This window comes from Brachionichthys hirsutus, chromosome 7 (genome assembly GCF_040956055.1).
Source record: "Brachionichthys hirsutus isolate HB-005 chromosome 7, CSIRO-AGI_Bhir_v1, whole genome shotgun sequence".
Taxonomy (NCBI): domain Eukaryota; kingdom Metazoa; phylum Chordata; class Actinopteri; order Lophiiformes; family Brachionichthyidae; genus Brachionichthys; species Brachionichthys hirsutus.
In genome coordinates, this window is record NC_090903.1 from 13,108,271 (window position 1) to 13,251,876 (window position 143,606).

Genomic DNA, 143,606 nt, shown 5'->3' on the forward strand with positions numbered 1-143,606 from the left:
GAGACGGCGACTGCCGAGGTGTTTGTGAGGAGGATCAGGTGCTCCTCCGTCTAAAAAAAAAATATCAAGTAACGTTTTTCCAAAACAAAAGATTCGCCCCAACTCTGTCTGAACGAGCCTGCTTGTGAAGCCTGACGCCGTGCTTCCGGGCAAAAAGTTCACCGCTGTCAAACTGTTCAAGGTCCAAATTCAGGTTAGCTTCAGCAGCAGGTTTTTAGGTAACACACCGTGAGGCCCAGCTCACCGATTCGGTCTCCGGATGCATCGCTGCGTATTTATTTTAACCTGGAATCGGAATAACTGGGTCAGACCAATAGCTGTTATGGATGACCGCGATGTAACGTCTGCTCCACGCGCAACCACGCAGAGGAACCGGAGAACTGTTACGGACCGACTCAAGACATCCCTGTTGGTAAACGTCCATCAGGTTTGGATGTGGGACAGAAGAAGCACCAGCAGACGGGCCTTTGGAGCTCATCACAAAAGGTGCACCTCGCACAAGAACGTCTGATCTAGAACGCCCTCCACAAGGTGCATCTCGCACAAGAACGTCTGATCTAGAACGCCCTCCACAAGGTGCATCTCGCACAAGAACGTCTGATCTAGAACGCCCTCCACAAGGTGCATCTCGCACAAGAACGCCTGATCTAGAACGCCCTCCACAAGGTGCATCTCGCACAAGAACGTCTGATCTAGAACGCCCTCCACAAGGTGCATCTCGCACAAGAACGTCTGATCTAGAACGCCCTCGACAAGGTGCATCTCGCACAAGAACGCCCGATCTAGAACGCCCTCCACAAGGTGCATCTCGCACAAGAACGTCTGATCTAGAACGCCCTCCACAAGGTGCATCTCGCACAAGAACGCCTGATCTAGAACGCTCTCCACAGGGTGCATCTCGCACAAGAACGTCTGATCTAGAACGCCCTCCACAAGGTGCATCTGGCACAAGAACGCCTGATCTAGAACGCCCTCCACGAGGTGCATCTCGCACAAGAACGTCTGATCTAGAACGCCCTCCACAAGGTGCATCTGGCACAAGAACGTCTGATCTAGAACGCCCTCCACAAGGTGCATCTCGCACAAGAACGCCTGATCTAGAACGCCCTCCACAAGGTGCATCTCGCACAAGAACGCCTGATCTAGAACGCCCTCCACAAGGTGCATCTCGCACAAGAACGTCTGATCTAGAACGCCCTCCACAAGGTGCATCTCGCACAAGAACGTCTGATCTAGAACGCCCTCGACAAGGTGCATCTCGCACAAGAACGCCCGATCTAGAACGCCCTCCACAAGGTGCATCTCGCACAAGAACGCCTGATCTAGAACGCCCTCCACAAGGTGCATCTCGCACAAGAACGTCTGATCTAGAACGCTCTCCACAAGGCGCATCTCATACCTTGTGGAGAGCGTTCTAGATCAGACGTTCTTGTCGTTAATTTGACTTGGAGCCTGGAAGAGTTGGGAGGTGTGTTCTGGGTGTAACTGGATGTAACGGGTTCCTTACCCCAGCACAATGAGCTCTCCATACTTTACTGGCACTTTGGTGGAGGCGGTGGTGGAGATGTTGTCTTGCTCTGGGGAGTACATTGGGCTCGGTGGATTGAGGCTCGGGAGAGAAGGAGGCGAGGTGAGAGAGGAAGTGGGAATGGAGCGGGGGGGGGGGGGGGGGGGGGTGATGGAAAGGAAAGGGTCAGCTGAGCCTCAGCTCCGCCCTCTCGTGCGTCATGTCTCCGTCGTTGGCGGTGCCGCTTGTCCTGCCCTGCAGAAAGAAAGAAAGAAGGAACGGAGAAGTTCACTCAAGCAGAAATATGATGCCATTTCCTTCTTATAATTAAGAACGTTTATTTAAAAAAAAAAAAAACGAACCGAAGCATGCGTGAGAAAAAAGTAGAAGGAAGAGCTTAAGGAGATCGTGTGCACTCTTGACATTAAGAATCTACATTCAACTTTCTTTGCTGCCCCCCCCCCACCATAAATATGCACAACCATCTTTCAAAAGAATACAAGACTGTGGCATAATTCTCCTACAATTCCCAGAGAGCCTTTCTGCTAAGAGAATGTAAAACCACGCATGAATAAAGTGTTTTTGACGAGCGCTGAGGAGCCGGAAGGCCCGTTGCTCCCATCAGGCCGAGCGGGAGAACTTCATACGGAGTAAATATCTCAGACATCATCTCAGACAAAGGCGTCGCTCTTTATGGGTTACAGGATTTTCTCAATACGGAAAAACATGCCAAATAATTCAAGATATGCCGACTGATCTCGGTAAGGAAACTCAGCTCGTCGGGACGAGATGAATGTTCTTCGTTGTGTTGTATTTTTGTGCGTTTGCTGTTCGTTGATGCCAGATCTCCCACTGGAACCTAACCTCATATTGTGAAGCCTTTGCTCCATTCAGCAGTTTTTAGTACCTCACCAGACGTCTTCCGAGTGTCAATCAGCAACTCCGCCAAACGGACACGACTTCTTTTATCGCCTAAGGTTTAGCTTAGCAGAGACGCTGGAAGCACAGCAGTCAAATGCTTACATAATCTGACAGTTCGCCCCTTCAAAGGTTTTCTTTTGTGTATTAATTATTTCCCTATAATAAAGCTAAAAGTAATGACATCATCCAATTACTTGATTAGGCCCTGAAGCTAAGCTAACAAGCTGTTGCCTTATATTTAACAGAGAGCCAGAGACCGCATGTTTTTTTTTTTTTACTTTTTAGCTGTAATCGCTGCCGTCTACAAAGTTTTCCAATAATTATAGACGCGTCTGAGCTAGCTCCTTTTTACAGACGTGACATTTATCGCATGAAAGTCGAAGGTTTATGGGAAACAGGCTTTATTAAAAGAAAACTTAAGCAACAATCATATTAGATTGTAGTTTTTCAAAGCTACTTCCATTACGCAGCAATACGCTAAGAAATACGTTCCAAGGTTTCTTATAATTTACGTGATTAGCGAAGGCAGAGGGGATTTTAGGCGAGGTCTTAGTGGCGCTCAGGTTTCACCAGGGCACTAACCATTGCTTGAGAACAATAAATCTAACAGCGACGCCACATCACTGCTCAAGCCGAGGGTCTGAGGTCTCGTGAGACGCTGTCCTCTTTAAAACACACCCATAGGTGAACATGCACAAAGGTCCCACTCAGAAACAGGAAGTCGCAGGGCGTCTACCTCGGTTTAACTCATAGGTTGGCCGGTTTTCACCGTCTGCAGTTGTTGACCTTCTTACGAGAACAAAATGTACGAAATCACGGAGCCCACAGACAAACTGTTCACTGAGGTTCACCGAGCCTAGCCTCTTCTAAACGAACACCCGCGCACCGTTTCACAGCTTCGCGCGTCAAAGAAGTAAGAAGTGGCGTTAACGCTGTACTAACAATGGAGCTAAATTCAGTATCTCGCACCACGCCACCGCTACAGCTGTGACCTATAAACGGCTTCATCTCACACTCGGTGGGGGGGGGGGGGGGTGGAGGTGGCACAGACGGAAATCAAATTGGGGTTCAACGTGTTCAGGTTGAAAGGTTGTGAATCTCTGCAGGCTGTTAGGAGGGCGTGTTTGAACCGCAGCGGGGCTTATTCCCCACATGCGTGACTCTTCCTGGAAGAAGCCCAACATTTAAAACTAGCGACTAACTGTGACTGCTCCTGATTGATCTCTCCGCTTCACCTTTCCATGACCCGGAAAACGACGGATGGGCCTGAACGTGTGCTACACGGGGCCGCTGACCCTCGCATGCCTTTCCCAAGTCCGGAGGCGAGGCTGCGGTCTCGTCTCTGGGATGGCGAGAACAGAGGGGCCGTGATGATTTATGTCCTTCAGTTCGACACATTCAACATCTCGGTTTAATGCATTTTGGGTTACGCTGTGAACAATGGAAGCCTCAAAGCTTTGCGTCCCTTGAGCGTGCGCTTCATGCATGGGTGTGTCCTACTGAACTCCGTACCTCTGCAGCGTTGCATGGCCGCACGCCAACTGCTGCTAAGCTACCGAGATACACAGTCTTGCAACAATGCAACTGGAGCTCGGTGAGGCCGACTCGCCGGTCGGACTGTAACACGTCGCTGACTTTAGAGACCGGAAACGGCACTCTTTGCAAAAGCCTCGTAAAAACCTGAGCACGAGGAGGGAGAGGACGGACGGACACCTGCTATTCTCACGAGCAGCACAACACATGACAAACAAAAGCACATGCACGCAGACAGACAGAAGCAAACGCACACATGTGCACGTTAACGAGGAAGGCAGGGTAACAGCTGCACGCCGCTTTTTGCATCCCTCGCTAAGCCGCGGCGCTCCGTGTCGCGCTGTCCTAGTTAGCGCTCATGTATGCCAAAAGGCTGACACCTAGAAACAGGCATCAATCAACGATGTCGCACTCATGATTCCAGTCCGTCGCGTCGCAGGCAGAAGGCCTGTCATGTTTGGAAAGGAAGAGACAGAAGTGAGACACTTTCAAGATCAAAAGGCGAGGCTCTATGGAAACGAGAGACTTGTTTCTTGGCTACGAGGTCAGGAACTAAAAATGGGTCAGAAAAACAATCCAACAGGGTCAGAAGAAGAGCTCGAACAGCGTGCGTCTAAGCCGCCATGACAGCGGAGATAGAACACAGCTACTTTATAATCAGCGGAGAACCACAGACAGTAACATCCAACGGTTCCCGTACTTTAACGCCTGCGTAGCCAAAGACAACTGATGTTCCCGGACGCCATGTTTGATGTACCAGAAACAGAGCTCCAGGAACAAACATTCAAAGTGTTCATGTCGCAGAGAGCTTCGTGTTATTAACGGGGCTGCAAAGCTATTTATCCAACTTTGAATGGTGCGAATGAGCGAAATAGTTGCTTATTATAAACTCTATCCTGATATTCTTGTTCAGACAAGCAAGCCCTAACCCAGTTTTATTTACTTTAAAATCTTTAAATATACATATAAACTGGATTGACACTATCTTAACCAAAACTTACACGGATGTACGTAAATAAATAGGGCTTAAAAACAACAACAACAGGGGATTGAAGAATGTCGCCTGAAAAACTGGAGCAAACTGTGCTTAACATCAGGCATTTGTTTCGGGGTTGATTAGACAGAAAAGAACAGCAGGACCTCCGACATGTTCTTCCATTACTGGATGACATCATCTTTATAATACAAGTCATCAGAGCAAAAACAAGAACAGATGCCTGCATGGACTCCTTCCTGGACATGTGGAGCCGTTTTAATACCAAGCACACCTGTAGCTGCGATGTGAAAACACGATGAACTGGATTTCATTTTCAAAGCAAACCGGCATAAATAATTCATCAAATTCCAATCAAGCTCGTGTTTTCTCGTATTTCTTTTCCAGGAAGGGATTTTTTCTTCTTCTTTTTTTTTAGCTCTCGTTTCTGCAGACGTAGCAGCTTCCTCCAGGATGTGTTGAGAAAAGCGACTATTCCGTCTGTTCTCGTTTAGGACGCGCAAAAGGCGACGGATATTCCGCTTACCTGGCTGAAACTAGGCAGACGGTCGATGTGTCAGACGTGCGTGCGTGTCAAGAGAAGACAGAAATTAGATCATCGTGCTCTGCGGCCGCCGTGATCAAAATGCTTCCTCAAGAAGGTCACCGGTTCGCGGTTACCTAATCTTTTAAGTTTCGCTGGCTCTCGCCACATCCTCCAACGCTGAGGCTTTCACACCTTTTATATTTCCTGCGAGTGAACTGCGAGGGAGAGCCTTTGAGCTCTCCAGATGTTCCGCGATGAGGAACAGAAACAAGTTTCTTCAAAAGATTACAGCAACGATTTTCCAAAAACTGTCTCCCCCCCCAATTCCCTCCTCGCCGATCTTTTTATCTTTGCATCCCTCGTGACAGATGATGGACGGCAGATGAGGTGATGTACGGCTTAGAACTTCTTGTGTGTGTGTGTGTGTGTGTGTGTGTGTGCGGCTCACTTTCTGTCTGACCAGGGCCTGGTTGTTAGAATGATATTTAGTGACGAGAAAGGAAGAAGTGCATACCAAGATATTCGCTATTTGAGAAATACTTATTTCTAGATTTAGCATTCAGGATTACGCTTATACATCAAGGATTTATAGAAGCCAGAGCCTGAGCATTACCCAAATTTGTTAACCAACTTCCAAGCAACATTTTAAACCATAAAATGAGCGCGACCATGCGAACATGTGTTGGCAAAGCATCTCTGAGACGGTCCTGTCAGAATGTGAAATATGTTTGAGTGAGGATAATTAGTTAAGCTTTTTCTGGATTTTTTTGCACAAACCACACGCTTCGTTTCCAAGCGGAGACTTGAGGACATAAAAGGAACAGAATCTGTGAAACGCAGCTTTTTAATTGAAAATATTCTAAAAGAAACCACCCATTTGCTAGCTCTGTATAAACGGTGTTCCTCAGGGTTAGACTCATCTTTTAATCATCTTTTGAAAAAAAAAAGGGGGGGGGGGGGGGGGGGGGGGAATTATCCATCATTTTAATAATTGAGTTTATGCTTCAGTTGGTTAGGAAGTTAAAAATGGGAAAACGCCGATTCCAGCTTCTTAAATGTGGATTCTTTTGAATTTTTGATCGGTCAAAAACAACACTATATTTTCGTGCTCCTGAAAAATGGCAATAAATGAATGAATCGCTGCTTCCATTAGGGCTAATATCGCTCGTCTCCATGCCCCTCCCCCCCCTCCAGAGACCGGGACCCTAAAAGCTTTCCCCTTTTATATGTGCTCGGCTAATCTGCCTCCAAAATGTCTCTGTCAAATTCCCACTCTGAGAGAAACTCTAACCCACTTAACCCACGTCCTGTTTGGAAAGCAGCCGGATTCTTCCAGCTCAGTGGAAGAGAAAAGGCAAATCCACGCGCTGAAACTCCCGACCTCGAGGAAGGAGCCCTCAAGGAAATGAGAAGATTGTTGCAACAGTCCAAACCCGATGTAACTGCCGTAAAAAGGTCTCTCGGGAGGCGTAATTGAAAGTTAAGTGTCATTATTGACCAGAAAAAGTACAGCGGTATCTTTCCATTATAACAATGCACAATTAAAACAAATGTTTATATTACAATAATATGTATTACCTAAGAAACGCCCTTTAAACCCATTCATTATTCTGCTAATCTTATTAACAGATGGACACGATGAGAAAACAAAAAAGGAGGAAAAAACGCTTAAAATGTGTTTTTAATTTAACGGTTTGTAATTGTCAAGGCGTGAAGCTGCGTGTCTCAATATATTTATAATATAAATCTATACAACTCCTAAAAAAGCTTAACGTCAAGGGAATTTATTTCTGAGAGGACCTCCATGTGTGTCTGGGGGCCTGAAAGTCCTGAAAAGGTTTCCCACATCATCAAGTACTACAGATCAACCAGCGGAGTGGCCTGTATAATGTGCGTCAGGCAGCTGGATCTCCTCTACGCTGTGTGGAGGCGGCCGGCGGTGACAGATTAGAGATTAGATTAGATGCTTGATGTCTCAGACTGATCCGTCGGGTGGAGACCAGATTCCCCGTCTGTCTTCCACCGCGACTCTTATCCTCGGCTGAACCTGTCTGATCGATTAACGCGTACGGACGTAATCAGCATCGCAGAACTCGGGATGAAAGACGGAAAGAAGGGAAGCGTTGCATCCGAGTCATCTCTGATATCTTTACAAAAGTGTTCGGGGCTTCCACTTGGGGTAATTAGTTGGAGGCAATAATTAAAGAACTAAATACCAATCCTTATGCGAACGTGCATTTCTTTCTTGGCTAAGGTTTCTGCAGTGGGAGGCGATCACACTAAAACTCCAATCTACCACCTCAAAACAAACCCGGCACATAAACCGCTTCTTTCCGGAGGAACGATAAAACCGACTTCATGAGAGGAAAATAATAATAATTCATGTAGCGTGAATGACATCTTCCTCAGCTGGGTTGTGTGTGTGTGCAGACTGATAACGCTGCCTTATCAATACAAACACAGAGAGTGGATTCCTGGATTCCTGGATTCCTGGATTCCTGACGTGAGCGACCGGGAAACAGTTTGAACATTTCCTGTTCACTGACGCACTGAGTTTCGGCTCTTCTGGTGAAATAAAATGTGCGTTTGTTCCCAAATATTGACCCGTCGTCGTCGCAGCTCTGCTGTTTGGCCTGGATGGACGAGTTCGTGTGATGCCATAATTGTACGTGTGAATAAACAGTAGACTTACTCCGTGATGGACAACATGCTGGTGGGCAACACAACTCGGGCTACACACGGACACCGAAGTTGGCAATATTAACCCACGGCGTGCTATTTTCATAGCTGTGACTATGACAGAAAAAGGAGTAGCTGGTAACAAGGCGGAGGAGAGTAATCCACCGGGGCCCGATGCCAGAACACTTGACCCGAGGAAGCGTTGCCACAACAATGCTCGCACTCATCAGCTATAAACGGCAAGGCATGAAATCTGTGGAGCGGGTCAGGAAAAGGACTTGAACATTAGCAACAAGGTGTGGAATGTAAACCCGAGCTGTGCTGCTGAAAGCAGACGCGAACATCAAATGGACCCGTGCTTGACGTAGGCAGCGCACGCTGAAATGTCCCGTGAACGTCTCCTGGGCCGCTGAAACGCCGGACACGCGCCACACCTCAATCACGAACAACGCGGCCGAGACAAATTGACTTGAAAAGATGGCGAGTGCACACAGAACCGGAGCAGGAGAAACAGCGCCATTCACACCTCCTACAATGAAAATTTAAAAAAGACGCTAAGAATTAAATGAGTCCAATCAAAGCAAACTACTGCTTGCTCCGGAGCGTGCCGAGAAACTGGCGTCTTCGGAGGAATGCGGGATGTAGGACCACTCCCGCCGAAGCGGGGCCCTCCGGTTGGTTGGAGGCCCTGGATAAGAGTTTCCTTCACCCCGCTGTTCGCTGTAACGTCCAATAGACACAAGGAAGAGCATCAACATGATGCTTCCTGTTCAGTAGTTTTCCTTAATGTCTTTCGTCCTGGAGAATTAGAAACATAAGGGTCTACGGCGCTTGTCTTGATAAATTAATCGTTCAACGTTGAGCCTTTTTAGTGGTTTTATGATTTCAAGTTCACTTTTATGCCTTCAGTCAATGGCAGAGAAAAATTAATGGGACACTGAAACAACTGAGCCCCATCATGACGCCATTCTTCCACACAAGGTGAGTCACCTGTTCTTTCATTACCGTTTGACCGTTGGTGCCTCTAACTGTAAAACATGGAATAGTCTTTTTTACCCTGTCCGTTTGTAGAGTGGCGTTCGCACTGGGGGGAGCCGAACTGATGACAGGAAGCGGTGGAAGAAATAAGTGGGCCAGCGTTCGAATTACAGTCCCATCAATTATTCAGCGGGCAGAACGCAGACCAGCATATGCACAGAGACAACTAACACACCTCTGGTGGACATGCAGAGTCCCGCAAACATGACCTAACATGCAGACGTGCAAGAGCAGGTGAGGCACATGCACAGTCTGGTGCATGTGAGCAGCGCCCGGATCATTTAGCACGACCTTCCTGGAAGCATGGTGCGCCAGAACAGTGTGCGTGTGTGTGTGTGTGTGTGTCTGTATGGAAATTACAGGACCTCCTTAAACTGTTATTTAGTTGAATATACATGAAGACATTTGCAAAACAGCTTTATAATGCTGTAGAACTTCAAATCTAATTGCACAAAGGCCTCATTGAGGTCATTGTGTCATTCTAAAGGCTGACAGTGCACAAAACGGGTCACAAACGCTGAGTCATAGAACCAATAGTACCAAGAAAACATCATGACTGCAATGTCAGAGGGGCTTGTGTGCTTGGGAATAAATCGTGCTTTCATTCACCCTCCATCCCTCAATGGCTCTTTGTAGCGTTGGTCTGAATTGATGCAAACAGTCTCTGTAGGTCTAATTGTGCTGCACGCAGTCACAGATTGTAATCGTTAGCCTTAGATGGTTGTTAGCACTGCTAGCATTCATGCTTCGGTGAGGTTAGTTTGGCTTTAGTATTGTGTCTCATAAAATTTAAAGCTTGATGAAACTGTTTCTTGGCTCAAACTCATCATACAATCAATCACTTTATTGTATGATCAGTTATTCAAGGAGAAGATAAAGATGGTGTCTTGAAAGATAAAAGCAAATATCTGTGCCGGTCTTTGGTCAAAATAGCAAACAGATGCTGCAGGACAGCGTCCGTCATTTCGGTCTCAAACCGCTCTGACAGAAACCCTCTAAACCCGGAAGCAAACGTGCATTCATAGCGAGCAGCAGCGTTACCATGGTAACCGTGAGGGATGTTTTTAGCACACACAAAAACAAAAAGTAAACTTTATCCACTCTGCTCTTCTTCTTCTCCCTCTGTCTCATGCAGGAGACAGAGGGAGAGCTGGACGTGTGGAGCGCAATCAGGGGGGGAGTGTCTACACACACACACACACACACACACACACACACACGGCACGGCACGACGACGGCAATAATCTCAGCGCATAATAAAAAATATTTTGAATCATGAAGGCTTTATTTGATGCTTCTCCCTCTGCCTCGAGCGCCAGAACGGAAAAATGATGGCGGTTTAATGCCATCTCACTTTTCCTCCTCAACCTTGCTGGGTGGAACAAGGCTATAAAACGTGCCCATTGTCTGACCCACTTTCCATGGCAGACATTATTTCCCTTCACAGACTTTAGCCTGTGTACTCCGGTTTGAAATAAACTGCCAATCTGCTCGTTGTCAACATGTTGGATTGACTCACTGGGAAATTAAACCTGCTGCCATTTTGTTCATGCCGTAAACATGCAATAAAGGTTTCCACACAGTTCACAGTCTGCAGATTAACGCAGTTAAAATGTTCACTTCCTTTCGACTGTTATTTGTTGCCCGAGTGGAATCCCAACCCTTGAATCAGACACAGCAGATGCACGACTGTCTCGATTCATACACGGAGGGGATCTTTAAATGGGTTTCGGGGGCTTATCAGGGATGTGCAATATGAAGAGAGTCAGTATGTCACTAAGTCTGCAAAAAAAAAACAATATAAAGCACCGGCTGTGACACATTCGTGGCCTCGTGAAGCCTGATTTACACGGTAGCGACATCCGAAGTGAAGCTAGCATGATGGGAAAAAAAAAAGAGTGAAGCTTCGGGAAACAAAATAGACCACCGTGCCAGCAGTCCGCATCATCATCCTCGCTCACATGGCGGCCAAAAGCGGCCAAGATAGCATCACAGAAACAGCAGCAAACTTCCATGAAAAAGTCTCATAACGAGAAAAGCATCAGATAAGAAGCCGTCACAGAGAACATCGTGCAGAACCGGTTCCTGCCCGCTTCAGTGATTGGTAAATAAACAATATGTAGTCATGTAGTCTAAAGACGTTGTTTCGTTCGATGCCATTATTCGGAAAAGATTAACGTCCCATTAACAAGAGTAAACTAAGAACAAAGAAATAATGTTATAAGACACATTGTGGATGCAAAATATCTTCAGTTTATTGTTATCGACATGCTTCCTGGATCGCCTGCACTTTGTTCAGATCAAGCACAAAAGAAAATGTTGAAATGTAATTTTTTTTTTACTGACTCCATTCTGGATCTGATCTGGAATGAAATCAAATTCCATAAACATTGATCAGTAATCAACCTAGATATTGTGGGGGAAATATTTGAAGCTCCATTGACTGCAATGTTATCACATTTTCAAACTGATCCATAATCCAGGATCTCTTCTGGATCTTCACCAAAAATTGCAATCATCTGTTCCTGGTAACATTCCCAACATTTCCTGAAAATGTCATCAAGATCCGTCCAGAACTTCTTTTTTTAGTTATCTTGCTAAAGAACGGACGGACAAACAAACGCCTGCGATTACATAACCTCCGTCTCGGCGGCGGTAAGAATGTCAAAGGAAGAGTTTCCTCCTGGATAACAGTGAAGCTGGAGCTGGAGCTGGAGCTGGAGCTGGGGGGGGGGGGGGGGCTTCTGTGTCACGGCAGACCAGGTTGCTACGGATACGGGCAGCACGGAGCCTCCATTAAGACACTGGAGCTCCCGTCTGGTCTGACACCATCGTGTCTGGTTTCCTCCCTGAAATTGAGACTTCTCTAAACAGCTATGGAGCACAAACACACACGCACGCACACGCACACGCACGCACGCACACACACAGGGGAAGGCAACACACCCAAACATAAACCTGTGTGTGCTACAACTACATTCCCTCCTGCTCAGCCAGACCGCCAACGCCGTATGGAGGACTTCACGCTGGAGCCGGTTATGGGACTGTAAAAGTGCAAAAACATTTTACGCGCCGACATAGATTCTTCAATCGGCGCTGCTTCGGCAGGTGTTGCAACATGATTCTCACGACGCTCTCTGCGCCAGGTCCGACCCACTCACAGAGCCGCATCACTAGTAATGCTTGGAAGATGTTGATGAATCCAAACCAGGGATGAAGTTCCAACACAAGCACGCCGCCAACAGCTTCATTGTTGCACTACTTAAGTTTTCAACCGACAGTAATGATTCCCTATATGCAGCATGAACACCAAATAGAGAAGAAGAGAAGACATACATCAAAAGCACTTGCAATGCCGCTTCACAAGTTTCAGAGCAGGTCAAGTCACTTTTAAAACTAAGCATAAAGGCTGGCGCCATTAGCCAGCATTTCTAAAACTTCAGTTTCCCGATTAATCAAGTCATTGACTGCAACGCCGTTTTTACCGTGACATTTACATCACGGGGAAGGGAAATCAGCAAGATCCCGATCAGCGAAGAAAACTTATCGTGAGAGACAGAAAGACAGGAGTGTGGGAGAGGAAAAGAAAACGTGGGTAGGGGTGCATAGAGGCAGGATGAGAGAGAGAGAGAGAGAGAGAGAGAGAGTCATTAACTGGCAATCAAGCTTTAGAGTTCGTGCATTTGCTTAATGCCTTATCAGGCAATGTTGCCTTTCTCACTCCCCCGTGGCAGGTCAGCATGCAGACTGGAAGTGATGTAAACTAATACCCCCCACACACACACACACACGCACGCACACGCACACGCGCACACACACACACACACACACACACACACACACACACACACACACACACACACAAAACCAGATACAGACACAAAGATGCAGTCAGTAGCTTAACCTTTACAGAAGCTTCAGATTTCCGCGCAGCTACGGACCAGGGTCAAAACAGGTGCATGTGTGCGTGTGTGTGTGCGCGTGCGCGCAGACTCCTTCACAAAGACTCCGCAGCTGCAGCACTCGCAATAAAAGCCCGTGGCGTGATTTCAATGCAACGTTAAAGGAGGAGGCAGAAACACGCACAGACCCCGCAGAGCAGGAACGTGCAGGTGGAAATGAACGGAGTAGCCGCACACGTTAGAGCAACCTCCTAACGTGTATAAATACTACCGCGTTACCGGTATCCAGCAGCGGAGTATACATATGTGTACTCACCGTGATACGAAGGGAGCAGTCCTCGCGTTCTCTTTCGTGGGGGGGCTGACTGAGCTGCTAGCTCCCCCCCCCCCCTTAACTTGCCAAGGCTAGCGAGCTAGCTTAACGTTCCACCGGTATCCCGTTCTAAGGTCTCTCCTCCGGCGGGAGGCTGCTTCAACAGAAAGATGTAACCCACGAAAGCGCAGCGTGGGTCCGCGTGGTTTCTTCTTCTCGTCCCGGTCGTGGCGAGTCACGGACGGTTAAAGTAAAACGCAGAAATATCCACGGTGCGTGGAGAAGCCGCTCGGCGTTAATCTGTCCTTTGTGTTGAGAGCATCTGAACGTAAACACTGAGTGTATCTGTTCAGCCCCTTCGCGTGCGCGTGCGCTCTGGGAGGAGAAGGCTCGCGCTTCCGTGAAGGATTCTGGGACGCGTAGTTCTTCACCGAAAATACACCGACATTTCTTATCTCTGTTTTATAATGCAGACGTTTTGCAAAAATGAGGTGCATAATGATTGTATTCAGAATCTTAGCTTAATGCTAATTTATTTGACATTTTAAGTGTAGTTAATGCTTTAATTTTTAAAACAATTAATCACTGCACGCGCTAAATTGCACGGGACAGTGTCTGAATGTGTCTCGTTGAGTAAAGGTTGACATCTGGGTGAAATCAGTGATCACATTTATTTATTTATTTATATATATTTATTTGAACATCAAACTCAAATTAAAAATAAATAAATAAAATAAAGCAATAATAATAATAATAATAATAAAATAAACAAACACATTTTCAGAAACATTCATGTTTAAGATGCTCGAAAGGAGTAGGGTGAAGTGTGAACTTATAAAATCCTACACATCTTTTGACCGCGGTGGTTTCATTTGACACAGCAGATGGAAACATGCCCTCACCTTGATCAACAGACCTTCAGCTGCTCATCTTCTTCAGTGCCTCCACATTAAACTTTGACGCGGATGTGCGGGAATCAGGTGCCACACACGTGACGCTTCGTCTTCCTCGCAGGCCTCTTCATGCTTGGCCTCACTCAAAACAACTGACATACTTTAATGTTCAAGTCAGGAGGGCCCTGATATAAGACATATGATTTAAAGCAGATTTCTGTCCGTGTTGCTGCCGGTTTTTTATCAATTTCATATTTTCATATTTGGAAGAGAGGTTTGTTTTTTTCTTTGTTTTTTTGGGCAACTTCCTCCCAATTTCCAATTTTGCAAGCATTTCAAAATCAAGTGAACACACAAAGAAGCTTTAATAAAACCACTTAAACCCATTGTTGTAGCTCAGAAGCCCATTTACCCACTAAATTACAAAATAACGGACTGTATTTATTAAATGAACATACAGGTATTAAAAAATAAAAGCCCTGATAATGGGGTCTGTATAAAAGGCACAAGACAAAACCTTAAAAAAGGCGACAAAAGAAATAACCGTTAAATGATCCCTAACAAAAGACCTTCATCTCGAGAGGTGATTCCTGAACAACCAGTTACACTGGAAATCCTGGAACTTGTGAGTGTGTGTGTGTGTGTGTGTGTGTGTGTGTGTTTAAAATGATGGGAGACAAATACTTCAATGTGTGAAAGAGTACAGAATCAGGTGAGGCCAAGAAAATAACTTCCCTCAAGGTAACAGATGTATGATTGCCGCAGAGATGCCGTAAAACACACACTCGTACATTTGCTAATAAAATCCACACCTGCTGCTCGATTGAAGGCCAGCAGTGAGTCGTGAGTGTTTTTCAAAGAGCGGCTGAAACTGGAAGAAGACGTGCATTTTAGAATTTGACTTCAGAAACATAAGAAACCATGTGTGCCTACTCACACACCCACACACACACACACTACATAATCTTTGCACACATTTTAATCTGTTTTGAGTGCCTCTGTTTACTTTGCTATGGTTACGGCACCAACACCTCGCCTGGACGTTTCCAGGGCTGGAGGCAGCAGACACACCTTCCTTTGACGGAATGGGTGAGGGCGCTGCAGCCAGTTCACCTCAACCCCGATGGATGTTTTGAAACCGGCTTTTCTTTCCACGAGCCAATGAGCTGCACTTCTGCACAAAGCGTTGGGTTAAAGAATCTTGAGAGGCTCACAGACATAGCGAGATTACAACCATTGCAGTCGGCACGCTGCAGAAATAGAAATCCCTCCTCGAGTTTAGAGCATCGTATCTGTTGCAGGTTTTTAAATATCTATCTTTATGATGCGATACATGCGATGAAACGAGGGGGGAGGAAAAATATATGAGAGCTCTATGAGGAGATGTGAAAAAATAGAATAGAAAATAGAATAATAACGACATTGAGAAAGTTTGGAGACGAAGGATAAACAATAGAAATATGCCAAAAAATACCTTTAAAACTTAAAAAGTAAAGCAATTTATTAAAGGGATTTTAAATTTAATATCCTCTTCTGCTTGTTTTCACTGTTAATCTGTGTTTTCAAGACGAAGCTGCTTTACAGTAAAACCAATAAGAACTTTATTTTTGATATGCCAAACAGAAAAAAAACGGTAAATGTTCTAACAGCAGCTCAATTTCAGGAATCATTATTATTACAAAATGTTATCCGAGGTGGGTAATAGAAAATTAGAAAATGAGCGATGCACATAAAGATGCATTGTCTGCAGAGTAAACAGCAGCGGTTAACACAATACTACAAGTGGGAACAAGTTTAAAAGGTTCATCGTAAACTGTTTAACATCCTGTGTCATCATGTTTAATTCCCGCATTCAGACTACTTGACAATCTCAAGAACCAGAGGAGGAGTGTGAGCCAAAGAAATCTGCGCTGAAGCTAAAAATGAAAAGTAAAATATCGAAATCGGCTCAGATGCTATTTTAAAGACATAACAAAAACATTCTTTGTTGTATTCCAATTTCGGCATCGACCTCCACTTTACGGCGACATAAACAGTTTTTTTGTTTTTATTGCCCTGCTTTACTTCACTTTATGGACTTGATGCTGACGGCGGACAAAATGTGTGTGTGGGATTGCGCCGAGGACGTGCTGTTCTCAGTGAAGCATTGTATCCTTTGTCGTTGTTGTTGTTGTGAGATAAGACCAAAACATAGCAACAGCTGGGCTGCGTTCAGCTGCACAAGGGAGGCAGTCGGGTTGCACAGAGAGTACTTTGCTTCGTGTGACAGGATTATGTGATAGAAACATGCTGTGCTCATGCGTAGCCAAATATTAAATAACACTACTGTCCCGTGTTTGAGTTGTCATGCTGCCATGGCGACAGTAACCATGCGCTGGATAATGTTTACAGAATGTTTAGCATATCACAAAGTAAGCACGTAGTGTAACTGAAGCAGACAAATCAAATGTCTCTCTCTCTCTCTCTCTCTCTCTCTCTCTCTGCTCCTCATTTTGTGCTGTGATTAACAAATGAAATTACTTGCAGCATGAATGGAGGCACTGTCGGACTGGCACTGCCCGGCGTTGCTCCATTTTCACACGGAAAGTATTATAATGCAGCAGCAACACTTCCCTGCACGAGAATGTTTAAAGTTCAGTTTGATGTGTATGTTCCAGTTTGTACTATAATATAATGGAGTCCAGATGTTCCTTTTTGCAGTAATCTAAACAGAAGGAAACACAGTGACAGCATTTCTTAAACTTTTCTAATACTTTTTGAAGATAGCAACACAACGCATCCTAAGACGTACGGCTGACGTTTGGCACTCCTGAACGCATCTACTTTATGAAACGGGGGTTTGAAGAGATGAACATGCCGAGACAAGAGGCAGATGTTGGTAGCCCAGCTGGCGATGCATCGAAGATGAGACTGAAGGTATCCAAAATTGTCCCAAAGCTTTTCGATAAAGTCATTTCACTCAGGAGGAACAAGTGATGGACTTTAAGAGTAGGGTCTATATTCTAATTTGTTATATTAGTTATAAATATTTCTAATCAAGCCTTCGGTGCTTAGACTCTTCAGGGACATTACCTCTGCAGCATCGAGACAGATCCCTTTGGGGTCCAGACACTGCTGATGATGGTGGTGGCGGCTGATGACGCCGTAGAGATATTTGAAACTGATGAAAGGATGAATTTGGTGAATCTGTAAAGGCGTACTGTAGTCGTGATTCAGAGGTGGAGGGGAGTGTCTAAGAGAAGTAGGAATGAACATCGTGCTGAAAGCTAAACTGCTGTTGCTGGTAAAATGTGGTCCACATTTCCCAAATTGAATTACTCTGCTTACTCCAAATCCCTCAGTTAATTCAAACAGATATAAACATGAACTCTGGTCACCAAGAGATCAAGAAGCATCAGCTGTGGTGACAAATTTAAGGAATAAGGTAATTTTTAACAGACTGCGGTGGAGGAGCAGCAGAGAGAAAGCAGCGGCGCTGGCCGTTGACGAGAGTTGGGAAGAAACAGAGAAAGCTGTGGAACCGAACGGATTCAAGTCCTCACTATACTGAATACTGACAAAGTCGTTCAGAAAATTATGCATCTTTTCATTTTCTATTGTTTGAGGCACTTTTCGTCTTATTCTAAATTATAATTCTCAATATTGGCTTGGTGAGCACAACACCTGGTAATTTTCAAGCAACCTATCCCGGGAAAATGTTCTTGTTGTTCCAGTTGAAAGGATGAAATCGTCTCCCTGACATTCAACATCTTGCTTGGATGATGCTCTACACTTTTCAGTCAGTGCTGGTTGAAAAGTTCCTTTATTGGATTAATGGACGGTGCACATACAGTTGAAGTCAGTTAACAGCTTGAAACGTCTCGTCCTGCTAAGACACAGAATGAAATCGCACGCTCGATATGCACGGTGCACACGTCAACATCGCAGCTTTGCATCGATGAGATCCTTGTTTGCATGACAAGCTTCATTGTCGGATAATCATGTCCTGCTGCAAATACTTCCAAATCCACATTAATCCCCGTCTGAAAGTAGTCCTCACAAATGTGCCGTTGTCGCCTGTTTGAGTAAAACTCGGTAAATACTACAAGGCCGAGCTGCTTCAGAGTCTCGGCTGGAAAATGGCGGAATTGGATTTGTCACTCGTAAATAAAATACTGTCTTCAGCAGGAAAGCGTTGGGCTTTGGCCCTGACTGCAGATGGGAGGCGAACCAGCACATTTGATGACGTAAACAGACACACAACTGCCTTTCAAACAAAAACGAGCTCAATAAGAAGCTTTGATTATTTTAGCGTTTATCTGTCTGTTTGAAGGCAGCGGGGTCATCCCCATGCAACCAGCATGATGTCATTGAATAAATCCGTCATCCATTGCCTGCAGGTGCTTATGTAACCAGATGAATTGTGTGTGTGCGTGTGTGTGTGGGGGGGGGGGGGGGGGGGGGGTACTTTTGGTATTGAGTCAAATCTGGCACGGCTCTGAAAAGCAGAACACAACACTCGAGGAGAATGTCTCGAGAAGCTTTTATTGTTTCAAAATACACAAAGAGAACTTCATTTAAGCGTGTCTGCAAATCACAGTGCATACATTACACAAGACGGGAGTGTAGGTGCTTAACAAGCCCTTCACAGCGAGACAGTGGAGGTAGTTCATCAAAGTGCGGAGCAGAGTGGAAATTCTGGCTACGCAAACTTTATTAATATTACTTTAACTGCAATAGTTAAAGCCTGGTTAATGTTTATTACTTAAATATTAACCAGGTTTAAATGAGCAGGCATGGATCTTGAATACAACAAAATAGAGAAGTATAAATTAAGTCATGGACTTATGTTAATGGTTAAAAAGGTGTTAATAGGGACAGGGTGTGGTGTAATTCGATTTGATTGAAAATTACATTCAAAACCAGGATTAGATTTTCATTTTCCTTTTGGCCCCGCCCACTCCAAAACAGGAACCACGGGAAAAAAGACAATTACATAAATATGACCGGAATATCAGCATTGCGACACGTAGCATTGCGGCTAATGAGATGGCGGCTCGGGTCTTTTGTTTGTCCATTGCTTTTATGGCGCTTCCGATCCTTTACAACAATCCAATTACTTGGCGGTCTGGACTGCAGACATTCCTCATTTTCCTACCCATTACTCTTTTCCTACACACCACAACATCCCAAAGGCACGTCTCCTTGACAATCCAAAACATCATTACACCCGGGTTTCTGTATTATTGGCTGATGGTTGGTTGACAAACAAACATTTGACATGTACTGATGCAGACGGTTTAAAAATATGCCTGGCTTGTGCAAAGAATTTATCTAAAAACAAATCCCACTCTGTCCGGCAAAGTGGAGCGCAATCAAAAAGAAACAAGGACATGGAATGAAAACTGCCGTCACAAGCACGAAATCCCACTTCACCCCTCCGGCAGGCGGCAAACACGAGTCAGGGAGGACACAATAGAGACAATGAGCACCACGCTTCCTGTTACAGGCCTGACAGGACATAAATCTGAACACATCAAAGACGAACAAAAAATAGCAAGCACTAGAGATGATGACGATGATGATGATGATGATGCCGAGGGAAGCCAGGCTGGGTGAGAAAATGAAACCATCAGCACTATTAGACTCAACAAACCAACACTCTTCTCCTCAATCTGGCTGCTAGTAAAGCAAACAAAAAAATTTAACACTTTCACATTTTCCTCTTGTGCTGACTTTGCAATTTAAAATGATAAACTTCTATATTTCTTCATATACTCTCTTTCGCTATATTTGTGTGTATTTGCAAGTAAAAAATAGCAACAAATAAAAACCTGCAGAGACACAAACTATTTCCCTCCAGTTACACTAATGAATCTCTGGATTAGCATCAAGACCAGCGGTGAATAAAAAGACCCTGAGTTGGTGCATGGTCCATTCTGAGGGGAAAAGGTTTCAACAGGTTGCACATAAAGGTAGAGCAAACTACATCAGGTCTCCATTTAACACACGTTAACGTCTACACACAGCAATTTGACATTTCACGAGTGTTTGAACACGCCAAACAACTGTTGGAGGATGCATGTGTGACAGAGAGAATTTGATGTACGACGCCATCCCGCCCTCCTCCTCCTCCTCCTCCTCGCTCCATCCAGAGATGGGCGGCCCAGGTGAGTGGCTGGCTCCTGGACTTCACCTGTCGGCTCCTGTGAGCTCCTCCTCTGTGCTCAGGCTCAGGTCCTTAGCTTCAAGATGACCGTGGCCAGGATGAGGAAGAAAGTGTTCCAGCCCATGGTGACTGCAAAGCCTCGCCACACCATCAAACGGCTCAGTCCCCAACCTGGTGGAAAGTTTTTTTTTTACGTTGAGTACCAAATGCCAAAGCTGGTCACACTCAAACCAGAGCTAATCAATGGTTCAGACCGGCTACAACGGTCTGAACCGCTGTGACCCATCTGCACGCTAAGAGCCGAGTCAGTACGAACCCGAGGACGGGTTGCCTAACGGGCATTACCTCTGTACATGATGCAGCGGAGGGCCTCCGAGGCGTAGGTCTGAGGAAGAGCCAGGCTAAGGTAGCGGAGAGGATACGGGATACACTCCGCAGGCCAGATGATACCTGTACGGAGCAGAGGCCATGTGACATATCATGTGACACCTGCTGTTAGCATACAGTATGCATCTGGATGCAAAATGAAGCAAAGGGGAAGTAAAGCATATGCATGAGTCTATTACCTCACTTCCTGTGAGGTAAAGCATGGGCGACACTGAAACAAACATTGATCGACGTTTTGGTTTAAAAAAAAAAAAAGGCAACCCACGAGTCAACTAAATGCAAAATGATAGAATAAATAAAAAGGATGAAAAAGAATAAAATGGAAAATTGATTTCATCGAGGTTACTGCTTCTGTGACCCCCGATTTAGGCTCGTCCCGAAGGGCCCCACCCGAAGATCTAGGATGAGGATGAGGATGAGGAGGCACAAAGTTTTGCAGCTCACATGAACACAGGCCGGTCGAGAGACGCTTACCGCTGAGGATCAGGTTGGGGTAGAAGACGCCCAGGGCGGCCTGGTTTGCGCTCTGCTCATCATCGATTGCGGCTGAAATGACAAGCCCGAATGAGATACCGGCGACGCCCTGCAGCACGATCAGAATGATGACCAGCACCAAGGAGCCTTCGTTCGTCATCTGCAGAGAGAGAGAGAGAACGTGCATTTTCCATAAGTTCTGAAAAAATATTTTTTTTAAATGGTGGTAATGTTTTGTTTCTGTGGCGATCTGTTAGCCATTAGCTAACTCTGCTGATTCTACACAGAGAGGTCTGCTATCGGTTCCGACTCCAGAGGGAGCTGTGCTAAACCCGGCAGCCTTCCTTCTGGGATGTCCCGTCAGTCGGTGCCGAAGAAGAACTTAAGGATTAGTCTGACCAAACTGCTGGCAGTTGAGTTGAATTGTGGGTAATTAAATCCAACACTGAAAATTCAACACTAAACTAAGATACAGTATAGCTGGTTCCTGTAAAGTCTGACGGGTTTACAGGAAACGTTCTGTTAACAGATGAGAAACTCAGATAAAGAGAACTGGAGTTGGAGATAAAGGGAAAGAGGGAGAGACACTCAAGTATACTTAGGGAAACGAAAATAAACTCTGCTGATGAAGTTCAGCCGTGAATGAGCAGAGACACGAGACGTGAAACGACCAAACGGAAACGGACAAAAAGAGATCTCTGCTCTGGATTTAAGAACTAAAGCAAGTAGAATTTGGAAGCATTGTGTGTGTGTGTGTGTGTGCATGTGTGTGTGCATGTGTGCCGCATGCTTGTGCACGGTGTGTTAAGACACTATCCGTCTCCCCTGACACCATGCGAAAATAGACCTGCACCGTGAGGCTGCACAACTACTCCGGTTGCCACAGCAATGCCCCTGGATACCGCCGACACAGGAAGTGATTTATGCAGCGGTGGTCTCTTTGGAGTTCGGCTCATTAATTAACACTCACAACGTGCACAAGCACAAACTCGCGCACAAATGATAGATATCCTTTCCTGTCTGAGTGCCTTCTTCCTGTATTGAGTCCATAAACATTCCCGGTATTCCCAGTGGTTCACTGTTCTTACAGAATGCCCGACCTGCCGACCTCCAGTCTCTGCTGGACTCTCGTGTGCATCGACGACGCACAGCCGCAGAAAATAAGGGTCTTAACTTCGCTCGAATGACTTGTAAAGTGCTGTGGTGCCAATAAGGATCAAATACAATCGATCGTGTGCTGATCGATTAAAGATTTAGGTTTGCGTTCGGCCAACCTTGAAGACGAGCAGTATGAAGAGGAGCATCAGAATGATCTGAATGCTGATGACGAACAGCTGATAGAAGAGGTGAGCCAGCATCATCTCCAGTGAGCTCACGCCTGGTAGAGAGACAATGACACACAGAGACAGAGAGAGAGAGAGAGTTATTAGGTCTATCAGGCATTAATCATCAGGCTTTTTATGTCTCATTTCTCTGGTTTAGCAGGTTAGAGTTTAATAACATGTACAATAGTTAAAAAATATTAATTTATAAAATCAGTCTTGATAATACGTATCGACAAAACAACTCCCTTAGAGGGTTGCTGAACATCATCATCGCATCTTCATCTGCTCATATTACACTCCCTGCTGGTCACATCTCAGATTACACTCCAATGAGGTATCGCTCGGATTCATGACAGTATGTCAAATATCGAGGACAAACACAATCTGCAGATGACACATAAGATCCCAAAAAAGATTTATCAAGCACTTATTATTCTTTGTCAGATTTATAAAATCAAATTAAGTGTTTTTAATGTGCTGTTCTGCCTCTTCACTGAGCCAATAATCATTTGAGATATTGAGGAACACATTTTGAAGCTCCATTGACTGCAATGTTCATGAAAATCTCAAAGTGATCCAGAATACAGGATCTCTTCTGGATCATCACCAAAATGTAATCATCTGTTCATTTCATGAAAATTTGATCAAGATCCCTCCCTAACTTTTTACGTTATGTTGCTAACAGACAAACCAACGGCAGCAAAAAACATAACCTCCTTGGCCGAGGCCATAATGGAAACAGAGTGCAGGCGTAGCGTGAACTTTGACCTCTCACCTGCGACCCAGCATCTGTCCAGAAGCCCCTCCTTCCTCTCCAGGACAAAAGAGAGAGCTGTCAGGCCCACAGCCAGGTAGAAAGCGATGCTGGAGGGTAAGAAGGGAAGGGAAGGACTTTGTTTTTTGTGTTTTTTAAATCAATCTTGGACCCCCCCCCCCCGCCCCCCACCCCTTGGGCTGCATCGACTCGGCCACAGCTTGCTGACCTGAGCACAGCTCCAGGCATCACAAACGTACTGAAGTCCGTGTTCTTGCTGCCATAGATCGGTTCTTCAATCTGCAAGAGGAGCGCAGCAGAGGAGAACCTTCATTCCAAGCGTAGCTTCGACTGAAACGAGCTCGCCGAAGAGGCGTTTCTGACTTCACGCCGCCGTCGGCTGGGCCGTAATCCGGCCTCATGCAGTTTGGCACCGTTATTGCATTTATGGGTTTTAAATGGAGTTTGTCACCTTTATCGGCATGGCGAGCAGGTAGGACATATGGCCCGTCTTATTATCCACAAAAGCCTGAAAGTAGACAGAGGAGGAAGCAAGGTGGCGCTGTTACCTAGCGAGAAGCTCACCTAAATTGTCCGTAGGTGTGTGTGTAGCTGAAACAGGTGCGCTGCTGTCAGAGAGGCTTCCTGTTCTCGCATCATACCTGAAATGCCTCGTGTAGTTTTTTCTGCAGCATGACGGCAATCTGTCGATCTAAACCGGAATCAGAACGACAAGCCAGGAAAAACAGAAACGTCAGCGACAATTAGCAACGTCAGGCGCCGTCCACGCACGAGTGGAATTATTCAGCGCAGCTGTAACAATAAAACAAAGAATAAGACATGTAACAGAAAGAAAATAATCTAGGAGCGGTTCGGGTCTCACTCGTCAGGTCCAGCCAGACGTGAACTGATCCTCCGTCGATTACTTCTCGAGAAACCTGCCGCTGGATCATCCTGGAAAATCAGAACGCGGCGTTTCAACGCGGGAAAAACATGCCTTGATGCTAATTAGCAGCCAAGCTAATTAGCTCAGGAAGCTTCCGTGCCGACAGTGGAACGCACTGGAACATGAACTATTGCTATTTCTCTCACAAATGAGAGGACATTAAGTACATTTTACTGTTTAAAGGTGAATTCAAGCCCCGAGTTTGTAGCTTTTAACCGATTCCTGCTCCCCGACGTGCATCTTTTCAGCGACACGCCCCTTCCTGTCTCTGCGGGGTTTTTTTGCAGGAAGACACAAGCGAAACCACAACACGTGCCCTTCGCCCTTCATTCCTGACACTTCCTCGTGTGACGTAACTCACAGGTATGAACGGGCGTGGCGTGAAGGACGGATGGATGACAGACAGCGAGACCGTCTTTTTTTCTTCCTTCGGTATTGAAATGCAGCGTTTACAAGCAGTAAAACACAAAAAGTAAAAGCTTTTTATCAACAACGACCGAAGGAAACAGAATAAGGAAGCCGTCATTGATTAATGACATCATAGAGAGTAATAACACATGAACTATTTGGGGGTTGTAAATTGATTTTCCTGTTTTAGATTACTTTACTCTGCATGAATCAATCCTGGCTGACTTTATACAGTGTCTGAGCTCAAATCTCTGGGAGCTGCTGGATTAGCTGGATTAGCTACAGACCAAATATTTTCCACTGTTATCTGGATTTTATGCTTCGATACTGGGAGGGGTAGGAGTTTAACCCCTGATCCTCCTGACCAGTCCAGAAGCTTTGTGATGTTGCGGCTCATCAACAGCAGGAGGATTGGGAATTGCTCTCTCTCTCTCTCTCTCACCTTTTCGTCAGGTAGCTGGAGAAGTTGCTTCCGAAACCGATGACGCCCCAATACTCGCCGTTATAGATCCCATTGAATGCTTCACCATGGGACAAGGCCACCTGAGGACGCAGGTGAAGAGGAGATAGAATTCACACAAACCAGCTCTGTGTCGACGGAGCCCAGATAAACACCTGCTCCACGCTGGAGTTGTCCAGGAAGGAGAGCAGCGCTCTGCTGTAGGCGGAGCCGGACGTCTCGTTGTTCACCACGGCAACCTGGATCCCCTTCGGATCGCCTCCGATGCACAAACAGATCAGAGAGATCTGGATGACGGGGAGCAAGAACTGGAAACACAAGGAGCTGCAAGCAGCGGGGAGAGGCGATAGGAGTCGGAACGTGCAATATATATAAATACACAACAATATATTACGGTTAAACGACATCGATGAATAAATACCCTGCCGTTCTTTTCATCCGCACCGTTGTTTTGATCATCAGCGCGCCGATGTTTCTCCACTTCGGCAGCACGCTCAAGGCTCGCACCTTCCAGTCGGCTGAATATAAGCATATCAAATATTCATATACATCCGCAACACACAGTTTACTTCAGTACTTCAGTCAAGTGTTCCACCCTTCCCACATCTCTGATGCAATCTGAAGCTCCAAAGTAATGAATGAATAGTACCTGAGAATTTGGGAACCTCCTCATCGGCTCCTGATCCGACCCCGAGAATCGGCCGATTCTCGTCCCGCCGGCTCTCGAACAGCCGGCCGCTGTCCGGCGTCCCTTCCTGCGGACTCGAGCGGTTTGAGCCGGCCTGGTCGGACGTCTGGCACAGCTGCAGGAAGGCCTGCTCCAGGGTCTGCAGCAAAGAGGCAACGCACTTTACTTCAGCAATAACGGAACCATCGACACTATCAAGAGGAACTCACTGAGGCGCTGTGCCGCTTCATGACTGCGTCTGGAGGACTTTCAGCCAGCAGACGTCCGTTCCTCATGAGGCCGACCTGACGGGATGAACAGGAGAACGTTTGACTCTTGTCACGAATGAATCATCGAATCCACGTCTCGCTCCTGCAGTCAGAGCAATCTTCCTCCTCACTGAACCCCGAATGGAGGCGCTGCTCGGGAGAGGAGATTTTGGGGTTCTGTTTGCTTATGACTTGAAGTCACGAGAAGAATGTGCAACGGACTACAAAGAGAAAGTCACGCATTTAATCTCGGAACTCCCGGCAGACGGGAAAAGCTCCTTAGACTATTTCATCCGGGTTTAAGCCGTCACAGGGAATTTCTCCCAGGCAGAGGGACAAAATTCCATCTGCTGTGTGGAGCTGCAAACGTATTCATTTAGAATAATTCATTGGGCAGACTCAGATAAGACTTTTATACAACTGGATGAACATTTGTTTCAGTATGAGAAGATAGAGGGATTGATGGGTGAGATTGATGGAGAGAGAGAGAGAGACTGTATGAATGAAGATGAAGATGAAGAGATCAAGTGATGACATCGCCCCCCCCGAGCCGTCCCTGCAGTGTATGGCTAAAATAAACCAACGCGAGAAGAAAGATTTCACCCGCCTCTGATTCATGACTCCAAACAAGGAATTAACTGAAACGTAAGAAGACGTTGTTGGTTAACAGAAGAAACGGGAGCTTCCGGTATTTATGCTTAATTTCCCGTGTGTGTGTGTGTGTCCATGCATGCATGAATTATCTCACCACGTTGGCTTGCCTGGCCTCCTCTATGTAGTGTGTGGTGACGATGACAGAGACTTTCCCCGTCTTCACGATCTCCACCAGATGTTGCCAGATCCTGGAAGAGGAGGCCGAGTAGCACGTTAGCTTAATTTAATGGACAATAACACACAGTCTGCTTTCACAGCAGTTCACTTCTCTGTTTGATGCTCTCACTCATTAGGATGGAGCTGTTGAACCATCGGGCATTTTATTAAAAGATATTTAATACATATATTTTTTTATTTGAGTAAGTTTCTTTCTCAAATATAGAACTTATTTGAAGTAAAGAAAATGGAAATACTGCAAGGAAGGCGAGATCTTTGGATTAACTGAGGATTTTGACATCCAGGATAATGCAAATCTTCTATTTCCATCCTATTTGAATATAAATCCAGTGTCTCCTTTCACTTTGTCTTTTTTTTTTAGGTTGCGCATGTTTGTGACATACTTGGCCCTGAGGACGGGGTCGACTCCGACCGTCGGTTCATCCAGGATGAGCAGCTCCGGGTTCTGAAGCAGGGCCGCTCCCAGAGACACCCGGCGCCGTTGACCCCCGCTGCAACACACACACACACACACACACACACACACAGGTGCACAGAAATAAACAACAGACGTGAGTCTTCGAGCACATTCCTACAGTAAGAGCTTCCCAACTGACAATCCGCCTCGCCTCGCCACGCCACATGCCGTTCATTAGTGACAGAAGTGGTGGGGCGAACTGTCGGGTAAACCCGGCAGAGGAACACAGGCGAGCTTGAAGGACCTTATTGCAAATGTAAATACATTTTTTTTTAAAGGTATCACAAACGTCTCATCGACCCTGCAAGAAAACAAGAGGCAGGTGTTCAGTAGGCGAGTCACGCTCGTACTCATACCTGGAATATCTTTCACAGTGAGCACTGTGACGAGTTCGAGCAGCACGAAAGCTGCAGCAGAGCATGCTAGGACAACGACGGGGCAATCGGGAACACAACAGACTGTAATGCCAACGTGCAGGGGAATGAAACTAAAGCAAAACAAGATATTAAATATGTTGATATGCTGCTGATGAAGGCCGGTTCTAGCGGCCTCGTCAGGAACAGACGAGTCTTTGAAATTTGGGAAGAAAAAAAGAGTCTGTTTTGGCCCCGTCGGTTCCTTCTGGCTCGGTTCTTGTTTCTTCGGCTCTCCTACCTGATTGGCCCTAAATGTCTGATCGCCCGTGTGCCACCTCTGTTTGTCGTTGTCTGTATGATTCCTCCTCTTCCCTGCCAGTCCATCGTTGACCTCTCGTCACAACAACCTCATCCTCTCACTCGCTGCGTGTTTTTTTTTTTTTTTACCTGAGGTTTCGGACAAGACTCTGCTTCTGAGGTAGATCCAGGAAGTCGATGAGAAAATCCATGCGTGCCTGGGTGTCCTTTGATGTAAGGCCGTGGATTCGGCCAAAGAAGGTGAGGGTGTCACTGATGGTGAACTCGTTGTACAGCGCCAGATCCTGCGAAACGGGAGTTTTAGAAATTCCCAATAGAAAAGCATAGAAAACTACAAATTAGCCTTCAGGGTGCAGCGCTCACCTGCGGCATGTAGCCCACCATCTTCCCCGGAACACCGTGACCCGGGAATGCAGGAGGCTTCCCCAAAACGGTGATGTGACCCCGTGAGATTTTCAGAGTTCCCACGATGCATTTCAGGAGCGTGGTCTTCCCGCATCCGCTGGGACCTAAAAGGCCATAACTGCAACCCAGAATGAAGAATGTTTTCATTTCTGTATTTTTATGAATCGAGCAGGCTCTTGGCTTCTGATCTGGGTTTAGGTCAGTGTTTGTTTTATGGGATGTTTCTTCTAAATGTCCAATCAAATCTGTTATTACGGGATTAACACAAAACCACAAAAAATAACTTATCTTTAAGCAGAAGAAGAAATTGCATTTTTACACCCCCCCCCCCCCCCCCCCCTTTCCCAAGAAATGGAAAACAAAAAAATGTCCAACAGATTTCAATTTCGCCCTTCAGCACTTCCAGCAACTGTTGTCTCCTTTGTGTTTGCAGATCTGGAAAGAATGCTAGCCTACCTAAACCGATCCCCGTGACTGTTATTGTTTATACAGTCTTACTTATCTATATGAAATATCACACACATGCAGGAATGCGAGTTTAAAGCAACCCTGCAAAGATCATTTAAACCGATTAAAATTCTCTCTGAAGCCAAATAGATGAGATACAAAGTAAATAAATAAATAAACGTGTGCACTGTGGATTTTAGCCAACTGGACCTGAATTAAAATTTCAAACACAAGCTATAGATATAGAATATCAAACTAGAAAAGCACTCGGAGAGCGCAGACCTCTGCCAAGAACCTCAGGGCCCCCTATATTGTGATTAACACCAAGAATAATGGTCCTACATTTATTTTATTTATTCATATTGTTAGATTCCTTAACCATGAAAACAAACCTTTACAATTGGATTCACATTGATATGGATCTAGATCCGTAGCTTTTGAAGATACAACAAATCTGTTTGTCCACTGCTAATTCCACAGTGTCTTGGTAAAGGCCAGCAAAAAAACAGCAAAATAAGAGATATATCATTGAAAGGGTCCAAAAACAAAATCGTTGACCCCGATTTCAACTGGATCTGTTTCCTCAGGTATTAAAGACAGAACAAATCCGTTTGACCTGCTCCGATGTGGAATCGACTCAGCTATAAGACGACGCTTGTTAGAAATCTCTGTTTCTAATATGAAATGCACAGTCGGACGAAACACAAGTGTACCCTTGTATTATGAATTTACAAGGGTACACTTACACTTTACACTTGTTTTGCAGAATTATGAATCGTCTGTAACTTTTTCAATTATGTTGCTAACACACAGACAGACAGTTAAATGCAGGCAAAAACAGAACCTCCTTGGCGGGAGGTGAGCATAGGTTGTAATGTTAGAACTTCACTTCAATGGTTCTTTTTTTCTTGTCTCACTTCCTCTAATTTCCTCTCATGTCTCTATAAACCCGCCAGGCCAAGTCCAAAAGCAAATCATCAAGCACAAGAACAGGTGAAGCAACAACTTCCTTTGAACCCTGCAGACACAAACAGATGAACTTCATCCGTCTCAGTTGGGGTGACGGATGGGATCCGGCGCTCCACTCACATTTGCCCCTGCGGCACAGTCAGGTTGAGGTTGCTGAGGACCTTCAGCTTTCCGTACGACCGGCACACGTCTCGGCATCGGATCGCAAACTCCTTCTGCCCGCCAGGCGGAGGAGCCTCCAAATCAGCCTTCATGTGCTTCGCCTTCAACTGCAAGAGAGAAGAAGGTGGAGAGATTTTTCTGTAAAAATGATCAAAGATGATGTAAATAGTCAAATTAAACGTAATTAAATGTGAAACACGGCGCAAACATTAATAGAGGTGAAACCCTTCTTGGCACCGCTGACGCTGATTAAACTTTTTGTGAGCATGTTTCTGATTAACTAACAATTAATCAGTCTCCAACCGCTCCCCCCCCCCGAGCCTCCAACCGGCTCCTGCTTTATAATCCATTTCTCATTTTGCAGCAAGGAGATTAGGGAGTTTGTTTTCGAAATCTGTCACATTCGGTTTGCCTCACCTTTGGCACCGTGGAAACGCAGAGCAAGGCATGCAGCTCTCCCAATCCTCAGCCCATGTGAACGCAGGTGATGGTGATCATTTTAGCTGGTTCTAAACCCAGATAGTGTCCATTAAAAAGGGCAAAGGTCGCTGGTTCGAATCTGGCTTGAAGGAGAGATTTTTGATGCTATAGAAAGTATTTTCTTCCCGTGGTAATTAAATTATAGAATGCATCATTGTAACCTTCTATTGCTTTAATAATATAAGTTCGTATTTCTGATTTTGTTGCTGTCGCTGAGAGAATTTCCCTCTGCAGGGATTATTAAAGTATATTCTGATTCTAAAACAACCACTAAAGGCGTGCAGCCTCAGATGACACAATAATGCCGAGTGGAAGAACTGGTTCAGTGCATTTGGCAGGAAGAGGGAAACTGGATGCAGGAGAATCCAATCCATGCAAGTCTGAAGATTTATTTATGTGGAGTAACTTCGTTGTTATTGCGTCTCGGGAGAAATGAGGGATTCAAGTGGAGGAACTAAAACGAAGCGCCTTTAATCGCAGCCCCAACAGGAGATCCTCCATCTGGTCATCCTTAATCAGGGAAATAGATCTGATTCTTTTCATTCCTACCTTGACTGTCAAGTTGGAACCAACTTGCGTCACCGCCAAATGGAACCAAAAAAAGAAAAGAAAAGAAAAGGTTCAAATATCTCAATCCAGGACTAACAGACGAACTGCTAAAGAATGGCCATGCCGAGGTATTTATATGCTCGGCCTCGGGAGCCTACATCCATCCAGCGACCAGCTGCCGCACTTTCCCTCCTCTCTTCCCCCATCAGTGCGTCACGCACGCGCCCCGCACCAGCGCCTGTGCGCGCTCCGTCTCCACCCATCTCCTTCGGTTGCGTGCAGCTCGTCCTCTTTCTCGTCAAGCGGAGCTGATCCGCTGCGCAAAATAAAAGGACGATCTCTGAAGTCCTTTGGATCGATGCGTCATTCTCCCTGCAGCGCCTCCCCCCCCGAGCACCCCCCCCCCCCCCCCCCGCCGGGACACGGTGTCCATCCCGATCGTTTCCCCAAACAGCAGCATTAAAATGATCCTATGACGCATCTTACCCGGTGATCCATCTCGGTGCCGTCTGCAGCTCGGGACGTAGCATCGTTCTTACCGGCAGCCTCCGCGGCCATAGCGGCAGAGAGAAGGGCTGACCGAGCGGCCGGGCGATCTGTCAGGATGAGGCAGCTCCAAGGAGGGGGGGGGGGGGGGCAATGGGGGTATTTAAACTGAAGTAGCAGTCAAGCGCAAGGGATGACCCAGAAATACCGATATCGGGCCATTCTCTGTTCACTTGTTTGACCGACTCTATGGATTCTTGACCACGGGACCTGCGTGGGGGGGGGGGGGGGGGGGGAGGGGGGGATGACATCTGATAACAGCTTGTGATTGAGCAGGCTACAAAGTGAAATCACGTTTGTTTTGACAGTATTGTGAGATAAAAAACATTTTCCGGTAAATCTTTTCAGGCGGCGGTTCAGTTTCCGCCTGTGATGTCATTCCTTTTCTAAACAAACGCGTAATGGAGCTCACCTCCGCGTGAGCCTGGCGCCCTCTGCTGGTGGAGAACTGCGCGTGCAGCTCCTCGCTCATTTTCCCGATGTACGCGCCGAGAACAAGATCTGCAAGCGTGCCGTGCGTGATTTCATTCTGTTAAAATGCTCCACCGGCAGGATTATGCATCTTTTGGAATACTATGAATATGTATTAGCATAATCCAGATTAAAAGAGCTAAACTGATTCCTTCTCTTATTAACGACCCGTTTGAAGAAGATATTTTTTTAAACACAATTATAAGCACAAATTAATTTGTGATCTTGGGCAAGAGCAGACAGGGAAGACAAAAAGTCCACCAACAAGCAGAAAAATGTCCAAGTTATTAGAATTGATCTTTTAAAATGCATGATTAAAGAGCGCTAACAATTCTTCAATCATCAGAGTCGGTCCAGTTTGATTTGGAGGATTTGCTCATATTTAATCTTAAAGCTCAATAATAGCACTTTAAAGCAACACGAGGCTAATGCTGCTGTGATTTGGGGGCAGCATAATCTGCCCCTCTCCACAGAGGGGCAGATTATTTCCGTTTATCAACGCGTAAAGGCGAGCTGGAGGGGAGGGGTCTGCAGCCTGGAAGAACTGAGCAAAACGCTTCTATTTTAATTCTTCCTGGCCTCAGAGTCCTGTTTAATCCTTGAGGAATATCGCGCGTCCTCTGCTCCATCCGTCGGAGGAGTTTATTCCACATTCATTGTTTACCGTGTTGTACAAAATCTGTGAATGAACAGCCAGCAGAGCGCGCTGCCTAAATAAACGCGCTCTGGTTAGACTCCTCCAACAGACGGGGATTACGCGTCCAGCCTGTAATTATTATAACGCACACGTCATCAGATATCCACCCATTTCGGTGGAGGGGGGGCTCTGCTAAGCGGGGGGGGGGGGGCGCGCTCTGCTGTCAAACGTGGAGCACCAGGAACAGGAACAGCCTCCCGAGTCGGTGCCACGACGCGGACGCGCCACGCGCCGCCGACAAGGCTGCCTCCTCCGCCGCGTTAATACGCATCCTCTGCTATTCTGCTCAAGATGGCGGTGCAGGCGGCGGACCGCGACGGAATAGTGAGTATTTCAGCGCTTTAAACGAGCCGCTTCGGTGGTTGGGTGCGTCGCTGTTGATTTTCTGCGCGCGTTAATCCAATTTGGACGATTATCCGGCGCTTTTAATTGCGAGCGCCGGCGGTGCGCGTGAGAGCGGGTCCGCGCGTCGCGTCCAAAGGCGGCGACTCTTTCATCCGGAGGAGCCCGGAGAGGAAATCCGTTATGTCGGGTGCTGAAATGTGTCCGGGGGCGCGTTTCAGGAGGCTGGTTCAGCTGCCACCGCGCCGCGGGGCAAGGCCACGCTGTGTGTGTGTTGCACACGTTCCCACCTGAGGGGGGGGGGGGGGGGGGGGGTGAGACCTAAATGACAGTTTTGCATCCTCTCTTTTGTTGCTGCAGAACGTGGGAGACGATCACCTGAACGCCTCGCGGGGGAACCCCGGCCTCATATCCCCCGACAAGGAGGATCTATCACGTCTCCTGGTATGAAAAGGATGCGTTTCAGGGTCTTCGAGGCGTCTCGGTTCCCTCATTGATTAATAATAATCATTTCCGTGCACCTTTTTGCACCAGACTGTGCCGTTCAGCGGGCGCATCCGGGGCGGCATGCGCCCGGGGAAGAAGATCATCGTGATGGGGATTGTTGACCTGGAGCCAGAGAGGTAAGAGGACTCTCTCAACGACGCACGCACGCGCGCACGCACGGGGCGCCTCCTTATCTCGCTGGGGAAACTCAAGTCAGGACTGATGCATGCTGGGTGATATTTAGATGTGAGCCTCTCGTGTGTTCTCAGACTTGCTCCAGGACATTCTGAGTAATGCATGAGAGGACGGTGCCGCCTTATGTAGGCAGACAGGGCGTTTCCTAAAAATCAGGGGGGGGAGAAAAGGAGAACAGACCCAGTGAGGCAGGCTTGTTTGGGTGCGTCCTTACATGGAAACTTGTGTCGAACTTTAAAATGACCTCATAGCGTCCAGCGGCTGCTGCTGCTGGCCGGAGTTTCCTGCTCCAGTGCTCAGAAAAGACTGTTTCTGTGATAATCTCACAGATAAGGCGAGTCAGTATTTATGCAGGAGGGGGAGGGGGGGGGGGGGGGGCAAACTGAGACTAGCAGATGGGATCAAACATAATTAACACACAATTAGTTTGTTCCGACGTATCATCAGGAGGATTATGCACTCTCATTGATCCAGGATTAGTCTTCGGACTCGTTTGTCTGACTCGTCGCTCCTGTATCGCCTCCTCTCAGCTTTGACGTGAGTCTGACCTGCGGCCGTGACTCCGAGAAGGAGGAGCCGCCGTACGACGTGGCCCTGAAGCTCACCGTCCGCTTCGCCGACCGCCAGTTCCTACGCGGCGCCCGCGTCTCTGGGAAGTGGCTCGGCGAGGAGGCGTCCACCGCCTACTTTCCCTTCATCCCCGATCAGCCTTTTAGGGTAACCCCCCCCCATCTTCTTGCCATCTTCTGTTGCGTGGCCATGCGTCAGCTGCATGAAGCTGAGGGTTGGGCAGCTGCACAAATGCATCATGAGTAATTCTCCAAAGACCCGGGGCCTCGTTGGCGCTGTAATCGCATTCTGCTCTAATAATTCTGAGTACGCACACTTTAGCTTTGACTGAAGAATGCGTGTTTTGATCCAAACGGGAACCGTCCGGTCTTAAGCAGGGTTAGATTTACCTTTTTGTCTCCTAGAATAAAGCTTCAGAACTACATTTCATTAAAATATTAATTATATACACAAGTTTATTCTTTTGGTATATTGGATTTTTAGCATGTTTACGTTTCCTGTTTTGGTTAAAAATATTAAACTTGGGCTATCTCACGTGTCTTTGTCGGGGCGCTAACATTAAAAACTATTTATTTTCAGTAATATGTGGCGGCGTTTCTTTGCATTTTCATCACAACACTTCATTTACACAATACAATTCTATTGCATGATGGTAAATGTGCTTTTCTTAATCTTTCTCCTTCCTCTCAGATTGAGATCCACTGCGAGCACCAGAGGTTTCGGATATTCGTGGACGGAGATCAGCTCTTTGACTTTTATCACAAAGTGAAATCCTTGGCTTCTATCGACACAGTACGGATACGGGGAGACCTACAGATCACCAAGCTCGGTTAACCTCCCGCTCTTCTGCTCTGCGAGTCGCGTACCAAGCCAGGATTTGCTCACGGGCGACCACACGCATGTGCTTCTTACATCACGATCCACCGGACGGCCACAGAACACTGCAGCGGAATCAGAACCGCAACACAGACGTTCTTCTGCTACGTATCCCACATTCCAGTCTTTCCTCTCCTTCCTTTTTAAGCAGGATCTCATGCGACGACATTTTGCGGGTGTTGGGTAGTTCGGGGTTTTTCTGTTTGTAGCGCCTGTTTAGTCAAATCAGGGATCTCACAGCCGATTAAGAGCTCATTCTTTTCCTTTTTGGATTTTGGATCTGTCAGGTAAGCTGAGAGACACGCAGGTGCGTGGATGCCTTTGAGGATGGGGAAAATAACTTGGCAATTACAGATGCCAGCTTCTCTGGAAGAAAATATCTTGTGTTTTGCAGCTATTGTAAATCAAAACTGGTGCTTGCGTGTGAAAATGTTCAAATTTAATGACTTGTTTAATGTTTTAATTTTAGAAATTCTCAAAACCTTTTAGGATAAACTGGAAAAAGCATGTTGACCAAACTAAGAAGAGATACTGCCTTTGGGAAAACAATTTTCCCATCCTATAAATATCGCAGTATTGGCTCCGAGCAGCGTTTTGATTTCCTCTCTGAGCAACGAGATGACTTTTAATTCCATGTCGAAGCTTTAGAGCAAAATGTCTACGGCTGTTGGATGCTTGACACTCGACTCGGGCTAGTGCGTCTCCAACTCCGGCACGCACTTCCCAGCCCTCCCTTGGGTTTATCCCGGTTGTTATGGCAACATGCTGCTGTTTCTCTGCCCTAAATACCCCAAAATTAAGGTTGTATGCTACAACAAGCGTTATATCACCTCATCATAACAGCAGGCTGTTGGAAAAAATAGTAAGATTATAACTCTCTACTTCTGCAGAGTGGAGGCCTCGATTTTAAATCGACTGCTCAAACACAATTTTGTTCATTTGAATTGTAAACTTAACCAAAATTAAACTTGTCATTAAAAAAATACAATATTTAAAGGTAATTATCGGTCAAGGTTTGCAGGTTTAGCAGAATTTAGTCTCCAAAGTACGGGGAGGCGTCTTTCAGCGCATGCAGAGCATTTATTCATTCATTATGCATTTATTACGTCTAGCAGGAAAAGGCCTTCCTCTGTTCCGCTTCCTGTTGGCGACTCGGTTAGTTTGAACACAAGCAGGAAGTGAGTGCAGTTTGATATGAGAGGACCAGTGTGACGCATGATTGCTGCTTTTATCACAACCATTTTGCTCTATTGATAAATCATTTAACATTTGCTGTGTGAACATGAACACAGGTGGCTCGGCTGTGGATGCCAGAGGCGTATTCTAAAAGTGGCAAAGCGTTCAAAGCAAAGGGCTCAAACCAGGGAGACGTTTTTCTGTCGATTATCGTGTGCTGAATCGTCTGTTTTTGCACAGTTAAACTCTGCATTAGCATCTTTTTCAGCAGTGTACAGTATTATTTAGTACTAAGTCGTAGTTTTCTGCACAGTTTATGTGATGCAGGTACACCGAGCTTAAGATATTTGGTACTTGTGCACTTTATTAAAAGCATTGGGGTCTTCTTAAGGGGCAGGAACTGCTCGGTGTTCCAGTGAAAACTGTTTTGGTCCTTTGTGCTCAGGAAACTTCTGTTGTGTTTCCTTATGAGATGTGCTGGTCCCGGTTATTGATCCAACTTCTGCAGTCCTGAGAAATTATAAAGCCTCCTTCTTAATTATCCTATTTGTTCTTCACTCCTTTTAATAATGCAGCAGGAAAAACTGAATGTTCTTCTCGTTCTGATTGTAATCTGGTGATAACCCGGTGAGAAAACTTCTTATTCACCTCGGTACTCAGGACCCCCCCCAAAAAAAATAGCTCACCCATCCTATCTTTAGTTTGGAGATTTGACTCGAGAGAGCTGAGTAATTCACCCTTTTCTATATGTTACCCTGTTTTTGTACATATTTATTCGGTGTCCTCGTTACCGTAGGAACTCCAAGCTGCATTACAAGCAGAAAGCGTTTTGTTTGCATGTAATTTAGTACTTTATGTTTATATACATGAAATATTGACTGGGGTATTATGTCACATACCTGTTCTGTTGTTTCCATCTGGCTATATCAAATGCGTTATAAAGGTTGATTTTATTTTCCTCATTGCCAACAATGCAGTATAACATTGAACAGTAGGATGCACAAAGCAAGAATGTGGACCAAAATCCTGTTTGATTCCCGCTCTGACCTCCAACAAGCGGAAACACGGCGGCTTTCTAAACGCTAGAATGAAACGACTTCGCTGAGAATGGCTGTCATGTTCTTTTACAATAAGAAAACAAGTAGAAAGAGGCTGGCATTGTTGCTCATGTATTGTGTGGTTGTCATTAACATTTCTATTTATTGTGGTGTAGCCAGCAGAGTTGTGTGTGTGTGTGTGTGTGTGGCATTATCATTCCTACTGTTATGGTGATCGAGTTTATGCTGTTTTTATGAATGAATCTTGCAAAGTGGAGATGTTTAAGATGATGTAAGTGGTTCTGGATTCTGCATTATGTGTTGTACTTTCCTGTAGACACAAGGAAATTGTGTTGAAATAAGTATTGGATCCGTTATTTCATTTTGAAGCCCCACTGCCAAAAGGTTAAACATCATTTTGATGAGTGTTTTCCAAGCACCAGGACGTGTTGGTCGACTTTGAGCTTCTGAAAAACTCTTTCTTCCCTGCATCAAGCGGCCTTTCTCTGTCGGCTGTTTGATCTGCTGTTTTTCATCTTTCTGTGGGTACAGAAAAAGGAGCATTTACAACATGTTGCCAGTTCCTAAAATATCCTGAGAGGATGCTTGTTTCGTGTTTAGAGTTAGTCCATTCTAAAAATGATACTTTGTCCTTATGCATTTTTCTTCTTTTTTTTTGTAAAAAAGTTACTTTACAATCCAATAAAACGTATCTTATTGGAAAGGATCTTTTGCTTCGATGATCAAAACTTAATATTGACACTTGGGACAGATTCAACGGGAGTCTGGAATCGGAATTGAAGAGTGGCAGAACTGCTTCTGCGCATGTGTTGCTGACCACGACGGAAGTGTAAAGTGAGAAGTTCGTCCAAATAGATTCACTAACATTTCCTTTTGTGACTTCGTTTATCATTTTGTCTCAGTATTTTAAGAATCCCTGCTTTATTTTTTTATTTTAGTTTTCTGATTAACTTTCACAACTTTTAAAACCACAACACAGAAACGAAGACCAAGAACGAACATTTTCTTCAACTTTATTTTATTTTTATTTTTTTTATATATTTTTATTATACAAGAACACTGTCTTGGAACTACTTTCACAGTGGGCGGATGTAGACGCGGCTCATTTTGATTCCGTCATATTAATACAATCGCAGTCTTAAATTAATATCAATATGTTCAAATAAAAAGGTTCTTCTTTTGCGTTTCATTCATTCATTCATTCATTCATTCATTTTCTAACCGCTTATTCCGTTATCGGGTCGCGGGCCAAGCTGGAGCCAATCCCAGCAGTCAATGGGCGAGAGGCGGGGTACACCCTGGACAAGCCGCCAGTCCATCGCAGGGTAGCAGGGCGTTTAAAAAAAAAGAAAAGAAGGGAAAGCCGTCGTCAAGCGCACAGAAGGAAGGCCTGATAATTTAAAACGCTGTAATACCCTGCCGGGCCAGTAGATGGCGCTGTGAGTTCAAAGTCAAAACGCGGTAATATCTTGCCGGGCCAGTATATGGCGCTGTGAGTTCAGTCAAAACGCAGTAATATCTTGCCGGGCCAGTAGATGGCGCTGCGCATGCGTGGCGTGAGCGTTTTGACTGACGCAGCTGTGCGGCGGTAAAGGCCGAACCCCCGTTAACGGGTGTAGTTTCATGCCGATAAACAGCGACGTGTCGCCGGCCTCATGCCTCGCTTCTGCGCGGTGAAGGCCTGCACAAACACGGCGAAGCCTGGGACTACGTTGTCGTTTCACCGGCTTCCGACGAGGGAAGCCGAGCGGCTGAAACTATGGCTGGTTGCCCTGAACATCCCCGCAGACGTTCCGATGAGCGAGCTGAAAAAGTACATCGTCTGCTCGGAGCATTTCGTTCCAGGGGATTACACGGTTAACGGACAGCGGGGGGCCGACAAAATACACCGTTTCCTGACGCCTGCGGCTGTCCCGACCGTCGCCGTGTCTCTGACGTCACAGCCGGGCGTAACGGTAAGTGTTGACGGTCCCAGACAGAAGGTCTAACAAGCTGATTTTAAAAGCACACCACTGTTGGCATGTTTCATTTTGTTTTAGTACTCCGAGGATGAGCAGGCCGAGGATCCGTCGCGTGATTTCCGTTCCTCTAGAGGTAAGACAACAAGAAGACAGGACGATGAATCGCCATGACACTTGTAGTTGACAGCGGATGTCCTTTCTGCCCTGCAGACATCCAGTCCCTCTCCTCGTTGCAGCGGTGCGGCATTAAGGTGGTGCAGATCCCCATTCCGGAGGAAGCTGCTATCCGAGAGCGCCGTCGGGTGAAAGAGGAGCAAGAGGATCGCGAGATCGTCCCAGTCGTGGACGCCGACCCTCCCGGTGACGCAGAGGTCCGACTCCCGAAATCCGAACCGACCGCTAACGCTGAGCTTCTCCAACGTTCCGCTACTGTGAGTGGAAACGAAGCCACAAGCGATGAGTCGCCGTCTCCCCGACGGGGCTACAGCGTCGAAGTTTACGTGGAACTGGAACAGCCGCCGAGGGAAGAAAGATCGTGCAGATTTTGTGCTCAAAGTTTTGAAAGGGACTCTCACCTTATAAGGCACGTAGACCGGAGTCACGCGGGGCGCAAAGCGTTTAAATGCCTCAAGTGCAACAAGGAGTTCGGACAAAGGCACCAGCTGAGTTTGCACGTGAGAATCCACACGGGCGAAAAGCCCTTCAGCTGCGACTTCTGCGGCAAAACCTTCAGCCAGAACTCGAACCGCATCGTTCACACGAGGACGCACACCGAGGAGAAGCCGTATTTCTGCAAGAAATGCGGGAAAAGTTTCCCTCTGGGCAAACACTTTAAGTCGTGCGGCGCGCCGGAAGCGCGGAAGGCAGACGAGAACCTCGAAGAGGAGAAGCCCTTCAAATGCTCCGAATGCAAAAAGGGGTTCGATCAGAAGCACCAGCTCGTCCTGCACGCCAGGGTCCACACCGGCGAGAAGCCGTTCAGCTGCGACTTCTGCGGCAGAGCGTTCACCCAGAACTCCAGTCGGGTCGTCCACATGAGGCAGCACACGGGAGAGAAGCCGTACTTCTGTGACAAGTGTGGGAAGAGGTTCGCGGTCGGGCAACACCTGAAGCGCTGCGCCGGGGGACGCGACGGAAGCGGGAAGACGTCGCTTCGCTGCACGACGTGCGGCAAAAGGTTTCTCTCGGACGCCGACCTGGCGGCGCACACGGAGGTTCACGAGTCGTGGAAACGACACGTCAGGGGGAAACTGCGAGAGCAGGAAGAGGAGAGGAACTGAAGCCGTGTGAGAATTTCCGAAGTAAACTCGTCTCGCAGCAGCAGCTCGTGTATACGAGCTTGTTGAAATTCAAATGTGTGCTCCTGTTCCAGTAGGTGGCGCTGTGAATATCACTCATCGTGGCACTCGTGTGTGTTCAGGACAAGACTCCGATGAAACGTGCGAAGTTTGGTGCTGATTGGACAATGTATGTTCAAATTACTGCAACTTCCTGTTTCCTGTAGGTGGCGCTAAGACTATCACCGTCAATGGCTTGTACTTGTGTTCAGGTCTGGACTCTCATCCAGCGTGTGAAATTTGGAGACGGATCGGATCACGTAAAGTGAAGCTACAACAGCCATGCACGTCATGGCAAAACATCAAAGTTCGCCCGGCCGCCACGGCAACAGCAATTCGCGAAAACACAAAAGCTTCGCAATTTAGCATCGGTAAGGTGTCGAGAGGCTGTCGCCCGACTCTGAGGTCGATATCTTGAAACCTCGAGGAGGAGTATCGTGAAGTTCCAGACCTGTAAAATGAACCAATGAAATATCGGAGAGAAATCACCTTTAGGTGGCGCTATGGAGCTCGAAGGCGACGCCCAAGTCCAATCAAATTTCAGATTTAGAAACTAGACACCAGATCTGATCCACACATTTGGTTTTCAAGCCCCTAATAGCCTCACATAGCCATTTGAACACAACGATGATTTCTCAAAAACAGTAGGTTCCTTGCACTTTGTGCTCGGACCCTGATGAGATGCGTTCGTTGTTTAATGTGGAACAGACTGAATCCGTTCCGTCACACCTTTGATGTGTGCGTGCATCAAAGTGCAAGTTGTGTTGCGTTCCATTTCATTCAGGAAAATGTTTCACTGCCGTGCTGAGCACACAACGGTGGACTTCTGTGTCGGGTGAGGTGGGGGTCGTGGGACACGCACACAGGTCGAGTGTTTGTGTTGTACAGTTTGATATATTGGTTGTACATAAATGTGTTATAACATCAAAAGCTCAATGTTTGATTTTGTATTGTTTTCAAGTAGTGAACCACTGTTGAGATGACTTTAACTTTGCCACAGTGTGTGAACAAATCTGCACATCTCCATCACTGGGATTGGTCACCATGACAACATTTCACATTATATTACTTATTTGATTAAATTAGGTGTGCTACGGCTAGTAAATTATTTCGAGTACTACTGATAGTCAAGAAAAATCATAAATTATTGGTAGCAGAATAAAGGTGGTTGCAAAAGAATGGTGTAGTGCCGTGCTTGCCCACTAGGAGGTTCAGGAACTCAGCGCCATAAACTACATTTCCAAGATCGTCTATTGTAAAGACGGTTCACCCGGTCTGCAAAACTAGTCAACGTGGATTTTCCTGACGACGAGTGACGCGAGCAACAGAAGCAGGGCTCGGAAATGTGACTCAGCGAGAGCTCTTAACTTTTTTACGCGTCCTATTTAACGTTTAGACGGATAACAGGATGGAGAGCGAAGCTGCGGCGCTAACGATAGACAAGAAGTGACGGGACGGAAAAGCGACCGAATATCGGTAAACTAAAAACAGCGACACTCTTTCCTCTTACCTATCTGTCACGTGACCGTTTGGCTGCTTTTGACTCGTGGTTAGTCATAAGCTAATAACAAGCTAGCTTGGAGGATTAATGTAAGATAATTGGGCGTAACATTATAACGGAATTGGGACGTCGTTTTTTGCACCGTATTTGAAATCTGACAAATAAAAGGTATATAATTCGTTGCATACAAACATTTAGCCTTATATATATATATATATATATATATAGCATCACCCCTTTTTTGAGAGTCGTTTTTAGTTGATTATCATTTATGTATGTTTACGTAGATTTACGTCTCAGGTCACACGTGTTCGCGGAAGTGTGGATTTTTATTCTGCGTGTTCGTTCTTTTCCGGAAACAAGAGGCAGTTGGTGTGTGTTTATATAATGTCTCTGTATCCGGTAACAGGCTGTTGACAGGGGCCACTTTTTCCACTCTCGGACCAGCAGCAGGTGGGGATCATGGAGCTGGTAGCATCTCTAATATTAAACAACAGCAACAACAACAGAAAAATAGGATGTATGAATGGTGACATTGTGCAAAATGGGGAACAATCATGTGTGCAGGTTCTCGTTTTTCAGCTGAACGCCTGAGCTGGATGGAAGCGTCGTCTATAAAATAAACCCACGCAGTAGATCTCGCCGTCGGCAAGCGTCTCGGGCTTTTTGTGCAACTAATAATGAAGTGATCGTGTTCCTTTTCCAGGTGAATGAGGCCTTCAGGTCCCACAAGTAGAAACTATGGAGCCAGACGCCATCCCACCGGTTGAAAATGGCGATGCTGAGCTGGGATCGGCGGCGGAGGAAGAGTTCGGGGGCTTGCGGGGCTTCCCTCGTGGCTCGTCCTGCTCGCCACCTGGCCCTGCGGGTCCCACCGGTTCATCGTCCAGCCTCAGGAAGTCTTCCCCCGCCTTAAAGCCGGCGAACCGTCAACCGACCTGCGACTTTCACCACCCGGTTAAAAAGCCACAGCCCACGATCGCTGTGAAATCAGGGTCTGGGAACGACATCTTAGCAGGTAAAGATTCTGATCAATCACATGTGCACCTCACAAATGGATGCCCTGAGAGGCGCCGCTACTCTGGGACCCGCTCGGCCTCCACGGTGGGTGTAAACGCTCGAGCGGAGGAAACCGGGTTTGCTGGTTTCACCGTTTTTACAGAGCAGCCGGAACCTCCCTGGTGCTGCGGCTTCACCCCCCCCGGAGACGCGGAAAGATCGTCCGCCAGACTGATCGAGCAATTGTGTGATCCGGAAGTTATTAAGGAGTCTGAGCCCAGACGTCAGGCGAAAGAAAGACTTTGCACTACGGCGCGTCACTGTGAAAGGAGAGACGCGGCCTCTGTTCTGGCTGCGCAGGACGGACGGCTTCGGGAACCTGCAGCAGATTTCGATTGTCGTTTATGGAAAGACGAATCAGGAAAATCTGGACAAAGTTTCAGCTCTTCAGACAAAGAGGTTCAGGAAGAAGAAGGGCCCAACAGAGAGGATCCAGAAAAGAGTGTCTGGGCTGGCGTGTGTGAGTCCGCCTCAGAGGACCTGGAATCTTTTTGTGATGACTTGTCCATCGAGGGTCCTTCTGCCGACTGGGAGCCAAACGTTTCATCTCTAGAGTCGGGGGATCAGACAGACTGGGACCAGACTGGCGATGAGGAGGAGGAGGAAGAGCTGGGGAACCACTGTAATTATAACTCTGTTAGCGAGGCAGATCTCAGACGGTCAAAGGCAGAGAGCGTTCGTCTTTACTGCCACCAGTCTGCAACTCAGGAAACTTTAGCTACCTCCAGCCAGTCACAGCCGGGGACGCAGTCGGGGACGCAGCCCGGGACGCAGCCCGGGACGCAGCCGGGGACGCAGCCGGGGACGCAGCGAGGAGATGTCCAAGCAGCCGATTCCGGGTTGCAGAGTCCCCAAACGCTCCCGCCAAGTGACAGCTTTGCAGATTTTTGCTCGGCCCAAATGCAGGAGAACGAAGAGGATTTATGGTCGGAGTTCAACGACCAGAAGGGGGGGAGGACTGGAGATCCGGTCAGCAGTCTGCAGACTGACGGGGGCTCTGAGGAAGACCCCTGTCCTGTGCAGAGTGGGGCTTCCAGGAGGAGCAGCTGTCAGGTGGGGAAGCTTTTACCAAAGCGATCTTTACTGCGGTTGCTCTTTATGGTGGTAATTACTAAGGGATGCTGAATTCTTGTTGGTTTCTGTGCGCAGAGTTCAAATGTTTCTCAATAACATCTCCCTATAGAAAATGAACCGGCATCCATTTTGTGATTCTCACCCAGGCGTCGCTCTCCTGCCGTGTTCGGCAGCTTCTCCTGGCCAGTTTTCCACAGGTGGAGCTACCTGCTGCAGGAGATGAAGAGGAGGTGCCCAGCCTCCGTGCGCTGGAGGAGGTGCAACAGGGTCCCCCGTGTCGGCGGTGAGCGATTGGCCGATAGATCACCGGACTAAACTTGGTCACAGCCATCAGCGGCGACGGGAAATCTATGTCTCTCATGTCAGGGCTCCGCAGGGGGCGTGGCGGCCCCACCAGGACCTGCACGCTGCCGTCGGCCTCCGGTTCCAATGGGGAGGTTCCCACACGAGCACGGCGCTGCTCGGGTGCCTTGGTGTGGATCCAGAGGGCATTGTGAGTATGGAGCTGCTTTCGACAGAGGCTTGTTTTGTTCCCCGGAGCGATGAAACTCAGCCCCTGGAGAAAGTTACAACTGAATTAATTCGGCATTATTGGAGATATTTTTTTTTTCCATTCCCTTCTTCTGCATCAGGGAAAACTAGAGCCTGTTTGCTCATCAGGACGCACACCGACCGCCTTAACGGACTCGACGCAGGTTACTTTATTATTATTATTACTACTGCAGCTGTTATATTTAAGAACAAGACGAGACGACGACACATAAAATCTTGTTTTACCGTTGCATGAAGTCCGTTTTTGTAATCGTATTTCTCTGCGTAGGAGACGCTCTCCTTCAGACGCCGTGGCCTTAGCAGCTCTCAGGACGGGGCGTCCCCTCGCCGAGCCCCTCACTTCTGGGGGGACCAGCAGTAGACTGCAGTCAGTCTCCCACCCGGCTCCTTCTAATGATCCAAAGCCTTGAGCGTTTCCTCTGGACTATGTCTCCTCTCCATTCATTCAGCAGTATTTTGTGATTTAAATGAATCCAGTTCAGTAAAAGTTTGAACAAATCACGTATGTTTTCATCTTAATTGTTCCAAACAACAAAACTCCTAAAATTTGAGAGAATAAGGTCATAGGACGAGATCTGTCGGTTTAATGAATTCAAATTTGGCTGCTGGAGGTGGAACTATGATGATATGAAGCACCGAGAATCACCAAAGTAGCTTTACTTTTGGATGGAATATTTAATTTTAAAGTATTTAATTTATTATTGGCTTATTTCGTGGTCCCTCTGTTATGTTAGACACCTTTTGGTGAAAAAATGATTTAATATACAAATCAGATTTAGGTCAGTATTTGTGTTTATAAAAGAATCAGCAGAAATTTGAAATTCATTGTAAGATTTGAATTCTAAAAATGACAAATTATAATAAATAAAATCTATTGCTCATACAAAAAAACCTATCGACTTAAAATGGGAATAAAAAAAGCCCAAAGTTGTACTTTAAATAAAGGATTACTTACTTTTGGAAGTTTTTTATTTGTCAGTCAGCCTTGATGTAATGAAAGTATGGAGGCCAAAACATTTCCTGCAGCAAATAAACAACAAAAAACTTGTATTTATAGTCAAGAAGGGCAATCGGCTAACACTAAAGAACATGCAGTGTATATTTAAAAAATACTGCAATATTTAGTGTTTATTTTAATTTCTTTTCCATGAAAATATTTTTTATGGCTTTTGCCAAACTTGAGGCTCCAGTGGAGCTGCCTCTTGTCTCTCGCCTTCAGCTGTCCTCTCCCAGAAGCTCCATCGGTCCTTTTTTGTATCACCTGGGGCAGCATTTGTCATGTTTTGGAACTTAATTAAAAGTGTAATAAAAATATTGTATTTTTTTTTTGTTTCAACCTTCATATTTACCAATAATAAAATCAAACTGAGGTGAATTATTTCGGGGGATGTGATCAGCATAGAAGCCATAACTAATGAAAGCGCTCTAAATCTGACAATTAAAACAAGTTGGATGATAACAGCTTTGTATTCCTTTGCTTTCTGTGTTATGATGTGATCAGGGGCGGGTTTTAAGACATTTGGGGCCCCGGGCAAAGGTAGGCATGGGGGGGGCCTCTGGAATGAGAAGACGACACACAAAACAACAGGTCACTTATACAGATGCATTTATTTTAACAGAACACAAATGCATTTTTTTTTACCAGCATGTTATCTGATAGAGTATTTAGGATGGATGACGTGCATATAATTGATTTCACTATTTAAGTGCTAATTGACTGTATACGTGACGGTGATGATTTGGGCAGCAGCAAGCCAGTAGAGGCAAATAAGCGATAAATGTATTCCATTAGTGTATGAGGAGTTTTATGGGGTCCTCAGAAACTTGGGGCCCCAAACAACCGCCTAGTTTTTCCTAATGATAAGTCCGTCCCACATGATGACATCATGTGATCAAGTCTTCCCACTTCATCAGTACGAGGAGAAAACATCCATCCAAAGTTCCAAACCTCCTGCACTGCTGGAGGGCTTTCGTTCATGCAGGTCACGGTCCATAAATTCCCAAGAATCCTCGTTCCAGAAGAATTAAAATGGCGGATGGGTGATATTTACTGTGTCTGCTTGATCTCCCAAATTCACCCGCTCTTCAAGTACAACATAGAGGTGAGAGTCTCTCTCTATGGGAAAAAGAAGAGACCATGTGGAATAACGATGCATCCGCTTTGGGCAACATGCGCCACCTGCTGGCCATTTTCAGTATTTCACCTAAAATAAAGAACCGTTTTATGAGCTAATTACATTGATTATTACAATATGATATGCGTTTAAAAAAATAACCAAAGGCACTTTCAGTGAAGTCGCTTATTTTCTTTATGCTTTATTGGGGATTTATTTCCATACTAAAACGTGTTGGACGTCGATAGCACCAACTTAAGGCTATTATAACTTTGTTTTTGTAGTTAAAGAACGTAATACATTTGTTGTAATGCATTTTTTTGGATTTTAAGTCACGTTTACTTGTTTAGCGATAGGTGACGTGTGGTAGGATGAGCACCGGATGAACACCGGACGAACACCGGATGAACACCGGACGCACACCCTTCCCTTCTTCTTCTCAGACCGGTCGGTGTGTCTTGTCTTCCTTCCGGCTTGCCGAAGACAGTTGAGGGAGGTTCTGCCGCATCTGGGCTTTATATAATGGACAGCCAGGGAAGGAAAGTGGTGGTCTGTGACAACGGGACGGGGGTAAGTTCAGCGCGTTTGTTCTGGCACACTTATCGATCCGGGGCCTCCTTCAAACAGCGACGGCGTTCCGAACGATTTGCAGAAACAGGAAGTGGGTGCTGTCAGCGACGAAGCTAGCTAGCTAGCTAGCGCTAACGGGGCGGGTAGCTAGCTATCCCGATAGCCAGCAATTCTTCATTCATCCAGACTTGACGCGGAAATAGCGCACGGAGTGCTTGTTCGGGACTGGATATGAGCCGCGCAAACCGGTTTCACATCGAAATTAACCCTCGCATCTAGGCAAACGAACAATTCATAATTCAAATCAACTATTTCTAAGCTAGGATAGCTAGCTAACCTGGTAGTCTGTGGCTAGCATTTTAAACTGTCTGGCATCTGCGGTCATTTCAGTGACACCCCCCCCCCCCGGTTGTCAGCGCAGTGCACTCCGTTGGATTATAGCGCGTTAGCTAGGTTATTCCCGTCGTTTGATGGGTATCTAACATTAACTAGGCCGCCAGGTTTGTTTGAGACACCGCCTTTGCTGTCGGCGGGAGGCGAGCTCTTACTTCCCGGAGAGAAACGTCACATTAAGAGCGGCTCACAAGGTCTTTGTGTCTTGAGAACGAGGCCCCGCTCAGAAGTGTTTATCCCCGTAATTCATCAGGACTTTGACTCGGTGACAGTAATCAAAAAAAAAAAAAATGTAGGTGTGTTACGAGAATGTTGCGAAATACTTTTCAAAGTCGTTGCGCCATCAAAACAGCAACCTGCGCGGCCACCGCAGATCACTGTGACGGTCCATTTGCGTAATCTAACATTTGGAGGGTTATAAATCATTAAATGATGTTTGAGTTCATCTTAATTCGTAGACACTGGCAGCCACGCTGTTCCCGTTCCGTACGCACACATCTTTGCCGTTTGCCTATGCTGATGCAGCTGTAGTGACAATCACCTGGTAGCGCTGCTTCATTTCAACTTCGGGGACTTCCTGTTTCACCCGCTGTCAAAAGTCAAAGAGGATGTTGACTCAAGATGTGCGTTTTTTTTTTAATACAGTGCAAAAAAAAAAAAAAAAGCTGCACCGGGTCAGGATTGCTAGTTTTTCTCTGGCCAGTGTTTTCTGGGATGTTCATTCACACTCGGACTTCTGGATTGGTTGTAGTTACCTTGTTCTAAATGCTAATTGTCCTGTTAGCAAGACGGCATGAGCGGTGGGTGGCGAGTAGACAAACAAAAGAGCAGAGAAAGTCCTCAGATGGTCACATATCCTGTTATCAGATGACAGCCATGCTGCCTGGCTTCACTGCCTGGCTGGTCTCAACGGTGCTTGTGTGTGTTTCTCCGTCGCTGACTTTGTGCCCTGCTTTTCTTGTCTGTCTTTCTCAGTTTGTCAAGTGTGGCTATGCAGGCTCCAACTTCCCCGAGCACATCTTCCCTGCGCTTGTTGGGAGGCCCATCATCCGCTCCACGGCCAAAGTCGGAAACATTGAGATCAAGGTAAAAAAAAAAAAAAAATTCCAGCTGATGCTCTTCCAAAGTTTTCTCCTGCATGTTCGGGAAACCAGGGATGAGAAACTGCAATCTGGTAATGAGAGAACCACAAGTTTTAACATTTAGAAACTCCCTCTGCACAAACAGCAGCTCCAGTTTATTCCTGCAGATATGAAATAAGTGAATAGATCGAGGGGTTTTGGTAAAGATCACTAGTAAGCTGGCCGATTCCCATTATCGTAATGTCATTGTTTTGTGTATTAATCTTAATATCTGCCATCCTCTTCCTCCACGTTTTGTTCCCCCTGATGAAGTAGAATGCCCAGAAGATGGTAAGTTCAGGTTGGTGTGTGCCCCCCCCCCCCCATTCCCACTGGCTCTGGAGAGTTGTCATGGTTTGCTCTCACATAAAACACCATTGCTGTGTTTTAGGTGGGTTGTTTAGTTAATTTTTTCATTAACCTTTTCCTATTCGCGTGGCGATCACATTTTCTAAATCCCAAATAAACGTAACATTTTTAAGCGTCTTCGGTGCGATCCTCTGCCCAGGCCGGCGGACGGCGTTGTAGCTCCGGTGAATCATAGGCCAGCTGTTATCGGCGGAGTGCTAAAACAGATTTTGGACTGCGTCCATTTTCACAGTGTCTGATCTGCTGGGGGGGGGGGGGGGGGGGCATCCTGACAGATAACCGCCCCCGACCCTTCTGCTATTTAAGGACTGGAAAAGAAATGCATCACTGTTTTTCAGCTAGAAAACCAAATTGTATGCGTCGCCCACAAGCATGTTTTTACTAAAGAAAGGCCTAGCTCACCTTAGTCTGCTGTGTTTCACCTTAGCGCCAGCATCTGTTTTTATTTTGACCTCTTTTATGGAGACCACATGGAGGCGATGCCTGAGAATGGTACTTTGCTAATGCCAAAGCACACAGGATGAACCACGAAATGGCTGCCTTCAGGCGGATGAAACGTGAGATGCTTGACTGTGTGGCTAGCGCTGAGCTCTAGCCCACCGGTTGTTTACATTGCAAGGCTGCTTTGCATGCGGCTAACGGAGCGGCGCTTAAAAAAAAAAAAAAAACCCAAACAAAATGGTTGACCGGGGAGGGAGAGGGGAAACTGAAGTGTTGCCAGGTGTGGATGCATGAGGGGGGGGGTTGTTGTGCATGTTGGGTAATGGAGTTTGAACCCAAAAAGCTCAGAGTGAGGATGTGAAAGCGTCTGTCGTCAATGACGATGAGAAATGGCTCGTCTGAGGTGGAGCGTTTTGGTAATCGGAGACAAGAAGTTGAAGCTGAAGATTTCAGTGCTCCTCCCTACTTCCTGGCGGTTCTGATCACCCCTACTTCCTGGCGACTCTGATCCACGGAGGCGTACGGTGCTCTATATCATTGATCTCGCCGCCCCCCAGGACCTGATGGTGGGCGACGAAGCCAGCGAGCTGCGCTCCATGCTGGAGGTCAACTACCCCATGGAGAACGGCATCGTGAGGAACTGGGAAGACATGAAGCACCTGTGGGACTACACCTTCGGCCCGGAAAAGCTGAACATCGAGTCTCGCGACTGCAAGATACTGCTGACCGAGCCGCCCATGAACCCGACCAAGAACCGGGAAAAGATCATCGAGGTTGGCCAACATTTACTTTATTAGCAGAAGTATGCGCTAAACTCACCGCTTTCTATTCTGTGTGTTTAGCTTGAAGGCATTTTTCCTCATTCTTTTTTTTTTTTTTTTTTTTTGAATTGGGGTTCACTTCTGCTTTCCTTTCTGCGCTTCAGAGAATATTTTCCACTTTCCTTCACCCAAGTCGCGCGCTGGGATGCGCTCATCATTTCCCGTTTCGTTAGCCGTCGGTTGTACTGAGCGTCTGTCGTCATTCGGTCTCTCCTGCAGGTGATGTTCGAGACCTATCAGTTTGCAGGAGTCTACGTTGCCATTCAGGCGGTTCTGACGCTGTACGCCCAAGGTAAGGAAACGCCCCCGACCCGCATGCACGCTGGCACTGAGGGCTTTAAAAGACGCCCGGAAGCATTTTGATATTGATTTCCTGTCAAAAGATGCTCGTTCTATAATTTCTGTTCCGTTTAGTTCAGCAGCTCCGAGTCAGACGGTTTGTCACATTAAATGTGTGGCAGCATTTAACGGCCACGCCTTTGACAAACGGCTTGTGCAAAGATTTGACATTCTTTGTGTAGCCGTGAACGATACGCCCCCCGAATGCCAACGGCGTCGAGCAGGAGCAAGCAAAGTGTGAACGAGCACCTTGACGTTCAACGCTATTTTTCTTTCTCGGTTTATTGTTATACTCTGAATAAAATACAGAAACAAATGCCTGTAGATTTGTTGCATTTACTCGTGTGTGTGTGTGTGTGTGTGTGTGTGTGTGTGTGTGTGCGTGTGTGTGTGTGCGTGTGCGCGCGCGCGCTCTAAGGCCTTCTGACCGGCGTGGTGGTGGACTCCGGTGACGGTGTGACGCACATCTGTCCCGTCTACGAGGGTTTCAGCTTGCCTCACCTGACCAGACGTCTGGACATCGCGGGCAGAGACATCACCCGCTACCTGATAAAGGTACCGAGTCGGTCGACGACGACGACGACAACAACAACAACAAATGCGCTCTGTTGATCGATTTCACATTCACGGCTCGCCGCCCCTCATCCGCCCCCTCCAGCTGCTGTTGCTGAGGGGCTACGCCTTCAATCACTCCGCAGACTTTGAGACGGTTCGCATGATGAAGGAGAAGCTGTGCTACGTCGGCTACAACATCGAGCAGGAGCAGAAGCTGGCGCTGGAGACCACCGTGCTGGTGGAATCCTACACGGTAGGAAAGTCAACGGCTTCTCCAGTCGGGAAGCAGTGAGCCCGCCTGAACGGTACTTTGGACAGTCGCATTTTCTCATCCCTATTTTGTTTACGTCCTCTCAAGGAGTTTTCTTCCTGAACACCACACGAGTTTTCCACTGGAAAATAATTGATCTCAAAAGGATTTATAATTCAAAAGTCACTCTTTTTGAAGCAAACTTAATCGGGTTACTGAATCTGTTCCTGCACCCAGAGTTAAGTGTGCTACCACATGGTGGCGGGGTGGGGTGGGGGGGGCGCTGCTGACCGACTGTTTTCTGTGGGGCTGAAACACACGGGGGCTGCAGCGTTGCGCCGCCCCCGGCTTGCTTTTCTTTCCAGGATCCTTTTTCCCTGCAGAGGGAACCACAGAATCTAAACGCAGGTTCCTGAGGCCCGTGTTCCTGCACGCCTTAGCGAGCTCATGTTGTGTCTCGGCGCTCACTGACCGTGGGTGTTTGGGTTAGTGCTGGCGACCGTGTGCGTTTAGGCGTCTGCGCACGTTTAAGTATCGTTCCGCGCGCCGAAAACAAGGAGAGCAATGTAACTGCGGCCGAGAAGCCCTGAAGCGGCCATTACATCATTTCCTCTGCAGCCGCGTTGCGGAGGTGGCGAGGCTCCGCTTCCTCCCACTGCCCTCGGCTGAATGAAGCCTTTTTACGCGCGCACACACTCATTCTGCTTGGTGTTGAACCTGCACACACTCTGAGCTTTAACTTACTGGGCAGTGTTAGCATGTTAGCCTTTATGCCGTGTCATATTTTCATTTGGTCTCTTTTTCTTCTCGTCCCTCCTCCACGTCTCCAGCTGCCAGATGGCCGCGTGATCAAGGTGGGAGGGGAGCGCTTTGAGGCCCCGGAGGCTCTGTTCCAGCCCCACCTCATCAACGTCGAGGGCGTCGGCGTGGCCGAGCTCCTCTTCAACACCATCCAGGCGGCGGATATAGACACCAGGTGCAGCGAATGAAAGAGCTCAGACACGCGCTTCACCGCTGAGACGCATCGGGAGCGGTAACGCGCTAATAGCTAGCATGAGCAAGACACAGACAAAATGGGGTCAGCCCAGCAGAACTCCCAGTGAGGCACTAGAAGGAATTGGACGTCAAACTCGTTCTATATTTTTATTAAATTTTATTCATCGTTTGATGATCGATGCTCATTGATGATGTCATCGTGTCGGGGCTCCTTTTGATGACTTCATCTCTTAGGACACGTCCATTTTTGATGTTCAGGATGATGAATATATTTATTAGATAGAATGTTAGAGTACAAGTACAGTCACACAGTATCATGTATTACAGTACAAATAACGTCAAACATCCTGTCTAAGAGGAGCATTTCAAAAAAGCCCTTGCGGGCTTGTTTCCGTTGAAAGTCCTTCGATTGGAACATGTTGAGTCATTTAGTGGCTTAAAGACGCATAAAAACGAGTCTAAATATCTGGAGGAGGAGATTTGTTGAATTTCTAAGCTAGTGGCCAAACCGCTAATACCCCCCCCCCCCCCCCCCCCCCCCCAACAAGTCCAAGTCCCAACCATTTGGCCACGGGGTATTATTGGACCTTTGGAGGTGTATTTTTATTATAATAGTGGGACATTATTTTATTCCTTGCTGCTCAAAGGGAGAACGGTCTGTTCTTTTTTTATTTTATTTTTTAGAATTTAAAGTATCTGCCGTTTTTCCTCACTTCCTGTCTGCATGTTACCGTCTTCTCTTCCCATCTTTAGGTCTGAATTCTACAAACACATTGTGCTATCGGGCGGATCCACCATGTACCCGGGCCTGCCGTCCCGACTGGAGAGGGAACTGAAGCAGCTGTACCTAGAGCGCGTCCTGAAGGGAGACGTGGACAAGCTTTCGGTGAGACGTTGACCCTCGTCTCGTTGACTATCTGAGTTCAGTCTGTCCGTTCTTCTGTCCGATGCTCCGGAGTGTCTCTTTACCGCAGCAGGTTTTTTTTCGGTGGGTGTGAAGCAGCGTTTCCACTCGATGCTCTCGGTTTATTTAAGTTAACTTGGGTGGGGTTTCACACGTGTGAGCGGAGCAAAGCTCCGACCCCGGGAGACGTATTCAGCCCAGTTGTGTGTGTAAAGCAGCGTCTCTGGTATTCAGAGCCTTAAAGCCCAGTTAGGACCAGAATCATTTCGGTTTCTGCATGGATCGGGGTCACTAAAACTCATCTGAGTGAAACAATTTCAGCTGATCTCCACCTGGTGGTGCCAGAGGTTAACAGTCGCTCCACCGGACAGGAACATTCACGAATGTGGGGTTCGCTAGCTGAAGATAAATATTTGTTTTTACATTACATTTCGTAAATGAAAGTCTGCAAATGACTCACAAACAGCCGCTGCTGCTCTTTTCTGTTTTTTTTTTACTAAGACCGGGTAGAGAAGCGGTGATGTTTGTCATGCGCAGCAACTCGGAGGTCTTCTTATACGTAATGGTTTATCTTGAAAGAACTCCGGGTGGAGAAAGCGAGATTCCATTGCCTCCACGGGAAGTAGAGATTTCGCAGCAGACTTTCTAATATAGGTTTGTAAGCAAATTAAATGTATCTGTTCTTTCAAATGTTAAAAACGGAAAAATACGTCCGGATACGCCTCCTGTGCTAGCGACTGCTAGCCGCTGAAGCTATCGGACGCCTTTCTTCTCGTTTGGTGAAAGTCGATTCTAGCAGTCGGACTCCGGTCCTTTTGTAACTTTCCACAGCCTTCAGCTGCTTCAAGTTGAATTCAGGTCAGTTTATCTCTGTGATAATAAGACAAAGCGCTTCTTTCAGCCGTTTCACTTCCAGCTCTGGCGGAGTTAAACCTTCGCTTCTAGCTGTCCCTGCTGTGGATAAAATTGACCTCCGCTTTCATCTCGATCAGAACGCGTCCGCTGTTCTCGTGTTTGCCCCGGCAGCCGTTAGAAACTTTGAATGTACAAACACGCAGCCCGCTATCTGCTCATCTTGAAGTCTTAGAAAGCTTTTCATTCCGTTTTCCATATGAAGAAAAAAGATATTCAAATTGAGAGCTTTTATTTTGTTTCCTTACAAAAGCGGTCATTTAAATCGTAAAAGGTTTTTGAAAGCGCTCGCAGGCGATATGGAGATGTTGTTCACCCGCAAACGCAACGTGTTCAGTAGTGGCTCCGGAGTGATCGGCACTTATTTAATTACACTATCCTTTCTGAATTATTTAGGGAAAACAGGTCTATTAGTTTCTAGAAACATCCCGACGCCTAAAGCTGTATATAAAGATGCCCTTCGGATGTGAACATGATCCCAGCCTGAGATCCGCTATCAGGGAGTGGGAGATCTTGAGGATCGGTTTGGAACTGGGCCTGGGCTCGTGTGCCAGAGTCTCCAGACTGACTGGGACCGAACCTTCCAACACTTCGGTCTCATCTGAGTTCAGACCTAGACGTGAGGACGTTTGCGTCGTGGTGCTTACAGTTTGCGTTTGTGTCCCCGTGTAGAAATTTAAGATCAGGATCGAGGATCCTCCCAGGCGGAAGCACATGGTGTTCCTAGGCGGAGCCGTGCTGGCGGACATCATGAAGGACAAGGACAACTTCTGGCTGACCCGGGAGGAGTACCAGGAGAAAGGAGTCCGCGTGCTGGAAAAACTTGGCGTCACCGTCAGATAAAGCATTGGATGGACAGACACACACACACACACACGGCATACACACATTTCCCCCTCGCCCACGTTGCAGAGTCTATATCTATTGTCCCTCTTCTTTACTTGGCTCTTAATGCCCCTCAAGCATCGGAGGTGGGGGCACCAAGCCGTCTCCTCCCTGCCGTTCTGTCTCCTGGTTTCTGATTGGCTCACACCTGTCCTCAAAAAGCCCAGCGAACCAACTCCATCTTTGCAGATTCACATTGAAACTTTCTCTTTAGCAGTCGATTTTGTCCTGCAGGCGTTCCGGGGCGGGCGAAAGACGCTGCCGGTCTGTGTCTCTGCAAATATGAGCTTTGTGGGTTAGAATTCGTCCGGTGAACGCTGCAGCGAGGGCTTAGACCCTAAAGCTTAGACCCCTTCCTCGATTGAGTCACAATCAGGGTCCACCACAAACACACACGGGGCCCCTTTCAGCATCGCTTTCAAGTGAGGGACAACTGATCACTTTTTTTTTTTCTTCTTTCAAAAGTAAGGATTATTTTAATTTTCCGGGAGAGGGTTGCCTTTTTTATTTTGTTTGTCTTTGCTCTTTTTTTTTTTTTGTTTTTTTTGTTGGATGTATGATTTCAATTGTAATATTTTTCTCCTTTTATTTTTTCTTTTGTTGCTGTGCACTACTACAACTGTAAATGGAGTTTGGTAACAGAAGTTCCGCCGTGTTTTAATGAAGAATTGATGGTTAATTGATCGAAAGACGTACACAAAGGACCGCCTCCTGAGCGTGACATCAGAGACTTACGTGTGTGTGTGTGTGTGTGTGTGTGTAAATCTCCAGCTGAATTGGGCGACAACACTCGTACTGATATTCCGGACGGGCGACGATGCCTTCGCTCGTCGCCCGTCGTATTCCTTCAGATCCGCCGGGACACGGAGGCGGTCGCAGCCTGATGGATCCGAATCCGGACGAAACAAAAAATAAACCTAATTTGAGGATGCTGAAATGAGAACATATTATTTTCTCCAGTCTTTCACACCCAACGGTTGAAGATTTCATTACTGGAGGCACTTCTATTTTGAATATGATAATTATGTGTGGGGTTTTTTTTTTTTTTTTGTCTTTCCAGTGCCAACTGCGGTTATTGTTAACTTGATCTCTTCTTTTGACTTTTTTTTTTTTTTTCGTCACTGGTTTAGTTTTTATTTTCCTGTGTTTCATAGCATAACTGCCTAACGCTGATTTAAATAAAGAAAATTGATTTATAAGGATAATTGTGTGGCAGTTAATTCTTAGAAAACTGAAAAAACAGGATCTGTGTAATTCCGAGTAAGTGTGGTATCTCCTCGGAATGGGTAACGGATCTTTAAAGGCAATCTGACATTTCAAATGTTCTTTTTCATTATTTTTATGAGTTTAACCAACAGTTGAAACAGGATTAAGTTTTAAGCAGAAAAACAAAGCAATAAATTATCCTATTAAAAAAATAAAACTGGAACGAGTACATTTTTCACATTGTTTTGGGGGAGAAATAACTTGACCTGAAATGTTGGCAAACAATTATTTAACTTGTTTGTTCAGAATTCGTCACATGCACACACAAGTTTCCTTCAAGCATTGGGGGGGGGTCCATTATTGTAAAGCAGAATATTCTCCCGATTTAGATCTTTTGCATTTCATACAGCGCTAGAAGTGAGATTACTTGGATGACGACAGGACGGAGCTCAGCCTCTGAACGGACCGGGATGAGGCGGCGGAGCAGTGGCCGAGGAAGCGGCTCTCTTTCCGTGCCTGAAACATCCAGACTCTTCCTGCATTGTTCTATTTTAATCCCTCAACGCTTCCTTCTCAACCTTGAGCTGTTGCCTCTGAAGGGCTGTTTGAACCCCCCCCTCCCCTCCCATTTAGAGCAGGTATTCGAGGACAGCATTTTGCTATAGTTTGGTGCAGTTTTATGGATTTACATCTTTGCTTTAGGAATTCATCTCCCTCTAAGGGGATCGCCAGTACTCGAACACCAAAAGTCATTCATTTTCGCAGGCATTTTAAGGTAGAAATGACTTCTGCACGAGACGTTTTCCACAGGGTGGTGGTAGAGGGAAGAATTTCCCTCAGTCGTCCTCCACAATTTATCCCAGGTGCAGGGCCTGAACTCACTCAGCCAATGCTTAAGTAATTACCAGGCGCCTTGGAACCGTAACTTCTGCAACATCTCTGCACGATGCTTTGGACGGACAAACGCAAGCATTTCAAGAGTAAAGCTTACAGGTTGCAAATAGAGAAAGACCCCCCCCCCCCCCCCCAAAAAAAAGAAACAGAACAAAAAACAAACCCCTCCACCAGTGCAGCACAAGCCAGCCGTTCCTGCAAACTCTCCTGGTGAGCCAGCATCGGAGCTTTGTGCTCCCAGAGAGGGGCCGCGCTGACCCCATTACACGAGCAGATATCTTAAATGTTTGCACATGTGGACTGTGATGCTGTTTAGCAGACCCCCATAAGCCCTCGGGGACCTTCTTTTTCTTCTCTTCGCTCCCCTCCTCCTTCCCTCTCTCTTGCTCTCCATCATTATCGCCCACATGCTTTTCCAGAGACATCCTGAGTGAAACAGCTTGGCGACCTCGATGGCTATCGCATGTTCCCGCCGAGGAGGGGAGACATCTTGGTGTATAAGGCAGTTTTTTTTTTTTCTTTGCTCTTCTTTTTGTTAAATACAGAGTGTCGTGCAGCAAACTGTAAAAAGCCTTTGGCAAAATCCTTTCTCCCTGAACAGTTTTAAATAATTCCTTACAAATCAAGTATTTGTTTCGAAAGAGACTTCAGAATATAGGTTTGAAACAGATTCCCTCCCTTCTAGATTTGTTCTTAAGCTTTGCTATAGATTCTGACGCAGAACCTTTATTTACTGCCAGCCTTACCTACAAAACGAACCTTTCTGTACCATCCTGTTTTAGTTGCTAATCAGCAAATGCGAGCGTGCCGATATGCTAAGCTAAGATGTACGCTATGCTGACAGTAGCATGCAGCTCAAAGACCACGCTTCCAAATACTGCCGAGATTTTTCCGACTTTTTTTCATCAAAGTATCTCTAAGATTTTTCAAAAAGCATTTTATTGGTGAAACTTTGTGTTGAGGTAAATCTTTTTACTGGATATTTTATTTTTTTTAACTTGCCAATGCTAATGAAAATCGGTTGACCAGTTTAAATAGAAACAGATTTTCAATGACTGCACAACTGGATCTGTAATCGTAGGTGGAGTGATTCCAGTGGATTTAGGGTACTTTTAAAGGTAATTTACGTCTTAATAAAAATCAAGTATGGATTCTCCATTGTGGGAAACAATATGTTTTGGAAATAATCCATAAACTACTGAGATCAAGCATGATTCTAAACATTATATGAAACCTTTTGACATATTTTGAGGGTCTTAAATTTAATTTGTTGCACAGAGACAAAATTGGGAGCAACAAGAACTCAACAGATACCAACGAACAGAGTAAAACGAAGCAGCAGACCGGTAGCAGTTCACTGTTTTCGCCCATTTTATTGGAGGCAGAAGGTAAGACACACATTTCACTTTATTTTTCTCAGACCTGGCCACCCTTCAGTACTTCCTTTTCCTTCTTGAAAGCAGGAGCTACATCCATCGTACATGTTAGAAACAGTCATTTAAAAAAAAAAACAGAAATAAAAATGTACAACATATACTTGATATATATAATATAATTTTTGCTCTTTTTTTACAGAGGTAAAAATACTAAGCGTTAAAAAAATGGGTCTAATTCGTTACAGGGAGTCCTCAATTTTTTTCGATTTAAATACACGAGGCGATAATGATGCGTTCAGGCACTTGTAAATGGCTCTGACAGGCGAGAACACAAACATGGAGGGGAAAAAAAAGTTTACCTTGTACACCGAGGATGTACATAACGGTACACGGGACAGGATGTGTGGAACTGACACAACCAGGGAAGGAAAAAGGACATCCTCAGGCGTTCTGCATTTTTAACTACAGTAAGTGACATTTCCTTGGCAAAACAATCGGGTGGGTTTTCAGCTGCTTGTCAGACTGCCGTTCCTTCCTAAATTTGACCCCGCTGATGTCCTGCTTCTTTTTTTATTATTTTGTATGCTAAGAAAAAAGAGCTTATTGTGTTCCTGGTGACATCTCCGATGCTGCCATCGACCAGGCTTAGAGGAAACATAAAGCACCCGAGCAGACGCGAGTTTAGTGTTGTGCTGTGAGTACGAGGGTGGAACTGGCAGAGTAATGCGTTGGAAACACAGGGGTGTAAGGACGGTGAAGTACACCGACATCCACGACAATTGGACTCTTTCATGCCTTGATTTCTCTCGTTTCAGTCAAGCTGATGTTGAGCCAAATCCAACATGGACTAAAAGCTATTTTTAGGACACAGGTCACATGTAACAGTAGTTTTAAAAAGAAGTGACATCCGATTTACCAATTTTTTTTTTAGATTATTTTAAAAATTGATCAATTTGGGAAATTATATTTGCCTGCTTGCCGGGAACAGATCTATCCTTGTAAAAGTCAAATAAAAAGCGAAGAAAGTAATGAAAAACATTTACCAACCAGCTGATATTCCCCGGAAGTTTCTTTGCTGGGCCAAGAAAAAGTCTGGGACACAAAAACTGACAGCTTTCGGACATATTAAATAAATTGCATACAACATGTTTGCGCTTCAGAGATGGTGGTAGATGCCAGATTAAATTCCCTCCGTTTATGCTAAGCTAACTGCTGCGCGGCCCTAGGCTAAAGTGTGACTGGTCTTCTCCATTGGGTGTGGGGGTTAGGAGAGGGTTGATTGTACATCGCACACACACAGCGGTCCTTAATTTATACCCTTGATAAGAACCTTTTTCTTTTAAAGTTACTCTTGATTACAAAAATAGTTTAAACTATGTGTTGAGGCTCTTTGCTTGGAGCAGGATCCATGCTCGCACTTCTCCATTAAAGCAGACATCTTCAGAGCGATGGGTGAGATGTTTGGAGCGACGCTCCGCGTTTTAAGGCATAGCGGCCACTGACCTTTTGACGGCATCCGTTTGATTTTTCACTCAATTGATGCAACACGGATGACTTGACTTGATGTTCTTGACAGAGGATGAAGAAAAGAGAGCCTTGAAGTCTCACGCCGCTTTGAGAGGATGTGAGATTAAAAAAAGACAAGAGCATCACACTGATTCTAGAACTAGAAGGATTCCTCGTTTAGATGATAGTTTAGGCACTCTTTGAAATAACATGAAAAGGTGCAGGGAGACGGATGCTAGGCTATCTTAGCGTGACCTGATGCACCGCCTCACCAAGTGAGCAAATCACGACCCGGCACCCCGTTCTGTTTTGCTGGTAGATCAATTCAGTGAGAAAATAAATAGGATAAAAACACAAATCTTTGGGATACCGTTAGAAGAAGCTTAAGATGAGTACCATGTTTGTTTCAGTCAACAGAAAGACGTTGATGGTGGAAAGCTATGTGGACTATACACAAGCTTGACTGCAAGTTGCAGCAGAGGCGACGAAAGGCCTCTGCGCTCCTTTTAAGCATGCACATGAAACATCCAGACAAACACACACGTGCGCGCACACACACACACACACACACACACACACACATGAGGTGTAGTGTCTGATTTCTCCTGTTGCTGGAGATAAGCTGAGCGGGCTTGATACTGGAATAGAATATTAACAAAATGGCCACGCGTGCATCAATGATGAGAAAACAATAGAACAAAAAAAATAATTCAAGTTCTTTGATGCCAAGTCAGTGTACAAAGTATAAAGTACCTGCATATGTGATACATGACATATAGGTCAGCTATAAAAAAAAAAAGAAAAGAAAGAAAAAAGGCCCCCTAAAAAGAGTGCTCCCACTTGAAACGGAACATGAAATGGCCACATGGAGAGCAGAGAGAACTGTCTGCCATAAGGGGGAGCTTATCTTCCCGGGTCAGTCAGAAAATTCACCAAATGTTTCTTTTTTGGCTTAATTCAGTGTCTGGAATTTGTAGAGAAACCCAGAGAACCGAGGCCGCACATCCCCTCTGTATTTCCCCATCCTTCCCTTTCCCTGTGTTTGCATTGGGTTTAGGATTTTTGTTGTCGCTTCCTACGAGAGAATTCCGGTATGGCAGCTCAGCTCAGGGCCTTGTGTCGGCCGCCGCAGCAGCCGCACCTGAGCCCCGCCCGGTGGCAAGCGTGGAGAGGCGGGTAGAGGCAGAGGCAGGGCGCCACCAGCGATAAGCCGAGCAGCGCTAACCAGCGGGAGCCAAGTCGGCCTCCCCCGCTGCTCTCACCCCCGTCGCAGGAGCAGGGGTCTGAATAGTCCCCCTCTGGGTCTGACATGCAGTGGTACAGCATGGTGTCTGCTAGCCACATGCAGCTGACCCTCCGGACGCACGCCCGCACCGGATCCGGAGCATCCTGGCACCGGCCTCTCCGGTTGTCAGAGAGATAAAAGGCCTCGCCGCAGTGCTCGCACTGAGCGCGCTCCACCCCATCCTCCTTCCTTCCTTTAGCTCCGTTGGTCGATGGGGAGGAGCTTGGGAGGAAGGAGCGGGGCTGGGATGACACCACAGAGGAGAACCCTTGGCGATACAAGCCGACATGGCCTTTATCAACCAAGGCGCCAAGGGCAGAGTCCGAGTCTGAGGGCGACAAGGCCGGTGCCAGCGGATAGGTGTAGTCATGTTTCTGTGCCTCCGTCTTGGCAAAGTGGACGTAGGACTCAGAGTCTTCCATTTGGATGAACTTGTCACGCACTGTGGCATGGCGGTAGTCCTCGTAGCCAGTCAGCCAGGGGCGATCCAACTGCCGTCCAAGGTGGCGCTCGGTGGTTCTTTCCCAGCTGCGCTCCCGAGGGTTGATTCGGACGATCTCCTCGTCCTCCTGGAAGGTGACGTGTCGAGGAATCCGAGCCAATGGCTGAGGAAAAGACGGAATGTAACGTAAACACAACTGGTACCAATCCAAAGCAAGGACAAGAACATGTGTTTGTGGAAAAGGTCTTTGATCCTACAGCATCTGCGATATACCGAGATAATCAGTGCCTCACCTGGTCCATGAAATAGTGGTCTGAGAGCCGGTAAGGGTCAAGGAGATCATGGCGATGTCCCAGCATGCACTTGTGTCTCTGCGGAAGAGGCGAGGACTCGAGCGGCTGCAGAGAACTCTCCAGTTTCTGGGAGGAGTTGGATGAGCTGTCTGTGGTATTCTGGGGAGACAAACAAACACAGGATGCAGACTGAGAGCCGAACTCTGATTGGGTACACCAAACAACTAGTACAAGAGGACCCCGTGATTGGATAAACAAAAGCAGGAAGCCTTGGCGCAACTCTGACTGGAAAACAGGAAGGGTGAGCTCTGATTTTTGAGGCACTGTGGATCAACACCATCTGCCAATCCACAACACACTAAAATAAACCTTGTTAAAATGATCAAAGTGAATTGATTTAAAATTCAATTAGCCCCTGAAGCAATGCTCTCTGGTCAATAATGTATCCATAGTCCTCATTTGGAGAGGCATGGTAGTTCAATACAGTTCAAAACAGTTGTTAACACTCAAGAGCTGTAATGGACAACATCTGACCCTACAACAGTATTTAGGTTATCCTCACTGATGGAAAAGGGATGAACACAATTTTATAATTGTCTCAGTATATTAGAATAGAAGGTGACAACTAAACAAACCGTCAAAACTTTAGTTTTCATCTGTTTCAATCTCTCTTTCTACCACTCCGATTATGTGTGTGTGTGTGTTAATGGTATCCTGTCCCCTTTTTTGCTAGAGGCCGCCAGGGCTCCACTCCAACTCAAACCTTGGCCAGCCACTAGACAGTTGAGCCATTGCAGCGAAGCGCTCAGACAGATTGCAGACAGGCACACTGGGGACCAGTCTTTATGGGGGTGTTGCGATGTACCAGCTGATAGTCAGGTCATGACAACTCTTGTCTCGTGTGTGTGGACAGATCTTGAAGGTGTGTTCGACCCAATGAAACAGGCAAAGGCACATTTGTGAAAAGAAAAGAAAAGCAGACAATCTTCAGGCTCATTTGTCATTTCCGTTCTCGCCTCTGGCTTCCTCAATCTATTCCTTTCCCACCTCCAACTTGGCCGACCGTTGGCATTTAACCCACACATCGTGCCACAACCTCCATAAGCCAATACTCCAGCTGTTCCTCACCTCCATTGAAGGGTTCTTTTGTATCAAAGTTATTCCGTCTCCCTAAAGACAATATCTCAATGCATTATGCAAAGACTTCAAAAATGGGTGGTGGCTCAACTGGGAAAGGATGCAGTCTATGGCTGTTGGTTAAATCTCTTGTCCATGTGTGTACTTGTTGAAGTGTCCTTGAGCAAGACACTGAACCCCAGACTGCTTGCAATGTGCAGTATGCCTATAATGAAACGAGACCCCACACTGTTCTTAGGCACGGTGCTTTGCGCTACATGCTAAAACTAGCATGGCAACAGATCTTTTATGCAAGCTAGCATTATTCAATAGCAAGGAGTAGAAAAAAATGTCAATAGTTTCAAACAAAAGTGTTCGAAATCTTGAAAACTAGATTAAAAGTTAAAGGTTCAAAGTAATTGTAATTAATATTGAAAGACATATTCATATTTGATGAACCATGAAATTAGATACAAGCAGTTTTTGAGAAATGAAACCAAAAACCACAAATGTGAATCAGGTGGTGGTTCTGCAGGAAATGTTGGGGAATCACTCAGTAGGACGAGTACGATTAATCATCTGGGGACCATCGCAGTCTACACCACATTCCAAGGCATTACATGCAGTTGTTGAGAACTTTCCATTTGGACTAAAGTGTCGGATGGGCTGAGCAACTAACGTGCACACAAAGACCAAAAACAATGCTTCGTCACTTTGGGGGGAAAAAGCCTCTGAGAAAATAAACGTAACCTACCAAACTGCCCAACCTACATTTGATTGAAATATTGCTAAATAAAAAAGTGGGCCATCTTCCAATAACACTTAACTCAAGTAATCCTGGCCAACTTATCTAAAGCTTTGTGGAAGGGGCAACATTTCCCATACTCGTGGTAAAATCTGACACTTAAAACCATTGCAATGAATTATTTGCAAGAGTTGTATGACCCAGATCTGGTTTGTGTGTGTCTGTCTGCTGAAGCTATCCCTATTATATCCTGTTCCCCACATGGATACCGCCATGCTGAGAATTTCCCCCAGCTTTCTTGCAAAGCCCTCAGAGCAGCTGGCCAAAAATAACATGACATGCTGCCTCCGCTCCGGGTCCCGCCCCCCTGGAGAAGACATTACCGGGAGGTGGGGAGCTGATATGGTTTAAAACCAGTGCGACTCTGGCCTCCATGGCTGTAACTAATTCAAAACACAGACCAGAATTTATCCTGCAAGCTCAAACTGCACAAGGAGACACAGAGACTGAGAGCAGTAGAGGGGAAGAATTTATATTTCTGGACATCCTCCCTCTATATATTCTGGCTCAAGGCTGGGCAGAGGGCATTTCAAGTTATTTTCTGACACAAAACATGGCCCAACTAAAAGCATGGGAGAATTTATCCTTCAACAGGCTGATCTTGCTCTCATGGGATGAGCCCAGAACTACTTCAATGGCTCTCTCCCCCCTGTGAATGAGCTTAAACAGAGACCTGAGGGTCGGGTTAAGTTTAGGTTTAGTGAATGAGGAACAATTTAGAGATGTTTATCCATTCCCTATCCACCACTAACTTTTCAACATTACACTTGCCAAGCAAGTAGCACTGAGTACATCATTGTGCCCAGTATTCGTCATCTTGTGATTTTAGTGCTATTGGCAAAGTTACATTTGACAGCCTGATGGTTATTTATAAGTCAAATTACCAGTAGATCATGCTGAATTTCACCAAAAAGAAAGAGTGAAATAAAAGAGCCTTTTGTTGACTCTCTTCTCAAAAGGTTTTGTTGGGTAACTTCTTGCTGTGCTCTGTATGTGCTACGTTGCTTGCATAAGACAGATATAAAACTTTTAAAACAATCGTCAATGCAGAGGATTGACCATTCTGACTATTATGGAGACTAAGAAAGATTAAAAGCCAACAAAGACAAGTAGACATTTGTTGTAAAAACCTGTCAGTGAGGTTTAAGTCGCAGTTCATCTAGACACATGGGTCTGGCAGTCTCTCTTTTAGAACCTTTTACTCAGCCTGTTCAAGGTGGAACTGATGGTGTGATGCTTTGTTGATTTATTCTGTGCATGGCCCATAACTGGGGAAGTTAATTAGCACTAGTAGTAGTGGCTAACAGCTAAATCAGAGAAAAAAGACCAAAAATATCTTCAAATTGAGAGGCGGGTGTTGGAGCTCCTAACTCTCTGAACAGACGAGATGACCAGCTGCCAAAAGGCTGGAAAGACAATTTTTTGATTATGCTATTACAAAGAGCTGATCAATGTATATCTAAAATGTCACATTAGATGCAGATGACACCATGCTGTGCATGACACCTCATTTATTTGTGGAACATTGTTAAGAACTCACACAGTGGATTTTGTTGTGTCACCATTGGTTTGTCCAAGATCTTTGCTGTGACCCTATTAGACGATGTTTGTGGGAAAAGGAATTTCAAATCCGGTCTCTAACCCCAGTTGTGCCATAACATTTGACAAAAGTCTCATATCCAGTCTCATACATACATTTTTTGGCCTTTGTTGGTACCATTTCAGAATTGTGTCAGGGTTCCTATACAGAACCGGGTGAGCCATTTAAGAGAAACTATTGACAGTTTATAAAAAAAAAAACAAATACAAATGAGATTACCTCTAAATAGTTTTCATTATGAGCTTCTACGAATGAAAAAAATTGCCTTGAATTTGTGGCACTGAAAGTCTTTCTTTCAGGCATTGCTCTACCCTCTTACAGAGCAGTTGCATTCTCTCACCACTATTTGTCTGTTTGCATGCATCTCTGCAGTGGCCATATACTCCCAGAGGAACACCTATTAGTCTTGGCCCGTACAGACAGCTCGAGTCAAAGATGAACCACGAGGCACTTCCTCTCGTAAATCACCGGCTCTGCACTAAGCTGGGAAACAGCTGCTGGCTGCTAGTTTGGTGTCAACTCTCTTTTTCAACTGTGGGAGTGGAGAGGGTGGGCGTCATCAGGAAGGAGCAAGGTAGTGGGATATAGGAAGTGAACCTGTGACCCTACCGGCTGCTCCTGGTGTCAAGTTAAAGACTAGGGTGGTGGGGGTCCTTCATGTGTCAAGAGGCCTGACACACAAACAACATACAATTACTTGAAGTATTGGTATAATTGAATAAGATGCGAGATATTAATTCCTGGGATCACAAAGTTCCTACTAGATACAAGTAACAAATCTTTGATATATTTGTAGTGAGAGGACGCTTCAGCATTTTGGTCTTTCAATGGTGTGAATGACACTTCTTCAATAGTGTGCAAACATCAATCCACAGATGAATTACTTTCTTAAGTGTCATTTGGATTACCGTGGCACCTTATCTTTTTAAATGGCAGCACCAAGATGAGGACTTGTAGCCGTCATGTTGGGCACAGAGTTGCACTTCGACAACCTATAAGTTCTCCAAACGAAGCAGTTCACAAATGTCGGACATATCCTTACAGTAAAGACGTCGTCGTCGCCCAGCTCGCCCTCGTTCTGGAGTGCTGTAGACGAGGTGGTGGAGCCTACAGAGAAGAAAACAGGAATTACCAGATGATGTGTTTGTCAAGGCAATTCTGGAACTCGCTAATCAGCTGATGGTGGAAACTCAATAAAGCCTCCAAAGAGAAATCAAGAAGTGTTACAGCAATGCAGAGTCGTCTGGGTTCCCAACTTGCCATCACTTAGTTCTCAAAATAATTTTTCACGAATGTTTGTGTTCACGAATTTTGATTCGGTTGAGCATGAGGTTATGACTCATTCACTTTTGGAGTGGATCTTGACTAAAGTATCCCTGACTTATCTTCGCCCAAACAATACGCATTTTTGGATGGTTACTCCAAATAAAATATGATTCTACTAAACTAGGGCTCCAGATTTAGACACCCAGTACACCTTTCAGCAACCCGTAGCGTTCTGCCAATCATTGCTGACATCTGAGGCCAGGAGGGCGCCGCATTGTTCAGAACTCATTGGGATTTGCACCTAGGCGTCCACCAAACCAATGAACAGACTCTGCAGGTGATCAAACAAATGCGAATGCTTGGCTAAGAAAAAAAGAAAAAAAGAAAGGCATAGCTACAAGCCAAAGATTCAACCCAGCTAGAGAGCAGGATACTGCGGATCATCTCACTCAATTTGTCGGTTTAAAATGTAGGTCCCACTGCTCTAAGGTGCGGCGTACCTTCGGCCAGGTCCTCGATGGCTTTCCGTACCCCCCTGTCAAACGCTCTGGCGTCAGCTGGACTTTGGAAGGACAAGCCACATTTCCTGTCATCCACCTTCCAATGATGAAAAGTGGGCGTTGCTATCGTGTAAACAAGGTCCTTCCTCAGTGGACAATCGAGGATCACCTGTTTGCAGGACACAGCATCGATATTTTCAGTGTTTTATTTTTTTAATGTGCTTTGACGTGCTTTTGTTGACGTTTGCGTTTTACCTGTTTATCCCGCACACGCTCCCCACGGATTAGGAACTGCGAAAAGCTGGGGGCTGGCAGTGGAGCCAGCTCCGATGGAAAGACACGGCAAACCCCAACCCTGGTCAGAGCGCCCCCGTCGTGGGCTAGCCAGCCGCCGCTCGAGTCGTCCCGTGTCATTACCACCGCTTTTACACGTACAATGTAGCTGTCACTGCACAGAGAAGGGTCATGAACTATTAGGCTGAAATGTATGTATCGAGTTGTATTTGACATCATTTACATCCTCATCTGCGACGGACATAAAAATGAAACAAAACCAAAGAAATTGACCTTTCTGTATCACGCCCCCTCCCGCCCCCCGGAAGGCGACAAGTCAGACACTCAGACAGCATTTGACCAAAATGGATGGAAATGAATTGTGTACATTGGCAAAGCAGACAGAACTTCCCGGTGATTTCTCGGTCGGGTATTTTGTGGATGTGGATATTTCGCTGAGGAGCACGCAGAGGGGCTTTAAATATTTCAGTGAAGGATTTTTTTCACTCTATCGATGTATTTTTGGTCAAAAATCAAAACCACCATTTATGGATTCAAAAATCAGTTAAAAATACACATAAACTCCGATTCACTCTTACTTTTCATGGTTGGAGTATAAAGACAAATACATTTTTTGAACCTTTGATGATGATCCAGATCACCATGTGGATGGTCGCAAATCCAGTTAGGAGGGGAATGAGCTGCTTGGCGTTGGAGTGTGCTTTTCTAGATGCTAATAATTCATTAAAATAGAATCACATTTGGAATAATAATCAGAACCATATTTGTTTCAGTCTCAATCATAACCATGCTTCATCCAGTTATTACCGGTACAGAATAATCCTATTCTAATTACAGACAGTGCAGTTTGCGCATGCAGTAGGCGCTCAGATAACACAACTACGATTTATGCCATACAGAAACATGAAAACGCGGGACAAAAACCGTGCGCGGTCAGCAACCATTGGTGCTTCTAACATGAGACAACATAATGGAGGTTGGATAGCAAAACAGAAGACATTCCCAGGCATTAGCGCATCAGCCACCACCCTCACAGTACCACAATGAACGTGGTCACAAGCCCCATGAATGATCTGACAACAACAGGATGTACCTCTGTGTGTTTCATCAATGCTGCAGTGTGTGTGTGTGTGTGTGTAGGCGGGAGAGGGATAAAGAGAAAAGGAAAAACAGAAAGAGGGAGGGAGACAGCGAAGCATAAGAGGAGTGAATGAGATGTGTTGTTATATAATTAGCTTAAAGATTGTCTCAGGGATTGGATGAGAACACGCGCGCGCGCGCACACACACACACACACACACACACACACACACACACACAAACACACAGACAGATAGGTGGCAAAACTGGTTCACCAGCTCCCACCCACACACATTCATAAAACTAAATGAATGACAGACTGCAGACAAACAGAAAAGAAGCTGCAGCACTGTCATGTAAGCAACACACACACAGTGTGAAGACACATGAAAAGGTGTCCACGTTTGGAGCAGAAAAAGGCACAAAAAAGTGGCTTTTATTTTATAACAGTTCCCGTTCTTGCTGAGAAAGTGCAGATTGAGCATCGGCCTAAACAAAAAAGCCACTATAGTCACTAACGCCTGTTGGCTGACGGTGTCTCAAGTGACACAACGTGAAAGCATGAATCACGCCACAATGGGCGGAGGAAAATAGTCATTCAGGTCCTTCTTAACCACGTGGGAATCTTGTGCAGCAACAGTTATTTCATGATCGCGGAGGGTTATCACCAGCCAACAAGCTTAGCTGGCTAGCGTCTAAAACATTGTGTAACGAAAGACAACAAGTGACGACTCAATCACCTCCAGGCGGCTAGCTGCTGCATTTGTCAGCAATCCCATTCCTCCACCTTAAGAGGCCACGCCTTGTGTATGTGTATATCGTGTTTGGGTGATATTAGTGTTAGCTACATTAGCTTATAGCCTGACATCCTGCTCAAGGTGAAATGAGACCCATCACCTGATTGTAATTTTGTTTTTTCAAGCTAAAGGAGGTAAATAAACTTTCCGTAATTAGGAGTTAAATTAAAACAGCTGGATGAAACCCAAAAATACCGCCCACCGCCACTCCTCCCAGTCTGCTGATTGGCCGCAGGGCCTTCCAGGTGATTGGCTGTTACCGAGTCCAAATATAAGGGTCCCAATAAATGGCGCTGCCTTCTCCTAAATTGCATTCATCCTATGATAAAACTTATGTTATATATAATGTAAGGCGTAAAATAAATAGCAAATAATCGCACTCAGCCATTGGATAAAATTGCTGATGACGGCCTTATTGAATAAATAAAATAATAAATGATAAATCAACAGTATAATTTCTGCCTCTGGAGCAGCTCTGACCTTGGAAAATATTTCGTGTTAAATCCAAAGCGCTGTTTTTATATCCGAGTACCTCATCGGCTCGACATGACTCATGACATGACAACACGTGTCTGACCCATTCACGAACCAAACCACACATCCTGTCCACGCACATACAGAAATAACACCCGATTATGTGCTATAAAAACATGTGTGCATTAACATACACGACACCTGCTATCAGCGCCATGTGATGAACTTGTCAGATTCCGGGCCGTCTTCTGAGCCGCCTTCTGCGGCCCGTCTGCCGCCTCTGAACCGGGTGGCTTGAACTCACAGACAGCCACGACAAGCAGCGATGCGTTGCTTCAACGGCGGCACACTTGGGAACGAGCGCACATTCTGCCATAAATATACACAGACAAACGCATTTGGGAATCTAATTCCATCCCAACGAATGTGACACAAGGTTCCGATGCTGAAAAGAGACGGTGATGCCAGTTTCGAGAAAAGATGCGCTATTTTTAAATCCCGTTTTTGTGTCGCGTTCACAGACGACTGTGATATAACGGACAGTTTTTGGACACATCCCGTTTAATATTTGGCAAAAAAGGTAGGGTGAGAATGTAAAGTTGCGTATTTAAAGTAAAGCGGGGGCGGTTTTAGGTGGAGCATGATGACAGGGTGAAGTCACCACCTCGCTGATAAGGAAAGAGCAGGAAATTCATGCATCACAACTTGTAACATGAGCCATTTTCATCAGGCCAAAGGTGCAGGGTGTGTCCCGCTTCTACTTCTACAGTACACTTCTGTATTTGACAGCCATAGCTTCTGGGCTACCTCTTTCACGACACAACAAAATACAATTTCCTATTGCTTTTACTTAGCCAACATGCTAGTTGCATTTCCATATATTTTTATATATACAAAAAGTGTACATTTTTAGCCACATTCTGGACTCCGCCACCTCCAGTGAGAAATATCTGGCGGCCGAGGTCACCGCGGAGCCCCTGCTCCTTGATGCTGGGTCGGTTGTCACTTAAAGACGCCTTGAAAGATCAAGGCAGACTTTAAATCTCTGCAGAGCTGAGGAGCAACGGGAGGTGCTGCAAGCAAGGAAATGTCCTCGTTGGGGATTAATAACGTTTTACCGGTGGAAGGATGCTGAGGATGGAACTGCCAGGGAACAGGGCTAGAGGTCGACCCAGGAGAAGTTACATGGACGTAGTGAGGGAGGACATGAGAGAGGCTGGTGCTGAGGGGGACGATGCAAAGGACAGGGTGAAGTGGAGAAAGTTGATTTCCTGTGGCGACCCCTGATGGGACAAGCCACGTGGAGTTTATTGATCTGCCGCATCGTCAAAATATCCCAGCTGGAACAACTAACTAATTGAATGGACCCTGTTGAGCAGAGAGTTCCAGATAGGACTGGGAAGCAGTTGGGTTATCAAGTTTGGAATCCAGCTCATGTGTGACAGATAAAAGGGCCAGTGAGGGCACCCCGGCCATGTGTGATAAGGGCGGCTACACTTCCTCTGATAAGGAATGCCTGGCCGGGGCCTCTGCCTGATGAACAGAACCACTCACACCCACAGTGTCCGCTTATCTCTATTGAGCTCCACACGCATCAGGAAGTGACTGGAAGGTTCGATTTTCACTACAAGGTGCAATAAAAGCAGAGCCAAGTGGACATCCCAATCACTCGGATGCGGCGATTGCTCTAGTGCCCTTAAGTTTCCATCATTAGTTCAAGTTCATTTCAATTTCTGCTTACATAAGTCATGAAATTAATGAAAAATGGCATTCGGATCAGCATTGGTTTTAGCAATTACACTGCTTTCCCAATAAATGGAAACAACACACACCCGTAGGGTTGAGGTTGAGAATGCACATTCCTTCTTCATAGAGCACAACAATGAAATATCATTAAATGTTTTGCCTCCAATATCTTCATTTCCTCGTTTGCCTGTGCAGCAGGACTCACACTTCTGGTGTAAATGGGTATAAGCACGTCAGTTGACATGACATGGGTCACTAACATGCTGAGGAATGTTAACGGGTAACATCCCATTCCCAATTGAACAATTACAATTTCCAATGTATTCCTGATTATTTGTTCAATCGCTGTGGGAAAACGCCGTGACTGCCGCAAATCATTTTCAAATGAAATCAGCCACGGTCAGATTTGTTCACATACTTTCTCAGACGTGGCAATAAATAAAACAAAAATGAGGGCAAAGAGAGCTCAGAATAACCTATCCAATCGTTTTTCAGGACATTTTGTGACATACGCAGTCCAAAAAATGGCAATAAAATCCCTCTGAACGTTAGCAAATTGGCAAAGGAAGGATGGGGTTAAACCGAAAGCCCCTTACTCGAGGGCAAACAAATTTACAGGGCCTGGTTGAGTCATCACACGTAGTCCAAGAGGAAACTGCGTTCTCTGAGGTGACTCTGCACCTCCTCCATCTTGATCACGGCAGAAACCCAACTAGTAATAAGCCGATTACCTCGAAAACTCTTTAAAGTGGCCGAAAGGCCAACCAAGACCTGCATATCCTCTTATACAGTGTTTGGCTTAGCGCATTAGGGCATAAACACAGTGACGAAGGCTTTCATGATTTCTAATGCGCTTTCATTTCTGTGATTGACATGCATCAATATCAGTATTTTTTATTTTACAGGCTGGTATATTTGCCACGACACATGACTGGCCGCATCTCTTCCTAGTCCCATTTGTGGTTAGTTTTAAATAGCATGTCGTCTGTCTTTTATGACTTGTATTAACTTCAAATTCAACTCGTCCCACAAGAAAACTTCAAACAGCAATTGTCTTTAATTAAAACTATTAATAATTGACATCGGAACTACACATAAGAGCATTGTTTGACATTTATCCTGTTTTGGATACTGTTAGACATAAATGTCTGGGACATTGAGATGATGCCCTGTCCCTCAATTGCAATGAAAGAAATATATTGGCAGTGGTGGTTGATGAGACCGCCAATCAAGACTATTGCTGTGTCTCGGCTGATTGTGGTAATCGTTGTGGCGAGGGGGGAAAACACCCTGAAATTGCCATCTCGTCAGCTGATGAGCAGAGTTGAGCTAAAAAGAATATATTAAAAAGAAACCAAACAAACCAGGTCCATTGTGTTGGGTCTCCAGATAGCGATGATCTGCTCTATAAAAGACAGGAAGTGCTGGAGAACAAGGATCTGTTCCACATGATGTGCCCATTTGAGTGTTTGTGTGTGTGTGTGGGACATACAAAGGACCCGCAAATCCAATCCAAGTCATGTTTTCAAATTGTCGTACGAAAATCAAGCATGATCGTAGACATCAGGCGTTATTATCCAGATCTTCTCCACCCCGTCTTTTAATTGGATTTTTTTCACACTTTAAAAACAAAAAACAAAAAAAACGTTGCACACAACTATCGCCAGCTCGAAACAATCTCTGCACAAATCACTTGACAAAAGGTCGCTCGAGTCGACGGTCTTAAACAGGGGTCCCCAAACTTTTCCTGTGAGGGCCACATAACTTTTCCCTTCTCTGATGGGGGGCCGGGGGCAGTTTGTACAGAAAAAGTGTGATGATCGCAGGGGTGCCTAAACATTTATTGTTTTCCAGACATCCACCAAATAACCCTTTCTTCACAGAAAAAACAAATCAGGAAATAAATAATAACACTATTAATAAAATAAATAATAATAATATTCCAGTTTCGTCTCTGGTATTTTTCAGGGGGCCGGGTCAAATGTGGAGGCGGGCAGTAGTTTGGGGACCACTGGTCTAAAACATCAACAGGAAGTGTCGGATTTCGCATCCTTTTTTTTTGACAGGCCTGTGTGGTAAAGGTCAGAAATTGCTGAGGAGAGATAAGACAGTGGTTGAACAGAGTAAATGACTTTCGGCACATTTATTATTTCTCTAACACAATGTGACATTTTTTCTGTCAGTTGTGCTTTAGGTGATGAACTTTTCCGCGGAGCAGACATTGCACATCCGTCTGAATCTCGCATCAGAGAAAGCAAACGGTCCCGCCAAGGGAGTGCGCAGCCTCGCTGGCGTGCTCGTCGGTCGATTAGCGCTTTTCGGGGACGGCTTCGTTGCTATGTTGACCTCAGCTGATTGCAGCCTTTCCAGTGCTGATCGCTCAAATGCTAACCCTGCAGCAACGGATCAGGCGGGTCCACGACATTGCCAGATCTCCTACGTCCACGACGACCAATCCGATTGGTCCATCGAACAGGCGAAGCCATTCGGACGCGCTCCCGTGAGCATCCATCGGCAGAATCGCCGCAACACCGTTAAACATTTATCAAAAGCAAGCGGTGGCGAAACAGCCGACCTTTGACACAGGCCGCTGCACCTTTCAACGCGACAAAGAGAATGAAGGCGTGGGTTGGATCTCCTCGCCCAGCCTTAATCCCATAATGATCGTTTATTCTTGATAAGACGGCCACATCGCACTCACTGGCAGATAAGTGATTATTGATTCCACCGCTTCCAGGAATATGCAAGTAAAGACTTCCGTATGACGCATCGTGGCGGCGCCGAACTGCGCCACCGTGATTTCACAGAAGGTATCGCTGGAGAGATCTGATATTTGAAACTTAACTTTAGATCCCATTCAGAATAAAAATGGATGGCAAATCATAAGGGTGAGGCTACCGTGATAATCCGCAACACGGAGCAAAGTACTCACTTCTGGCTTCAATAAACAAAGATGGCGGCGACTACCGCGCTAAACTGGAGGCTTCAACATGGTCAGCCACAAACCAATGGGTGATGTCACAGTGGATTTGTCCACTATTTATTCTGCAGTCTATGGCGGAAACACACCGTGACATCACCCGCTGGTTAGCGGACGACTATTTTAAAACATTGGGTTTGCCCCAAACCCACAAGGAAGCTAAAGAAGGTTCATGATGTCATAATATCAACGTTCTAACGCTTCGCTTGGTGTCAAGACTTTGGCACCGGTTCTATTTAAAGCCCCTTTTAACACAGCCTGCCAAAGACAGGGCTGAATAAAAGTTAGAGGTGGGTCATCTTTGTTGCGTCGGTGGAGACGACGCAAGCGGCGAATCCACGCCCGTGCAATATAAGCGAGTTGAAGCATGTGAACACGTTAAATAAGCAACTTTCAAAAGCTGTGCATTACATCACCGGATGTTAACCAATAGGCTCAGAGTCCATTTAGATCGGTCAATACCAGCCTCGAAATGCCATTTTGAAAATAAAAAAAATGTACCCTCAGAATTTCATGTTTGATCTGAAGACATATGGAAAAGTCGAGAGCTGCACAGTAAAACTATTTAATCAACCTTCAAGCAAGTCGCAGGATAATCTGGAGACGGACTGGTTTGTCCGGTAATCTGACAGAACGTGCGACGCAAATTTATCTGGGCGATTTCCTTACGGCAGGAAATGACTTTTTGGCATCACGTACCAAACATTTACATGAATGAATTGCACCACAACCACTGGGGATTCATTCATAACATCTTAACGTCAGGATAATGAAAGTGATCAAGGGTCTTCGGACGCATAAGCAAAACAAGTAGCTGCAGAGGTCTCACCTGGCCAGCAGGGGGCACCTGAAATGTCCCCATCCCCAAGACAACCCCATTCTATCACATTGCATATCCTCCATCTACAAGAAATGTCAATTTTAACCACTTAACCCATCGACCCCCGCCATGCCTACTTTACGTCTGTATCGAAACATCCACAAGGTGGAGGCGAAGAGGCAAACCGATCAGACGACAAAAAGACAGCTGTAAGTAGTTGCTAAAGGAAAACAGGCAGAAGCAGAAACAACAAGGTGGTGGTTTGTGAGGCCATTTAATGTATCGTAACGCGAACGAATTCTTTCTCTGCCATTTCCATTCAAACGCCACCGCGTCTCCGTCTCACCGCAAGAAAAGCGTGTGCAAACACGGAGCGTACGAACAGAACACTGAGCACACATCTCCGAGAGCACGTCTGAAAGCGCTTTACTTTGGCACATTTGCTTGCACGTTGTTGTTTTTTATTATTATTTTTTTTTTTGGGGGGGGGGGGTCTGTTCAAGGCCCCATAAAGGAACGATGCGGCCCTGAACGCAGCTAGCTGGCGCTTCTGTGCGCTTTAGCATTGCGTTTCTTTCTCACGCATGCAGCCAGCAGGCATGAATGGGGGGGGCTGAAGGTTAGAAGGCTTTTATGAATGAGCCGGCGTCACGACACGGCAGCGCAACCCCCCCCCCCCCCCCCCCCCCCGAGTGCCCTTCGCCCTTCCGCCCGAGCACACGGCGGATCTGCGAGGCAGGCATTCCTACCGCGCACCGCCCCGCGTCCTCCGACACGCACACGGGTTGTAGTTAAATTCTGATAGCCGCGCGGCCGTCGGTAATTCACGTGGCTCCGGTTTGTCTTCTCACGTGTCCCCGCGTTTCCTTATTATGCCATTTTGCGCGTATAATCCACGGAACGGAGGAGGAACCGGATGGACCGGAGCCTGTTTTCTCCGCTCCGGGTCCAGTCGTCGCGTATTTTATGAATGGAGCTCGGCAGGCTATGCAAATGAGCGCGCCTGAGAAAGCGATGGCGGATCGGATATCTCATATCCTGTGAGACTTCCCCCTTCGGTCGGAAGCCAACACGCAGATGTGGCCAAATAACGAGGCCGGGCCGCCTCCCGAAGCGTCGCGGGGGCCTCTCGCACCGAATCACGCACGAACGGGAGGCGCGTGAGCGCGCCGCCGCCGTCGTCCTAACGACCATTAATAAAAGGAGGAACTTCGGGACGTGTCTGAGTTTCTAAGTTGCGCTGCAACGGGGGCCTGCGCGCTTCAGATCCTTTCAGAAAATGTTTCCGATCCACCCACGCGTATTCCTTCCTCCCCCTCCTCCTCTTCCTCCTCCTCCTCTTCCTCTCTTGCCTTCTCATGACTCGTCTACACCGAGGTGGGGGCCCTGAAAAGAACCCTTTTCTACAGAACTGTCAATGCATCGCTTCACAGCAGCATCTTTACGCACCGTGTTTAAACAGTAAAGCCACGACGCACCACAGCCTGCTCCGGGGGGGGGGCATGTTCCAGGCTGCACATTCCACCGAGTTGCCCCCCAATCATCCCCGACATAAAACCCACGCGCACGGAGAGGTCTTTGCGTACTCACTCGTTCGGGTGCGTTTCTTCTATCATTTTCCCGTTTCACCTCCGGTAACGTCCCACGAAGGTTGCATTCTTTTCGCTCTTCATTTTCTCAGCGCGGCTCCTCCGATTCCGCTTAAATCTCTCCCCCCCCCCCTGCGCCTTTGTGCGAGAGTCGGCTCTTTGGCTTGCCTTGGACTGGCTGCCGCCGCCCCCCCTCTCCGTCTGCTTCTCCTCTTCCAAACGCGGAGACACCCAGTTTCTTCTGGATCCCGAGCGCTCCCGTCCCAGAACTTTATTCCACCATCGCCTTCAGGAGCGCGTAAAGCCGAGATACGGAGAGTTCGATAGCAGAATCCTGCTCCTCTCTTCGTCCCCCCCCCCCTTCCTCCTCCTTCTCCTCCTCCACCCCAAGCACACGCACGCACGCACGCACGCACACACACACACACGGAAACGCAAGGCACACGCTCAGGTTTTTTTTAAAGTCCTCGGACGCATGCTTTCACCGACGACTCCGGTTCCAGGTGTGCGTAAAAAGGCGCCTTGTCGCTGTTGTTACCGAGGGGTGGCCCCGCTAGAGCCCCATCTCGCTCTACTCCATGTTGGATTGCAGGCAGCCGAGCTGCTCCAGCGACGGGGGGGAGGAGGAGGGAGGAGGAGGCGGATGGGGGTATTACAGGGCGGAAGCGCTGACGTCGGTCTACATTTTGGTGGAGGGCCCACAATGGCTGTAAAGCGGGGGGGGGGGGGTGTCCTTTGATGAATGACCCCCCCCCCCCCTCCACATGTACTTTAATAATCCTTAAATCATGTATTTAGAATATACAGGAGATAAAATAAAATTACCCGTTTTCATGTAAATATTATGAACCTATGCATTATGAATTAAAAAGAAAGATGAAAGGGAAGTTGTGGTTAATCTGTAACTTTAAACACAATATCTGTAATCCGCAGCAACTGTGTGGCAGCCTTTGATCACTTTTGAGAAGCACACAATTGCGCAGGATTGATCTTTTTTTTAATACTCATCGATCACTCTCAGAACGAGGAAGTTAGTTGATCGATCCCTTTTCGTTTTTTGCTGCTCGCTGCCGGATTTGCGTTTCTGCCCCCGAACAGTTGTCAGCGCTGTTTCCAAGTTCACGCCTGCATGGGCGCAGAACCGAACGCGTCCGAAGGCAGGACAAGTGGTCACGTGGCGCCCCCTGCTGGTGGCTCCTGCGCACTGGATGCTTGGAGTGGAGCTTCAAACCACAGGGTTGAATATAGTTCATTTATCATAAGAGGTATCGTTGGTGATAATAATAGGGAAACACCAGTCAGAGGTCGGAGCAGCCATTTTCTATATTGATGAGGATAATTAAAAAATAAAGTCTGTCCGTTTGAGCGGATTTCAAAGAAATGGTGACATCACCATTTGGGTTCCAGACTGACGCTGGATGACTTCGGATGAGAATAAACCGACACTGATCAGTGCGTTTATTAAAAGGCATTCCAGCAGTCAGCCCAGACGTTTGTTTAATGACATTTACAGGCCCACTTCCTCTCAACACGTGGAGCTATCTGTTGTGAAATATTTCATTATTATCGCTCTGGCATTTTTATTTTAAATTGAGGAATAAAGTTATTCCGAAGTCACCTCAGTTTAATTGTTTTCCAGACACACAGGCGTTCATTATTGGAGCTAAATGTGCTTGAAATTAACTCTGTTATTTAGCATTAAAAAAAACCCAAACACGTTGGAAAATGTTATTAAATTATCCAAGAACATGTTTCCCGGGTGGATTTCTTATTAGGAGCCGCCTCTGTCACCGTAAAATCTTTTCTCTCGCCGCCATATCTGGTTTCCGTCAGTGAGTGTGTTGTTTTTGCGTCCCCGTGTTGTCCTAATATTTGCTTTATATTCCGTATGTACTCCACGTGGCAGAAAGTTCTCCTCGAGGTATTGAAGGGTCATCTATCCAAAATCTCCCTGGTGTATATAAACAGCTAATGAGTCCACATACCGGTACACAAAGTCAGCCTCTCATTCATCAGCTGACCTTTCTGCTTCCGACCTCTGGGAGATATTCGTAATATCCTCGTTTCACGGCGTGCTCTCACTCCACCACGAACGCCACTTTAGTCAATCAAAAGTATCACCGCATGAAAAGCAGTGGAAGAAGTCTTTATAAAACAAACTCTGGATGCAGGAAGCAGTTTCACCTTCAGACTCTTTTTATTATTGTGACACATGTGAGTTTACTGTGCACAAATCTAATGCATTTCATTATTATGATGATTATCATCTTTGAGTTTTCCACATACGCTGATGATGTTGCCTTGTCAAAAGCATGGGATATATCACTGTTGCGGAAACTGCTAATGATTTTGGAATATTTTCCTTTGATAAGGTTAACTTGGGCCAAAGTTCGGCCTTGCTCTGGACCCCCCCGCCCGCCCGTCTCAATGACCCCCCCCCCCCCCCGGCTGGGGTTTAGTTTGAACTCACCGAACCTCTGTTCCCACTCGCAAACTGCGCAGTCTTCCAAACACAAAGTGTGTTTCCCCATCTTGAATGTTCAAAGAGCCAGATGTGTGTGGAGGACGGAACACGCGAAGCGACCTTCTGTTCTGCAGCTGCTCAGATCGGTGGCGAGCGTCCCGCTGGGACACGTGGTGAAAACCCCGTTAGATGTCTCCAGACCGCCGCTACCGATCCGGATGCTCCCCGCCCCGGAGCTGGATCTGCTGTCAGGTTTCTCTGTACCAACACTCGGTACTGATGTAGGCTTAGATGCCATGGGACGGTTTGACGTCTCCTAAAGGCCTCATTTAGTGCTTATACAGCGACCGACACGCCGCTGAGGCGTCTGCAAGGTGTTTTGGCCGTGAATGCCGTCGTCCATCATTCCCAGTCTAAGTGATAATCGGCCTCTCTCCTGTCAGACAGACACAGTTTGTCATTGTTTTTTGGACTGAGGCGGTGTGTTCCATGTTTTCAGCCGCCGCAGCAAATGTTCCGAATGCTTGGAGAAAGACTTCCTGAAACCGGAGCCACGGATTCAGTCAGATGTGTCAGGAGTTTAAAGGTTCGGGGCAAAGATGGTGACTGAACAACAAGAGAGAAGCAGGATGATGGGAACCAGACGGAATGTTCCTTAGCTTTTTAGAATCGTGTTGTTTGTGACAAACAAACGTTCCCTGCTCCGAGGGTTCTGCCTCTGCCAGCGACGTTTCTGCGTATCGACTACAAACTCGCCGCAAAACGAATCTTCAGAGGCCGTAAAATCTGCTTCCAGTGATTGATGAAAAAAATAAAACAAAATACAGTCAGAAGCTTCTCGTGTCGTTTCTCTCAACAGTCCAGAAGCTCAACTCCAAGCTGTCGGCTCTGACTTATTTTCATTCACACAGTGATAGAGAGCCGTTGCCTCACAGCAAGAAGGTCACAGGTTCAAATCCGACTTGTGGCCTTTCTGTGAGGAGTTTGCATGTTCTCCCCGTGTATGCGTGGGTTCTCTCCGGGTTCTCCGACTTCCTCCCACCACCCTTTCTCCGGCCCATCGTTGCCTCCGTCTTGGGACCCCCCCCATCCTATCTGGACTTCTTCTGCATATTCAATAACTCGTGTACAGGAGTAGCCTCAGCAGCAGTAGTGAATACATGACTGTTTTAAAGGGGGTCAATTTGTCTTTAATTCAAACCACACTGCTGACCCCCCCCCCCCCCCCCAAAAAAAAGAGCAAGACCCTTCTTGGGTATCTCAAAACATTCATCAGCTCCTACTCCTTGACCTCCTAACATTCTGCCCCCCCAGACCCCCAAGGGCAATCAGAATGGACCCAGACAGCGTCACTCTGTCTGTAACTTTTGTGCATGTACACAAAAGCCTCCTTTCCCTTCGATGGTTGTTACTCCCCCAACGCCCCTCTTCCTCCCTCCACCCCCCTAATCATAATACCCCCCATCCAGGTGATAAATGAGGTCGCCCCCACTGTGTAGTGTCGGATCAAAGGTCAACCTAACAGTACTTGTGGTGTTTTGAGGGCAAATTAAAGTCACTGGGACGTCGGTTACCAGTTTGGTCAAATGCCTCGCATGCTGACGTCATCAGCGTGCGAGGGCGACGGATTCCAGCAGAGGGCGACAGAGACTGCTCAAATGTTGCAGTATTTTAATCAAAAATATGACTGCCTCTCGTTTTCTTAAATTCATATTGATTTATGTCCCCTTAGGCACAAGAAAATAATCATTATTTATAATCATCATTGTTTTAAAGGACGCAGATCGATTGTTTGCTTCTTATTGAAAATGAATATAGATATTTACTTGTACTGTATTGGTGAAATGAGCATAATTGTCAATGTTTAAAATGCATGCGTGCCCATGAGCAACATGAATCCTTTCTGTGTTGTGACAGAATAAAAGCTGCTGTGTGTATTTATAATGGTGAGGACTTGTGGGAGGAGCTTATATGCAGGATTCGACCCAAAAGACAGAGCGCAGACGTTCACTGAGGTCCTGAATGGGATAAATGTTTTGTGGTGGATTCCAAACGGAGTCGTTGGTTAAACATCATTTTTCATGCAACCTGTTTGGTTCTCTCATGACAGTATTTGGTTCCTTTGCTCGGTTTGTATGGATTGCTCTTGTTGGGGCGGGCCTTGGTCAGATGACGCCTGTCAGTCATTATTCATAACATCTATCTGTACCCGAATGATTCTTACTGTTATGTCTTTATGACACCAAAGACACATCCCAATGAAACGCTGCTACGGTTTATTCCTCTTGGTTTGTTTGTATAAAGACAGTGTAAACAGGAACCGATCCAGAACCAAAAAGCATCCATTTATACATATTTTCCTTCGTTCCTGATGAAATAAACCAAACAGCAGCTGTGATAGTAGAATCCTGACATCAGTACCTGCACCCTGGCTTACTTATTTCAGCTCATGGCCCTGAAAGCCTGCACTGCAATCAAAACCGTCCCCTCTCTGCCACGCAGCTTGGCCTCTGTGGCTCCAGCAGGAGCAGTAATGGTTCTGGGAGCCAGAATGCATCTCCGTCGCCAGGTCCGGGCTCCAGTCCCAGAGTGTGTGCGACAGCAATTTCCTAAAGAATCCACATCCAGCACAACACTTCTCCTTTTGATAGTATTATTATTATAATTTTTTTTAACAACCCCCCCCCCCCCCAACTTCCACTCCACTGACCCCCCCACCAAACGCACTTCTGAGAAACAGAGCAGTCACTTGCAATTACATCCCATCCCTGATGTACAGTCCTGTCCAACGGCCAGCGGGCCCACGAGGGAAGCTACATGTACATATTATGTGTCTTTGTAATTTATTGTTATTTTGCATCAATTGAGTAATTTAATATTGGTTTTTTTATTTTTATTTTTATTTGTATTGTTAAATGTCAATGATTTATGTCCTAAGGACTTTCAACGGAAACAAGACCGCAAGGGCTTTTTTGAAATGCTCCTCTTAGACAAGATGTTTGACTGTACTTGTACTCCAACATTCTACCTAATAAATATATTCATCATCATCATCGGGGTCAGATCTTTTCTTGTTCGACCTCAGCCATCTGTCCGTCTCGGCCATTTTTGCAAACATATAGGAGACGGGTGGAAAAATACGTTAATAATATTTATTTTATTTTGATCTTAATTCAAGATAATTAATGATATCCTTAGATCCTCATCCTCTGCTACTAAACACACAAATCATTTACATTTACATTTATCAAATCAAAAAAAGCTGATGACGTGAGGCTGAATTGAGTCTCCATTGGGTGGCAGTATGCACCTGAAGAAGAAGGAGGAGGAGGAGGAGAAGAAGAAGAAGAAGAAGAAGAAGAAGCCGCAGCAGCACACCTCTGAGTATGTAGCCTAATGTTAATGATGCATGTTGCTCCAAATGTAAAGCATTTAAAGTGTTGTTTCGGTGCTGATGGTCACATGTGAGATAGAGAGTCACTAATCAGGAGGAAAAAACATTTGCAATCATTCATGACAGATCTGACATAAACAGTTTATCATGTCTGTCTAAAAGCCGCTGTAAACAAATCCACTGGTGATCAACCAACCTGACTTAATCTCCCAATAAGACTTCCAAACAAACCCAGTCTGACCTGTATGTGCAACACACACACACACACACACACACACACACACACACTTCACAGATCCCGAGCCTCGACTCTGCCGGCAGAGAGCAAGCAGAAGTTTATGAGATTAGACATTTGGCATCGACTATCAAAGCAGGCAACAGCAGAAACAGTGTTCTTTAAAGGGGATCTGTGTGTGTCTGTGATGGGGGGGGGGGGTCTTTGGCCCCATCTAAACAAGCCCCTGCAGCCCCTTTGTTGGCGGGTTGCTCTAGGAGACCGTGTTGATGGAGCCGCATCGATGTTCGGATTAGGGCACGCTTCCGTGATCAAGTGCTCAAACACTAGATAAGAGTGACAGAAACACCCTTTAATCCTGGATAACGCTTTTCTAAACAGGATGGCATCCAACCGGGATCACTGGAGGGGAGGAGGGCTTTGAAGGGGAGTCCGGAGTTAAGCTTCAAAATGGGATGGATTCTGCAGTTTGCTATTTTAATATAAATAGCGGAAAGTGAGGCATTATAAAGCGAAAGTAGATTTAGAGAAATTCACTTATTCTGTCGAGCTGCTCGCTCCAGCGTTGTATGTTCTGGAAGGATGTGACAATGACGTCATAATTTAAGAAAGTTAAATATAATCTGTATCACAAAGACAGTAAATCAGGCTATTTCCCAAAATGTCATAATCGTCCTTTAATTTGTATTTTTGGGATTCGCTGAAAATGACAATAAAAGCGTAAAATTTTACATCTTGATTGTGCATCAAAGCTGTCAGGAATACAAATCCCAAGTGTCCGTTGCAATAACTGTGGGATCTTGCACACAACTATTAGCTTAGCATTAGCATCAATGTACACAGGCAGTTAGTTAAAATACTTCAGGAAGCCCCGCCCTCAATTCTCTAGGCCTGTCTCCTTTGTAAGATAGAAGGAACGCTATAAAAGTAAACATCTATCCATTCCGAAGTTTAGGATCCTCTTCTCGTCTCTTCATTCTCACCCCTTGTTTTGCACCTTTGTGCCACACAACGGTTGAAATTGGCTGTTAAAATACCTTAGCGTTAGCAGCCTGTCAGCTCCAGGCTGATGTGCGAAAAGGTAATACTAGCTAGACTTCCCGTCGAGGACACGCCCAATCGCCTTCCCCCCAATGCTCCAATAGCATCGTCACATTCACACCTTCTCTCCCCCCCCCCCTAACATCCCAAAGCACAGTGCTTTAACACCTCATTAGTGGAAACCTGTCCTGCCGGTGGTTTTTACTGTTCACCTTCAGCGAAGGCGTGATGCCGCATTTGTCTGAGAGAATATCAGTAAAAAAGAAAACAAGTCAAAAGTAATACGTGTGATGAATTTACTTCCTCTCGTATCACCTCTGCTGAAAGGTATCAACTGGGACGCCATGCATTATAATTCATAATAATCATTCTGCAGATGGATCAATGATTAAAATGATCATCAGCTGCAACCGTTTCAGAGTGTGTGATCTTTGTGAAAAAATATTATTGGTTTTAATCTGGATTTTCTTTTTTCAGTGACAAATTTGGGGAATCGAAGCTTCCCCCCTAGCTAGCCTCTTAATAGTGCCGCCCATGGATCCAGGTCGTACTGGTAACCCTGGCTCATTTGCTAATGCTAATGCTAATGTAGCTTGGAATATCGAACAGCAGCACAGAATCTATTGACTTGGATGAAGTTAGGCGTTGACACAGAAGAACGGCGCATCATTGCATCGGAAACGTGGCGCTCTCTGAGAGCCCTCGCAAACAAAGATAGTTAATTCCTAGATTAAGAACACCTGTTGGTAAACAAGACAATTATTCGTTGGGTCCAACAGGGAGCGGTGCGTTAATCGTACGTGCATCCCCTCCCTGTTAAAAGGCAACCAGGTATTCCCCCACAGAATTCTCACTCATTAACTCCTGACTGTTTAAAATTCATGCCACCAACGAGCGAGAAACTGATCTCGTGTTTGTGTGTGTGCATGGAATTGCATTATTTACCCAACATCCTGGAAATTGTATGCATAAAATATCCGGGTCCCCTGAGTCAGCACAATTAGCTGTTAAATAAAATACCTACTCCTCGATGCCTTTACAGCATTTTAATTAGACAAAGCAGCTAAAGTGAGAAGCCGTTTTAGTGAAATAAGCAGCACTGTTTGCCAAGAAAAGCTCCCCCGGAGGGAAAAGGCACTAAGTGAGGTTGCTCGGGGGGCAGGAAATGGAGACAGAACAACGGCTTACCTGAGGAGATGAAGGATATTTGTTTCTGGGGAGATGAGAAAATGTTCACGGTTTCCTCAAACCATCCACTTTTACTTTTTTGCTCACTGCCTCATTTCAATATTACAAAAACTAAAACAGGAAATAAGCGGGATGGGTCAGGCGAGCGTCCTGTCGGCTGGACCAGAAGCTGTAGTTTGGAAACCTTGCGTGTCACATGAACAAAAGGTTTGTTTGCAGGCCGCTGATTTCCTTATCGTTTGGTTCCTGCGAGAACCACGGGCCTGTTCCCAGCTTACATTTCCTGTCCTGTAACTGATGCGAAGGCCGAGAAGGGCTGGAGCGACTGAATATTTAGTCTCTTCTTTAGATGCATCTCAAACATCTGTGGTTCAGAATGTGGAGGAGGAGGAGGAATGCAAAGGAGCAGATATCAGCTTCGCTCAGTTTGTGTTCGGAGAGATAACGCTTTGAGATTTAGCTTCTCATATCAGGGAACGGCTCTGGTTTTTTGCACACCTGACGCATTCCTTCCCACCTCATTGTCCGACTGTCTCACAGAGGAGAAATATGGGAATGACATCCAGTTGATTATATTTCAATGATGCTTGTACTGTTTTCTCTCTGTCCGGCTCTTCTTCTTTTTCTATTCAAAGCATGCAACATCTCTTGTCAAGCATCTCTGACAGCTTTGATCCATAGGGAGTGCCATTTTCAATCCCTCTTCTCACGTTCACATTTCTCCGGTGATGTTGGCGTGACAACCGGGCTTCTGTCGTATCCATAATCGCGCAGTCAGGGTCATTTTCAAACAATGTCAATTGTTTTGTTCCGCAGAGGCGCTAATGCTTGAAATGTGTCCAAGAATCAAACTGGAGTGCTGTCAACACATGTAGAAGAGAATGGCGCACGGCATCGTGGGTATTCTTCAGGTGTGTTCATTGCGCAAATATATTAAAGTTATTGAAATCTCTGTGGATATCTAGACTCACAAGAACTTAAAATACACAAAACCACCAATTAATGTTGGACGTTTGGGGTCAGTAGGTTTTAATTTAGTGCTGATTGTCTTTCATTCGCCCATGCAGAGGCGTAGGTTCACCTGATGTCCACTGGGGGGCAGTATAACCCCAGCGGTAAGCCCCCGGATGCTGAGCGATAGGCTGGAGGTGAAACTCACACCAAGTGTGCCAGCTTATTCATTTATTAAGTAAAGATTTATGACAGGTTTGAAGTAGGTCAATACGTGAGTAAATCAGAGTGTAAGTTATATCCATTCTGATAAATAAACACATACATTATTATGGTTGCATGGAGTCGAAACAAGCTGGTCTTCTTTTGTGTACTGAAGTGTGTATAAAAGGTTGTTGGATATTTACAGGTAGTGATGAATCGGCATCCTGGTCACGCCTTTTATTAACTCGTGTTTGTAAGTTTTATACCTCCAAGTTCCAACAAACCACAACATGCAAGATTTTGCACCAGAAATTAAAGACATTTTAACAAGTGAGCTTTTAATTGTTAAAACAAACAAACAAAAACATCTTTATTGTGCTTTCAGATTTGCCATCTCTTCTGCTTTTGTGTTCCTTGTTTTCATTCTCCTCTCTTTCTCGGCGCTCAGCTGTCGGCGCTAGTCTCTGCGTCTTTCGCTGCAGCTATTTACAGCCACATAATACTGGCTAGATAAACTCTTTTGATGTGTCGCAATCTCAGATCTCTTCCCTGTGTCTTTGATGGGAATAGGTTTAGACATGGCAATCGAGACACATTCACATGAAGGACATTGATTGATTCTTAGATTATCTTTCAATGCAAACTTTCGATTTCCTTCTTGAAAGGGGTTTATCCTCAACCCCCCCCAAAAAAGTTTCCGTGCTGGAAGTAAGACACGGAAAGTCCGATTAAAGTGAACTCGGTTTTGGAGTTCAAGGCTGAAGAAGAAGGTTTGAAGCCCTTTGAGAAAGTATTTCCAGGCCCCTATAGATTCTATGACGATAATCTGTTCGGTTGGTTTTTGTCCACTTAAATAACTTTCAAGGGACTCTTCATACAGGGACAGCAAAAATGCTTATAGAGGTGAGAGATACACCTTCCAATACAATAGCAAGTGTAGGTTCAACAACCCAGAGAGAGAGAGAGAGAGAGAGAGAGAGTTAGGGGTGTGTGATAGTTTGTCAGTCCAAACAGAGTCATAAAGCGCTGCATGGTTAAGCCTGATGAATTAATAACAGGGAGGCAGATGGGTCCCAGGGGCACTGTGGGAGCAGAGCAGCATGGAGATCACACACACACACACACACACACACACACACACACACACACACTATTCTAGGCCTGCATGCATCCACATAAACAGTCAGATGCTCATTTGCTCATCTAGTGCAGGATAAAGAGAGAGAGAGAGAGAGAGAGAGAGAGAATGCAGACAAACGTCATCTCAGACTTCTAATCACTCGAGGTTAAGACGAATCAAACGCCTCTTTCCCGACCATTATTCTGAAATCCTCATCGTGTTTTCCCCCCTGCGTGTTGTGTTATTGCAACAGCAGCCTTCCTTACATTAATGGCGGCGCTGATCAACAACGTCCCCTGATGACAGTGATGTCATCGGTCCTCATGAAGGTCAGTGCGAGGCGGGTTTGTTTACGTTAATAGTTTTGGAATTGTGTGCCTGCTTGCATATTGTTCCACCTGGTCACCTGCAAGCATGAAAACTCCTCGTCTGCTTTCCTTCGTGGCCCGGATTCATCTTGCCGACCGGCCCGGTACTGCTGGAGAAGGAACCAGCAGCGTGTTTTATTCCGACACGCAGCAGCATTTAAAGCCCACATCAGTGAGAAAAGACGAGACAGCTGACATTAATGTAAAGATACAAATCAGAACTCCAGAACAAACTGGAGGCAAAGTACAAACAGCAGCTCTCGCACTGGATCGAGACACAAATCCTCTCGTTTCTGTGTCTTTCTGACATTTCTGACGTCTGATATTAATTTAATAAACACCACAGAAAGCTCAGATTAACTTCTGATGTGTCTCAGAACAGCTGGAGCTCTCTCTCTCTCTCTCTCTCTCTCTCTCTTGGTGTAATGCATGCCGCGATGCAGCATAATGGCGGCCGTGGGCGCGACCCGGTGACACACCAGAATGAGGTGCCAGTGCTGACTGTGTGCTAATTTATGATAGGCAGACGGGTCAAGGTCGCCATGTAATCTCCTGTCTGATGGAAAGCAATAAGTGAGTACATATGGTAAGAGGAGAAGGAGTGTGTCCATAGGAGGAATTCAATCCGGGGGGGGGGGGGGATTCTTACGGCTGTTACCTGATTGTTTCGTCTCGTTCCCGGGTCGTCAAGTAGCCGCCGAGACAAAAGGGGTTCTGATGACCTGAGTTTCAATCAGTTAAATATATTTCTACAGAATCCTTTCTACCCATAAACATGAAGGACGCAGCAAAAATAATAAACTATGAACAAACACGCTTCAAGAGCATCCTCAGTGTTGATTTTAAACCTTTATTTTATAGGACAGACAGGAAGCACACCTGTCTTTATACTAAACCTTGAGCATCAAGATAAATCATAATTAGCTTGTTTTTTAATGATGTCTTATAATAAAGACGTTCTGTTAGCACGCGTTTACCAGTAAACATCTAAATATATGCTACTGTTTGCTATTACTCCGCTATCTGAATAAAAACTATAGATTATTTGCTGCGGTACATAAAATAGATCCTTAGAATCGCCAGGATTTTTAGTGCCACCCCATAAATGTCCACCGATCCCATCCCGGCCACCTCCTCGCTCCGCCGCTGCTCGCCGCCTCGCCTTTCCTCGTGTCGTTTCACACAGGAGAGGATTTCATCCTCCGCGGAGGCGAAGACTCTGTAATGACAAATTAATCCTCTCGGAAAACAAAACAAAATATCTATATTTCATCGGCGGTGGCGAGGGTCGTTTAGCGTTGTCACAACAACTTACGTGCTAAGAGGCCTTTCCTCCTCTCAGTCACGCCGAGCTGAATAATTGAAAATATTTTCACTCACTGCCAGGCCAGGAGACGAGGAGCCATCTCTGACTCCTGAAGCGTCCTCTTCCTCCTCCTCCTCCTCCTCCTTGCCTTCATACGCTCTGACATGGTGTTGCCACATGCCTTCGACATGTGGGTGAGTTCTCAGTTGGGTTAGACGTAGCCCGAGTCCGCCTGGATTCAACTTAGCCGTCCAAAGCGGGCGGCCCCGTACATCCTCAGCTAAACGAGGACGGGCCAATAAAACACACGTAGGTAAACAGTGTGAAGGAGCGGTTGGGGGGGGGGGGGGGAACAGTTTGGCATGCGGCCGGCTGACGTAATGAACACCGCTGGCATGTAGGCAATCAGAGAGACTCTGCTCCACGTCTGCATTCGGCCTGTGAGGCCGATGGCAATCATGCATGTATGCATTTGTGTGCATTGTTTATGTGTGTGTGTATGTGCATGCATATGCGTGTGCGTGCGTGTGTGTGTCGGCTGCCAAATGTAGAGCGCAGGAAGAGGAAGAGGCTGGATGGTTGGAGGGGGTGTTTGTTTATTCATTACCCAGCGGCCTCCGTGGTTTCAGGGGGACATGGCAACACTTGTCCTGGGCCCTTTAGCTTCGGCCTGTCTGTGGCCTGCTTTGGCTCTGCCAAAGCCTTCAGCGCTCCGCTCCTCTGTTCGCCGCTCTCCTCTATTCCTTTTTTCTCTCTGGAGCTGCCTCGGCGTTCCCTGTTGTTGCTCCTCTTAAAGTTTCACGGTTACCTTTATTTCTTTGCTTCTTTCTTTCTTTTGCATTCTTTTGTAAATACTTTTTTTTAATTTCCTGCTTAAAGTGCAACTTGTCATTTTTACATCTGGGTTTTCGGCGCCGTATAAAACAGCTACACACTTGAGGGATTTAAAAGTGCACCGCTTGTTTTGTTTTGTTTTTTGGATCAATTTGAGAAGCCCGTTTCTCTATTTTTAAACTGGTTATAAATCTATATGTAGGCAGGCTTGTGATGATTCGACACTTATAGGTTTGGGTCGCGCTTGACTGATTTTTGTGAGCAGTCATTAGTCTGAAAATAGAATTTCTAGAGAAATAGCCATGATGCCTTCATCCAACTAATCCCAAATGACCACTCCCTTGTTAAACTAACCCACCCCTGTAAAACGCCACGAAGATTGGGGAGAAAATGGAATCACGTTGGCCACATGTGGCTTGTGTGTGTGTGTGTGCCCAGTTCCTGGAGGAGGATGATGTCACTGGGCTGGACAGGGATGAGCCCCGAAATAAACCCCCAAAGAAAAGACAATCTGGGACAGCATGACCCGGAATGTTCCGCAATCCATGAGGAGGAGGATTGATGCTGATGGGAGACACTTCAGTTGTGTCACCTGTGCTTCGATTTCGTCTGTGAAAAAAATTAATGAAGAAGACTAGAAAAGCAGTTGGAGAGCACAGACCTCCCCCAAGCATCTCAGTCTCCCTATGATCACATCACGCTTCTTCATTGGCTGTCTTTCCCTGCCGGCGGTACCTGAACTGTTCAGGGCCAGCGTAGGAACTAGTTGAGATAAATAGACCCGAGTTTTATATTTGCACACAAGGGAAAAATGTAGGTGCGTAGATGTCGACTAATAGCTTGCAAACTGTCTCAGGATGTGCACTTCTTCCATAAAAGGTCACAAAGACAAATGCATGCACATTTTCACTTCAACCCTTCAGGCGTTCGAGTTCTCCGTAAGATTTCCCTGTCAGATGGATGAATAGCTTCGGATTCCTCCCTGCCATGCCTTCCTGGTGTCGTCATGTCAGGAGCTTTTTGTCTGCCAATTTATAGAACATTCCAGGATGTTCACTCCTACCTCGTGCAGGGATTGGTGAGAAGTGATTTTGAATGTGAGCCTTTCTCTCTCAAGTTTTCTCCGTTCTTTACGCGACTATTTCGGTCGAACCACATTTCACCCTCTACCTCTCTGAAACCTTTTTTTTTACTGGGCTCCTCTGAGGATTCGAGATGTAAATTTAGGTCCTGAAAAGGCAAAAATATACGCACATAAATGAAGGTTAAGGTTTACACAGAAGACAGGAAATGCCATATTTGGGTCAGAACTGTATAATAAATATAAACCACGTAACAAAAGTTCATGCTGTGTCTAACTGGGCTGATCTGCCCCGTGGTGTGAGATCATTGATTCCGCAACAAAGGACCGGAGCCAGGGATTCATCTCGCTGCTGACCCTTCCCTCCACGACTGGCCCGAGCTCGTGTTCAAACCCCGACCCGATCAATGGCCACACTTGGGGGATCAATTTCGCTTTGGGGCATCAAACGTAACATGGTATTACTCGGCGGCGTAAATCACCCCGGCCGGATTGACGCTTCAAAGCTTTCGGTTCTCCTCATCAGCCCCACCATTCAAATCAAGATTCAGATTAGCTCCAGGAGGTGATGAGAGGAGGAGACGGGTCGATCTGTCGGCTCGCGTACAGTCACCTTTGACTGATTGAATCCAAGGCAGTGTGTTTGGCAAGGATGATTTGGGAGGTACTTTTTTGTGAATCATTCACGAGAGTGCCGCGACGCACCTCGTCTGGGACGGATTAAAGATGAAAGAAGACAAAGAGTCGACAGCCATTGTCTCGTTTCTGTGATGAAACACGTGGGCATGGGGGGGGGGGATCACATGCTCATGATATGAACATGCATGGAAAGTCATCCTGTGGTTGTCAACAGTCTTATAGGAAACCGCAAATGTCAACCTCATGGCGAGGTGCATGGAAAGGTCAGGGTGTAGTCGGTGGGATTCGTCTTCTGGGACCAACGATTGCCTGTAAAAGCATTTCTATCAATCCATCCAGTGGGTGCTGAGATATTTCTCTCTGAACGCGAGGGATGGAATTAGATTGTCATGTTTGGAGCGTGAAACATCCTTTCTGAGATGTTTGGGCAGCATAAAATTCAAAATAAGCATGTATATAAAATGATGCGTGTTGCTCTGCGACGTTCTGCCAAACTGAAAAAAAAGGATTAAGTTCAGGGGTTGATTTGTCTAAAAAGGATGCCTTCAGTTTCGGGACTAGGACCCAAATAGTTAGCAACTTCAATATCGAGACAAAGAGGAAAAAAAAAGATGGCAGGAAAGGGCGGCCAAAGAAATGAAGATAAAATAGCAGCCGTTGAAAGAAGAAAGGGAAAAACACAAAGGTATAAAAATTTAAAATAAAAACGATGTCATCCCATGGAAAAACCTCCTAAATGGGCCGGGTGGAGCCGTGCATAGTGGGAAGCCGCACTGTGTACCTAAGGCACTGCAAAGTGTTAACATGAGAAACACATCAGAGCAGGGGCTGGGGGGGGCTGTGGGGATGTGCATGCGTGGAAATGCAGACATGTGGGCGATGCATCCCATTTTGCAATTAGCGGCCATGACATGACTGCGTGTGATAATGAGGTGGGTCAGTGTGCAGGGTGATGGTCGCTCCGATAGTAAATTACAGGGCTCCACCCGTATGGATTAATTCTCCTGAAAAAGTGATCTATCATTATGGGATGGCTAAGAGCTAACTTTGTAGCTTTGTAGCACCTATACCGGTTTCTCGTGGAGCGGTGGTGACGGGAGGAGAACTTTCTCCTCCTTCTCCAGCCGTCCAGGATAACGACGCCACCGCCAATAAACTCGCAAGAGACAGAAAATGGTTCAGCATTGGTGCCAGATTTGCCATTAACATGAAAAGAATTTAAAAAATGCTGAAGTCATAGGCCTTTTGTTTTGTCTAACATGCAGTAATAGAACACTTTCATTGGGCTTGCACCAAAAAAAGATTGATTGTCAGCAGTTGATTAACTTAAATTTAATTTTCAGTCTAAATTATCATCAAAAGCTGCATGTCGGTGCCAAACAACATTCAGTCTGCTGTTGGAAGAGTGTAAAGAGAGGAAGCGAGGGAACCGTTACACAAATAGTTTTTTACTTTACTGCGTGATGCAGGGAACAAAGCTCCAACTTGTCAGGCCCTCGACAAGTCGAATGGGAGAAAAAGAATGCCGGGAGCAAAGTTTCAACAAAAGGGATGTTTGTTTGCAAGCTGGAGGTGTGTGTGTGTGTGTGTGTGTGTGTTTTGTGCAGCGCAAATGCTTTTATATTTGATGATGACGGAAAAGGGCATGTTTGCTTTGCATACCGTGGATTCCCAGATTCTTCCGCCACAGTGGAATGATTGAGGACGAGTAAAGGAAAAGTGGAGCGGAGAGAAAAGAGAAACCGGTGAAGGAATTAGTCGGTTAAATATCTCAGGGACTTTCCTGTCTTTGCCTCCTCTGAGCTTTTAAATCAAACTTGTCTGAGCGTTAAAGTTTGCAGGAAGCCACACAGGACCGGCAGTCAAACGGCAAACACTGACAGGAATGCCCTGAATCTATTAAGATTGTGTCTCTCTCACACACACACACACACACACACACCTTCCCTCAACAGAATAATGTAGCAGCAGTAATCACAGGCAGAGTAGAGTATTCACTAAAGAGAATGCATCAAGCCGATGAACCCTTAGACCTCTCTTTAAAGGCTCTGCTTAGTCCCCTCTGAGGTCATGTGACCCCTTGACCTGGCATATAAACTCAGATTACGCCACCTCTCATTCAAATCCATCACTGCTGCAAGATCATATAATATCTGAGGATCTGCTCCAGAGCCTGTAGCTAATAGCCGCCTCGGCTCCGTGACTCATAATGGAACGGGCAGCGCTGCGGACTGACTGCCGTTTCGGCCGGGGGCTGTAATTAATTTCCCCCAGTGATGGGCCGGGCCACGGGGTCCGCCGGTGGCCGGGATTGATAAGAGGAAGCCGAGCAGGGACTTTTAGTTTGGGCTAATGTCAAGTTTACCATCAGATAAACGCACTGATTTGATCTCAGCTCTGTAGGGAGACGACTGCTGCACTCAGTGGAATTCACAGTGTGTGTGTGTGTGTGTGTGTGTGCATGTGTGTGTGTGTGTGTGTGAGAGAGAGAGAGAGAGAGAGAGGAAATGTGTCTGATTGCATGGACAAGCATCGATGTCACTTTCTACATGTCGGGTTTTTGAGCAAAGATGCAATTAATGTCTGCAGCTGCATCAGATGATGTCATGACGGCAACAGTTGCCTAGGCGACATGACTACAGTACAAGCCTTTGCATTGATTACGATCAATGAGTGATTATTCTGCCGCTCCTGATGTCTTTACTGGAAATGTTTCCCTTTTTAATCAAAATTGTCTTCACTGAAAGACGACTTTGATTAAATGAACGTAATTACTGTTAAATTAACGCAAGTACTTTGTACTGCGTCATGATTCTGGAAATGAGGACAGAAAGAGACAATTTCCTCTCGGTCGGCATCGTGGGTGAGATCGCAGACTCGATTCATCGTACACTCGATTCGCTCGCTCGCTTTCTGGTACGTCGTAAACACACGTCGTAAACAGACAACAACAACAACAGCAGGCGAGTGCGGGTGTTTGAAAGTGATGCCAACTGCCAGGATGTCAAATATTCAGCAAGGAGATGAAGAAAGTTGGCCAATCTTCATCTTCTTCCTCTGCAGGTTTAAACCCTCGACTGAACCCCCCCCCCCCCCGGGAGACACCGACGTGATGACATCACGCGAGTCAGGTAGAAGAGAGCGAGCACCGTCCATCACACAAATCACGTCTCCTGCATCATGATGTGTGCGTTATCGCCAGATTCCTGCCAACGCACAGCTCTAATGCAGAAAAGCCCCCCCCCCCCAGCTTTAAACAGCTTGACTAGTCGCACCACACACACACACGCCTGGCTCAACCGTCCCCAGTGTCTCTGCATAAACTTCATAAACCACAGCTTCTATTGTAATGATTTAAACCCACATGCGCAGCTTTTTGCGTTGCTCATCCTCCCATAAGTGCTTCTTATGAGACTTTTTCCGCGGCGCCACGAATGCCTTCAAGTGTAAAGAAGAGATCATGTAAACTTTTAGTGTTTTGTCTAATGCTCTCATCCATCTATCCCGCCATTACCTCCCCCCTTTTAATTGCCTAAAACACTTCCACCACTAAAGCCTCAACCTGTTCGCATTAGATGAGCTCTGTCTGCGCCCTGGTAACCTCTCTCAGGTGGCTTCTCAACAGGAAGGCTGATGAGAGGCTAGATTGAGGCTGTTAAACAGCCGAGCGGGGCCGAGGGCATCAGGGAGCCCAAAGAGACAAGAACCTTTATTGGAAATGTAATTTTTGTTTGTCTGCAATTACCGCCCTGCTCATTTGTTTTACGCGCGCTGTTGTTATAGCGAGGAGTGAGTGTGCTGGATCCTCACAAGGATTGCTCTTCTGAGAGGTTGCGGTTTATTACAAATGGGAAAGCTTTCATTGCAGATTGCCCCAGCAGTGTGTGTGTGGAGGTACGTGACCCCGCCTCGTACTCCTTGGCACTGGGTTTACTCACAAATGAGTGTGTGTGGTTTGTGGACACACGCATGTTAAATGCACATGCGAGTATCATGTTACGCCTGTCTGCCTGTCTGCTTGTCTGATACACCATTAATAGTTTATGCATCCATATGGCTTCATAGTGTACATCGAGCTGCTTTACATTAAGCGTCTAATGCAGCCGTGGGGTTTCAGCACAACAACAACAACAACATGCAACTTATGAGGCACCGGAAGAAATGAAAGGGTCGGCTTTAAAAGGGATTTTCACATTAACGAAGGCACAATAAAAATACAAAGGGACAAAGATCTGATTTTACGATACGCGAATACGAAGCGTGCCGCTGCGTTTTCTCATTTCGTGCCAGTCTGTGCATGTTATTCTGCGGCTAACAGCTAATTATCAGTGAAAATGGCCTTAATAAGGTCAACGCCCTCTGACCCCGGCCCTCCAGAACAGCCCACAGTTGTAGTTATTAGTCTGCTCCACGCTACGAGGCACCGTTATTACTCCTTGGATGGCGAGGTGGGGGGGGGGGGTTGTTGGGTAATTTGATTGGTGCAAAATTAAGGACAGCTCTGTCGAGGCATTATGGGAGTCTTTCTGGTGGGTGATTTTAGCTTCACTTCCTCCATATTTCTCAGCTTGATTAAAAATTGATCGGCAACGGCAATGTGAATATATTATTGGGGCCATTATTCACCCCTGACAGATAATTGGATGGTACACACAACTCTATTTTCTTTGGGGGCAATGCCATCACTTGTGTGGCTCCAGCCTGTGTGTGCGTGTGTGTGTGTGTGTGAGAGAGAGAGAGAGAAGAGAGAAAAGAAGATGGAAGTAGAGTGAAAAAGCGAGTGAGTAAGTACTGTGGGGATTGATGGTTTAGGTGAGGCCTTTTTTCTTTTTTATTGTAAGACAATAAATCACCCCTCTCCTTTTCTTTCAAGCCATCCCTCCATCCCATTCCAGCCGCGCTGTCGTTGTCTACGGCCACGAGTGATGGATGTGTTATTAAAACATCATGCAAGGCATAGCATCATTTTTCTGGTAATCATTCGTAACGTATTCTCTCAAGAGTTTGGAAGTCTGCCACGGAATGCATTGCTAGATAAAACCAACAAGGATTTGGATTTGCTTGCTTGATGCGTCGGCTCAAATTTACTTATTACCAGAGATTGAATTTTTCTTTAAAAAAATAAATAAAATACAAAAATCACTGGAGCTGTGGAAAATGTCTGTGAATAAGCCTGTCTGATAGCAGCGAGCTAGCATAGCCGCAGGCACACACGGATATTGGAATGAGTAAAATGCAGCGTGTGCTTGGTGGCTAATGCTATTTGCTATTCGCCTAAGGCTTAGCTTTCTGCCATTTTCATGCCTCCTTAATGCCTTAAAGCGCATTAAGAAATCGACCGCATGCAACACATGTTACGAACCAAAGCACTGGTGTCTGTTGGTCTGCAGATACAGAGCAGGGGCGGGAGGGTTGTCAAAAACCTACTTTTGATATTTTGCATGTGTTTTTGTGAGCTAAATTTAGCATTGTGACATAGAAAGTTAGCAATTGTACGTGCTAATTATGCAGCTCTTAAATAGGGTGGCTTTTCAAAGGAAGTTGGGAGACGTGAGAAAAAGAGGTGCCGCCTCAGTAAAGTAAAAGTGCCTGCTGTTATTGGGTGAATATGCTTCAACTGCTCTTTAGTTATTGTATTTTTTTTTGTTCAATCAGTGATGCAGGTCCCCAATGAATAATAACACAAGTTAATTTAGCGTGTTTAATATAAAGCTTCATTAAAGCAGATGTGGGTCAGGCTTATGCCTGCGCAGTGCAGGTGTCATTGCTGCTGTTGTCGTTTTTTTTTTTTTTTTTACAGCATTCACACTCGATGAAAATGTTCTTACCTCCATGGGAGCGGTAGGGCACATTGCTATCTCGTGGCAGTGTGAAATGAGGGGTATTTTACTGCTATTAAAAGGATGCATGAGTCAGACGGTGTGATGCAGCAGCAGAGGCGGCTTCGCCACGCACGCACGCAGACGTGCAGCGTTGCTCATTCCCCTCAAATATTGTGCGTTTACTCAACGCCGTAGCGCCTTGATGTCGGAACGCGACAGCAGAGCCAGGGTGTTTGACACCATAGTAAATCCATCTCTACAGCAGCAGTTATATCAACCCCCTCCCAAGTACAAATCACATTAGCAGCTATGACCTCACTGATGTACACGCCTCTCAGGAAATGACACGTGTTCGTCTGTAGCCATCCCATCGCTCGCCTTATTAAGTTTACTTCCCTTTCGTCCTCTCTCATTTTATTCTTTTCCTTTTTGGTTCTTAAAAAAAATCTCTCCTATATGCTCCCCCCCCCCCCCACACACACACACGCGCACACACACGCGCACGCACACGCTCACGCTCACGCACACGCCGCTGCCTCATAACTTTTTATATAATGTCATTTCTCCGGCATCAATTCCAGATTTTCCTCCTACTTCCTCCATCTTTCCTGTTCCCTCTTTCTCCCCTTATGGGGCCTTATTTGTGGTGGTGGTGGTGGTTGTGTGTGTGTGTGTGTGTGTGGGGGGGGGGGGGGGCTCTGCTTTCTCCTCACAAAGAAGCTCCTCGTGAGTGGAAATTACCGGCGGAGATTAATAACGACATTAGGCAGTAATGATGCTGCACCGAATGAAATATTTATTAAAGATCCCTCTGCTAGCAATTAGTGTGGCATGTAATCGCTCAGCACGAGAAATCAAGATGATTGTGCGCAACCCCCCCCCCACCCCCATCCCCTCAGCGCTCTCCTCTCAGACCTCCTTCCTACACAGTTGAAAACAACCCCCTTCCTCATCCCTTGCTACCATCGCTGCAAACACTCGCCGCCTCTTTCCCGTCTTCTCTCCATGACAACAATAGCTTTGGGAGGTCTGTCGAGGTTGTCGAGTCCACAGGTGTGTGTTTTCGGGTGGTGGTGGTGCGAGTCCTGGGTATCGAGTCTTAATTACAGGCAGTCTGTCTTAAGCTGGGGGAGAAGACTCCGCCAGGCAATTACACTGTCAGAGATGCATACTTCATAAATTGTTGTCGATCGGCTCGGGAGGATGTTGGAAGTCAAACCACAGGCATGTCATAGAGTGCCAGTGTTTCATCTTCGTTCCAAATTCCTGCCAAGTTGTCCGGGGCTGGAGCGAAGTGAGAGAAAACCTTATTATTGGATGCCTGTCTTGAAAGTCCACTCCACTTCAAATGCCTAAAGGGACAGGCTATCACAAGTTCTACAGAAGTTTTCCAATCCCAGAGCTTTCACTCGAGAACTTCTCGGGAAACTTTGTAAAGGTGTGCATCTGTGCGGAAAAACCTACGCTAGCTATTGTTGCCTTGTGAGACGTAGCAGGAAGGTAATGCGACATGAAAATAAATGAACTCCTCCTGCATTTAGACACAAGCATGACCTCATTTTCAAGTCATCACCTGGGAAAGAATGGAGAGAAGGAGGCGTGAAGGGGACGATGAGGAAGAAGAGGATAGGTGGTGGTGGTGAGGGGGCCGATGGTTGTTTTCACAGGAAAGGTCAGAGGTCAGGTAATCAAAAGTGTCCGTTTATTGGCTGCATTATCAAACCTCAAGGAGCTCATCAGTGCAGCCAGTCAGGCGTGTGGCTCCGCTAATCCACGCCGAACCGGTGTTCATCCGATGCCGATGTCATCCTCAGGATGACAAGGAAGACGGAACAAGCAAAAGAAAGACTCCGGAGGAGAGGGGTGGGGGTTAGGAATCAGAGAGCGGGCTAATGTAATAGCAGTTCACTTCACAAACCCTGACAAAGGGTGCTGGGGAGACAGATCAATTTGCAATATCGTGTGCTTTGCAGCCCCGGACAACAAAGCCAGGACATGAAAGCAAGAGCATTAAGTGATGCTCTTGTATGAACTCTGGCAATCAATAAGCATCAGGGGCAGGGGAGGAGTGTCAGCAAAGAGGGAGACGTAAAGGAGGGCAGCAGGAGGGGAAGAGGGAGAACAATGGATGGGTGAGAGCGATAACACACACATCTGATATCCAAAGACGGAGCTCTTTGTTTGACAAAGTTTGTCGTTAATTAGATAGTTATCTTTAGCCCTCTGATAGATTAGATTAGCTGTTAATTAATCTTTGAATCTAATTAACTGTCTTGCTATTAATAGGTTTGGCCACATTATTGAAATAAGGAGTCAAAGCTGAGCCAAGAGTAGTCAATCATTTTCATTTTATTTTATTTTGGCCGTTGAGAGTTTTTGAAAGTGTTTTTATTTTTTATCATGCTCCCATCAGTCATTAATTCATATTTAAAAATGTGAAAATATTCAAGCCAAAGATATAAACTAGCAGAGTAATAATCGTCGATACGATATTTGTAGAACTTGTCACGCGTTAATGTGACTTTTCATTTAAATCTTCCTGCATCATCGTCGCTGACCTCACTTGAGTGTTTTCTTAAAAGTGTGTAGTATTTAATAGCACAAAGGGTACATAAATACCCAGACAAGGGAATACTTCCATCATAAGCGTGTAGTTCCCTTCTCCATTGTGCAGTATTGACTTTAGCTTGCACCCTTAAGATATATCTCTAGTTGCCATGTGGACAGTATTTCCCATAACTGTTCTACAGAAGTAATTTCCCTTTGGGACAATAAAACCTACCTTGACCTTGATTTGAAGAATGTGGACGAGAGGAAGAGGACGAAGTGGAGTTAAGTCGGAATGGTTTATTTTTATTGCCATAAAAGAAAAACCCATCTCTGTCTTTTATTCACCCTGCAGAGATCAAGAGGAGCTTAAAGGTGGAGTTTTATTTACAGGCCTTTATGTCATATTTGATCTCACCCGATGATAATTATAAGCCTGACAGATTTTGTTTAAAGTGATATGAATGTGCTTATTTAGAAAAATGATTTGATGTGTTTATAACTAACAAGCGATGGTTTTAATCTCAGGCATCAAAAGACAGAATGACACACAGCAACTTACTGCAACTGTTACCGTTCATATTGCCACATTAAAATGTCACTTTAAATAATTACAAGTATATTAAATGAATGTGGTTAATTTGTGATTTACGGAAAATGACTGCAAAAAAAAAAAAGGATCCCTGCCATTTCCCCAGATTATCTGATTTACAATGTTTTCTCTGATGGCCCTGTGTGTGTGTGTGTGTGTGTGTGTGTGTGTGGACCTGGTCCTGAGCCATTGTGTGCGATAGAAGCCTTTGCCCACTCTTTGATGCCCCCTCCACAGCCCTTTCAAGATGGATGTTCCACAACACACACACACACGCACACAGTATTTTGCCACTGGGACTATAGGAGCTTCATTTGCATTATTATGGCAGGCAGATTAAGTACATTCCACTGCACACTAAAAGGGGTACACACACACACACACACACACACACATGCATGCTCACGCCTGTCTTTGGGCCAGTAAGGCAGGCTTCGAACAATACCGGTGCCCGGTACTGGGTGTCAATCCCATTACGTGCCCCTCCCTCTTAAGGGAACAAAGGGCGGGACACGGAATGGTTTTAAACCTTGGCGAATCGGGATGGGAGGAGCATCGGAGGAGCTGAGGGATGTGAGGAAAGAGGAAAACGATGAGAAGGAGCCTGGCCGTTTGGGTGGGGCTGGGGTTGGAGAAATAACTCTGACAGGCAGCTGGAGGGACTAAGCTTATTTAGATAAATCGACATCCCCAGCTGAGATAAATCCTATGATGATTTGTACTGTATCTTCAGGGGATAAAAGCCATTCTATTGAATTTCATAGGGCCCCAGTGTCCCGGGATTTCACAGGCCCTTGCACAGAGTGTCTCTGTGGGTCTCAGCATGGAGGGGCAGACTGCTGGAGAGGGGAGGAAGGGTAACTCCTGCCAGGAGAGGGGAGAAAAATTCCCATCATTACTGGGAAATGCCAAACAGAACACTTGAGGATGTGGAGGAGAGGCGATGCCAAGCCCTGTCAGAGGAAAAAGACGCACTGTCGTCATCTGCTGTGGGTGTGGTGTCGAGGAATGTCTGCAAATATGATAACCTTTAAACCAGTATTAATTGCTTTTGAGCAGTAACAGTGGAGCAACTCTGCCAAATGCATCGTCTTCATAACGCTTCCAGTATTCATGATGCACTGTGGCTGCCAACTTTGGTTTATTTATTTATTTATTTTTATTTTTATCATGGCTGTGATAGCTGTCAGCGCTTCATCGGCAGAGGTTCAGAAAACCCAAGCCTGTCAAAACAGAGCAGACACTCTAAGCCTTCTGAAGACGTCTAATTAGGTGTAAGGTCCCTGAAAACGTTATTAAAAATTTTACAGTAAATTTCATTAAATACACACCAATCTGGAATGTCTCTAAACTTGGACACAGAAAACTCAGAAACTATATTTATTAACAAATTATGAACTACTCTAAATGAGTCCTCCGCCAGTTTAGCATTATGCTTTTTCCATCCCGTCTAGGGTGGCTGTTGTTGAGGGTGATTTGGTCTCGGCTGTTTAGTGGGTACGAAATCAGCACTAATAAACATATAAATATACTCTGAATGTTCTTCCAGCTCTCCTGCAATCTGAAATACTGTGATTCCTAAAAATTTGGGCTGCTGTAGAATCATTTTTTGCAATTTGTGAAACGTGTTTTGACCTTCTGGGCCACCGTACAATTTGGATTAAAAACAATATAAATATAAAACAGATGGGTTTTTTTGGGGCTCCTCTTCCAACCTCATTCTTTACTCTGAAAGCTTCCTCTGGGTCTGTTTGCGTTTGATAGCAGCAGTGCTTTACTTATTAATAATAAAGGCAGCCTGATCGTTCTCTACATTAAAAACTTCTACATTTAGAGTTTGATCTTCCCTCTATTCATAGCCTCAGGTAAAGAGGCCGGGATTTGAAATATTGAAGAGTCTGTAAAACTCTCCTTCCAAATTAAAAAGTAATTAATGTCTCTACCTTGAATGTACAGTACCAACCTCACTGAAAATATGGCAGCGCCGCTAAGTGGTCCCCTCACAAAGTAACGGACTCCACTGTGCTAGAAAAAAAATATCTCCATTGCATTAAAGCAATTAGACCATCTCAGCCTAAATAATAAACTTAAAACTGCACGGTCTATGTCGAAAATGTCATATTTAATTCAGGTACTGGGAGTGCTTCTGTAGTGAATACACTTTCTCCACAGCATGGCTCTGTAATGCAGGTATTTTCCATTTTAGGTGGGTAGTTGGGTAAAAGCCACTGGAACAGCCCTCTCTTGCCCATTCCTGGGGCTGAATAATAAATCTTTTACCTGCATCCTGTGCAAATATTTTTTAAGTATATTTGGCTGCATGGCCAAATGGGGAATGAAGTTAATATTAAAGGTCAGTTTCTCTAAGCAGTAGACTGAACACTGCCGGAGTCCTAAGACTGAACCGGCTCGCCGTTGCCCACAACAATCTACATTTAAGGATGCAGGTAGCGGCTGAGTTGTTCAACGAAACGGCAGCTCTAAAATATATCTGTTGTGTCTCTTTACTTATGTCGACTTTCTTGAACCAGGACATCAGAAAGAGGTAATTATTTTTCGCTGGGATGTTAGCACATCAGCGTCCTCGGTTGTTACTATTAGCATAAATAAATCACGCAGCTTTTTGTTTTCAATTATAAAAAAAATCTAATCAGTTACTGTTCTTGAAATATTTTTCAAATCATAAATATATACTCTTTTTCCTCAACGCATATTGATTTCAACCATGAAAATATCAACTTCCTGTCTAAGCGCCACCACTTCCGGTTTAAGCACCGCCCATTCAGAGTGAGGCTACCTGTACAGATCGTTCTGTTGGGAGAAGAGATGAGTTTACATGCAGCGGGCGCAAAACATACCTCATGAAGATTATTTTTTACTTTACTATAAAATACAAAATAAAATAAAATAAAATAAATAATTAATCGACTGGCCGAGAAGTGAAAGACGGACTGTAACTTTACACAGACAGTGACCAAACCAGTATGGACCGGTAAGCAGGGGTACCAGTAATTAGCAGTAGGTGCCCTGTTAAATTGAATTTAACGACAACACAGCAGTCTTACCGAGTGAGAACTAATCCTGGACTGTGACATTATGGTTAATGGACCTGAAAAAAAATGATGGCCTTTCAAAAGCAAAACCAATTAACACGGAGTGGCGATGTCAAGTGCTGAGCTGTCTAAATCTCATATGAACGCCTGCCCTTGTGTTGTACAACTGGATTCCTCTTCATTTTGAATAATGAAGGGCGGTAGACAGGCGTGACACAAGATAGCTCTGACGACGGGAGACTCTGTGTCACACGCCGGCAGCGGAAGCCAGACGATAATGTTTTACGTCTGTAGATGTACTGCTGCTTAATTTAAGTCAGAGCAATATTCAGGAAAAGTAAAAGAATCAGGGACTGCATGAAAATTTCATATCACTTCACATTAGCAAAGTATTAGCATATGGGCATAAGCAAAGCTAGGAAAAGTGTTCCTTAATGCTGCTGGAGTTTAAAAGCTCAAGAGAGTACACAAAAGTAATGGGACAGTAGTAAAAAATTGAATGATCATACTTTAGGCACATTATCTTTGATATATCCTGGTTTTCTCTTTGGTTTTCCAAACAGACATGGAGTTTTTTTCCCTGTTTGTACGCAACTCTAAACTCGGATATCCCACTTATTCTGAAACAACTTCTTCTTGGAGTTCTTCTGCACCTACGCAGGATAAGAAAACGTTCCCCAAGTCTGTCGTCAAAACGTCTAGTTGCTCTTCCGATCTCACTGGGATTTGTACTCCCTATTAAGGAATTCCCTTTGTTGGAATTGCGGTTCATGTCTCTAGTCGAGACTTTTGGTGTCTCGTCATGGTCTCTAGACGTCGTGTCTAATGTTGGTCTGGTGGTGTTAACTCCTTCACATGATGAACATCTTTTGGTTTTGATGATAAAATAGCGGAATATGGAAATGTACATGTAAAATAGGCAACTAATCAACTATTTTATTTCAGTTCCAGGACAAAAGTCCTGTTTCTTTCCTTTGTAAAGGTGTATCTGAGTCTTACCTGTGTAGAGTCGGATGATGTGATTGTGGGAGAATGAAGTTTGGTAGGTCTTGGTGGATTTCTTTGGCATCCTGTCTCCTCACAGCCATATATCAATGTAATTAAAGACTGGCATAATGACGCAGGGCCTCAGCAGCATGATTTCTGTCTGATCACCACACTGCTTCATTAAGACCACTCAAACTAACGAGCTGTGGCGATAATAAAGTCCTCCCCCCGGTCTGCTGCGGTGATGAAGGAGCTACCTTCAGCGGGCTGAACCAAGGCCAGGGATAGAATCTGTAATGGAGAGGAATCCATTGAGCTGACTTTGTGGCTGCTGCATGGCGACCTGGTGATGGGGGTCAGGGCGCGTTTCTTCCAGCATGGACTGGAAGATGTTCAAACGGACAAAGGATCAAAGCGGAACACACGACTCTGAAAGGGTGCCGGTTAGTTAATTTTGTGTGGTTATGATAAAATAGAACCAGAATCACAGAGGAATTAGAACTCAATCTCTCATTTCAATGCTAGTCGTGATGTAATCAGAAACTCATTTTCCCATAATGCCTGTGCCTGATTTCAGGGAATAATTGTCATTAAGCTGTTTATTCAAAACTAAAGTCTGCTGCACGATTATGGTGTAAAATGAGCTTAACTATGAATTACAATCGGTGAATACGTTTAAACAGACATTTTCCAATAAGGCCAAATGAGCATTTAGCCGACTATAATTGTTTGATTAAACAAATGTGAGATTTCTTATCTAGAATTAATCCAACAGTCCTCGTGCCCTTTATTTTAAATCCACCCATCCATCCATTTTTAGCAGTCTAACCGCTTCGGTTCACAATGCTCAGCAGCCCAGGCGTCCTTTATCCCAGTCTCGTCCAGCGCCCCCCGGGGGAATCCCGGGGGGAGCTGGAAGATGGCTGGAATATGCCCCTTCTGGATCTGCCTATAGGGTGTCCGTCTCCCCTGGATGTGCCCGGCCTACCTGGGCTTTGGGGGCACGTTACATGTCGATTGCAGAAGAATAATCGACACCAGGACAAGGATGTGACCAATGCGAATACAAGTGGGCATTCATATAGGAGTTCAAACCGGTACAGTCTCACACTATCGAGGCAGGATGTTCCTCTCCTCCAATCCTTCTGTGAAAGTACTGGGGTATTCTTTAGTGCTTTAGTAGATCCTCTACGTTCATCGGGAATGACTGCACGCAGCGCTTCCAATCTGTTGCAGCGGTGTCTGATTTTCCTCCGGTTCATCCTGTGATTAGTCACACAATGGGACATTAACCTGTAAATTAAAATTCCTCTATGCAATTTGATGGGTGATTTAATTCAAGCATCGTGCCACGCCTCCCTCCCTTGGAACATCAACCCACCCTCCTTCCTGTCCTCCTCCACCAGACATCCACCCACCCTGTACACCCTCTTGTGTCGCTCTCTTTCTCTGTTCGCCGTGGGCTAATCCCATTATGAATTCTTTATATAGCCTTTTCCCTTAATGATCAGTGGGGCCTACTCCAATCCTGATTACTATTGTACACTTAGCACTACATAAAGCAGGGGATTAATATGCCCCGCTAGGATTGTTGCTATGGATCCACTCGTTGCCTTCAGAGGGATGTTGCTGCCGCTTCAATTGGCCATAAATTGCCCTCCCCAGTGACTTCCTACGTAGCAGACGGGGCATGGAAGAATATGGGGTGAATCTCTCTCTCTTGTGGTCTCTCTGTCTCTCTCCGGACCCAGACGAAAGTGATCTGCTCTATAATTCATGACCCAGCGTTTTCTCTTTCTCCTCTTAGCTGTTTTTCCCCCCCGTGCTCCCAGAGACGGGGCAGTAACCCTTCCTCTTACAGACTGTTCTCTGGGAAATGCTGCGATAAGAGTGGGTGGGCCGCATACATGGGCGCACATTGTGAACGAGTGGTTTTAATGATGTCATTTATTCAGAAAAGAGCTCTATGGTGTCAAACATGGCCAGAGAGGATGGCGGCTGTTAATGAGCTCAGCTGTGTTCCCTGGTTGCACGGACACTTCCACAGCAGAGGAAATAGCAGAACGCCTTCAACATGGGCTTTATGAAGAATAGGATGGAGTAATAAAAGCTGACCTTAAGATTTTGGAGGGGTTGTAATCTTTTTTTTTTAGGTGGTTAGATCTTGAAAAATGTTGTTGACTCACACTCCTTTGAGTTTCATCGTCGGGTTTTTGCAGGCACAGTATTTCAGAACGCTATTCTTTACCCCTCTCAGATGGAGAATTAGTCATCTAGGAGGGAATGTCTTTATAGCGGGGTGCTAAGAGTGGAAAGAGGCAAACTACCAGTAAGGGGAAAGCGGAGACTCGTCCAGCCTGTGGTGTTATGCCATCTCCTGTAGCAGTTGAGGAAGACTTCTCTTGTTCATTTGGCTCAGACACATCCCTCCTCTTTCGTGTCTGGTTTAACGGACTGAAGCAAGTCAAACAGCATAGTTTGAGGCAAGGCAAGCTCAGGGGACACCTGCCGAGAAAGAGCGAAAAACACCTTTCTTTGATTCTTCTTTCTTTGTAGTTACGGCCTGCCCTTTGAGAATCTTCATCACAGGCCGACTGCATCCTGCTGGTCTTTTGTTTTCCCGCGGAACTCGGTTGTGAGACCGATATCGCAGCGTCGAGCTCAGTTACTGCGCCGCGAGGACGGACGGTGATTGGATAATCTTTTTCCATCTCCATTACAGGCTTCCGTAGCCACGCGAGACAATGACGGCGCAAAGATATAAAGGCCTTGACAAGTATCTCTTTGGTTAATTTGAAATCAATTATTCACCGGTGAGGGGACAATGGAGCGTGAGATTGGCCGGAGCAGCGGGGGCGGTATTGCAGTCGCTTTACCGCCACGTTGTGACGAAAAGAGAGCTAAGCCGGAAGGCGAAGCTCTCGATCTACCGGTCGATCTTCGTTCCTACTCTCAGATTATATCGCCACACTGGCCTGGGATATTCATCGATATCTAGAGAGAGAGAGAGAAAGAAAGCGTTGGTATGACCTGGTGTGGCGACTCCAGTGGACAGGGCAACACACACACACACACACACACACACACACACACACGCTGTCCACCACCTGCCCTGGCCTGCTTTGCCTTTGTCCCAGCCAAGGAAGCTCATGCCCGGACACTCTGGGCACTTGCCCAGTCTTTCACATCCAGGTCCAGGACCAGGAGACAGGGGCCAACAGCTGGTGGTATGCAGAAGGAGCCTGGAGGCTTCCACATGCAGCAGATGAATCACCACGGATTAATATTTAACTCCAGACTCCTGCTTCCCTCTAGCATCTATCCTTCCTCCCCCTCTAATGTTACTACCATCCCTCTACCTCTATCCATCACTCCATCCCTCAGTCCTGCAGGTAGGTTGGCACGCGCTCAACAGCCCTGTATTCTAAATATGCGATGGGGGGAGATGCACTTTTATAATACAAGAAGCCTGGTTGCAGAATGTTCCTCGCTCAGACATGGCAACATGCAGAACGTTTCGTCTTGTAAGAACTTGTTTTATAGTATTTGTGAAGCTAATATTTTGTCACATTTTGGCTACTTTGAGGTAATATTTTAGCTGCTGTCAGTAATGTACTATAAATGTATGGCGTACAGTGCAGCATTAACGAAATGAAAATACTTTTTAGGGTAGCTCAGAAATTCATTCAAAACCCCATTATCTTCCTGACAAAAGAAAGCAGGAATTAAAAGTATGACACTGTCATAATGTCACCTCGGCAGCAGCTTCATTTGCCGTCCTACATTGTCACAGGAGTCTGACATTAAGCAGACCCATTTTTAGCAGGTAGTAAAGGCAGTCAAAGTCCAGTAGCAGCAGCCGCAACCCAAGCCAGACCTGTAATAGCATTCTCAGATGGGATCCGCCGTGCTGACTGCGTGCCTGCCTCTCCCTCAGCTCGGACTCTGTGATTAAAGCACCAGACATGCTTTCCTTTCCCTGTTTCCTTCACTCTCCCCCCCCCCCGCCATCTCTTACTCTCTTTCTCTCTCCATCATAACCTTCTTTCAGCTCTCCCTTTCCCTTTGCCGCAGCACTTTCTTTTCTTCTCGATTACTTTCTTATCTCTGTCTTTGGAACTTCCCTTCTTTCCTTTTCCCTTCAGTATGCTTGCAAAGATATATCACCCCCCCCCCCCCCCAGTTCCTTCTCATTCGCATGCATGTTCTGTGAGCCGCAGCCATTCGAGTGTACATAAAACCCGCTCTTTATTACCAGATGTAAAAGAGAACAGAGGGAAAGAGAAAATACATTTTCTTCTGTTCCTTAAAGAAGGGATGCTCTGATCTAGCTTGTGATGGATTAACCTTTGAGTAACCCCCCCGCCTATTCGGTTGGCTTTTTGTTTCTCCTTCAGTCTCGTGACTTTGGACACAAGGCAATTTTGTCCTTACCAAAACGACAACCTCCTGTTAACTGGCTCCTGTTGTGACACTGTAATGAAATATGATTTTCTTCCCATCCCACTCCATTCCTGTCTCCTGCTCACCCCCCCCCCCCCCACCCACCCCTCTTTATGGCTGGTTTCAAGGGGAGTACGGCGGCGCATCACTGAATAAGTAACCAACCAACGGGCTATTGGAATTGTGGGAATTCATGGGAATCGCCATGGGGACAGAGGTCCTTGCAGGACCACTTCCTGTCTGTCTGATTCAGGGACACTCAGGGGCGCTTCGGCTTCTCTCCACACCATCGCCAGCTAGGCCTCACCGGAAAATCTGTCTTTGTATAAGAGAGGGATGAATACACTTAGAGGGGCCAAACTTCGGCATCCCCATTGTCTTCCTTTTCCGAACAGGGTCCAAATATGAATATGCATATTCATAAGCCAGAGTTCAGTTTTCAAGGCCCCTCCCCACACTTCTTTATTCGTCTTTTTTTTAACGTTTCATTCCATGTAATTTTCATTTCCAAATGAGGTGTTCGGCACACGAGAGGTCATCGTGTCGCACCCCTTGAGTTTTTTTGCAATGGAAGAAAAAGAAAAACAATATATATAATTACATCGTTTGCTCCTGTGATTCTCTGATTAGTATTTGGTGATTATTACCGGAGATGTGCTTTTCAACCACGAGGCGAGTCTCGGTGGGCTTCGGCAAGACAAAGGTACTTAACAGCTCGCTTTTCACGAGGTCATATATGATATGATTTCCTCTGAACCCGCTTCCGTAGTTAAACTGGGAGAGCAAATCCCACGCTGTCTGGCGCAGGGAGCTCTCACTTTCTTGTCAGCCCTCATACTCGGTGCAATCACGGAACGCCTTAATACGCTCAGATCTCTCTCGCCGAATGCGAAATGTACCCTTAAAATGAAGAAAAGGAGATGGCATGGCTTTAATACCTCTGACATGTTTCAGTCGAGCGTGGAGGATTGGAGAAATTGTGCGCTACTCAGTGAAAATCAATGGTGCTATTACTAATCATAGTTAGTGTCTTCTGCAGCGAGCGATGAGGCGCTGCCGCCCCCCCCCGTGGCTTGAAGGGATTCGGTTACACGTGAAGACTAGGGCATGTCAAACTTGCACCGTGCCGACAAGTGGGAAGTTGTTAGATCCTTTCACCTGTGCAGCAGCAGATTGATACGACAGGAAGGAGGGAAACATCTTGTTGGATTTCATTTTAGCAGTCAAAGCTACTTAAAAACACTTCCCTGAAAATGACTCCCGCTCCATGCTGTGATACAGCATGACAGGAATTTCTGAGGAGAGCCAGACGTGTAGGGGCAATTTGTAGCCCCGGCTCCAAAATGTGAAGCAATGCATATCTTTGTTTCTCCCTGTAACCCAGCGTTGCTCTTTACATGCATTGTTATGCTTCATCTGATTACAGAGGGTGGGCTGAAGGCTGTACATTCATGAATGAGTGTACCGGGGGCAATTGAGTGTGAGTGAAAGCTTGTAGAGATCAGAATACTGCGTTATTGTGGTATCTTTATTCTTAGTTTTCCCTAAAGGGATAATTAAGTTTATCTTGCACCTTTCATCAAACTCTCCTTGACACCTGCACGGTCCTGAGGGACTCGTATAAACAGAGCTGCTTTTCTTCGCCAGACTGATCAACGCCATCTACAGCATTGGGTACATCAAGGACATATGTGCATTTTACAGGATGCAGATCACTTGTCACCAGCCCGTTCCTGCATGAAGCTTTCAAAAGTGAGGACAAGGGAGGAAACGAAATGAAAAGGAAAAGAACATTTAATGCTAATTAATTATCTGTGATACTTTTTTCTCTCGATACAGATACGGTTGCTTATTCTACGCCAATACATCTGGTAATTCACCTTTTATAAATACACTACTTCCTCTCTTGTGCCCATATATAGCTGCATGCTCCCTCTTTGTGTTTCAGTCTGCAGGTCCTTCTGTCTGCGGCGCTGCAGAGCCTGGACCTGTGGCTGTCAACTCGGATATCCTTCTTGCTAGCATTAGCATTTATAGTTTAATGTAGCAGTTCTTTAGCCAGTGGTTTGCTCAGCAGCGTATATGTTGTGAATTGTTGCGTGGAGTGTAAATACATTCTGTTTTTGTCTGCTCCTGTTCTGTCTATCACTCTGTTTTTGACTCTCTTCCTACATGTCCTCTCTGTCATTGTCTTTCTTTCTACCTCTGTCTCTCTCTTTCTCTTTCTCAACCCAACCACCCCAGACAGATGGTGCCCATACACTATGAGTCTTGGGTTCTGTTCAAGGTTTCTGCCTGTTAATGGAAAGTTTTTCCAAACTGCTTGCTCCTGTGGGACAAGTTGGTCTTTCCCTGCTACGACTGCAAAGTGCCTTGAGATAACTTTCTGTTATGATCTGGCGCTATAAAAAAGAAAAAGCACTCGTCCCATGGCTAAGAGAGCGAATGACATTGATCTCGACATGACTGGAAAGGGTGGCCGGGGAATGTCCGTTTGTCTCTGTCGTCTCCAAAGCCTGCGTTGCAGAAAATGGAATGTTTCCCTTCGCTAATGTACTGTCCTCTTTGTTAAATAAAGATGAGATGCCACTTTAGTGTAACTGGAACCAGAAACAGCTGCAAAGTCTCTGTTAACCCGTATCTTTTAACGAGCTGTCAATTCATCCAATATGCTTGCAAAATACAAAACGGAGTTTCTGCAGCCTTGGAAGTGTGGCTGCGGAATGCAAGACTCCAACTCCATCTCTGAAAGCTATGCAGTGGAGATGTGACAGAACCGTGGTCCGGCTTAACGCGACCAGAACTCAGTATATCTTTACCCGGAGAGTGCGTGAGGTCATCTGCCGCCCGTCTGCGTCTCGTCCACCAGCAGCGACAACCGCCTGGCTTTCTGTTTGCAATCCAGCGTCAGTGGCCGATGCGATGTCATTACTGGGAGCCCGGAGTCAAGGCCATTAACTCCGCTCCCTCCTCCAGTGAATTATTGGTCGTCTGTCACAGGGGCCTAGTGTCCGAGACCTGTCACGGTGAAAGATGAACGGGTCCTTGCACTCTCCAATGAGCCGTCCGTGGAGATGTCCGCGACAAACGACCCATGAGCAGAGACACACCTTTCATCAGCGAGAGTGATGGCGGCAATGGGAAGAGTGTGCGCCTGTGTTACTGTGTGTGTGGATGTTTGACCTGACCCTTGAAATACCCTTCCCCCTTCTCCCGAGATCCATATTTCCCCTTTTTCTTCAAGGCAGAAAGGCCCCAGGGCTGCCCAGAACATTTTCTTGTACCCCGCTGACAAAAATGTAATCAGGCACCTCTGTGTAGTTTAAGAGCTCGGCATCCGTGATTCATGCAACGCGAGGCCTCATTACATTCCGTCTCTGTGCTGCAGGAACCGAGAACAAGAGGTAGAAAGATGCCAATAATTAACTGGACTGGGCCGAGCCTGAGTGTGTGCACAAGGAAAGCTGGATGCTAATATAAATATAGCTGGCTGAGGAATCTCGTCCAAGGATTCCCGTTCACATCCCAGCGCAGATCAGTCAGTTTTTTAGCTAGCTAATGCTAACGCCACCTCCACAGTATAGATGTCATAGTTAACTCACGATAGAGCCACATCTTAATGTTTAAATATAATAAAAGCACATTAGCTTAAGTTGGGCCACACCTTGCACTTCACTTGGAACCAGCAGGTAGTCGCCGTTTACAATAATGTGTTTAACGTTAACGGTGAAATGATGAAATGACAGCAAGCATCGTGAGACCTTCGATGCAGCGGTTGATTAGTTGTCTACCCAGAAGTGATTCTGTAGTCAGAGCTGTGTTGTGCAGTGCCTGTAATAACATGCTATTTGCCATGGCAACTAATTTGGGTTCAAGACAAGACGAGGCCGCATATTTATGGAAACATGATTGATAGAAATGATTTGTATTCTCTAGGTACGCACACTAATTACACCCGAGTCTGAGCACACGACAACTACGACACATGAAATATATCCCGCAGGCGTCTAAACACAACTGTTTTATTATTTTTTCCTCCCGATGCATGTTTTGAGTTAATAAGGAAAAGGCACGTTCATGGCTGTCGTGATGTAGTGATGTCATTATTTATTTACATACTCCAGGTATCATTTTTCATGCTGTCGATAATTCCCCGGTGCGGTTTGGGGCTTTAGAATATGCCCCAGGAACTCCCAGCAATAGGAAGTCCCGCTGACTAATGTGCTTATTTGGAAAAGAAAGGCAACGCCTCCTTATTTGGCAGGAAAGTCCCCTGTTGCACTGGTTCCCATTAGGGATTCCCGACTCTCCCAACCCTCTTTCTGCTGTCCTCCCTCAAATCTTAACCTCCCCTCCATCTCCTCTCTTTCTTCATCCGCCCCTCCTGCACCTCGTTCCCCTCCTCTGTAGTGGTGGCGGGGTGTAGACGCTGCTGCGGTAGGCTCCGGGCACAAAAGCAGGCCAGGATTACTCTTGCTGGCTTGTCCCCAGTGAAGCGTGTGCTGCTCGTGTGTGTATTTGCATCTGTGTATGTGTGTGTTCAGGCCTCAGAGTGGGCATGCAGGCTGGTTTGCCAGCAGTCAGGGTGAAGCTGGGCATATGGAGCCCCAGTATTGGGCCAGCAGGTATTTTTCAGCGTCTGCTCGCTCCGCCTTTGTTTAATATTTCCGTACTTCTTGGCATCCTGGCTGCAGAAACCGTTTTGCGCTGCCAGCACAGACCTACGCTATAGTATAAGTTCAGATGGAATATCACGTATGTTGAGATGCCATCGATAGCCACCCTTATTTCCACAAGTCCTTTGAAAGTTTCCCGAACTTAAGAGGAGTTTTATCTCCTTTTAAATGTTAAAATCAAGTTTTGAAATCACAATAAAGAAGTTGAGCTCATTGAATTTAATTAAATGCATATACAGAAAAGTTTTAAGCTTATGTCGGAGCAGACGTTAGCCTCGGGGGGGTCGCACACCCGACTTCACGGCAACAGGCTTTATTCTTTATTCAGGTACTAACTTGATGATGGCAGACACACACCCACACACAGACACACACACTCACGTGCCTCATTTTCAATACTCATTGCTTCAGACTTAATTGTTCTCTTAATTAGGTTGCAGAGCCGCGCTCATGGCTGCAGGGAACGTGTGTATCCTCCGTGTGTGAGCTTGCTTGTGCGTATTCCTTGTGTAGATGCGAGCGTGCGACTGCGTGTATAGGCCTGCATGCATGCAATTTCTATCACGTCTGTGCATTGCGTGGCGCGCCTGGAGGAAGTGCAGCTCAGATGTGTGAGCACCAGTAGCTCCACAGAGAGCGATGCATGCCAAAAACACAGATTTCCCAGTGCAGTCTGATGCTCACCAGTCTGAGCCTCCGTCTGTGGTATCAGGCTCTAAAAATCTGCAGGTCTTAAAATGTCTTTGTTCACCGTCGTCCTTCGTAATACCGTGCTTTTCTAGCATGCCTACTTTTAAATCTTCTCCAACAATCTTTGTTAGCTACTGTGGCTCTATGTGTTTTCTGAAGCCCAACAATTTGAACACTTTCAAGATCAAACACACCCTAAAATCATGGGATTGGTCGTCGATGATTGTGGCGATCGGCAACGGTGAAGAAGAAGAGCAGGATGTGCTCTAAATGGAGGTATTTAACCGGAGTAGGGAAAAGATTCCTTCCCTCTGTGCTCATTTTGTACTTGTTTGGTCTTCGGGACAAAAAGCAAAAAGTCGATGGGGGCATTTGCCCTTCGCTGCCCTCTTGTGGATGTATCGACATTGCGACACGGGGAAGAACGTGGACTTCTAGATGCATCATTTGAAACAGGCTCAGCTGATCCTGGACTGCAGAAACTTTATGAATAGGTGGTTAAACGTTCTAAGGATTAGTGGCGGTTGCTGTTTCACACTTTGTTTAATGTAGCACATATTGACTTGAAATTCACACTCGTGTGATTTAACGTTCTGTCACTGGGAGTGACTCAATAATTAAGTCCACGATTAAGACCAACATTAATATATGAGTGAACATTTCCTGTCAGCCAGGTCAGGTAGATTTCCAATGCAATGGTGATTATTTAACCCGAAAGACCAGAACTCCCATGATCCCAACAGGACTTACCTTCCAGTAGTTTGCTTGGTTTCTTGCAGCAACCAATCCGAAATGCTGTAAGCTCAATTTGTACATCGCGGTATGAAATTATTTTGCAATGTAAGACCAAATTGTTCCTGAAGCAATTGCTCCTTTCAGAAAATTGCCCTTTAAATTGTCTTTCACATCCCCGGCGGAAGTCATTTTTGCACAGCCATTCAGCTCCCTGCTGGAAATTTAATTAAAACTCAAAAATGTGCCTCCATCCAGGTGAAAATGTTTAATGCCGGGTTTCATAGCTACGCAGGTGAAAGTGTTTAGTGCTGCCTGATGCTGCCTCTCTTGGCCCCCCGCTTTTGCAGCTGCACATAATTATAGTCTCTCTCTCTCTCTCGCTCTCCCTCTCTTTTGATTGCTTCCCTATGTATGTGCAGACTAGCCAGGTAAGCAATACTGTATGAAGTACAGTGTAATCTGTGTAATCCCCTCACTCCAGTAAACTCATTGTAATTTTTTTACAATAACTATTATTGCGAGCCATTATCAATAATAACCCTGCATGACAATAGTTTTTATATTCAGAGGTGTTGAAAAGAATAGATAATAAAACATAGCACATACTCTTAACCCTTAGAAAAGTTGCATTCCGTTATTTGATCCGGTATTACACGGATCTGTGTGTGGAACGGAGTGGAAGCCTGGGAAGGCTTGGCTCCATCAACCTTTAGCCCGTGGCTTTCTGCTGGCTAATTAACCATCATTTTACCCAAAGCCTGAGCTGCACTGATGGGGCTAAGCCAGCCTTTGACGGAGTAAGGCAAGCGTGGCAGTTCCTAATCAGGGGGCCTGCAAAGTGGGGCGGAAAACACCTGTTCTGGGTACAGGTGTACAATCCAGCACATGGCCACGATATTGCCCCATCGCCCCTTCCTTCCCCCCTCAGTTTGCTCTAATTTGTCTCCTCCCTTTTTTACATTCCTGCAATATAAACCAGCGTTGGTTTGTTTGTCTGTTTGTCTTTTTGTCTTTTAGCAAGATAATTCAAAAAGTTATACGTGGATCTGGATGAAATTTTCACGAACTGTTACCGGGAACATATGATAAAATTTGTACCTCAATATCTTGGTTGATTATTGACCGCTGTTTATGATTTGACACAGTCATGTAGGGTGGGGCTCTCCATCATAGCACCAAATTTCATCTGGATTGGATCCAGAATGAGTTCATTTTAACATTGAAAACTCCATTTACGGATTCAAAAATCAGTTAAAAATCAACTCTGCTTCACTTTTACTTTTCATGGTTGGTGTATAAAGATACCAAGGACAACTTAGAACCTTTTGATGACGATCCAGATCACCATGTGGACAGTGTAATTCTAATTAGGAGGGGAATGAGCAGCTTGGCGGAGGTCTGCGCTCTCTGGGTGCTTTTCTAATTTCTTTGCCAGTATTCATGTTAACTGAATATTCCAGACTAACTCAACGTTGTCATATTTTCATGATGCATGCACGAGCGCTGCTTCGGGCGGATACTTGTCTGTTGATTCTGCTGCAGAACACGCTTTCTTCTGCTCAGGGCTGTTCAGTGGCCGCACTCGTGTTTGCGATCTGTGGGGCATTAACGGCTCCAAACTCATCTGAGCGGGTGAGTAATGTCACAAGTGATGCTTCTAACACGGTACCATTCTCAGAGAAGGTGTCCACGAGCACGTCTGCATCGCCTCCTCCATCCGGAACGTTCTTTCTCTCCTCCTTTGTCTTCATTGGAAACAGCCTGCATCTTTCTTTTCACTGACGGAAGCAGTGCATGGATAATATGGTTACGCTGGTACTGATGCAGAAAGCTGCGTGTCTGGTTCTTGTCAAGACCTTGCCACCAAAGTCAATTTGCCCCTGCCCTGGCAGAATGTAATATTTCTTTAATCAGATCAACACGGAAATTACGTCGGTGGACTGTATTGATACGAGAGCAAATAATTAAACTCGAGGCTCCAGGAATAATTTCACCCTCTGAGCATTACTGTAAACCCCATGAAAAAAACAAACAAATCTTTCGCAGAATGAGATAAAGAGGAAGCCGGGAACGCTGATAGATGGATGAGATTTCATTTATTCTGCCTCTGTTTTCCCTCCAGCCTCTCAGCAGGGGTTTCTCACTCTCTTCCCTCCTTTGTCTCGTATGATGTTCAAAGCAGCAACAGGTGAAGCTGCTAACACACGCTAAATACACTATAGGTTTGTATGCTGTGATGGTTGAACTGTGACGCTCAAAGGAACCAGAACAGACCTCTTTAATGGGTCTTATTGGATCTCACTGTCAGGGAAGCTGCAACCACTGCATCCTTTCCTCCACGGATCAAACCGAGAAACGAGTAAGGCTTCCTCGCACCTTCATCAAGGTCATTAATAAACAGAAATACGACAGGCTGTCGTTTAACTCAAAAATGAACAATGAGTTTTCCACGAAACTTTTTTAACTGTGACCTGAAAACGACCCGCTCACGTCGTGTCACGGTGACAATGCTCAACTTTGAAAATTGAGTGTTGGCAGAGATGAAACACAATGCGCCTTGATCAGGCTCTCAGATGGGAGATCAATTTACTGTTCTCTTGAATGAGCAATCGTTGCAGTCCATAATTATTTAAGTTCCATTTTGGGTTAATTATGGTCATTAGTATTATGTGTCCTAAGAGAGGAGCTAATTTCAAGGCAAGTGGCTTGAGATTTATCCGGTGGAAAAAAAAAGACATAAAAAAAATAAACCAGGAGTCTCTGAAATGAGCCGATCATTTGGTTTGAAGGGATGGAAAATGATGGAAAACAGGAGGGAAATAGCTAGGGAGGGAACAATTATTTTAATGATGTGACAAACACAGATGCTGCAAATTAGATTTAGTTTAGCATAGGTGCTCCCCCACCAGTTATCACGGGCAGATATTGGTGGCGTGAGGTTTGTGCATAGATCTTTCCGAATCGGGACGCTGAAGGAGCGAGACACATAACTGAACTATATCATGATGGCTTTGACAGTTGTGCAAGACTTTGTAGACCAACCCAGAGCGGAAAATAAAATCAAATGTGCAGCCATAGCTCAACGTTCATCTATTCCGGCCTCTCGGATCTGAAAGGTTTGGGAATCTTTTCCCTACAACCGGAGATGAAATGGAGTTTGCGGCGTGCAGTGAGAGGAGATGGGGTGATGAAGGCTTGCTTGGGTCTCCTCGTTCTTCCTCAGTAGAGCAGCCCAGCGTGAGGAAAAGCTTGTTAAAACCCCTAATAGTGGCTATCAAAGGCTATTGATTATCTTTCCTGCCCTGTTTGGGTGACAAAGTGAGCATTAGCTAGAGCCTTAGAGGGCTTTTTTAGACCAGTTTCCTGGGGGGGGGCAGCCAACAGCCTAGCCCCTTAGGCTGTTGGCTGCAGAGATCACATCCCCAACTCCTTGTGTCTCTGTTTTCAAAGCTAACACGCTGCTATCCACCTCACCCTCCCGCCACCAGATAATCCGTTTTACAAGCAGGGATCAAACACTGAGCCCTCTGGCTGTGTGCAGCAGGGACTTCTGTAACGCGCTGAAAATAAAATGTGCATAAACACCGTGTTCTAATAAATCTCGGTTTGCGAAGTTTCACGTTTTTCAGCCGTTCCATGCGGAGAACCGAAGATGAACATACAGGGCAAAGAGCGCTCTCCTCATCCTCTCTGCTTGAGTGTTTTCTGATGTTTATCCCCCCCCCCCCCCCTGCTGTCCAAACCATATTAATGGATGTCTGTTGAAGTATTCATCGGATTAACGCTCAAGTTTTGGGCGGGCTACATGGAAAGTCAAGAACTTAAAAATGGTGTGTTTGTGTTGTTTTTCGCATGACTGATCGGCCTCGAGTTCGCAGACCCGCAGACGTCGGGCTGTTTTTCAGACCCCCCCCCCAGTAGGAAGGATTTTAAACTAAGATTCTCTCCTCTATTGTATATTGTATATTGTACATTTTAGCACAAGGTGAGAGTTGTCTGCTTTGAGAACCAGATCACGGTGTCGAGATCTGTGTTCAGAGACGAATGAAATTTAGAAAAGCGTCCCCCCCCCCCCCCCCAAGGAACCGGACACACTGTCCTATAAGTGTGCAAAATGGAGTGAATTGGGATCGAGCCTAAATTGACTCTGGAGAGCCTTCGTACCCTGGTTGCATCACACGACTTGAATGTTTATATTCTAACTGTATGTGTTGGTGGGAAGCAACAATCCGTGCAGAAAAGGCACCACCTATCCGCCGTAGCGTGACACTGCTGATGTATTTTGTAGTTTAGTAGGAGGATATTCAATTTATTCATGATGCAAACCACAGGGTTGATGTCCCTGTGTGTGTAACAGAGTGTGTGTGTGTGTGTGTGTGTAACAGAGTGTGTGCAAGCGCACGGCGAGTGTGGACTGAACCATGAAATGAAAACACCCGATAACCATTTCACCGCATCTCTCAATTAGGGCATCGTCTATGCAGAGGACGCATCCATGAGTGGCTTCTTCTTACAATTTACAATTACACAGCGCGGTGCAGACGGGCGGGATGCTGAGGGGCCAAAGCCTGTCTGAGCTCCTCTGGAAAGCATCCGGGGAGTCGAAGCACAAGACGTGTGTGTTTCTGGACTCCGGGTCGGTCACGGATCGCTTGCTGCGGGTTCCTCTGTGGCGGTTTGGAACTTGTCATACAGTTAATAACAAGGATCACAGTGGGCCTCTGCCCTTATAGAACCCACATTTTGCTTTAAGTACACCTGGTACGTGGTCCAAAATTTACCTGCCAATCAAATCCCCTCCCTACTGTGTTCCTGGTTGTAAACGGGATTTTCCTGGTTTCCGAGGCTGGGTCCTTTCCCAATCCGATGTTCATCTGGTAGACCCAGACGGTATTTGAGGTTGTTTTCTTGGTTAAAGAATCTAAAAATAGAGATAAAATAAATGTTGGGGCAATAATGTTTGCTGTAAATCACAAATATGTGGATTGGGGTGCTTTTGTAGAACTTAGAACCGGCTCCTTTAGTAAAATTGGCTGCACAGCATCTTGTTAATAATCTGCAGTAACAGCCTCTGTGAAAGGCAGATTCCCAAAAGACAGTTTTAAGCTCAACAAAAGAACCGGTCCACTCGGGCCCTTCATCATCCAGCAGGGACCGCGGGGAGAGGCGCCGTAAACACGGCCGTGCTCAGGTGTTGACGTGCTCCATAAATTCCAGCTAAGAATGCAGCGGTCCATCCGGGCCTCTTTAGACATGCAGGGCCACTCCATCCATCTGATATTTTATACATGAAGCGAGCCATTTCCAAGCTGATGAGCAAGTCTGTCTCATTAATGATGTGGCTGTGCTCTTAGACTAGCGTCGGGCGCCAAGCAAACACTCATGTAAAATTAAACTCGATTTGTTTACATAGTCGTGAAAATCGCACAACTCTTGGGCCTTGTTACCGTCTGATCGGGGGCTGCTAGCACTGGCTTCAGTTAGCCCAGACACTTTGTGTAGCTCCATCACAGTTTAAGAAAACAGAAGTTTGAAAATCCCTCTGAACCATTCAGATGCCCCGGGAAGGTGATTCCTGTTTTTTTTTTTTTGCCAGCTCTTGCCTCACACATCTGCTGTAGGATATTCATCTTGAATGATGTCATCAGTCCGGCAAAGGCCTGACAAGACTAGAAGGCTGAATTATTCAATGATGGCTCCACTTTGTGGAATTATTTTAAGTATTGTAATTGCAGCTGGATTGGCCTTGGCCTGCTGAAGGAGAGAGTGTGGGGCCCTGTGGGGAAGATCAGCGTCAGTCAACAGTATCGGGTTACCATGAGCACATCAGAATACTCCCGTAATGATGGCCAAAGTGAAGGAAAAGCATCGACTCGGGCTGAGAACTAACTCTTTACGTCGCCGGGTCTGCGCGGATGGTCGTCACAAGGCCTTTGTCAATACTAAATAAAACGCAATTTAATTCCTGACCATTCAGTCGCTGCTAAATTCACGGGAAAAGAGTGGCGTGTAATTTCATCCGTTATTGAGACCTCATTGAATCAGATAGTTGTATCCGACCAAACTCCGATTCATCTGATTAATCAGAACTCTTAAGCTCGTAATGTGGAACAAGCGTGATTCCGCACGCTTTACTTTCGCGATTCGGATGTTTCAAAGAGACTCGACAAACCGATTTCTTTTATGTTTGTGACGGAGACGAAACTGAAGTGGGATTCTTTTGTCATCGGCTGCAAAGAAAGAGAATCCGTATGCATGAGTTTTACAACATTCTCGCTAAACGCGATCAGCCAAAACCCTGCCGGGAACTCAGGTGAGAATAAATCATTTGCGTTCATGATCCCGTGCAGGAAAGTGCAGCTATACAGAGAACGGGCTCACGTTTGACCCTTCCAGTTTGCTGCTGAAGTCGGTGGAAGTGAATCAGGGATCCTTGAGCAGGGCTTTGACCACCAGAAACAAGCACTCTGGCCAAACAGTGAATGCTCCTGGGTGGAAGGATGCGGGTTTTCCTCCTCCACGCTGCATTTCTGTAGACGATACTGACCTACCTGGCTGCACAACAGTTAAAAATAGCTTGGAATTGAAACTGAACCTATTGGACTGAAGTGAAACTGTTAATTTCTTAAACTTCTGTGATGAGTTTGTCATCCTATTTAAGGATAATTATGCAGTCTGGGGAAATTATTCCTACACTGTGTTCTTGAGGAGATAATTGCGGTGTTGAAACCTATGCATCACATGAGGATCAAGCCTCATTCCGCAAAATTAAATGCGTGAATGTCACCAACAGGCTATGTATATTTTCAGGACTGCTTGTACGACGCTGCGTACGTTCATGCGTTGTGGAATATTTCCCCCGATGATAGCAAACGAAAAACAAAATGATTGTGTTAATTGAGCTGTTGTCAAGAGGTGAATAATAAAGCGTGTCAGATTCCTCATGGGAAAACAGTCAAAATAAACTTTAAGAGGAAATCTAATTTCCATAATTTTAATCTCTCGGTTTTACTTTTTTTTTAAACTTTTTTTTTTGATCGTCATTGTGCTGTTCTTTCCATTAAATATTAGACCTATGAATGACCAGAATAGACTTGTTAATCAGACAAATAAGCCACTCAGAGATAATGAACTTCTCAACGATGAAATCACGCTCCCATCGCAGGTGTGAAAGCACGTTGTGATTTAAGTTGATGGACAACTAATCAGGAATTCAATTAGGCCTTGACCCAGAAACAAGGGGAAAAGGAAAGAATTATTGTCTTCATTTCTTTCCTCTGGCTCTTTCATCTTCCAGACTTGGACCCTGTGGTGATTCTGATTGGTCGAGGGAAAATCCTCTGGGCTTTCTGGGGGTTTCTCTTAACAGAGTAGTTCGGAAAGGATTCTTGTGTTTTAGAAATGGATCTAGTTATCAAATGTGACCTGTAGCAATAATAATAAAGCAATTATAATCCTGATTACCTTGTTTCTCCATGCTGCCTTTCATCACCAAATAACCAACACAACGGGTGGATTTATTTTTCTAGTAAATTGTTGCCTGCTGTAGTCCCATCTTAAGGCGGTTGGAGGAATCCATCAAGCGAAGGCATTGTCTTGGATCTTCTTGGCTCTGTTGGAAAGGACAACAAGGTAAACAGCCGGCATCTCCAAGTCGTCCTGCTGCAGGAAAGCAGCGTGGTGATGGACACGCCAACCAGACAAATACCCATTGACACGCAACCAGGCCGCCTCGTCTCAGTCTGACCTCTCGGGGTCAGACATAAAGACTCACCTTTTCAGCAGCCTCCACTTAGTGCTGAGACGGAAGACAGACTTATTATCCTCGTACCTTTGTTGCATATTCGTTTAGTATTGACTGAGTCAGCAGCTGCGTCTGCGTAAGACGGGAGACAGAGGACGGGATTTGTTGGGGGGGGGGGGGGGGGGGAGAACCCTTGCAGACACGCGGAGAACGTTCCAACTCAGCACAGTAAGGCTCCAGGTGGAATCGAACCAGGGACCTTCTTCCTGTGAGGCAACAACGCTAACCGCTGCGCCACCGTGCTGCCCCGGCCCGCTTACAATAAAGAGTCATTGATTTTGCTGCCGTATGCTTAAATCGGTAAAACATTTTGATGTCCAACCTTCAAATCCTTTTTAGTGTTTCAGAAAACACAACACACATTTTCAGTGAGGGACGGGCCAGCAGTACAGAAGACCAGTCTGGTACCAGGACTCTTCTGCTTCAAAGCCACACTTTGGACCCTGGTTCTGGATCCAACACTCCAGAAACCTGAGTCGAGTGCAGACCGTTAGCCATGTTGCTAAACGTCCGAATGGCCCTGCTCATGATGCAATTGGCCTTCCCATCTTATCCCATCCCATCCTGTCTCCTCATGTCATTACAGGGTTTCATGTGACCTGAATCCAAACTGCTTCCTGATTGTTCAGGATTTAGCCACGGCAATTTTGACCAAAGTGTCCACTCCCTGAAATCCTCATAGTTATGTCTTCTGCTGCTGTCTGTACTGTTCTGTTACCCCCCCCCCAGCAAGATTTACTGGGTAAATTACTCAAATCTCCATGTAAGGAGACTTAATGAAAATATTGCACTGTTGAGGGTAATTTCAAGGTTTACACACGAAAAACAACGAGTTTATCCCACGATGCTTTTTGTCAGACACTCCAGATATATTATCACTTTCAAATGAGAATTCCCTCGATCCCTGTAAGTAAAGCTTCCAAATCCCCAGCTCTCATCCTTATTTTCCTCCCAAAAACGAGCATTAGAAGGATTGCCCTGCTATTGTTGCTCCCCTTGGGAGCAGATCTATTTCTGCAGAGCTGGAAATTGTCTCTCCCCACAAAGCAGCTGACACACTCTCAATGGAGGTGTCAAGTCTCGAGGCCTCACCATTGTGGACTGGATAATTTAATTGGAGAGGCACAACGGTGTGTCCCCGGTCGGGGTATTCAAATGTTGTATCACAGCCTGCCCCGGCGCTGGCTCCTCTCCTGCTGTGGAGATTCAAGATTCAGCTCCCCCCCCCCTTTTCCTCCTCCATGATCATTCCCCATGCAGGTGTTGGGAGGGAGGGGGAGACGCACACAGGCTCGAGACCCTGAGAGAGCCCTTTGTTTGAGGGGTGGGTGGGAGCGATGCCTCAAAGTCTCAGAGCGGCTGATCTGGAGAGGTGAAGGGGAGGAGGGTGAACCTGACCTGCCATTACCTGGGAGTCGTCTTTGGGGCAGGCACAAAATTAGTCATCAGATAATGAAGCTGTCTTTAATTGCAGGAGAAAGCATGGGTTGGACCGGGTCTGATGGGGGGGGGGGGGGGGATCTTCTGTAAAAGGGGCCTCTATAGGGCATGAGAAGCATGCCTTTGGAGGAGCGCCTGCTGTCAACGGATGCTCTGTTACTCCGAGATCCAGGAATAGTTTAGGATTGAAAGATACACAAGGGTTTGAGAGGAGTAAAGCTGAACACATTCCTTTGTACAGGTGCTTCAGGTGAGTGGGGTTCAAAGACAAGGGACAGACAGACAGGTGGAAAAATACACACAAAAAGACCTAAATCTACTCAGACGTGCTGCTTTATTCCTTTATTTCTTTAACACTTTAAACTAGAAAAGCACTCAGAGTGCGCAGACCTCCGCCAAGCAGCTCATTCCCCTCCTAATTGGATTTACACCATCCACATGGTGATTTGGATCATCATCAAAAGGTGATGCTCCTGGCAAGATTCCCAACATTTCTTGAAAATGTTATGAAGATCCATCCAGATTGTTTTGAGTTATGTTGCTAACAGACACCAGCAAAAGCATAACCTCCTTGGCGGAGGTAACCAGGAAAAGCTACAATCGCCATAATATCCAACCTTTCGGCTCGTCTTGCTCGTGAGATACGGCGCATGATCCACCCAGATGGTTCAGACATTCCTCATGATCCTGGTGCTTTTCTTTTTCTAAACTTGGGCTGTGATGACTGTTTTTTACCAATATCCATCTTTATGTTTGGGAACGCGTCCGTCAATGCATCTGTTCGACTCGCTTCACAGTTGTCACGACAACGTGTGCGCCTGGCTCATGGCTGCCCTCTGAGCGTAGACAAAGCTGTCGCCGAATGAACCAGGCGTGTGTCCGCCGGACCTCAGGGGTGCCGCCACCGCGAACAAAACACACAAAGACCCTCGCCACTGGCACTGGCCCTCGCCCTGTCTACCCGCTATCCTGCCCCCCCCCCCCTTCACCCTGCTGCCTGCTGTTTTCTGACTGCTCCAAGAAGAGGAAGTTCCTCTTGCATCCATCCCAAGGCTGCCTTGCTGCCCATGCCTGATTTTCACACAGGCGGAGTCAAGTAGGAACACACACAAGAGAATCAAACACACTCAAAATGACACACTCTTTAAAGTATCACAGACACGCATACGTCATATAGACATGGGCAGTGAGAGATTGAGAATGAAGACTGTCTTTCTAGAAACAAGATATGTATCTCCCATTCGAGTCCAGACATTGGCAGTGGTGGTGGCTGATGACCCTGCTGAACCTGAAGAATGATGAAGTCTGTGAATCTTGGCGACTGGGCAGTGACGTGTAAGTGGAGGAAGTCCAGAACAGAAACTAGACGAATAGAGAGAGTCATATTTAATAAGGCGGCAGTGAGATGATGGGTGGATTATGAAGATGTTTTTCTTCTGTTATTTCATATAGGAAAAATGGATTTGACATACGAGCAAATTGAGTTATGAGCTCGGCCCAGGAACGATTTATACTCATATCTCAAGGTACTAATGTCTACACAGATAAATTAAAGTTAAAGACAAATCAATACGATCAAAAACATCGTAAATAATTTATCTTATTCTTAATAATGTGGGGAAAAGGTGTGGGTTCTCTCTGTAATGTGCTTCTCTAAAAATGTACGATTTATGATTGATGATTTAAGATCAAAACAAACTTCAGCCGTGACCTTGGCCTTCTCGGAGCAGCAGTGGCGTTTCTACAGCATCAGCAGCCTGAGAACAGACTCCATGCTGAACCAGGGTCTCTGCAGTGAAGGTTATCCAATAATTATCTCCCCAGTGATGTCATGAAGGTGGATGAAATGGAATGAAATACAGTTTGGACTCTTAAGAGGGCCTCCAACCTTTTAATGAATATGACCGCTGAGTCCTTCCCACAATTCCCTGGGCTCTTATTCTCCCCCCCCCCCCCCCCCCCCCCCAAAAAAAGTCAGTGTTTAATGATTCCAGGGACTCTGGGGTGAGCTCCAACTCTAATCAATGAGTCCCATCTACGGGGAGTCAGTATCCCTGGTGACACCATGGAGATGAGTTCCCATTGGAATATTTGTTCCCCCCCTCAATGTAAAGTGTCTGCCTGAAATGGCGAGGAGTCATTATGTAAAGTTTTTTGCCTCTCATCCACGTGGCCGCACTTTTAAATTATGTTAAAACTTGTTGGGAAATATTTTTTTTGGGTTTGCTTTGTTAAATGCCATGTCAATCACATCTTATATATATATATGAAAACCTGCGCGGCATCCCAAGTTTCAGAGAGAGCCCTCTCTACTCCAACAGAAACGGCAACGCGTGACGTCACTTCCTGTGACACTGTTGGCTGAATGCCGTCTGCGGTGAGGAAGTCTTCCGAAGTGGATGACAAAAACCTTGCGATTGATGTGCCGTTCATTTTATTTAGAATATTTGTATTTAATATTTCCTGTTGCACTAGTCCAAGTCCAAAGCACATGTAATTTATTACTTGAATATTAAAGCTTCGCCACAGAAAGTGCTTTGTTTAGGAGTTACATGTTGAAATAAGATGATTAAAATAGGAAATAAGGGACATCCTGGATCCGTTTCTTCACTCTTATTTTATTTAAAAAATGTGTTAAGGAAGTATTGGATGGGGACTTGGTATCAGTTCAAAATCAAATGACTCGGACTCGGGGGCAAAAAACCTGATCAGGACATTCCAAATTCAAAGAGGTTTGAAAATAATTAAGACTCCGATGTCTGGAAATCCATGGAAACAGGCCCTGACTTCCTTTATCTTTGTCTTGCTTGCCCTGCAGGAACTTTTTTTCAGCTGTCCATTTTGAATCTTTGGCAAGATTATCAGCTTGTAGTCATTTATTAAATAATTGTTCATTTCAGAAAGGTTTTTTTTTCTGGTACCTCTTTTCATTTTTTAAAGACTTAAAAGAATAGAATTGGAAGAAAGACAAGTTTTTTTTCCCACTGGCCTTCTCATTGATGAAATGTTTCCTCTTCCTGTTTAATTATTTAGGCCGTTTTCATTGGAGAACTCCCAGTGGCACCCGGTGAGATTTGCATCCTGATTTATTTGTCATATATCCTTTATATCTCTAAATTCTTTATACCTCTCCAGTGGCTTCATGCATCTTTCATAAGCTCGGCAGTGTTTGCAGGTCAGATCCAGACACGTTTTACGTGTCACGCTGCAGTTGCAGTTGTAGGTGCAACTACAGCTCATCCATTTCTCTTTGGGTGTCTCGGCCGGATAAAAAATTCATTTGTTTTGTGCCGTTAATTTCTTTTTCTTTGTATTTGGTGATGTTAGCCTTCATGCACCACACACACTCGTCTTCTCTGCTGTCTTGCTATATCCTTCTTCTGGTTTGTGTTGAACTTTGACAATTGCAGGAGCGGCGTCTCTCTGACCTGGAAAAGGTTGTTTTTGTTGGAGATGAGTGACACAATTAGGTGAATATGGAAATGATGCGTTGGCGCCACTCACAAAGAAAGTCGTAACAAATTTATTTATGATGCATGCAAAAAAAAAACCCCCCACAAAAATCAAGCAGGTAAAAATATTTTAGTCCCATCTGTTCTGTTGTTTTTTTTGGTGACTTTAGACACAAGATGCCATTCAAATAAGATAAAACAAGATATAAGATTGTCTTCACTTATAAAGTTGTACAATTGTTCATCAAAAATAGAGAATAAAAGCGCCCAGTGTGAGAAACGTTTGTGTGACGCTTATATGCGACAATACTTTGAACTGGTGTCACATGAGTCTTTCCCCCCACATCAAAGCATAGGGATGAACATAAACGCGTTTGTAATGGTGTAATTTTAATTCTCCCTTTGTTACCACGGTTACCCTCGCCCACCCACAATGGCATCAGGAAAAAGCATTCCCAAACTGATTAATTCCCCAACAGTGATTCCGCTATCTCCCTCTGTCTGGCCTCTGTTGACATGCTGCCACTCCAAGCCGTTCCACTGATTTGTATTTTTCTAACACTGGCACAAGCTGAGGCGTTTGCATGTGTGGCGAGCGGTGTGGTAAATACTCCAGCCCCGTTCCCCCGGATTGAAGAGCAACATGCGGAGACAGATTGTGATGCCGGAATGCGCCATCGAGCCTTACAATCCCCATCTGCTTGGGCAAGCCGTGGATGAGGGAAGGAATGACAGAGGAATGGAGGGACAGAGAGAGAGAGGAGAGGAGAGGAGAGGAGGCAGAATGATGGAGTGGCTATTAAATATACAGCAGGCAGTGAAGTGCATGCAGGGTGTTGTTGGGAAGCTGCATTATGGTGGCGCATCAATGCTCCATCTCTTCATTTCTTTTTATTTCTATTTCTATTTCAGTACCGCAGCTTCGGAGCAGCGTCTCGTCTGTTGCCGCTTCTTTATTGCCATTCCTTCTTTTTTCCTGCAGTCTCCTCATTCTTCTTTCTTCCTCCTTTTAATTGCCCTTAATTTCTTTCCTTCCATCTTTGTATTTATATTTTCTACTGTCGTCCATATTCCTTTTTAAAATGTTCTCTTTGACTTTATTTGTTATCGTTCTCCCTTCTATCTATCTTTCTGGCAGAAGTGGCTTGAGTTGAAGCAAACAGCATTTTAATTCATGCTTTTCCGGCGCTGCCGGTGGAGGTGGTAGTGGGGGGGGGCGGTGCACAGGTGCAGGTGCAGGCGCCGTCTCAGGCTTAGTGACAGCTCGCTAACGTGGCTCTGCTGAGGTGTCTCTCCCACATTTTCTCCCAGTTTGCCATCTAATTCACACATCCCTGAAGTATGCCCCCCCCCCCCCCGCAAAAAAGGACGGTAAAACAATGTGGAAACATCCTCAGATGACATTTGTAGCATGGTGGGGGGCTTGGATGGGGGCAAATGCGAGGCTATGTGGGTCATGCATCGCCGTCCAGATCCGTCTGCAGATTTTCTCTCTTTCTCTTTCCAGCAGATTTCTTCATCAGGTTGGAGGGAAGGCGGCCTTCTGTCTCGAGCGGAGAATGATGGGGGGGGGGGGCAGAGTAAAGTTGGGGTGGTGGTGGAGGAGGGAGGAGTGGGAGTGAAGCAGTCTGACTGAAAAACTGTGTTCACTATTTTTAATTCATAGGATACCACCTGGCTAATGGTGTTTTTGGATCCGCCGGCTCCCCACAAGCCCCCAACAGGACTTGCTTCAAATAATCAGGCTTCCACCAAATGCGCTGACATTATTCATGCAGCCTCCAAAGTGAGCCGCCGATCATAATATTGTAATATTAAAACAGTTTGAAAATGCCAAGTAGCATTAGGACGTGCTGATGGCAGCGCAAACGCGTACAGGCTTACAGGCCGAAAATACTCTTAAAGGTTTCTTTTTTATATTTCCTTTTTGATTTCGCAATAAAACCAAATTAGCCAAATAAAGGCAGAGGAAATACACAAATATCTTTACAGTAGAAAACAATAAAAATAAATGGGCGGCACAGTGGCGTAGTGGTTAGCGCGGTCGCCTCACAGAAAGAAGGTGCTGTATGTTCTCCCTGTGCCCCCGTGGGTTTTCTCCGGTTTCCTCCCACCTCCAAAAACACTTTTAGGTGAATTGATTACTGTAAATTGTCCGTAGTGTGTGCTTGTATGTGGTTGTTTGTCATCTCTGTGGCTCCCCGCAATGTGTTGGCGATACATTCGGGGTGTACCCCGCCTCTCGTCCGGCTGGGACAGGCTCCTGCAACACCCGCGGCCTGTAAAGCGGAAGAAAATGAATGGCTTTATAAGACAAAAAAGTAACGCTGATGTTTCATCGATTCAAACAAAAGACACCGGACAGAACTTTTCTCTTTAGCATCAAGAGGCTCGACGGCGTCGTGGGAACCATTAAAGACATATTGCTGTATCTAAAAATCTCAGTGGGTCATAACAACATTGTGATGTCAACATTACGGGAAACGCTAACATAGTCCTGCTGAACTTACAGTAACCAGCAGGCCACTGATGCTATCCTGCCCATTGATTTCCTCTGTGGCCCTAAGTACTGATGGCTTCAGCTTAAGATAGCACGAGAGCATAAAAGGCAGATTGACCAAACGCAACATCATGCGATTATATGAAATATTGATAAGAGTGGTCTCGTCTCCCATCAGGCCGTATGGACAAGTAAATGGACAGCTGACCAGCGCCGGCTGGAGTGAAACGGAGCAGCGTGAGAGCTTAGCAAAGGAGAAGACACAAGCGTGTTAAAGGCTGAAAGCTTCCCTGTTGGAAATATATTTCCTTTCATTGTCATTTGAGACAAAAGCAAAACACGATATTATATTAACACGAGGCTCCATTCTCACACCATAAGTTGTTTGTTCTGTTCCACTTCAGAAAACCTATTTCCCCAGTGTTTTAACGTGAAATTCAATTATTTATTAAATATAGAATAGAAATAGAAATATGTAACTAGTTAAGTAAATGAAAAACAAATATGAAGGCAGACTAATTTAGTCTCTTTTCTCTCAGAAGTTGTTTTACCGTACAACAGAGGGAGGATTAGCAAACATTAAACACACCTAATTTGAGAGATGGCCTAATTTATATATAATAATTACTTCAATTTGGGGTGCGATCAAGCGAGGCGACATGTAGAAGACGTCAGCATGTACAAATAAATAAGAGGCGGATGCTGTAATAAAAAAAAAAAAACCTTTTAGTATTTCATCCAAACCTTATTTAACGGTGGTGCTTAGTGAAAATCTATGCAGGGAAATATTTTCATTGTGATTATTTGATCAAATTGTGAAAGTATTTTTGAATTTAAACAACACAAATCTGCCAATATCAGCTTTTAATAAGCACAGAAAGACGGGAGTTATTTTGGGCGGACGGCGCTTCAGTGCAAAATCTAAATTGAATATCCTTCCAAAAAAACTCTATAGGGATGTGAAAGCATCTGTATTTTCCTTCTGTCACATCGACTGTACGAGCATTTTTTAACAAGCCTTTAGTCGTGGAGGGGAATAAGTGCAAGCAGTCTTCCATCAGCTGCACATGTTCCCCTGATGAGACGATGGCCTCGGAGACGTTTATGCAAAGATGCAGCCTCACGCTTTCAACTTTCCCAGCCGCACGGATGACAACTTTGATGCCGTATTAGATGTGAAGCAACAAACTTGACACGGGTATTTACCAACAAAGCCTTATTCTCACTTGTGGCTCATGCGGGGTAAGAGGATTAATTTTGCTCTTTTTCTTTTCATCTCAGGGTTTTGGGTGAACTTCAACTTTTAATTCTGGCTGTTCATTTAAACACAAGGATCTGACCCCGTTCTTCATTACTCCAGTGCCACCACTGTGAAGAAAGAGTAACTTGAATGGTGCGTATAGCAAATAATGGCCTTGCATTTGGGTTTCATCAAATGAACACACAATAATTCTGCCCCCCCCCCCCCCCCCTATTATTTACTATATGAGCAGATTTAGATATTATTGCTGCTTCTTTCTGCTGTATAGTTTTTCCTTCCTTTAATATTAAGAAAATAAACATCTAGAAGTGTTGGGGTCACATTTGTATTAATTGTTTTTTTTAAATACATTTTTACGGTGTAAATCCAAATAGGAGGGGAAAGAGCTGCTCGGCGGAGGTTTGTGCTCTCCGAGTGCTTTTCTAGTTATTTGCAACTGCAGTAGATTTTACATTTCAATCCAAGTGCTGAGAAAGTTTGATCCCGTCTTCCATCGAAAATTTTCAACTCAAAGTAAATGGAAGACAAAGACAAAGACGCAGGAAGCTGAAGATGAATGGCAGTAGGGAGGAAGGGAAGACGGTTGGGGTGAGGAAGGGAGTTAAGGGGAGGGGCAGATTTTTTACCTGCAGGCAAGAGCGGGGAACAGTCGCCCCAGTTCCAGGAAGGCCGCTCCACTCTGATCCATTATTTAGCAACAAGCACAATTAGCTTCTGTCAAGATATTTTTACGTGCTCCGGTAAGATAGACTCAATGTACAAAAGAACGCACCCCCCCCCCCCCCCCTCCCTCCTGCACATCACCACTTATTTATTTATTTGCCACATTAATGCGTTAGAATGGTATCGATGTAGCTTTTAGCCCTTCACTTATTCATCAGGGCTTGGAGAGAGTTTGTTTAGGGCTGTTTAGTGAGCCATCATCGTCGAAGCTGGAGGGATGAGATGCGTTAAGTTTACTCATCTGTCTCGCTGTTATGATCTGTGGGTGTAATTTCTGTGTTTGAATGCAGATGGTTGGCATTTGAAAATGAATTGACCTCAAGGACCTTAATGAGCACTTAGCATCAAATGCAGAGAGTTGATAGCCACACTAAGTGCAGGTGCCCATTTACAGGAGAGAGTCTCTCTCTCTCTCTCTCTCTCTCGAGCCAGATCCGAGATCGTCTCGACTCGGACAGTTGGGATGTGGCAACAACATCCTGAGAGAGCCCAGGTTGTAATCCACATGTTTTATTGTTTTACTGCCCTGCTGATTTACATTTCATCATGTTAGCAGACTTCCTTCTGGACTCTTTGATTTTCTCTAGGGCGCTATAGCTGCACACAACCGGATGAAAGCAGTGAAAACTAACATTTCCTACGGTTGTGAACTCAACTTGTATGTGAAGGCACCTGAACCAGGAAATGCCTGATGATACCACCTGTCCCTGATTACTCTTAAAGGAGCACTTCAGCACTTTGTGGAATGCACATGTTATTTTCTCACTCCAATTTGTTTTATATGAGGCTACGGCTAGCAGTCAGTTAGCTTCGCTTTGGATAAGGCTTGGAGACTTATGTAAATAATCCACCTCTGATGCTCTCTCTCTCTCTCTCTCTCTCTCTCTCTCTCTCTGATGATCATTTCACATCCGGTTGTTTTAATCCTTCCAAAAAATCAAAGTGTAAAACGCAGCTTTTCTTTTCACAGTGATTTTAGCCCGATATTTAAAATCTAAATCCAAAAATGACAAAGGGCGATTCCTTTAAAGCGTTTCCCAGGCGTTTCCCAGATGTGTGAAATATGTGCAACAAATAGAGCCTTTTCTTGAGATGAAGCGTTTAGTGTGACGATAATCTCTCTCATCATCATAATTTATGTAGTTAGTGTTAGATTACCGCCCTGCATCATTATTCATGAGGCGTTATAGCAGAGAGTGAACGCACGATGAGGTGAGGCTGATGATTCTCACGTCAGAGCTTTATGAGCAGATTTCAGACTTTTCTGTCCAATATAATTCAGTCCAAATGGGCTCACCTGCCATTTTCAAATAAGAGAAGGGAAATATTCCGGTAGGAACATCTTTCCCAAATGGCTCCTTATCTCAATTTCCCACAATCACTTCCTAGAAGAACTTTCTGTTTGGTTTCGGCTTCGGGCCTCAGGCGGTTCTGCTTTTCTTTCTTATAGTGAAATGAGCATTTTCCTTGCTCTTGTCATGCACTTCCATTTTTATCAGAGCATTATTTTATCTTTAAAAAAAAAAGATAATTAGATGAGATAGCCGTTTGAGAGCTCCTCTATCTATGATCTGCTTTGATGTCGATGTCTGGGAACAGATTGTCTGCATGCATACGTTACATTTTACTGCAACACAACCCTGAGTTTGTACGATTCGCCCTGAAAGAACTCGGATTAGTTGAAATTAAATGACACAGTTTAAGAGCCCGAATATTCAGACCTGGATTAAATCTCGCTTACATATTTAGGGGAATGTGACACTAAAGCCCTACCTGTGGCTCAGATCTGCATTCATGCACACATTGCTAATACAAATTAGCCTCACACTGCGTGACTACATCTAAAATGCTGCGCACGAATGCATGCAATATACTTTTGGTGTGGTGAGGTTGACACGACAGTGCTACTTTCAAGATGAAACGATTTGCCTGCCCGGTCGACGCGTTGCTAGTGATCTTTCAAGATCACATGCCGCCCTATTAAAGTGAAGCTAAAGACGCAGCGTGATTAGCTCTCATTAAAATGAGGTATTCCTTAACAAGGTTGTTAGCACGTCCCAACCCCGTGCTTTGACTTGTCGTTGCAGGTGCCTTCATTGCACCAGATAGAGGCAGGTAATTAGGCTACTTAGGTGTGTGTATGTGTGTGTGGGGGGGGGGGGGGGGGGGGTGTTAGCGAGGCTCATTAGCCCACCCGTTCATCCGCCCCTTTACCCAGCCCCGGTTGATCTTTGTAAAACCTCCCTCCCTTATTCCACGCCCCAGCTCTCTTATCTCCAGCAGCGTTACCATGCAGCGACCCCCTTCAGCCTTCTTACCCCCCAGTGGTGGGGTGATTGGAGTTAGGGGTTCGTGGGGAGGTGGACGGGTGCATCCATCAGGGACGGCTGATCAAAGCCCCAGGGAGGACATTTTCAGAGGCAGGCAGGGAATTTAAACAGCAGCCTAAGCCTGGTAACCGTCGCTGAGGTGAGAGGCGAGGGGGTTACTGTGGCTGTGTCTCACACGGGAGAAGGGCAGCCCTGCCTTTAATCCCCCTAATGAGGGCGGGGATCTCACCAAGGCTGCTTTCACCTGTAAAGGGCCCTAATGTGGTTTGCATGGTGATAACCCCTTGAAAGCCAGAAAAAAAGAGGCAGAAGTGCGAGATGTGAGAAATCTCCGGATTTGCAAGAGCAGCGTGAAACTTATTGGGGATGACAGAAGCATCAGAAACAACAAAGTGGTCCCTGGAGGCTGACAACATCCTGTGTTTGTGTGTTTGTGTTTGTGTGTGTGTGTGTGAAATGGTGTGTGTTGATGCAGCGTGCCTGGCTTCTGGCCTGTTTGTTGTGCGCAATATAGGCTGCGACACACTATGTGCGTCTGTACACCCCACATATCTATATATATATAAATATGTGTGTGTGTGTGTGTGTGTGTTCTGTCAGATCTGAGCCGTGGCAGGCGTGAACACTGATTCAGTCTGGCGGCGGTAGTGTCTGAGAGCGCCAGGGAACTTACCAGGAGCAAATGATATTCATTGGTCTTAAACGCTCGGGTTGGCCGGCCGGCCTTTTTGCAACCGCTGGTGTCATGTTACATTATGACCTGAAGATGACAGGGGACGACGCCGCTCCAAAAAGAGGAGAGAGAGAGAGAGAGAGAGAGAAGTGGAGGATGCAGGGAGGGATGACGAGTGCCGGCTGAGGTCATTTCAGCTCTTCTCTAAACCAGAACTCCTGCATTCAGGTGTGTGTTGCTACCGGCAACAAGAAGGTCACCTCTGTCTCTGGATTGCAGGAAACTTGGTCAAAGGATGGGATGAGTTAGCATAGCAGCAATTTACAGGGCACCTTCCTGAAAACTGCTGCTCTCGTCTTCTGATGAACTCGTCGCAGTCGGTAATTTTGATGCCGACTGTTCAATATTTTTTTAATTCAAATAACTAAAGATGCAATAAAATCACAGTGTGAGGAAATATTGCACCGCACAATGCTGCTTCAGCAACACAGCAAGTATTCCAGCATTCGTTCAACGCATGGAAGCATTTTCCTTTAATGTCTGTGGATTGTCTTTGTGTCTGTTGTTTGTGGCTTTGTTACGGGCCTCCTCCTGCTTTCTTTCTGCGTGAGTTCCTGCAGAACCAGAACACGGTTTTGAGGTTGGTTTTGAAGCACTTGGTGTCTTCTACTTCATCTCTTTTAAAGCTTAACGTTGGCATTTATGCTAGAAGATGAAATGGATTACATTTTCAGTTCTGATTTGTCATTTATTGCTGCAGACAGCAGGGCGTGCACAGCGCCGGGAAACACACAGCCGTTTGAGATGACTCCTGCGATGCCGCTGGGGTATAAGTTAACATACATGGGTGCTCCGTGGAGAACTTTTCACATGGTGCATCCATGACTTTTAAAACTCGGTAACGCTAGCAGAGCAATCCAGTTGTAAAAATGTCGTTTCATCGGGATGTGTGGAGGCTACACGAGTAGAAAATTTAAAAAAATGGAACATGAGTGAGCATCATTGTTCATAAAAGAGACAAACGCTATGCATCTTAGTTGGAAAACAAATTAAAAAAAGTAACTGTCAAGAAGAAGACAAAAAATATAAATGATGGCAAGCAGAAACAAAGGCAGCGATTATTGGTTTGTAGCGCTGCACGGCAGAGAGTTGACTCTGCGCAGCAGCGGAGAACAGCTGTGTGGCTTTATAAAGATGAGACGCAGACGTCCTCCATTGTCAGTCCATACCTTGGGCGAGGGTGGGTTTTGACAAAGCACCATTATTCCCCGTCACCTTGCTTGTGTCGTCGGATAATGAGGACGTTTTCTCAGGCTAACAGAGGAACGGACTGAGAGGAAGCCTCTGTTTGGAGACAGAATGAATGGATTTGTCCTCACATTTTTGTGTGCCGATGCTGCTTTTCTATGGGCCGTTTGTGTCTGTGCCAATGTTGACAGACTCACTTTCAATGCCGGCCTTGGCTCAACTTTCTGCCAGAGCTTCTTGGAGTGTAATAAATCTTCGTTTTGCAGGACCTAATGCCGGAGAGCATCAGCTGGACGTGTCCAGGCATCCCCGGACATGGGATTAAAACGAAACAAAAACAAAAAGCAAGAGGGATTAGTAGAAGAATAGAGGAACTGAATGATGTAACACAATACAACTCCTGAATTTCCATTATTGCCATTTTGTGAGTCGGTAACAATGGAGATCATGGAGTGTTGAACTTTGACTCTACTTTTAAAAGGATTCCACAGCAGTCACCAGACGATATTTAAAGAATAAACAGCAGCCGTACTTTGGGATTTAGATGAATGACGAAGGCACTAGAATAAAGGATAAAATCATATTTACAGAACTTGTTTCGATAACCTCCTGTGCTCTTTTACTTTTCCTGTTGCACATTTTATTTATAGTTCTCTCATCTTCTCTGGCATGCTTGACCTCCACGTTGACCTCTAAATCCATCAGATGCATGACCTAGCGCTGCAGCATCCCGCTAACGCGGTCTGTGCACGTCTAGCGTTAGCCGTTAACCCAAGCATCTCCTTGGCGCTGCAGCTGCGCCAACATCTGTGCTCTGTGTCTTCCTCGTCCGCCCCATTCCCTCCGATAACCCACCATGCCTCTGACGGGTATGAATAAAGGAGGGAACAATCTGGATCCTCTGTTGCACAACATGCCACTGGGAATGAGCACGTATCAATAATAGATTTGGCAGGATTTGCCTTCTCCTAAGTTTTATTTTGCATCTTATGTTGTCTGTCGGGGTAAATGTATAATAAGACTCGCTGCTGTCAATCAGTTGGGAAAGCAATGGTGATTAAAATCTGGGATAAATCTCAAGATTCTCAGATTTGGTTCGGCTATGTTGCTTTGCAAACACAACGAAATACACTGACTAAGGAATAATACAAATAAAGCAACACGGTACATAAAGTATAGTAATTTTTTCCCTACAGTATGTTTAAAAGCTGCTTTCTATCCGATTGTAGAACTTCGTCTCGTGGAAGTCTTGGGAAGCCTGAATTGCCTGAGTTAAGAAATGACATCGTAAATGATTGCGTTTTATTCCTCTGCACTTGCAGCGAGCCTGCGGAGAATTGGGTAACATACAAATAAAATAAAAATAAAGCGCAGGTACAGGCACAGACATGCTTTCAACGAGCCTTAAATATGCTTCTAGTTACTTCTACGTTTCCAGCAGACGTTCCAGTGGGAAAACGGACTTCCTGTGCAACACGGCACAATTTGTATAGCCTTTAAAAGCATGAAAATTAAAACCGCTTTTATTGTGAAATCTGTTAAATCCCCTTTGGAAATCTATTTTTTGTCTAAGGGCGACGAAACCCCCCGCCGTCTCATGCGACATGTTACTGCGCTCGGTAAGGCTACATCCTGGGAAAAAAAAAAAGAAATTTCCAGTCGCATCTTGGCACCGCACAAATTGGCATGAAGGCGGGACGATGTTAATATGGTGTGAGACTGCTAATGGCTTTGTGATTGGATAATTAGAGGAAGGTGGATAATTAGGAGAGTAGTGTGTGCTTGGCTTCCCTGTTGGAGTCGGTTGGAACAGGAAGACTCCCTGCTGGCTGTTGACGGGTGTTTATGTGTGGGAGTGGGTAAGCGTGTTTTTGGATGTCATTGCTACTGGCTAATAGTATAAATTCTCGCTGTTTGAGATTCCAGACTTTTAAAAAGGGTGGAAGGGATCTGAGGAAAAACTAGGACCTGTGACTGACGCTGCGTGAACGTACAACATGTTCCGTACTGCCGTTCATTTACGATTCATTTTTTAATGCAAGTTCCTGCATTTAATTATTCATTATATGTTTTTAAATGTTCGTTTTCTAGTTTTAAAGGGTTGTGTAATGATTTTAAGGCTTTTCTCCGAGAAACACAGATGCTCCCCCCCCCCTACCATCCTTTAAAAAAAAAAGAAAAGGGGGATATACGGATAAACAACACAGGAAACTCATTTTAAACTCAAACTTCTAACTGTTGTGGTGTCACATATATGAAACGGTCGTGCTGTGCTTCTGCTCAGGAAAGTATGAGTCAGGAAATCCCCCAAATCTCTCAGAATTGTATATTTTCAGTCCTTCTGGTTGGCTTTAATTCGCGGCTCCGCCCCGCTGCTTTAACAGCATGTTTTTAATCCTTGAGAAAATGACTGTGAAGCTAACGACTTCTCCCTCCACCCGGCCGCCGTCTCCAGACATCATTAAAGCCAGGCTCTCGCCCCGGGCTGCACATGAACCCGTTCTTCAAACTGTACACTTTATCCATAATTCAGCTATCTCCCCTGAATTATTCAGGCAAATAGAGAGGAAAATAATGGACTTCAGCCAATATTACGTACACATAAAACTATTTTAATGTTGATTTGATTTTTTTTTTTTTTTGCTCATGCGTCGGTGGCTTAAGTAGCACATGTGGCCCCGGTCAAGGGGGGGGGGGTTGGTTCATATACACATCAGCACAGCTAATGGACATGTATGTAAATGCACTAGATTAGCCCCATCCAGGCTCATTTTCGATAGCGAACGCCCGGATGGGTCGGTCGCCGTTTTCTGAACATCGATTTCAGTGAAGAACAGACAGTAAAATGTTCTTTGAAGGTATTTATTCAAGAAAAGCTATAGTCTCCTAACTTCTGCGAGCTCACAGAAAAACTCTTTATCTATCTTTTTTATTTAATTTGGCGTGGACAGAGCACGTAGCCTTCCACATACTAAAAAGAGAACATGAGGGCAAAACGTAAAAATGCCCCTGACTTGATACCAAGAAAAAGGCTGAATTAACATTACTTGCTTACTTACCATACTGTAAGCCCGGGTGTTAAATCATTTACTCTCTTCGGAGTGGGTAAAGCCATGCAACTTTTATCGCAGGAAAAGAATCAGAATTCCCCGGATACGAGGAGGGTGCCTCATGCATTAATAAAGCATATAGTACATGTTAGCACTATAACCTTGCTCAGGGATTTTTGCTTTAAGCACAGAGCACATTACTGAGAGGTTTTATATGGTATCATATAAAGGCTGTAAGCGCATGCTTTATAACACGGCTGCCCGGTGGAGTGGGGAACTCAGGAGGACACGCAGGAGGAATGTCCTTGGGTCATACACATCAACACACTCCTGGATATTCCCACTTGTGTTTACTTTCATTCATGCAGTCTTGGCTTTTTTACTTTTGCCTTCACAAACACACAGACACGAACTCTAACAGACACCGTGGGCGATACACACTGGCAGAAGCGGCGACCCCGGAAGCTTCTGGCGCTGACGGGATTACAGATCCACGTCCCCCACACAGGAGGTCACATTGAAGGTCATGAATTAACAGATCAGGCTCTGTTTGACCTGCCACCCATAAAGCGCTGTGTGCATCAGGCTAGTTGCTGCTTTAACCAACAGAATGTGTGTTCAAATTTGATTCAACGCCAGTCCAAATTTAGCTCCTGTGATTTTCATCGACGGGGGTTGCAGGAAGAATGGAGCGACCATGTGGGAAGAGCGAGGGACGGAACCGAGCTGTGGTGTAAAGACCGGCGGGGAGACGGGAACAGAAGGATCGCGGCGTGTTGGAGAGGAATGAGGCCCACACGTGAAAACTCATTTGACACATTTGGCCAGAGTTCCAGCGCCGTCTGCCGCCATCGACACATGCATCCTCTTTGTCTTGTTATCGAGGGAAATGAGGCCTCCGGGGTCGAGTGTAGGTCAAAGAGAACGCGTTTTAATCCGAATGCGCTCGCTCTCCCCATCCACTGGAAGAGAATGAGCGAACCACCCTAGAAACCTGAGATCAGGGTGATCAAGGAAGCCCTCGCAGGTGCTGCCATTCGCAGCTTTTCTCTCAGGATATCGTGTAAAATATATCCAGAATGTTTAAATGAATGACCATCTCAGAAAGCAGGACTTAGGGTTTCTGGTCCGGTACTGACTTAAATAACAGTTTATTTATGTACCGTCTGTTCTTTTGTGCAGACATTACACCGCTGCATTATTTAGCGGCTTGAGCGGCCCACAACACGGTCCATAAATACCCGAGTTGATTGTGCATCCAGGCTAAAAACTGAGGCTTGTTATCGGCAGCCTTTTGTCTCCATTAATGAGTTATTACGGTAAAGGGTTAATTACCAAACGGGGCCAGTGGCTTCCAGGGCTGACCCCATTCTGATCGTACTTAATGACAAGTATTGTAGTTCCCTGCAAAAGTTGGTTATGAGACTATTAGTGAAGAAACTCGACTATTAAGACAAAGAGCTTTGTTTTGTTTTTTGTTTTTTACTATAGCTTCTATAACTTCATTAAGCGGTTCCTCCGTCGGTTGATGGCTGGGTTAAGGTTAGAACTACAAACATGGAGGGTGTGTGTTTGCTGCTCTTATAGTGAGACTATGTGTTTACTATCAGAGGGAGATCAACAGTCATGTCCTTCTGTTTGCGTGTGTGTCTAAATCCACACCAATCTGCATTAATCCGGCCCACTGTGCTGCTTAATTAATGGCGGAGACCTTGTCTGTTGGCGCGGCGATGAATAACAGCAATTGTTCCACCCCTTCCCCCCTTCCCCCGTCTCTTCCCTTTGTGCCCCTGCCAGCTGGCATCTGGGGCCCGCTGACGATGGTATTCACCCACGTCCCCTCCCTGCACACACACACACACACACACACACACACACAGAGTCGCATAGTGACACACACCGCTATATGTCCATGGTCACGTGACCCTCCAACTGCATGCATCTGCGTGGTTCCTCGGTCACAATGTAATGATGCCCACACACACACCTCTGCATGCGTGCATGCACATTGACACACACACCAGCTGCTTATACAATGAATGTCCACACACACACACACACACACACAGCTCCTCCCATCCTCTCATCCCCAAGTCCAACGTTTTCCAAATGATCTCATCAGATTATCCCAGATTGCTCCCTATTACACTGTTGCTACTTATTTTGCAATTTAGCTTTGGGGGAAATTGCCCTCTGCTTGATGGCCAATTTTCAGAGGTGACATTTTGCCACATCGGGCTGCAGCGCTGAGGGGCCTGTTGTTGGATAGACAGGGGGTCCGGTTGTAGTAAAGCCATTAGGACTAAATGACAGGGCTGCTCACGGAGCGACCGGCGTGGAGGGAGCCGTCGGTCCACTTCAGCTGTCGCTGGTTCTGCCTTAATCTGCCTGACTCTTAAAACAATTTATGTTTAACCATATAAGATCAGAATTCACCATCTTCTTCCAACTGTTTCATTCTGTGGCCGCTGCCGGCTGCTTTGATCGCCTTGGCAGCCATCCACAATAAGAACACACAATAAGAACACACTTACCAGCGATACAGTAAGGTGAATTGGCTAATGGAATCCACTGCACCAAATGGGAGACGCTATGCTGATGTTAAAGTGCATCAATAGTCCCGGTGGGTTGTGAACTGACCGTGATTATGACCCTGCAACGAAAGAAAATCCGTTTGAGGCTGTGAAATATAAAACCAAGACGGTCATCAAAACGATCCGCGAACTGTTCAGCGCAGAAATATGGATTATTATATTTACTAATGCAGCACAATTCTCTTTATATCTATTATGATGTGGAAAAGCTCGGATTCGTGCGTTTTACACTTGGAGAATCGTAACAGTGTTGAAGCTCTAATGGTCACCAATTTGTGGCCCTCACCGCCCCCCCTCCAAAAGCCCAACCCCAGCTGTCTCCGGGACCAGACATATTGGCCTGTGATGGGTTAAACCAATGCATTATATCCTTGACCCGTAACAGCCAATCACACGCCAGCAC

General features: G+C 45.7%; 5 protein-coding genes across 6 annotated transcripts; 3 read left to right on the plus strand and 2 right to left on the minus strand.

Annotated features, from left to right (window-relative positions):
• Positions 1 to 20,466: 20,466 nt before the first annotated feature.
• On the minus strand, positions 20,467 to 31,676 carry abch1 (ATP-binding cassette, sub-family H, member 1). The gene is made up of 20 exons (XM_068741433.1): positions 31,605 to 31,676; positions 30,048 to 30,196; positions 28,470 to 28,629; positions 28,236 to 28,390; positions 27,359 to 27,466; positions 26,893 to 26,986; positions 26,106 to 26,180; positions 25,858 to 26,035; positions 25,630 to 25,726; positions 25,364 to 25,532; positions 25,191 to 25,291; positions 24,278 to 24,348; positions 24,057 to 24,106; positions 23,867 to 23,923; positions 23,624 to 23,694; positions 23,416 to 23,504; positions 22,590 to 22,693; positions 21,316 to 21,475; positions 20,800 to 20,904; positions 20,467 to 20,625 (listed from the first exon to the last, which is right to left on the minus strand). Exons 1-20 carry the CDS (start codon positions 31,674 to 31,676, stop codon positions 20,519 to 20,521), a joined length of 2,172 nt encoding a protein of 723 aa, XP_068597534.1. The 3' UTR covers positions 20,467 to 20,518.
• Positions 31,677 to 33,123: 1,447 nt separating this feature from the next.
• Positions 33,124 to 35,259, plus strand: LOC137895932 (galectin-related protein-like). Its single transcript, XM_068741460.1, has 5 exons — positions 33,124 to 33,156; positions 33,535 to 33,618; positions 33,709 to 33,797; positions 34,386 to 34,572; positions 35,116 to 35,259. Exons 1-5 carry the CDS (start codon positions 33,124 to 33,126, stop codon positions 35,257 to 35,259), a joined length of 537 nt encoding a protein of 178 aa, XP_068597561.1.
• A 7,816-nt stretch (positions 35,260 to 43,075) lies between these two features.
• On the plus strand, positions 43,076 to 45,776 carry aftphb (aftiphilin b). Its single transcript, XM_068741647.1, has 4 exons — positions 43,076 to 44,446; positions 44,614 to 44,741; positions 44,795 to 44,960; positions 45,100 to 45,776. Exons 1-4 carry the CDS (start codon positions 43,076 to 43,078, stop codon positions 45,229 to 45,231), a joined length of 1,797 nt encoding a protein of 598 aa, XP_068597748.1. The 3' UTR covers positions 45,232 to 45,776.
• A 1,797-nt stretch (positions 45,777 to 47,573) lies between these two features.
• On the plus strand, positions 47,574 to 57,088 carry actr2b (actin related protein 2b). 2 transcript variants are annotated; one of them, XM_068740913.1, is made up of 10 exons: positions 47,574 to 47,703; positions 49,072 to 49,182; positions 49,494 to 49,508; positions 50,585 to 50,800; positions 51,068 to 51,140; positions 51,606 to 51,742; positions 51,846 to 51,995; positions 52,823 to 52,968; positions 53,742 to 53,874; positions 55,477 to 57,088. In XM_068740913.1, exons 1-10 carry the CDS (start codon positions 47,656 to 47,658, stop codon positions 55,645 to 55,647), a joined length of 1,200 nt encoding a protein of 399 aa, XP_068597014.1. In that variant the 5' UTR covers positions 47,574 to 47,655; the 3' UTR covers positions 55,648 to 57,088. The 2 variants fall into 2 exon arrangements, with proteins under 2 accessions (XP_068597014.1, XP_068597015.1); XM_068740914.1 differs by lacking the exon at positions 49,494 to 49,508.
• A 4,684-nt stretch (positions 57,089 to 61,772) lies between these two features.
• Positions 61,773 to 77,789, minus strand: spred2b (sprouty related EVH1 domain containing 2b). The gene is made up of 6 exons (XM_068741397.1): positions 77,760 to 77,789; positions 68,234 to 68,426; positions 67,979 to 68,147; positions 67,255 to 67,319; positions 62,692 to 62,850; positions 61,773 to 62,561 (listed from the first exon to the last, which is right to left on the minus strand). The coding sequence occupies exons 1-6, from the start codon at positions 77,783 to 77,785 to the stop codon at positions 61,773 to 61,775; spliced, it is 1,401 nt and encodes a 466-aa protein (XP_068597498.1). The 5' UTR covers positions 77,786 to 77,789.
• Between the last annotated feature and the right edge of the window lie 65,817 nt (positions 77,790 to 143,606).

Excerpts from the sequence above, each read along its gene's own strand:
- spred2b (XM_068741397.1), bottom strand. The coding sequence starts at position 77,785 with ATGATAGAAGAAACGCACCCGAACGA. Across the intron at positions 68,148-68,233 it reads AGCGTGTGCGGGATAAACAG|GTGATCCTCGATTGTCCACT; the intron begins GTAAAACGCAAA and ends TCCTGCAAACAG. Across the intron at positions 62,562-62,691 it reads ACCACTATTTCATGGACCAG|CCATTGGCTCGGATTCCTCG; the intron begins GTGAGGCACTGA and ends TCTTTTCCTCAG.
- aftphb (XM_068741647.1), top strand. The coding sequence starts at position 43,076 with ATGGAGCCAGACGCCATCCCACCGGTTGAAAATGGCGATGCTGAGCTG. Across the intron at positions 44,447-44,613 it reads CCAGGAGGAGCAGCTGTCAG|GCGTCGCTCTCCTGCCGTGT; the intron begins GTGGGGAAGCTT and ends ATTCTCACCCAG. Across the intron at positions 44,961-45,099 it reads GTGTGGATCCAGAGGGCATT|GGAAAACTAGAGCCTGTTTG; the intron begins GTGAGTATGGAG and ends CTTCTGCATCAG.
- abch1 (XM_068741433.1), bottom strand. The coding sequence starts at position 31,676 with ATGGCCGCGGAGGCTGCCGGTAAGAACGATGCTACGTCCCGAGCTGCA. Across the intron at positions 26,181-26,892 it reads AGGCCAGGCAAGCCAACGTG|GTCGGCCTCATGAGGAACGG; the intron begins GTGAGATAATTC and ends TCATCCCGTCAG. Across the intron at positions 25,727-25,857 it reads GGAGGTTCCCAAATTCTCAG|CCGACTGGAAGGTGCGAGCC; the intron begins GTACTATTCATT and ends GCTTATATTCAG.
- LOC137895932 (XM_068741460.1), top strand. The coding sequence starts at position 33,124 with ATGGCGGTGCAGGCGGCGGACCGCGACGGAATA. Across the intron at positions 33,157-33,534 it reads CGGCGGACCGCGACGGAATA|AACGTGGGAGACGATCACCT; the intron begins GTGAGTATTTCA and ends TTGTTGCTGCAG. Across the intron at positions 33,619-33,708 it reads AGGATCTATCACGTCTCCTG|ACTGTGCCGTTCAGCGGGCG; the intron begins GTATGAAAAGGA and ends TTTTTGCACCAG.
- actr2b (XM_068740913.1), top strand. The coding sequence starts at position 47,656 with ATGGACAGCCAGGGAAGGAAAGTGGTGGTCTGTGACAACGGGACGGGG. Across the intron at positions 51,141-51,605 it reads TCTGACGCTGTACGCCCAAG|GCCTTCTGACCGGCGTGGTG; the intron begins GTAAGGAAACGC and ends GCGCGCTCTAAG. Across the intron at positions 51,743-51,845 it reads TCACCCGCTACCTGATAAAG|CTGCTGTTGCTGAGGGGCTA; the intron begins GTACCGAGTCGG and ends CGCCCCCTCCAG.